The sequence below is a fragment of the Tursiops truncatus genome, chromosome 11 (genome assembly GCF_011762595.2).
Source record: "Tursiops truncatus isolate mTurTru1 chromosome 11, mTurTru1.mat.Y, whole genome shotgun sequence".
Taxonomy (NCBI): domain Eukaryota; kingdom Metazoa; phylum Chordata; class Mammalia; order Artiodactyla; family Delphinidae; genus Tursiops; species Tursiops truncatus.
The window spans coordinates 84,683,886-84,824,479 of record NC_047044.1 but is presented as its reverse complement, the minus strand read 5'-3'; the positions used below and the strand labels follow the sequence as shown (position 1 = coordinate 84,824,479).

General features: G+C 36.8%; 1 protein-coding gene and 1 pseudogene across 10 annotated transcripts; both read right to left on the bottom strand.

Annotated features, from left to right (window-relative positions):
- Positions 1 to 24,332: 24,332 nt before the first annotated feature.
- C2CD5 (C2 calcium dependent domain containing 5) lies at positions 24,333 to 106,889 on the bottom strand. 10 transcript variants are annotated; one of them, XM_073788968.1, is made up of 28 exons: positions 106,703 to 106,889; positions 106,467 to 106,585; positions 96,724 to 96,810; positions 95,161 to 95,332; positions 93,790 to 93,885; positions 91,354 to 91,509; positions 90,311 to 90,509; positions 84,926 to 85,077; positions 81,838 to 82,029; positions 80,088 to 80,173; positions 72,403 to 72,511; positions 60,505 to 60,619; positions 57,347 to 57,442; positions 54,391 to 54,582; positions 50,689 to 50,875; positions 47,217 to 47,381; positions 45,504 to 45,644; positions 43,535 to 43,598; positions 42,717 to 42,778; positions 42,408 to 42,506; positions 41,848 to 41,937; positions 41,281 to 41,368; positions 40,225 to 40,311; positions 31,744 to 31,794; positions 30,743 to 30,844; positions 29,223 to 29,413; positions 26,362 to 26,508; positions 24,333 to 25,663 (listed from the first exon to the last, which is right to left on the bottom strand). In XM_073788968.1, the coding sequence occupies exons 2-28, from the start codon at positions 106,554 to 106,556 to the stop codon at positions 25,532 to 25,534; spliced, it is 3,348 nt and encodes a 1,115-aa protein (XP_073645069.1). In that variant the 5' UTR covers positions 106,557 to 106,585; positions 106,703 to 106,889; the 3' UTR covers positions 24,333 to 25,531. The 10 variants fall into 10 exon arrangements, 8 of the variants coding, with proteins under 8 accessions (XP_073645069.1, XP_004319701.1, XP_019792021.1 ...); XM_004319653.4 differs by lacking the exon at positions 81,838 to 82,029 and having other exon boundaries at positions 106,703 to 106,888; XM_019936462.3 differs by lacking the exon at positions 81,838 to 82,029 and having other exon boundaries at positions 30,743 to 30,814; positions 106,703 to 106,888.
- Positions 92,475 to 93,719, bottom strand: LOC109550380 (leucine-rich repeat-containing protein 34-like; annotated as a pseudogene).
- Positions 106,890 to 140,594: the final 33,705 nt, after the last annotated feature.

Here is a 140,594-nt window from a genome sequence, read left to right as displayed (position 1 = left end):
TAATTGCTCAGGCATTCAGAGTGTCTCCCCTATCAGAGGATGCATGGGTGTGGAGGTGAGGAGAAAAGGATCCTGGGGTCTGGGAGTGGGTCCTGCACTGTGCCCCTGGCCCTCTTTGACTTCTGTGAGGTTGTTTCTCATCCTGCCTGGACACTGGGCATTTTTCTGGTATCTTCTGTTAAAAGTCACAGGGAGGAAAACTTGCAGTATTTTCTCTTTTCTCTTTTCTCTTTATTTTCTCTTTTCTCTTTCCTGACCAGATCCTTGTGCTGTTGTCTCCACGATGACTGAACTTGGCCTTGGTTGGACAGAAGAGAAGTCAACAGAGCTCCCCTCAACTGTTCTAACCTGTCACCTGGATGTACATTTCTAGTTGCTCTCCTTCCGTAAGGGGACTTGAAATTCCAGCCTGTGCCCAGGAAAATGGAGAGAAAGCCTCCCTCCTCCCATATGCCCAAACCTTGTCTGGTTGTTTTTAACGTCTCACTCTCAAGCCTTGATGTGAAGCAGGGAGGAAGAAGTTATAGATCTGACCATGTACTCTTTGTTTCCTCTTCTCTGTTCACCCCTGGAGATCCCCCATTCTTCCCTATGAGATCAACATCCTTCCTAGATCACAGTCTGTTTGCTCCCTCTTTCTGCAATTCCTAGTAAAAGTTGAAGTTCAGACGACCAAGCTTTAAGGAGTTTGCAAATGTAGAAAGGCTCTCTGTCTCTCTCTCTCTTCAAAACTTGCTTCTAAAGATCCTGAGTCCTAAATGCATCTGAGCAATAAATAGTGTGTTCTGTCCTTTCTCCAAAGCACTGAAACCCAGTGGTTCATTGGGTGGAAAGTCCCAGGACACCACAATTTAAAGGGAAGAAAAATACATCACTTTACTGTTTCAAGTGTGTATCTGTTACACTCTCACTCTTGAAGGAAAACAGCTAAAAATATTGATAATGTTTCCTTCCAATACATATTCTTTCAGGACCACTTGTAACAAATATTACCTTGTGGTGTTTGGGGCTATCATAACTTTCTATTCCAGGACAACACTCACATCTTGGATGATTTTCAAATCCAATATTACACAATCAACTTCTAGTAATTACTTCTCTGACTCTTTTTCCCAGAGAGTGTTGAGTAGTATCCATTGTCATGGAGCCACACTGGGAACTCCCATGTGGCTATTTTATTTTTAAAAAGATAACTCTTTTCTCATTCGAGTTTTAACTTGTTCATGTCAGTATATAATTAAAAGGGGAAATTTTCTTGTTTACCAGTACAGTTTTTCAATGCTATTTTGAAACAACGTTGCTCTTTGTGCTAGAGGTCTGGCTCTTCAAGTCAGAAAAATTAAAAGCTGTCTCAAGTTGAAAATTAGGAAATAGAATCGCAGAGGTTTGCTATTCTAAAAATTCTACTGGGAGGATTGCTCTGTGCCAGAACTCAGCCGGGTGGTGTCGCCGAGTACGGGACTGCAGTAAAACGTGTCCCTAGATTCAGGTCCCAGTTTGGGGTGAGCATGGAGAATGAACACTAGCATTCGGGGGCAACCACGGGGCCAGACACGGATTGGGGAGATAAGGAAGAGTTGAGGAGTCTTTTAAACTGCTAAAGACCCCAAACAACGTTCTGACTACACCTCTGTCAGATGGACTTTTTCTCAGCCACAGACCATGAGGAATATTTTGTACTTACACATCATGAAAACATTTTCTGACAATTACCGATTGTCAATATCAACGTTCTCATACTTTGAGTTGTATTTCTTAAAATAGAATAAGCTGTCTTGTGAGTAGTACCATTCTTGTCACAGGAAGTATTTAAAAAGAGGCTGTTGAGGCTTATTATTGAAATGTGAAAATAGATTGAAATGTGAAAATAGATTCCCCTTTTCCAAGATCTACAGTCCAAAGAGCAAAAAGACAAAAATAAGTCTTTTGGATCTGCGGAAGAAAAATCACGTCATTCAAAAAACAGTTTTGGGGCTTCCCTGGTGGCGGAATGGTTGAGAGTCCGCCTGCCGATGCAGGGGACACGTGTTCCTGCCCCGGTCCGGGAAGATCCCACATGCCGCGGGGCGGCTGGGCCCGTGAGCCATGGCCGCTGAGCCTGTGCGTCCGGAGCCTGTGCTCCACAAGGGGAGAGGCCACAACAGTGAGAGGGCCGCGTACCGAAAAGAAAAAACAGTTTTGTCCGTAAGAATGGGAATATGTTCCATATTAGGAAGTGGTCTTGTTGATTCACTTCTACAGTTCTTCCACTTCTTTATTTTTATAACCTCAACAACATAAATATCAAAGCACCTCAGTCTCCACAAGGAGTATCAGCAAGACATGACTTTATATGTAGCCAGTAAAAGGCCATCAGAAGATTCTTTTTCAACATTTGCTGAGCATTTGCAGTTATTTCTATTTTAGCAGCTTCCAATAATCTAGAGTGGAATAGAAGAAGACGTGCATCTTTCTTTTTCTAAGGATTATAAATACCCAAAATACCACTGACTTGGGAGAAGCCCTCAAAACACTCCGACCCTCTCACATGCCCCTCCCCTGGCTCCCAGGCCCATCACCCCACTGCCCTCCAGCACCTCCTTGATGCCCCTGGAGTAGCAGCAGTAATTTCTTGTTTTTATTGTCTTTGGGATCATAAGAAGTACCCAGGGGAGAAGCACTTCCTTGTTCTAGAGTATCACTTGCCCTTTTTGTTCTTCCCTTGTGGCAAAAGAAGAAGTGATATAAAAAATGTATTAAAAGAAAAACAGAAACAGCGGTCGTCGCTCATATTGGGGAAATGGATTCAGAGAGTTTTGTCCAGGTTTATTGCAATGTTGTGCTCAGAGAGTTTAAATTGAAATGACAGTTTTGCCACTGCTAGCTGTGTGACTTTGGGGAAAAGAGTTCATTATTCTGTGTTTCATGGAGTCCACAAAATAAAAAATGAGGAGAGTAAAATTTGTCCTTCACAGGATTGTTGCATGAAGATTAAAAAGTTAATAGATGTAAAGCTTTCGAAGTAGTATCTGTATATAAGAAGCATGATAGAAATGTCAGCTGTTTTTATTGTGGTTTGTTCAAGTGGAAATGAAGAACAACACAGATGGAGCTGGTGTCCTACCTTCTCTTATGATTTCAGTGTATTTCTTCCTGTTTGGTCTTCAGGAAATCCACTGGCTCATCCTATTTACCTCGAGGCATTCACACCCCCTTTTGTTGATCGCATTTTCTTTACAGCTACCCATTAGCCAGTTGAGGCAGTGGTTATATAGCCCCTTAGCTTCCTCTATACTTGAGAGTTTGACATCCCTAAACTATCACACATTTTCATAGCAGATGGTGGATTACAAAATGTATCCCCTAAGCTTACAGCCCACAAATTTAACACCAATAACACTGTATAAGCCAGGAACTGTTGAAATCACAGTCAATAAATAATAAACAAAGGAGTTAATGCTAATAGAATTAGTTTGCCCCCCAAAATATACAAAATAACATAGATTTTATATGTCCAACCTACATGAAGTGACTAAATTCTGAGAAATATTTATATTTTCATGTAATTGAAAAATAACTTCTACATGAAATGTGATGATGCCTAGTTATGCAAGATTTTTTTTTTAATTGGCCATATATAAGTTCCCAACCTCTTTTATGCCTAGGTAAACCCACCTGTTCAACTAGGTCAGCATTTTCTTTGTTCACAGAAGAGAACTGAAGGCTTCACATCTCATGGGTTTTCCACACTAACGCTGAGAGGAAGTGACAGACATAATAGCAGCTGAAAAACTGGTTTCCCAATGGGTTGATCAGAGTCTTTAGTTCCTTTTTCACCTGACACTTCATGGGACTGGCCCCTTTGGACTAAGTGCAGGTTCTTCCATATTTGATTGGAGAATATGAGCAAAATACATAAAGTCGTATTGATATGAGCAAATGGATGACTGAGAAATTATAAATATTAACGGGATATGCGCTATAAGAAGAGTGTCATGGATGCCAAGAGAAGAGAGGGGTTCGAGCAGAGTAGAGTGGTGAGCATTGTCTAGAGCTACAGAGATTTGAACAAAATTGCTGAAGATGCTTTCTAGTCATCTCTTGGAGCCACGCTTTAGGTCATCAACCTTGTGACTGCAGTTTCAATGGAAAGGTTGAGGTAGAAGTCAGATTTTAGTGCATGAAGAGTGAATGACAAGTGAGGATGCAAAAAGAGCAAATCATATGCCTTTCTCAAGAACTTTGAATTATAAGATGAATAATTTCTGGGGATTGAAGTACAGCATAGTGATTATAGTCAATACTGTATTAAATACTTGAAAGCTGCTAAGAGAGGAAATCTTAAATGTTCTCACTGGAAGAAAGAATAGTAATTAGGTAACATGATGAAAGTGTAGGCTAACCCCTGGTGGTAATCATTTTTCAATGTATCAAGTCAACATGTGTATACCTTAAACTTACCTCATGTTAATGTTATATGTCAGTTGTAGCTCAATAAAGCTGGGAGAAAAAAGAACTTTGTTTGACAAAGGAAGGCCCAGTAGCTAAAGTCCGATGTAGGGAAGAGTAGGAACACGTTTATATTTTAAGAACAAGCAGAGTGAAGAGCTTGAAAATAAGAGATGGACTAGAATTTGGAGAAGTTTTAGGGGGAAACTGCACAGATGTGACTTAAAACTGTGTTACAGAAACTAGCCTGAGAAAAAGAGACAGGATTTCCCTTCCTCTGACAAAGTAGAGAGGAGGAGACAAGGTTGAAAATAGCTACTGGGAGGAAGGGGAGAGACAGCAGACCCGAGACTGGATGAGGCCTCCTACACATGGCTTACTGTCAAACAGAGATTGTTCCGGCACCAATTTGCAAGAAAAGGGTAAATGGCTAGAGTGGCCTAGGATTGGGATCTGGTCAGCTGGTGTGGCAAGAAAACAGACTTTGGGCTTGCCCAGCCAAAACCACACAGTTGTGTAATTCCTTGAAAGAAATCTCTGTGTGTGGGGGTGTGGGTGTATATCTCCTAGTGGTTCTGTTTCTCTAGTAGAACCCTGACTGATACAGATAGTAGGTAGCTTATTCTAGGCACACTGCTGGCAAGTGGTAGAGCCACTATCCTGACCTGGGTGGTTTGGGTCTGGAACCAATGCTCTTAACCTACAACACCACACAGCCCCTCCGGTAAATTCCAGTCATTAGCAGTCTAATTGAATATTCACAATATTCAGGACTTGACTCTGTGGGAGAAAGCAAAGAGAAAGAAAAACAAAACAAACATGAATGAAAATACAGTCTATAGGAGATCATTGTGTGTAGGGATATGCAGAATAAAGAGAATAGCAATAGTCCCTATAGTCTCAAAAGAGATTTTGAGTTACGTTAGGGAACAAAAATGAAGAATGCGTATTTCCTCAGAAGAAGAGCACTCCAAGTGAAGTGTATGACACGTGCAGAAGCCAAAGAAAACCACGTAGAATTTGAACATGGTGAGCCTCCAAAATGAAAGTCAGTGAGCAAAGAACTTGAAATCTGTTATTCCTTATCAACTGCTGCATAACAAAGTGAGGGCTGGAATCAGCTTAAAACTCACTCATATGTCTGGCAGTAATGCTGGCTGTTGGGGTTGATGGCTTCTTTATGTGGTCTCCTCACATTTAATCTTCAAACTATGGTGGCTAGGTTGACAGATGAATGGATAAAGAAGATGTGGGGGCTTCCCTGGTGGCACAGTAGTTGAGAGTCCGCCTGCCGATGCAGGGGACACGGGTTCGTGCCCCGGTCTGGGAAGATCCCACATGCCACGGAGCAGCTGGTCCCGTGAGCCATGGCCACTGAGCCTGCACATCCGGAGCCTGTGCTCCACAGTGGGAGAGGCCACAACACTGAGAGGTCCACGTACCAAAAAAAAAAAAAAAAAAAAAGAAGATGTGGTACATGTATACAATGGAATACTACTCAGCCATAAAAAAGAACGAAATAATGCCATTTGCAGCAACATGGATGCAACTAGAGTTTACCATACTAAGTGAAATAAGTCAGAAAGAGAAAGACAAATACCATGATATCACTTATATGTAGAATCTAAAATATGACAAAAATGAACCTATCTACAAAATAGAAACAGACTCACAGACATAGAGAACAGACTTGTGGTTGCCAAGGGTGGGGGGGAAAGGCATAGATGTGAGTTTGGGGTTAGTAGATGCAAACTAATATTTACAAAATGAATAAAAAATAAGGTCCTACTGTATAGCACAGGGAACTATATTCAATATCCTGAGATAAACCTTGTGTGTATGTATCTATAACTGAGTCACTTTTCTGTACAGCAGAAATTAACACAACATTGTAAATCAACTACACTTCAATTAAAAAAAAAACATGGTGGCTAGATTCCAAGGCCTAGTATTGAGAGAGAGATGGGGTGGGGGCGGGAGGGACTGACTGTATCACCTTTTTATAATGTAGCTTCAGAAGTTGGCCAACATCTCTTCTACTTTATTCCTTGGATTCTAGTTCCAATTTCAAGCAGAAAAGAATTACCCCATTTCTTGGTGGGGAAAGGCAAAGTTCTGAAAAGCATGTGGAACTGGAGATACAGTCTGCCATAAAATAGCTCATGGCAGGACGCTCCCATTGTGAGCCAGGCCAGTGTCTCTTTGAAAAGTTTACTGGGGGAGGGAGAAGGGTGTATCACCTTTTTTTTTTTTTTTTTTTTTGCGGTACGCGGGCCTCTCACTGTTGCGGCCTTTCGCATTGCGGAGCATAGGCTCTGGATGCACAGGCTCAGCGGCCATGGCTTACGGGCACAGCCACTCCGCGGCATGTGGGATCTTCCCGGACCGAGGGACGAACCTGTATCCCCTGCACTGGCAGGCGGACTCTCAACCACTGCACCACCAGGGAAGCCCTCATCCTCCCTTTTGCTTACAGCACCTTTATTCAACATTCTTCAGTGGTCTGGCTTTTAAACCAAACCATTTAGCTTCACACCTCAAAACCTCGGAGATGTGTCAAATACACATGAGTAGTTTCTGTCGATCTTCTGTCATATCCTGAATAAAGGAGCGGAAAGCTGAGAGCTGAGCAAGTGAGCACAGCCCATTCCATCAATACCCAGTTCTCAGTGGCTGGAATTGGAGCTAGGATGAGGCAGGTAAGAGTGTTTTCATTCAAATGGAAAAAACAAAAACACTAATTCAAAAAGATACATGCACCCCAATGTTCTTAGCAGCATCATTTACAGTTGCCAAGATATGGAACCAACCTAAGTGTTCATCAACAGATGAATGGATAAAGATGTGGTACATATACACAATGGAATAGTACTCAGTCATAAAAAAGAATGACATTTTGCTATTTGCAGCAACATGGATGGACTTGGAGGGCATTATGCTATGTGAAGTAAGTCAGACAAGAAAGACAAATACCACATGATATAACCCGCACATGGAATCTAAAAAATACAACAAACTAATGACTATAAGGAAAAAGAAGCAGACTCACAGATATAGAGAAAAAACTAGTAGTTACCAGTGGGGAGAGGGAAGGGAGGGAAGGGCAATATAGGGTTAGGGGAGGAAGAGGTACAAACTATTAGGTATAAAAATAAGTTACAAGGATATATTGTACAACACAGGGAATGTAGCCAATATTTTATAATAACTATAAATGGAGTATAACCTTTGAAAATAGTGAATCACTATATTGTACACCTGTAACTTGGATAATATTGCAGAGCAACTATACTCCAATTTTTTAAAAATATTGTTTTCATTCAACCTAGAAGATGACTTCCATTCACAGCAGAAGCATAAATAGAATCTGAACACACATATTAATTATTCTTGCTGTTGAGAGCATGTGAGCCCAGGTTTTCTACTCTCATTAAGTGGCACCATGATGGAGCGAGCTATTATCACCTTCATACAAGAGAGGCATAAAAACAGGACAGATTTTCCAATCTAAGGATGCGTGACTTTTCACCCTGGTTTGATGCTGTTGTCTCATGATTCACAAGTTTTCCCCTAAAAGCAGCTTCTTTACCTTCCACTAATTGAATCCTAGCTCACTGAGTCACTCTGTTCTGCATCTGTACACCTTATGCTACCTTGATTCCAGAAGGACTGGGATAAAATTCTTTCTTCCAGTCTGCCTTCTCTCATTGCAGCCACTGACTTTAAAAAATTTTCATTGGAGTATAGTTGCTTTACAATATTGTGTTACTTTATACTGTACAGCAAAGTGAATCAGCTATACGTATACATATATCCCCTTCTCATTTAGGTCACCACAGAGCACTGAGTAGAATTCTCTGTGCTATACAGTAGGTTTTCATTAGTTATCTATTTTATTTTTAATTTAATTTTATTTTTTAATATTTATTTATTTATTTGGTTGCATTGGGTCTTAGTTGCAGCACGTGGGATCTTTCATTGCAGCACATGGGCTCTTTGTTGCAGCACATGGGCTTCTCTCTGGTTGTGGCACATGGGCTCCAGAGTGCGTGGGCTCAGTAGTTGTGGTGTATGGGCTCTCTATTTGTGGTGTGCAGGCTCAATAGTTGCAGTGCTCGGGCTTAGCTGCCCCGTGGCATGTGGGATCTTAGTTTCCCCACCAGGGATCAAACCCACATCCCTTTCATTGGAAGACGGATTCTTAACCACTAGACCACCAGGGAAGTCCCAGTTATCTATTTTATACATAGTACCAATAGTGTATATATGTCAATCTCAACCTCCCAATTCATCTCACCCACCCCTTTCCCCCTTGGTATCCATACGTCTGTTCTCTACGTCTGTGTCTCTATTTCTGCTTTGTAAATAAGATTGCCTAGACCAATTTTTTTCAAATTCCACATATGTTCATTAATATATGATATTTGCTTTTCTCTTTCTGATTTACTTCACTCTGTATGACAGTCTCTAGGTCCATCCATATCTCTACAAATGACCAAATTTCATTTCTTTTTATGGCTGAGTAATATTCCATTGTGTATATGTACCACATCTTCTTTATCCATTCCTCTTGATGAACATTTAGGTTGCTTCCATGTCCTGGTTATTGTAAACAGTGCTGCAATGAGCATTGGGGTTCATGTGCCTTTTTGCCTCTTTGATTTCTTCAGTGATCTCTTGGTTATTTAGTAGTATATTGTTTAGCCTCCATGTGTTTGTGTTTTTTACAGTTTTTTTCCTGTAAACCACAGCATTGTGGTTGGAAAAAATGTTTGATACTATTTCAATTTTCTTAAATTTACCAAGGCTTGATTTGTGACCCAAGATGTGATCTATCCTGGAGAATGTTCCATGTGCACTTGAGAAGAAAATGTATTCTGCTGCTTTCAGATCAAATGTCCTATAAATATCATTTAAGTCTATCTGCTCTAATGTATCATTTAAGGCTTGTGTTTCCTAATTAATTTTCTGCCCAGATGACCTGTCCATTGGTGTAAGTGGAGTGCTAAGGTCCCCCACTATTATTGTGTTACTGTCAATCTCCCCTTTTATGACTGTTAGCATTTGCCTTATGTATTGAGGTGCTCCTCTGTTGGGTGCATATATATTTACAATTGTTATATCTTCTTCTTGGATTGATCCCTTGATCACTATGTAGTGTCCTTCCTTGTCACTTATGACAGTCTTTATTTTAAAGTCTATTTTGTCTGATATGAGTATTGCTACTACTCCAGCTTTCCTTTGATTTCCATTTGCATGGAATATCATTTTCCATCCCCTCACTTTCATTCTGTGTGTGTCCCTGGGTCTGAAGTGCCACTGACTTTTTCATGTATTTCCTGACAGCAAATAAACATGCTTTTCCCATCTTTTGCTGTACTTTTTCAGTGGCACCAACATGCCACACTGATTCACTCATTTACATTATCAATTAATTCTACTGAAAGTAATTGATATACTTTATATATCAATACCTTAATAATCTAATATCAAGTATAGGAGAGTTTTTAGAAAACTGGTAGAAACTGATAGAAAGTTTCTGGAAACAAGATAGAAATCAAAGAAAAAAGGTAAAGGTACTTTGAAAACTATAAAGCACTGCTATTTAAATAATTACATATATATATGTACACCTATATATATATTTTTTGTAGACCTGTATAAATACTTATGAAACACTGAACAAGAGACATTGTAGCCACCTTAAAGCAGAGGAAGCTGGGATGTCTGGGAGACAGCGGTAAGAACTGCCATCTGAGAGGGTGGAAGGGGACAATTCATAAAGACTCTTGCAGGAATTTAATTGCATTCTAAATGAATGAGACTTCAGTGCAGAGTGATGGGGTTAATGGAGAGAGCTTGACTTGAAATGCTCTGTGTTCTAGGTGTCACTAATACAGTCGTGCCTGGTTTGCTATTATTGTTGAAGTTTTCTCTATGGTCATTCTGTATGTGATAATATGTCAGGCCTTCCCAGGGTTTTTGAACACTTACACATGAGACGAGTTTTGAATATCCTTCCCTAAAAGCTGTAGCAAAGAATAAACTTTATGGACAGCAGACTGGTCTGGGTACAGTAAGTCCCCTACATAGGAACAAGTCCCATTCTGAGAGCAGGTTCGTAAGTCCAATTTGTTTAAGTCCAACAAAGTTAGCCTAGGTACCCAACTAACACAATCAGCTATATAGTACTGTACCGTAGTAGGTTTATAATACTTTTCACACAAACAATACATAAAAAACAAACAAACACAAAAAATAAAGAAAACATTTTTAATCTTACAGTACAGTACCTTGAAAAGTACAGCAGTACAGTCCAACAGCTGGCATACAGGGGCTGGCATCGAGTGAACAGGCAGGAAGAGTTACTGACTGGAGGAGGGAGAGGAGGGGGGAGATGGTAGAGCTGAGGGATCGTCAGCAACAGGAGACGGAGGGCAGGCTGCACTTTCACTCACGCCTGACGCTGATGGCACAGGGTCTGGTTCCTCGCTGGAATCAATTCTATCTACCCTCTTGAAAAAATGATCCAGTGATGTCTGGGTAGTAGCTCTTTTTTTTCTCATCATAGATGACATGGTAGCACTGGATTGCATTCTGAACGGCTGCTGCAACCTTCATGTACAGTTCTGTGTTCCGGTCCTGTGCCTCAAAAACTAACAGTGCCTCCTCAAATAAAGAAAATCCCCTTGCCATTTCCTGCACTGTGAATCTCTTCAGTTCTTCAGTTACTTCTTCCTCTTGTCTCTCTTCATCCTTTCTCTGGGCCTCCAGTTCCATCAGGTCTTCATTAGTTATCTCCTCGTGTTGCACACAAGGAATTCAGTGAAGTCGTCCTCTTGCAGATCTAGCTCCAGCTACTCGCTGAGGGTCACTGAGTTGCTGAAGACCTCTTTGGACTCCTCATCCACCTTCTCAAATCCACAAAAATTGTGAACAAACAGCAAGGAGAGGTTCTTCCAAACCCCATTCACGGTGATGGCCATAACCTCATGCCAAGCAAAGTCAATGTTTTTTATGCACTGTAGATGTTATAGGCCTTCCAAAACTGTCAAAAGGTTGTTCCTGATTCATCACACGCGTTTACTGCCTGATGAAAAGTGTGACATAGATATTTCTTGAAAGTTGCTATAATTCCCTGGTCCATAGGTTGGATGAGGGACATAGTATTCGGTGGCAGATGCACTACTTTGATATTGGGATGAAAGTCGTCCTTGAGCGAGGAGTGGTCCAGAGCACTGTCGAGCAGCAAAAGAATGTTGAATGGGATGTCCTTCTCCAAGCAATATTTCTCTACCTCTGGGATAAAGTGGTGGAAAAACCAGTACTGGAAACTGGTCTGTGTAACTCAGGTTTTGGGGTTACTCTTCCACTCGGCAGGAAGAGAGCCCTTGGCTATGATTTTAAGGGTTCTTGTGTTCTCTGAAAAACTAAGAGAGGCCTCAGCTTCATATCCCTGGAAGCATTGCCACCAAGCAAGAGTTAGCCTATCCTTTGTTGCTTTATAGCCTGGCATCAACTTTTCCTCCTTACTGATGTAACTTCGGTTTGGCATCCTCTTCCAGTATAGTCCTGTCTCAACCACATTAAAAACCTGCTTAGGGGCTTCCCTGGTGGCGCAGTGGTTGAGAGTTCGCCTGCCGATTCAGGGGACACAGGTTCGTGCCCCGGTCCGGGAAGATCCCACATGCCGCGGAGCGGCTGGGCCCGTGAGCCATGGCCGCTGAGCCTGTGCGTCCAGAGCCTGTGCTCCGCAACGGGACAGGCCACAGCAGTGAGAGGCCTGCGTACCGAAAAAAAAAAAAAAAAACCTGCTCAGGTAAATACGTGCCTTCACCAATAATTTCTCAAAGCATTTCAAGAAATTCCCAGGCAGCTACCATATCTGCACACTCTGCCTCACCACTCACTTTTACATTGTGAAGGTTGGCTCTAGCCTTGAACCAATGAAACCAGCCATGGCTGGCATTAAAAGATGAGCCCTCTGATTCTTTGCCATGTTCCTTCTTCAAGTCTTCATAAAGGCCTTTAGCTTTCTCTTGAATCAGCACTAAGCTGAGCGGGACTCGATGCTGATGCTGACCCTGCATCCACACACTGAGAAGTTTCTCCATCTCTTCCATCACTTTTCCGTGCTTCTTCAATATTACTGTCGACATCATTGGCACAGGAGACTTCACATGTTCCATGATTTTGTCTTTAGAATCGTGCTGATGGTTGAACAATTCTTGCTATAAGCAACGTCCACCTCTTTTAGCCTCGCCCCACTCTCTCGATTATTTCCACTTTTGTTTCCATTGTTATCACTTGGCGCTTCTTAGCAGCACCAGCTACATCACGGCTGCTTTTACGCTTGCTTCCAGACATCCTGGCCTTGAAATAAAGATACTGTACTACTGTGCTCTATACAGTACTGTAAAGTACACAAAAGCACAACCATTTGTAGAGGATACACGCATGTGAAAATGCACGCCAGACACGTGAGCTAACTTAACGTGATTGGACATGTTGAACGCATGTTCGCATCTTTGAAAGTTCGAAACTTGAAGGTGCGTATGTAGGGGACTTACTGTAAACCCAAATTTACCATGCATATAATTCCATATACTATCCTTTGGGAAGCTTCCTTGTACGGGCAGAAGGGCACCTAGAAAAAGCATCCTACCTCATCCTCTCCAAGGTGTTGCCTGCAAACGGACAAGTGGTGTCTTTCACATCCTCAATAGGTAGACACATCTCTTATCACCTCCATTTCAGGCCTTAGCATCTGTACAGAATCATAAAGCAATAAAGACTTATATTTAAACAGTTGGCCCAGAACATAAATTTCTTACCCATCTTCCATTATACTTGTTTATCATGCATCTAATAATGAATTCTGTCAAATTCTTCACTAGTCAAATTTCCCTAATTTTTTTTAAGCTTTACCAAAAAATGTTCAGTGCCTTTATTATTAAAAAAATAAATAAATAAATAGTTGACCTGGAGTGAAAGATTGTTCAAAATGCTCATAATGTAAATTAGCATACGTGTGGTTTAAAATGTAGCAGGTAATTAGTTTTCTATAATGTAGGATTCTTGAGAGCTAGTCTATAATGAATAATATATCTGGAAGAGTGTGGCCATTATAGTCTGAACCTCTGGGGCTTTGAAGTTTCAAAGGAGAAAATATATTCTGTATATAATTACTTGGCATTTTCAGTGGCTACAAAAATACCAATAACTAAATACTTTTGATTATAATATTAAGAAAAAATTTGGCAGGGTACTTAGAAAATTTTAGTAAATGTAATATATTCATAACTGGCAGGATATTATAAGTATTCTTGAAGTGGTCTTTAAATGTTGAAATGGACTTCTTTCTAATCCTTCTTTGATTCTGACCTGGAAGGAGAATTTCCAATTACGCTGAGAAAGAACAAATCCCACGGCAGTAGGAGGCGTTAGCACCATGCCAAGTATATGAAGGTGTCTGTGAGGCAAGTTTAAGACAGCCTCTTTCTGTGTCTTGTAACCAAAATGGAATGTTTCCTGAGGCATAAAACTACGATAAATTATCTATTCCAGGACGGTAAAAAAATAAAAAAAAAGGAATGTGCTGATTTTAGTTAATAATGTACTTCTTTGTTGTTCCTCAGTTCTCTGGGGAGTATCTCATAACCTAAGGAAAGAAACAGGCAGGAAGCAATTAATTACAATAGTCGGATACTTTCAGTAATAGAAGAAACAAAGGAGAAACCAATCCCAGCTTTCCTTATTCTAGTTTCAATCCTCTCACTGATGTGCAGGAGGTCACTGTGTCTAACATAGGGCCTCTTGAAACATAGCGAGGTATACAGCAAGTTCAAGGCCATAGAGATTAATTGATGTAGGTAGTCATGTCAGGCAGCGCCTATAGACATTTTTAAGCTGGATGTTGTGCATACCTACATGGGTTATCTGGTGGTTCATGGAGTTGCTCCCCAAATTTGTAGGCATTGACTTCAGGCTTATAAAGGAACAATTCTGTATTCACAAAGTGTCCATTCAGCCACATCTGGAGATACAAGACTCTGAGGGCTATGTATAGAGAGAACCAAGACAAAACTTGACAACCAAGATTCTTTAAATTCTGCCCAATTGGGTCACCTGCAGTCGGGCCAGATTGTCCTCTTACCACAGCTGCAACCTGAGTCCTGCTCTCTGCTTGGCCCCTCCAAGTACTTTCTAACCTTGGCAAAGGGTCCAGAGGTCATCCCTTCCTTACATCCTGAGCCATATAGAGGTTAAGCATACATTTCTTCCTGTCTGTAAATCCTCTCAATGATTAGTTTTTCTCTCTAATGGCAGTACTCTGTGTGCTGTATACTCACTCACCAGCCACAACCAGGCACATAAAGAAAGGGGCCAGGGCTTCCCTGGTGGCGCAGTGGTTGGGGGTCCGCCTGCCGATGCAGGGGACACGGGTTCGTGCCCTGGTCCGGGAGGATCCCACATGCCACGGAGCGGCTGGGCCTGTGAGCCACAGCCGCTGGGCCTGCACGTCCAGAGCCTGTGCTCCGCAACGGGAGAGGAGGCAGCAGTGAGAGGCCCACGTACCACAGGGAAGGAAGAAAGAAAAAAAAAAAGAAAGGGGCCAGCTAAGTGTGGTGAGAATGCCCACACTCCACATACCTTATACCTTCTGAGCTGAGCTCTTGCATCTCCCATCAATTATCTGAAAGGACAGATGGGTGGAATTCTTACTGTTTGAACTGAAACCTTGAACCTTTGAAGACCATGTTGGACAGAGTATTTTTTAATGGTTCACCAACACTATACTGTCTTATACAACTACAGCCCCTTACAAAGCACTTAACAATTTTTCTTTTAGCAAAACGGATCTTAGGGGGCTTCTAGTCTAACACCTTAATTTTCTAAATGAGAAAAATAAGGCTCAAGGAATAAACTGGCTTGCCCAAGGACAGAGAGAGTTGACAAGAGTCATTTCTTTAAGTATTCAAAAATCATTTATTTACTGAGTATCTACAACCCTATTCTTGCAATGCATGGATGTACAGTTTCTCACATTTTGACCTCTCTGAAATCTGGGTGAGTCTTAGAGTTGCTGTCTGCCAGGCGTTGACTTTCCACAAGCATCAAAACTTGCAGAGCGAGTGTCACCATCTGGGAAAAAAATCACGAAGACAATAATGGAGCAATCTTTTAAGAAATACGGCTTCACTGATGCACTTGATGACACAGACCATGATATTGTGTGGAAAAATGTATGTACTGGCAATTTTCACTGAAAATTTATACTGGAGGTTTGGATTCTGAGTGAGAAGTTGTTTCAGGAATAGCTCAACCATTTATTTTTGCTGTATGATAAATTTATGTTCTTTCTAAACAAATCTAAAAGAGCTCTTCAATATATTAAAATTAAAAGCCTAAAGTGACAAGAAGGCATTGTCCCACAGCATAAATGGTGGCATTTTTTTTCATACGTATGTAAAATGATGGTGTATCTTACAGTTGATGTCATGCTAGTCAATGAGATATGGTATATTCCCGGCTCTCTTCTACATGCCAGATATTCAGCAAAGAAAAAAAGACATAAAGCTTCTGAAGCTTAAATTCCAGGAGGATAATCAAAAGAAACAAACAAGGAAAATATCAAGTAGTGAGTAGTAAGGGCTATGTGGAGAATTAGCATTAGGTGATGTTCAAGAGAGAGACTGGGTGGCTTCTTTAAGTGATCAAGTTTCTCACCCCATGGAGGTGACTTTAAGCAGAAGAAGTAATGATATTAGGTGGGTGGAAGATCCAGGACTAGAAGAGTCTCCTGAACACCAGCACCTTTGCCAACATAGCTCTGCAGGCCGATAGTATAATTACTGTGACAAAGCCTATTCACAGTTCTTTTTCACTCTGGAGGCACAATTCTTATTTCAAAGTGAATGTGGACTTTAGAGCAAACTACTCCTTCTTCTCGTCATTTTAAATGGAACTGTCCTAGATGGCTGGTGTTTTATGCATTAAAATACATTGGGAACTTCCCTGGTGGTCCAGGGGTTAAGACTCCATACTCCCAATGCAGGGGGCCCAGGTTCGATCCCTGGTCGGGGAACTAGATCCCACATGCATGCCACAACTAAAGGAGCCGCATGCCGCAACTAAGACCTGGCACAGCCAAATAAATAAATAAATCTTTTTAAAATAATAATAAAATAAACACATTGAACTTTTAATGTAATAAGTGACCTTAGGAGGATGAATCTTGAAAATCCCTGTGAAATGCAGGAAGAAAGGAGGGAAGGAAAGAAGGAAGGAAGAATGGTGGGAGATGGAGAGAGAAAGAGAAGGAAAGAAAAAGAGGGAGGGAGGGAGGAAGGGAGAATAACACACTTAACATCAAATGTCCTGTCAAAACGTTTGCCAAAGCTTTAAATAATTAGACAAAACCGATATCAGAATTGAAGACTATCAATTTGGAGTTTGGACAGAAGAATAATTGACCTCATTGGCTTTTTATTCTTTTCTTGATTGATTGCTGTTTAGATGGTAGGTATTTAAAACCAGAATGTTTATAAAAGAATGACTGAAAGGTTCTTGGCCAGTAATTTAGTTTTAAAATATCAGAGATTCCAAAATCTGAAATCCCAAAAACAAGCCTACAAAAAAGAAGTGATAAAATAAAAGCTCCTGAAACATTGGGATTAAAAAATAATAAAATGTTAATAAAAAAGACAAACAAGGTAACTCCTCGGATAGATTAAAATTCAGACAGCATGACACTAAAATGGCAAAAGCTATTAGAGATACGTAAGCACTAAGAGAATTAACTGGTTTTTATCTTAAACAGCTTTATGCTTAAAAGTTTATCTTGAACTCTAAACAATGGCATTTCAATTTTTTTAAAGTAAAAACAAAAGTTTCATTCATTTTACCTGTAATAAATATTTACTCTGCCTTTATTATGTACTAAGAACTCTTTGTAATATGCCAAGAACTCTTGGTTGGTTGTAGAACTCTTTGTAATATGCCAAGTTCAGCTGACACAAAATAAAAGCAATTACAAACAGGTTATTAATAATTTAAGACCTAAAATCTGAGGGATAAAGTGGTACCTATGTCCTTCCCATTGAGCATCCAAGAAAATTGGTCTCGAGTTTCCCAACTACAGACATTAAGTGGCAGTCCCTTAGGTTCATGCCTCTGAAACATGATAAGAATAAATATGAAAGGGCTTTCTGGAAAATGCCCAAGGGTACAAACAGCAATCAATCCACTGAACACAGCTGCTCCCCACCTCCTTCCACCCATTACAAATTGATGCTTCAGCTTTTATTTCCATCATTATAACCACTTTGGTGAACGAGATATTTGTGCCAATGTGTGGAGGACAAACTTACAGGCCAATAAATATTTCTGGGAGTCAATAATGGCTGAGTACTTTATTTCAAAGTGGAGGATTAGGAGACTGATCAATTTATATTCTGATGAAGGCCCATCAAACATAACTGTGTCCAAGCAAACACAGAAAGGATTTTTCCTCAATTTCCTCGATTTCAGAGAGTGAGAAAGAGATGGGAGTGTCTGTAAATAGATCCGTTTCTCTAAATACACCTAGCAAATACCACCCAAGGCAGACAAGAATAATTCAACTAGATGACTCTGTTGTTAAAACATATATGTGTGCCTTTGTCTTACAAGGTATGAAATAGTTACCTTCATCCTTATGCCAAAAAGAATCCTTCTTGTTCCCTCAATCTGAAGCCTAGCAGTTTCCTTGAAAATCTTACCTGTGAGAATAAAATGCTATGTGTGACTGACTGCAATGTAAATGGAGAAAAAGTGTTCTAATCACTGTCTGGGTCATCATTCATTCTAAGCTTCATCTGTCATCTTCTTTACAGATCTAATCAATTCCCTTAATCTCAGATAATCTCCTGTCAAGAAAACATTGCTGCTAGGAGTATCAAGGTTTCCAATTAACCTTGTATACGTAAAGTTACTTCAAAAAACATCACAATGAAAGCGCTACACTGATATATTGGAGGAGAATCTTCAACTATATAATATTTTTTGCTGTGGCAGTATACTTTTTGCTAATTGAGGTAATTAAATCTCACAGGTAAAAGTTACATCTGAGACATAATAAAATGATTCTCTTGTTTAGCAATGAAAAATAAACCAACCTTATCAAAACTTCTGAATCATTTGCAAGAGACATTATCAAGCTCAATAAGTGGATATAGATTTAAATCAGCATTTTGGAAATGTTTCTCAATTGATATTAATTCTTTTATAATAAATAATTGATTGCTCAGAAACTGTAAAATTTTGCAATTAACAAAGATCTTAATTATTCCCACCACAAAAAAGAAATGGTAATTACATGATGAAATAGAGGTGTTAGTTAACAGTATGGTGCTATTTCCTATTGCAATATATAAATGTATCAAATCAACATGTTGTACACCTTGAAGTTACACAAGTTTACATGTCAATTATATCAATAAATTAAATAAATAAATTAATTAATAATAAATATTTTAAAATTTAAAAAGCCAAACTCGTAAAAAACAGGGAGCAGAATGGTGGTTACCAGGGCTTGGGATGAAGATGGGGTGGGCATTGGCGGGATGTTTTTTAAGGGTACAAACTTGCAAAGAGTAGATAAGTAAGTCTTAGAGCTCTAACGCACAGCATGGTGACTATGGTCAACAATACTGTATTACAAGCTTCAAAGTTGCTACAAGACTAGATCTTGTTATCACCACAAAAATATAACTGGAAAAATCCCTAAACAACACTCTTATAAATAACCCACTAGTCCAAGAGGAAATAAAACGGAAAATTGTAAAATACTTTGAATTTAATGAAAACAACATCTCAAAATTTGGGAAGCCTCTTAAAGTAGTGTATACAGAGAAATGTGTCACATTCACTTTTTTTTTTTTTTTGTGGTACGCGGGCCTCTCACTGTTGTGGCCTCTCCCGTTGTGGAGCACAGGCTCTGGACGCACAGGCTCAGCAGTCATGGCTTACAGGCCCAGCCGCTCTGCGGCATGTGGGATCTTCCCAGACTGGGGCACGAACCCGTGTCTCCTGCATCGGCAGGCAGACTCTCAACCACTGCGCCACCAGGGAAGCCCCACATTCACTTTTATATATTAGAAAAGAAGAAAGGCCTCAAATCAATGATCTAAGCTTCCACCTTAGAAGAAACTAGAAAAATAAGAGCAAATTAAACCAAAACAAGTGTCAGGAAGGAAATATAAAGATAAGAGCAGACTCAAATAGCATTGACAACAGAGGAAAAAACAATAGAGAAAAATCAATAAAACCAAAAGTGGGTTCTTTGAAAATGTCAATTAATGACATAAACTTCCAGCCAAGCTTATCAAGAAAAGAAGTGAGGAGCCCCAAATTACCGATATCAGGAATTAAAGAGGATACATCACTACAGTTCCCACAGATATTACAAAGATAAATAAGGAGCTAGTATTAATAACTTTATAGCAATAAACCACAAATCAGAAAAAACAAATTACCTAGACACAAACTACCAATGCTTACACAAGAAGAAAAAGATAACCTGAACAGCCCCATATCTATTAATAAATTCAATAAAATCAATTTATAGTTAAAGATATTTGAACAAAGAAAACTCAAGACTCAGATGGCTTCATAGGAAAATTCTATCACACATTTATGGAAAAAAATAGCATCAATTTTAGACAAACTTCTGGAAAATAAAAAAGGAGGGAACATTTTGTTTAACATTTGAAAATTTGGTTTTAACATTTGAAAATCAATAAGTGTAATTCACCATATCAGCAAACTGAAGAAGAAAATTCATCTGATCATCTCAGTAGATGGAGAGTAAGCACTTGATAATATTCAGAGCATGTTGGAAAAACCCACAGATAACATCATACTTAATAGTGAATGCCTTCCCCCTGAGGTCTGGAACAGGCTAGAATATCCACCCTTATCACTCTACATTGTATTTACTTAATAATTTAATAAGGTAATAATTAATAAGGCCAATTTAGTAAGGAACAAGAAAAATAAATATAAGCTATTTAGATTCAAAGGAATAAATAAAACTGTCCCCATGTACAATCATAAAATGATTGTCTACAGGAAAACTCCAAAGAAACACAGAAAAATCTACTAGAATCAATACATGGCTGCAGGATGCAAGATCAATGTAAAAAATCAATTATACTTGTATATAGTAAAAATCAATTTTCAACAAAGATACCATGTCAATCCAATGTAGAAAAGCTAGTCAACATTGTCCATTGCTGGAGCAATTGGACATCCATATGCAAGCAAATGAATGAATGAATAAATCCTTGACCCCTACCTCACACCATATAAAAACATAACTTGAAATGATCATGTACCTAAATGTAAAGCCAAAAACTGTGAAAATTCTAGAAAATGTTTCTGAGGTTCATCAGGCAAAAATTTCTTAGATAGAACACAGCACAAACCAAAGAAGAAAAAAAAAAAGAATTAGACTTCATCAAAATTAAACACTTCTTTTCCTCAAAAGATAATGTTTAAGGAACACAAAATAAGCCACAGACTGAGGGGAAATATTTGCAAAATACATATTTTTTAAAAAAACCTGACATCTAGAATTTATAGCTCTCACAACTCAGTTGACAGCTGCTTAGCACTAGGAACTGAAACTTGGCAGCCTTCCTCGAATGGAGTAGGCATGGAGGAAATTACCTGCTAAAGAATCCTGGAAACCTGTATGGGAGTCTTGGCCGGTTTGGCACCCTTGCTGCAGAAGACCATCTTCTACTGTGTGGAACCCATTCCAACAGCGACACCATGTGGCAGTGAGAAGCAAATGCAAACCAAAGAGGTTCTGGAAGCTGATTGAATATCTGGGGGACTGTGTCAAGCCCCTAGAATTGACGATGACTTCAAAGACTGGAGATTATGGATTTCTGCTAATTATTCAGATGTGTATTCCAATTAAAAAATTAATTGGAAAATAAAAGTTAACAATTGTACCTTGAGTCTGCGAAGCATTTCATATTAGATGTTACCATAAGTGGCATAACTATGGTAACTTGATACTTGAACTATATCTCTACAATTTAAACTTATGAGAACTTGTATTAGTTTTCCATTGCTACCATAACAAATGATCACAAACCGAGTGACTTAAGTTTATCTTACAGTTCCACAGGTCATAAGTCTGACGTGGGTCTCACCAGGCTAAAACCAAGCTGTTGGCTTCAGCCCTGTTCCTTTCTAGAGGCTCGAGGGGAGAATCTGTTTCCTCACCCATTTAAGTTGTTGGCAAAATTCAGTTCCTTGCAGTTGTAGAACTGAGAACCCCATTTCCTTGCTGGCTGTCAGCATCCAGATGCCACCCACATTCCTTGGTTTGTAGCTCCCTTCTTCCTTCTTGAAAGCCAGCAGGTTGAGTTCACCTCTCATCGAATCTCCCTGACCTACTCTTCTACCCCTCCTTTCCACTTTTAAGGATTCAACTGATTAGATTCGAGGACCCTCGAAGATAACCTTGGATAATTTCCCCATCTCAAGGTCTTTAGCTTTGATCCTAACTTCAAAGTCCCTTTTGTCATGTAAGGTAATTGATTCCCAGGCCCTGGAGATTCAGCTCTGCAGAGGGTGGCAGGAGGGCCATTATTCTGCCTCCTATAAATATGTATTTTTTAAAGTTTAAAAGTCTAATCTTAAAAATGTCTTGACATTTCTACTGGAGAAAAGTCAAAACTTTTTAGGATAGGATTTACCCAATCCTTCCCAATATTTCCTTCAGCCTGGTTCCTTATTCCCCTCCATTCAGCCTATACTAGATTTAACTTGAGGTCAACAAAGGGTTTTTGATAAACCTCCTGAAGTAGTGTGCAAAATTTTACATCTATGCTTATTCTTCTGGAGACAAGGTACAGAGCTTAGATCAGATTCTCAAAGTACTCGTTGAAAGACCCTCCCCCTGAAAAAAGAAAAAGCTACAAAAGTGCTTGACAATAAATATGTTGCTTTCGCATAACGTACGTTTTCATGCTTCCACGTTTTTCTGCATCTCGTTCAGTGCGGCTGGGGGCTATCGTGGGAAGACTGTGAATCTCTCAGGCGTCTGACTCAAGCTAAAGCTGGTCAAGTGGTGATGGCACTTATCTAATAACAAATAATGAAGGTAGCAAGTCTGATGGGGAGCCACCAAGACGAAAGCAATTCAGGACAAGTTGGATGAACCTGCAAGACAGCCAAAAACTCGAGGGGAGGTCATCTTAACTCAGGGAATCTAAGGAAGGAAAGTCATACTATCTATAACAAAATTACAAGTTTGGATATGATCAAAGTTGCCATAAGCTACATGGATGGACAGCAAAATCAGGGGAAGTTTTGTCACACATATGGCAGATGATCTATCAATAAGAAGTCAACCCCATAGAACAGAAATCCTATTTTCACAGGAAAGTGTGAACTTAAATAAAAAGGTTTTATTCATAATAGGCAAAAATGTCCAAATGGGGATGCATCTAGAAAGTATTATACTAAGTGAAATTTACCAAGCACAAGATCCTATTTACATGGAAGGGGAAGTGAACTGACTGCAAAAGGGAACAGGGTGTGCTCTTCGGGGGACGAAATGTTATCTTGGTTACGCAACTGAACCTATTTGTCAAAACTTGTACACTTACATTTTATTGAATGTAAATTATACCTCATTAGCATACTTTAATATGTAAGAAGGATACATACTAGGTTATTAACATAGATTGGGAGGGATGATATGGGGGAAGAGAAAGCTAGGTGTAAAGGTAAAAAATAAAACTTTTTAAAAATTATGTACATGATCCAATTTATGCATTTATGAAAAATTATATGTGTGTACATGAAGAAGTCTGTCAGCTATCTGACGCTGCAATATTGAAATCCAACACTTGCATCCTTGGCATGTTCAAATTTAGGGGTAGATCAGGTGACGGAAGCCAGATGGTGATGGATTACAGCAGAGTAGGAGGTGGAGGAAGTGGGACAGTGAGTCTAGCAAACTAACAAAGTATTGGTTAAATTGTGTAGTTCAGCTTTGGAGCAGTAATAAAGAATGAGAGAAACTATGAGGTGTGCTGTTAGATCCCATAACTGGCCTCAATATTTCCAAAAGATTAAGTCCCAGCACGTCTAAAATGATGTTTCTGAGGGAATCCACATACAGGGAACAGCAGCAACTCTTGGGGCATCAGGTAACATCAGCTTTTCTGGAAGGAGCCAATCTTGGCATGGTCTGACTGTACTTCACAGGTAACCCACACTGAGCAAACGGCCTGGGTCTGCAGACAGCAAGCCTGAGTTCTGTAACTCTGGCTTTTCTAGAAATCAGCCTGTGCCTCTGTTTAGTATCCAAATATTCGGACCAAAATGGAGATAACGTCACCCAGCTAGTTTTATGTTTTAAGAATTAGTAACAACGCATATGCACAGGATGTGGCACAAAACAGGTACTCAATTAGTGATAATTACATTATGAATCCCCTGCCAAGAAAGGACTCAGAAACATACTCAGGAATCCCAAAATAGCTGCTGGATGGATGGATGGATGGATAAACAAAACTATGAACAAGTCAGTCAATTCCAGGGACCTGCCTATTTTTCTAGACTGAGCTTAAGTATCATTTCCTTGGGGAAGCTACCTTCATCCCAAGCTACACACATTTTCTCACTTAATATTGTAGGTTTCCTACCAAAGGCAATGAGAGTAGCACAATTACATATGTATTTTTTCCCGCAAATTAAGAACAGGGCCTTGCATATAGTATACGCACAACAGATGACTGTTGACTAAAGAAATGAATGGAGATGATCAGATGGAAAGTGATTTCTGACCACTGACAGTACTATATCAAAGAGGCAAAAAAAGAGATTTAGGAATATTCCAGTTTATAAATTTTTTATTTAAAAAATAAAATTATAAACAAAGTACAGAAAAATATTGACACCTGTGATAACAAGGAAATGACTCCTAATCTTTAGGGCAGTTGTTATCCTGGAAGAGCAAAATCATGAGTTTTATAAAGAAATTTTGTTGTGCAAAGGAGGAATGTACTTTTAAAGGTTCACTTGTAATAGGTATTTGGCATTGACAAAAAAAGTATTTCTATCCATATATTCAACATTCTGCAGCATATTTACATTCAAGTTACATTTCCAAACTCTATGCCAAATACGGACTAACTCACCATCAAAAATCCCTAAGATATTACTAAAATTCTGTTTATTTGGTGGGAGTGCAGTATGACTTTATTAGAAAATAATTTTATGTTCCTTCTAGATCAATTATATTTTAACTACTTCAACAAAATTCACTGGCCTTTTCTTCCCAGTTGAAGCCAAGCCTCTTCCAGACAAATTAAACACAAATTGAAACTTGGCTAGAAACGAAGTTATATAGTAATGTTTTTCCTCCTTCCTTATTTAAACTTCCAATGGAAGGACACTGGCTCTGATTAATTACTTTTCTTTTCCAGTAGTTAGGACATATTATGGATACCAGTTGCAGAATTTTAACTTCTTTTTCAAAGATGGCTGAAGCAATTTTCCCTTTCAGTTGTTACCAAATTCCTCATCAAAATAACATACTAAGAAACCCACGCAGTTTTCTGAAAACTTTTCTCCATTTTCCCCATACATTCCTTGAATCAGACGACTTACTCATTAACAATTTGTTCATTTCTTGCTTAGTTTCTCTAAATTACACTAGGAGAGCTATCCTAATTTCCTTATAATCTTACCATTTCATTTTCTAAATTATGATTTTATTAAAATCAACATAAATTATACATAGCTTCCCTCTTTACTACAGTTCTCAGAGAAGTTTATCTGAACTTCCTGGGGGGGAGGTGCGGTCAAGGCTCCACTGGGCCTGTCCGTCTAGGCTGGCCAAACTAAAATGTCAAGATTTGAACATTCTCAGGCCTCCAAGTGATCCCAGACAAATCGAATATACTCATAATGTATCAATTCTTCCTCAATTCTCTCAAGTCCATTTTTTACATCTAGTAAGATAAATGAATGACAAAACAAAGGAGACCCATGAATGTCATTTAGTGAAGCTCATTCTTTCTAACTGACTTCAGGTTGTAACTTCTCCTCCAGTACATGAGGGCTGGCAGGTGGCAGCAGGTTGCTGAGTTGACACCACTTCTAATTCAGATTCACGAACAAAAACCACTGCATCACCACTTACGTTTATAAGACACTGTGCCTATAAGAACAACAGGACATGTTCAGTCACAAACTCAACAACACGCTCATATGCTTCTGGCTACCCTGGGGGCAGTGCCGTAGAGCTGAAGAAGAAGCTCTTTTCAAGAGAAAAATGAGCAAAGGATAAGAAGGCAATTCACAGGAAACAAACAAACTCATTAATACAGTTATTTAATTTTTTAAAGGGATTTTTAACAATTGTAAGTGAGTTATTAAAAAACTGATAAAAGAAATTTATTCTAAGATTTAACCTAAGCAACATTCCCTTGTCCCCATTAACAGAATTATATTACTTATTAGAAATAAACAGTGTGGCCCCATCATGATGTACTCTTCACCAGCAGGGCGATTAGAACTGGACAGCATCACATTCCAAACCAGAGGGCGTCTTTTAACTGTCCTCCGTTAGCCATCACTGGATCCCAACAACCCACCAAGAAGGTGGAGGAAACAGTAATTTAGGAGCAAAACTTCCAGAGGTATTTAAGAATAATAACTAGTCACTGGGGATGTGAAAACAGCATCTGACCTATGCAGGACCATGGTTACCAACATATTCATTAAAACATGTTTTAAGCCTCTAGAGTCAAAGAGCTTTGAAGAGCAATTCTCTTTTTCGGGGGAAGGTGGGAGGTGAAAAGGCCATGGGATACATTCACAGGTTCCCGCCATCAGAGGTTTTTAACCCCATCTCACCTGGTTTTTATTTGGATTCTCCATGAAGACACACTGTTTCATTATGTAGGAGACAACAGCATTCCCTCCCAGTGCAGCCACGTGAGCTCTCACCATCGCAAACACTTCAGCAATAAAAGCATGGAGAAAACCACTGACACCTCCTTCCTAAATGATGACGCGCAAAAAACCAAACTGGATACATGTGTAAACTAATGTACATAAAACATCAAAGAATACATATTAAAACATCTTAAGTGATCTTAATATAACGGACGATCATTTTAATTCCCTCCATAATGGGGATTTGTTGCATGAATGAACAAACAAACCTTTACTGAGCACATGTCTACGACAGGGATTACTATCTTCATTTTACAGATGATGAAACTGAAGCTCAGAGAATCTGTGATGTGCCCATGACGAGCCAGGACCACAGAGCTAGTGGACAGATGGCAGAGCAAGAGTTCTAACTGTCCCTCCATCTTCAGCACCTCCCTCTATCAAGTCGTTCCCATCATCATTCAAATAAATTGATGGTAAATAAAAACAATGAGACTTCTCTGCTATCCATATCTCCTATTCTGAAAATGAACCAGGTTCCAGTCGCACTTGTCTTTTTCAGTTTCTCAAAGGTGTGACATCTTTTCCTGCCTCGGGGTCATTGCACATGAAGGTTCCACACCCAATTTTCCACCAGGGTAACTTTTACTCAATTCTTCAGGTCCTGGTTTACATGTGACTTCCTCAGAGAAACCTTCCTTATCAGATCTAAATTAAGTTCTCCCATTATATTCTCTGACAGGCCCTGTTTTATTTCTTTACGTGACTTACTATTACTAGGAGTTACCTGTTAATCACATGATTATTTATTTACTGTCCACCATGCCCGAGTTCCACTAGACTAAATCCCATCAGGTCGGGAACTGACTCTGCTGTGCTCACAACTACATACGCTAACACCTACTTCAACAGATGCACGTACTAAGTGGTCCGTACATATTAGTTAGGGAATTAAATCCAATAGTTTGGGGAACTTTTTCAGTGTTCAAAAACAAACAAAACAGAAACCAAAGGCTAAATGAGAGCTTAAAATGCTTCTCAACCTAAGTTTTCCACAAATTTTACTGGATGTTATTTATAGTCTAGGAAGAAATTTCCAACTTTAAACTGGAGGTTAAGGACAAAATTCAATACACTGTTAGAAGAACCATTCGTCCAGGTCACATCTTTCTGAAAAGTCACAGGATGCTACATAAAGTTTTGTACAGGTATCTCTCTTTGTAATTAAGGAATTAAGTTGAGTTGTGTCAGCCTGCCTCTGACTCAATCATCACCCGGGACAGCTTTTTCTTTTACTTTTATCAGTTTCCCTCCTCCATCTCAAATCAAGAAATTCTGATAGCAGAGTAACAGAGACTACAGAGGGGTAATTTTTAAAAGATTATATAATTGTAAGCAAATAATTCACCAAGCAATGAATAAATTTGGGATATTATACCATACAGTTAATATTACAAATCTCCGTTGAAAGGAAATCTACTGTGAAGTAACATTTTGGGGTATGGTTGCTTAAGCAGTAGAGAAGGCACTTAGGAAATAAAATTTTATGGATTCAATAGTACAATATCCATGTGCTAGTAAGAGCAACCGGAAAAGGTCAATTCACCAATGTATGCCAGCTTCTCACACCCAAATTTCTTTGTCAAACTTAATAAAAGTGTCTCCTATTTTAATTCTACACTAAAAGGTTTTTGAGAGCATCTTAAGATAGTTTCTTTCCCATCTCAACACAATTAGAATATGATTTTAAAAGTAATTTATCTTAAAGGAAACATCTATCTAATTAGTTAATCTGTCAGAAGTCACTCCCTCACTTACACAAAAACAACTTATGTTTACTCTGCACCAGGCACTGTGCTAGGTGCAGGAGGGTGAGCATGATATCAAAAATTAATAAGCAAGCTGTTATTTCCAAGAAAGTATAGAAACACTGCTAATGAAGCAATGGGGAAAAAGCATAGTTAAGTCATGTTTATAATGAACACACTTTTTAAAAATACAAACTACTGCTGAAGTAAATTTTGAAGAGTTTATTGGGTTTCACACCTAAATAATTAAAAAATTTCCCCATTCACAGTAATTTGCTTAGCAGTCCTGCTCCAAAACATAAGACAAACAGAAATATAATCTTTTCTTGAGTTTAAATTCCTCTGTAATGCAAAATATAATAGGCTGACTCTGATTCTTAACTTTGACTACATCAAGTAGAAGATTAGAACTGCTGTTACTTAAAAAAAAAATTAAAGTTTAATGATACCCAGCCAGTGTGAGGTAAGAACTTGAACATTTTTACACACTGACGGCGAGAGGGGAAAAAAACAAGCGGCCTCAGTTTTTTTCAGAGGAAGAAAACGATAGAGCTAAATGACATAAACAATCCCCAAGACATCTCTCCATGATACAGTCCCTTACTATTTCTAAATGTAAACCCTTAAAAATTGCTATTTAAATATATCTCAGGCAAATACCTACTGAGAAGACTAAGCTGTTCTTTCAGGGCTGTTTTAAACCTCTAATCAAACGCGGATACATTTATTTGTTTTAGTTACCACATGATAAGGACCTGGAGTTTCTAATAACAAATGGGATTAAACACAACACAACTCTTGTGATAATACTAGCTGCTAGAGACAATCCAGACAGGTTATGAAAAAAAGTGTGTGTGTGTGTGTGTGTGTGTGTGTGTATGTGTGTGTGTGTGTGTGTGTGTGTTACTTCTGGCAAATAAACAACCAATTTGAAACTTGTTTGGTTTTGATACTAATATCTTCAACCACAGAAAACGCACAAAAACAATTAAATAACAACTATAAAATTACCTCACGAAGAGAAGTGGTTTCCCGAATAAAAAACATGTTAATTATCCCAAGATATTTCGTTATTTTTGCTCCAGGAATGAAGGAAAGAGGTGTCATCTTAACCACGCCAACTGTAGAATTTGCACAAGGTGGAGAAGAACGATTCCGGAAATTTCCTTCACCCACTGGACTTGCTTTTTCGACTGTCACAGCTAAAATTGGAGAAAGAAGAGAAAGCATCAAGATCATATGCTGGTGACTCAATTATTCCCTAAGGTTTCCAAATAAGTGGTGACAACATTCAGCTGTCTGTGAGGCTAAGCCATGTCATGAAAGAAAAGAAATTATCATGCACTGCATGCAATTAAAAATAGAGAGAGAAAGGAAAACATAAGAGGAAATGCTGGAATGGAATCTTTTGGAAGAAAAATGGCATTCCTGCAAAAGAAAATGTTGATGAGGTGGAGCTACACACACAATGATCGTTATAAAGTGAAGAAAAAGCGGTAGAGCATTAAAAATTATCTGCTGTAGGAACAAATTATTACAAGGAGAGTGTGAAAGTTGTTACATTTCCCAGTGCAGCTTTTTCCATCTTTTTTTCAGACGACTTCATCATTGTCAACTTGTAGATAAACCATATCTTAACTAGTTGTAGTAGGTTTCTTTTCCAAACCTTCTCGATCAAACTCATAATAATTTAAAAAATTCAACAAATGACCTTGGCTGTCTAAAAGTTGTTTGTTCATGAAATAACAAATAATAGCTACCACTTATCCAATAACTACTATAAACCAGACATATATACATATATATACACACACACACATATATGTATATATATAATCCTTACAACAACCCAGCAACGTAGGTGTTATCTCCATTTTACACGTGAGGAAACTGAGGCTCACAAAACTTAAATAACTTGCCCAAGGTCACACAGCTATTAAAATGGCACTACTAGGATTCAAAACCATATCTGGCTGGTTCCATATCTTGTGATCTTCTCCCTAAAACACAGTTCTTCCCTTTAATGTAAAATCTTTCACTCAGATGCCTCAAAGTCTACCAAAACACATGGAGTATAGATAAAGAACATGTAAGTACTGATCCTGAGTCTAGCAGTGAGATAAGAGTTGACCACTTTCTCTCTGGAAATACCTCATTCTTTTATCACTCTGGATATCGCTCTTAGTAAACTGACAAATACCGTACACTACCTAGTACCTTGGGTCCTGGAAGAGTGTCTCTTCAATAAGAGAGCTCATCATTTCCTTACACTAGATGATATAATATCTATATACTTTCAAGAATACCTTCACAAAAATAAAATACTAAAAACACAACCCTACAGTTAAAGTTAAAAAAATCTAAAGGCCCTTCAATAGCTTTTGCTAAATGACCTTTAGAGTCTGCAGCTTTCACACTCCAATACATGATTGATTGGCAATGTTATTACTGAGTAGTCAGGTCTAGCCTTCACCACTGGGAAATCAAGGATATGCTTCTCAGATTGTAACATGGTAGAAACATCCGCCTACTTGTCTTAATTGATCCACGCCTTATGGTCTGAGCTTTCAGTTTAATGAGCTCTATCCAGCTGCTGCATCTGTCTGCAAAGGAACTGTAATCAACTGACGTTGCTGAAAACACAGACAGAAAACAAAAGAAAAAACAAAGAAAAAATATGGATGACGTCTCTTACTCGTCATAACACTCCTTCCGATGACGTAATTTAACCGTAACTTAGGGGAAAAAGTGGTCCTTTTCAAGTCAGGTAAGAGAGATAGTAAAGAGTCAAGCTTTAGACACTGATTTGTCGAAAACCAAGTTCTTGGCTGGCTGAGCATCTTTGGTGATGTCACAGCTGTGTGGTCTCTTAGGGGGAATGGAAGCGGGTCTAACAGAGAGATCAGGGAAAGGACCATACGCTGTGTTTTAACTAACTTCATTTCCCATTCTTTTTACTTCACACTGTTTTAGCTGTTTATATTCAGGGCTTTAATTTACAATCAGAACTTTGTGAATAATTCCTTGCCCTAATTTTACCCTGAAATCAAAAATAAAAATAATGAGAATCAAACGGTGAAGAATACATGAAAAAAAATCACTAGTTAACTTATCTTTTATTAAAATACCTTCTTTCTACCAATAGTAACAAGAAAGCCAAAGGGTCATTTTTGTCAATATTCTATTTCCATGTCTGATTTTGGCGACAAAGCTTCTGATAACATGGGGTGAGGGGCAAGTGTGAGCCTAACAAGTTCTCATTTTAAAAAGAATAACTTTTACTACTGCTGAGCTAAAAAACAATGTTAAAAAGCTAAAGCTTTAGTTTTAGAAAGTGGGACACTATTAAAATGCTAAAAATGTAAATATTTGTTTAATTACTATTTTGTAAGACACATTCTAACTACAATAAAGCCACATTTTGGTGTCTATTCCATCGTCCAGTGCATTTCTCTGATGTCTGTACACTCATGAATCACCACACTAGAATTTCACACCTTTGGAGACTATTTGCTTGATTAGACAAACTCACCTCTCTGTGCAGCTGGTATACCTGAGTTAGAACTTGCACTCTCCAGGTGTTCTAATAAGACAATATGAACAACATTAGCTTGGGTGCTAAGTATAAGCAAGTATCTCTTCTTTGCTCTTGGTTAATACTCTCTAAAAGCCAGACGAATAGGAGGGAATCTTTATGGCTTCATTATAAAAGTAAACCAAATAGAAGTATTTAGGTTTAAAACACAGTTTCTATTGATATATGAAAACTAGCTTCATTAATAAATACCATGCCAAGAAAGATTACTTGTTAGTATAACACAAAAAAGGTTTCAGAAACTCTACACACAAAATATCAACACAGTAACAAATGTTAGTGGGATGGAAGCGGGATGTGAGAAAACTGAACAGAGAAAAGGGTCAACCTACTGGGAAGAAAATCTGAAATGAAAAACAGAAGGGAAATGCTTGTGGCGGAAGAGCCAGTAAGATTAAAAATTACAGACAAGGCAATGACCTATTTCTCACAGATAAACACAAACCTCAGCCCGACCTGCCCCCTCACCACCAACCCCTTCATTCAAGGCCTTTGCTTTCAGCAGCTCCTTCTGGAGCTATCAAGACTTTGTGGAACTAAAAGGTGACCGCTCTCCACGGAAATAACTAGGAATCCCAAACTAGAATCCCCTTTACAGTAGGCTCATGAAAGCAGCATCCTGCATTCTCCCTGACAGTTTGTATTTTTACTATAGATATTTAAGTCATTGTACAAATTTAAACAGTACTATAAAAGAAAGAAAACTTCATAATCCATTTCTAATGTTCAGGCTCTATCCACAATGGCATTATTTGAATTTTTGTTTCAAAGAATTTCAGACCTGAGAATATAGTGTGGCCAAGATAGAAATAACACATAAAGACACTAAGAATAATTTGGGTCAGCCAGTCTTTTTTTAAATTATAAACTAAGTAAATATATGTATTTTTGTCTCTGCTTAATGTGTTGACCTTCTGGTAATATTCTTAAATTAGCAAAAGTTATACTTTTCAAAAACTGGATTTATAGAATGTTTCTGTTGATTGGGTGCAATGGAAGTATCTCCCACACCCACCCCACCCCCCAGTTTTTAAGGCAATGACCACAAGCTATACTGGAGAGTGTACAGTGGCTGACAATCCTCTTACAATACAGAACTGTCCGATAAAAGGGATCACTAGGTGAGGTCCATACAATGGCTATGAGGAGCGCACGCTGGACGCGCCCTGACCATCATGCCCTCAGACTGTAGTTCTAGAGGGAGTATCCTCCTGATTCAGCATCCTGAGGGGCAATGGAAGCCCAGGAAGCGATGGGACCTACAGGAGGAAGACCAGAACAGAACTGACATTCAGAGGCTTACCAGATCTCTAGGGACAGCTCAGCCTGGAAACAGACCCAGTGCAGAAGCTGGGACAGTAAATAGCCCACCCCAGGCTCATACATCCCAGGAGGGTCCCAGAGCTCTCGTATGTCCTGTGCAGTATATATAGCCTCGGTAAGTATAGACACAGAAAATATAGTCGGCATTAGGTATTCTGTTAAAGTTTTTAAAATGTGCGGATGGGAAGGAAACTAAAAGAAAAAGTGAAAATTACTAAAATTGTCTTCTATACCTTGATATTATCTTGGTAATACGGAATTCTCTAGTAGCAACTGTATATAATTTAATGGCAAGTACCCATGAAAAGAGCTTAAACATGTAGACGGTATCGGTTCCCATCTCTGAATATGCCAGGTGGAAAAAAACAAAGGTATACAATGATCTGTAGAATATTTGTGTTTTAAAAAAAGGATAGAGTATCCTTGTAAAGACAGACAATAACCTGTTAAACAGTATCTTCCTCTTGCGAAGGAAAACGAAGGGAGAAGGAAGCTTTATTTTGGACAATGTGATTTTTTTTGTAGTATTTGAATTTTTCACCATGTACACTTAGTACACTTACTACTTTTCCAAAAAAAATTTTACGAAAGGTAGGGAAGAGGAGAAACAAGTGAGGGAAAATATTTATTCCCTGCCCTCAAATATGAATGTGTTTGAATTAAAATTTTAGAAGAACAAAACTTTTAAATTAGAGACATGGCTGAGCGACAAGATTTTTGACCTCACTGAAGGAGAGCAGGTTCATCTCCTAACATGCTTGCCAGGATGCTCATGTTTTCTCTCAGAGAAAAGGCCCAAGAGGAGCTGGTCCTGGCAGCAGCTGGATGTCAGCACCTCGGACTGGTCTGAACACCTCAAATATCTAATGACCTCAGACTCTCGGTCACTCTGCTCCTTCCAATTACAGTTTGGCTTCCCAGGTAATAACAGGCTTTTCACAAGAGAAGGAACTGCAGATATTAGCTGTCTGGCTCACTGACAAAGCAGTAATTCTGCTTAAGAATAAATAAATACGTATGCAATCTCTAAGCCAATACTTAAAAAGACAACATATTTCATACTCAGGGGTAAATATCTTATTAAAAGTCCTTTGGGCTTTGTTGAGGAGCTGGCACCCAGTTCTGGCTATTTGCACATCTCTGGGGAAGAGTTTGACACAAATACTTCGTATGAGAGGCCCCACTGTAGCTGCAAAGACAGTCTACATCAAGCCACCCAGCAGCCCACTTCTCTTAGCATTTCCTTTCCCATTGAATACAATTTTGCTTTTTTAAGAAGTCACCAGTTACTGATAATCCCGCTATCCCTCAGAAAACAACCCTAGAAAGTTACTGAGGCAAACAGAACATGCAGATTGACTATTTTCTTACTACACTTGAGCAATTTTTAACAGGCCTTAGCGGAGTGGGGAGGGGGATTAACCTAGATTAAAGCAGTTTAGTGGAAATGAGCATATAGATGAAAAACAGAAAAAAAAATGTGGCAAGAATTCCTCCTCCCTCAATTATACACCTGCCAGTGCTTCCGAAGTTTGAGATGCTTCCATTATCCTAAATAACCAATGACAAAGGTATGGGTTAGCTATGATAGAGTTTTACACTGACTACTCTTCTAACAACTTACTTTCTACCATTAAAATTTACAGATCACCTTTGCTTTGAATAACTAAAAAGTATTTGAGATAATCTTTTCCAGTCACCCTAAGAAAATTACAAAATTTGAAAAACCTCCTGCAAATTCTGAAAAGGTTCTCTGGCAGATTAAAATATATGCAATCTGGAGTCTCTAAACTGTATGTTTTATTTTCCTGTTTAACCGTTCTTAGTTTTAAATTATTATGATCAAAATTTGGTTTTATGTCCCTTTAAGCACTTCCATCAATCTATAATGCATTGATCAGCTATGTCTTATAACTATAAAATCTGGCTTAATGACTGAGTTAAACAAATGATGTACATAAACATTCAGTATAAATCTGGTCCATAATGGTCTTTAAATACTGGTGGATTGATAATGAAATTGCCATATTATAGTTAAAAATTACTAAGGCATACAGAAAGACACAAATTGCTTCGATCTGGATATTTCACTAGTAAAAAAAAAAAATTCAACTACATAGCTACACAGGTAATACATACAGTAGATGACAAAAGACATTAGCTGCCCTATTTGAGTCATTAAAGCTTCCAACCCCGGGTGTGCAACATTCTAACTCACTTGCTTTTCTTCTTCAATCCCCATCATTCACTCTTCCTCTCACTCCCATCCTTTGTATCCTTTTTTCCAAATAATCCTTGTTTTGGGTCAATAACCCAATTCAATTTTCTTTGCTTTTCACTCCCTCTTCCTCTGACTCTGGATTTCACTGCCCTCAAGCTCTTGGAAAAGCTAAGATTCCTTATCTCTACTTCTCCATCAACTCTTCCTCTCCTTCCCACTTCTTGGATGAGGTTTTCACATTTTCCACTCTTTAGTTTCTGTTTTCCTCTCATTCTCCTTCCCCTCAGCATTTTTCTCCTTTCAGGAGCCCTCACTCACTGCTGTGGCCACGGATAACATGAAGAACTTTAGCATTTTTCATAGTTGCTACCATTTGGTCACAATGACAAAATATATCTTAAAAAAATAAGAGAGAAAACAGACATGGAATGAACTCTTAATACATAAAAACATTTTTAGTTAGCATAAAGAATTATATATACTTGTAAGAATTCAGAACCATTAGTTGGCAGGAAGAAGGAAAAGCTAACTTTTGTAGGTCTTATAGATTTATATTTCTAATTACAAGTTAAAATAATGTGAGGCAAGTCATTTAAGTTTAAAAAATTAAACTATCTTTTAAAATCAAATTTGGTTTAACAAAAAGTAATTCTGATAGCCGACCATAAAAATAAAGAAAAAAGCTTCAAATGTGGATACCTAATTATGGAGTATAATATATTGAGGGTGTAAGCAAACTTGTTTTCTTTTTTACTGAAATCCAGAATTTGACCTCTATTTGTCTTATTCATCAGCAACTGCTCAGTGAAAAAAGAACTTCTCCCAGGCTATAGCTAATGCCACTGAACATGAGGATACCACCCCAGCATAAAGCAAAATGGACACAGAAACAAGGGTGATATAAAAAACTTTTCCTCTATACAGTTTTATCCAATAGTATATAAACACTAAAACTGACTTAATTAAACCCTTTTATAGCCTTAAACTCTCAGAATTTTAATGAAAGCAATTATCCTATTATAGATTAGGTTTATAAAGTATTTGAGATCTATTTATAGTGGTATATAATTCAAACACTTTTGTCTAATATAAGTTCTTAAGTCCCTCAATATGGTTTCAAATATCTCAAGATTCAGGTCTTTAGACATGTATCTAAAGTAACATGCCAACCTTTTATAAAAATTACATGCATAAAATTTTTAAGATTAATTACAGTTCATGAGAAATATCTTGATTTTTAAAAAATTTTCACCCAGATTACATTCACTCAGATTCCCTATTTTTACTATATTTGCTCCATCTTTTTTCATTTTCATTTCATAAAAATATATATCATTTTTAAAGCCTCTTAAAAAACCATTCCAGAGTGAAGTGACAGATATTCAGAAAGCTGACATGTAGATATTAATGAGGAGGAAAAAACATTATGAAAGTGGTATAAAAAATTTGCTATAGTCATCTTTTTTCTTAACACAGTTTCATTAAAAAAAGGAATTTATAGTGATGCCACATCATCTCTGTTCCTCATAGTATTCATCAAAGAATTTTGATGACCTTCACATGATAATGTCCTTTAAGAAATTACTTAGGCTCAGCATGTTTTAATATTTCAAATCGGAAAAATCATGGTAACTATCAAGGTAACACCAAATCAACCACAAATTTGAGACATACATCAAACTATTCTGTTACCTTGAGAAACAAAATATGTAACAAATATAACAAAAGATGGAAGGAAAAAAATTAAGCATGGATGGACAATTCAGGCCCAAGCTTACTCTACACTGTCAATTAGGAAACATGTTATTGAAGCATCTTTTCTTCACATAATACTCACTCATTTTCAATAACACAAAAAGATAAGGAAAGGTTTATCTACAAGTGAAAAGATGGAAGTGTTAATAAACAGACTGTGCATAGCTCTTGAGACTACTCTGTCAACATAAAAGGAAATAAAAAATTTTAATAAATTATCCCATTTGTGATAAGAACATGAAAAATAAATTAGTATTCAAAGTTTTCAGAATTAAAAAAGATAAATCTCGATCAGCTTAGCTAACTAACCTAACAAAACTATAAAAACTATATATTTATTTACTTATCAGTATTAGTAGTTAACTTTTAAACCTCTTGTGGTTGCAGATAAGAAAGTAGAGAAGTTCTCTGAGCATTTATTCCTCACCCTCACCTTTCTCTCTCCCACCTATTTCCTCTAAACTGCTAAGCTTAACTTTTCCCAGATATTTCTATTCTCTATTCAAAGCCTTCCTTCATGTTACAATGTTCAATTACTACTTTCATGATATAACACTCTATTATTACACTTTTCAGACCTTTTCAAAACCCATCCTATCCTCAAATTTTCCAAAACACTTCGAGATAACTTTTTCTAATATATACATCATAGCCCATGTTCTCCTGGCAAGACATGAGGACGCAAAGACAATACATAAGGATGCAACGTAAACCACAATTTACATGACTTTAAAAAAGTAAACAGATAAACTTTTTAGTGTTCATTGATGATTTTAAAATGTAACATTCAAGGAAAGGCACAAAGGTTTTATAGTTAAGCACTTAGTATTAAAGTTTTATATATATTAGCATTAGATGTGATGATATTGATCATTATGAAGCTGACAATGGTGGCGATGATGATGACGATAAGGGTGGTATGATCTGATTCAGTGATTTTCAAACTTTTTGAAACGCTTTCTTCCAAGAAAATCATATATAGAAAGCTGATACATAAAGCGTAGTGCATTGAAGCTGCTCTAGTTCAGAAGTAGGGGGTCTAGAGACCTATCTTCTCACCCCGCCAGCACCTTGCCTCCTGGAAGGCCATGAGGCACCTCTGAAGAAACTCTATGGTCTGGAGGAACAGAGTTTAAAAATCATTGGTTTAACTGATTTGAAGTTATTTGGAAAATTAATTAACAGAAGCTCAGTGTGACCTCAGGCATAATTTAGCTTTTACGTTTTTAATAATAGGGACATGTTAATAATTGAAGAACCATAAACTATAGAAACTCAAGAAATCAGAGAAATTTAAAGGCTAGAGAGAATCTTAATCCTTTCACATTTTACAAATGAGGAACTAAAAGTGGCTTAATTAGAGGTTACCTGGCCCAAGTTCTCACACTTTATCAGTAGCAGAACTGAGAAGAAAAGCCAGGTCTCTTGGTTTACTACTCCACCTATGGTCCCTCTCCATGCTCCTTAAAATAAATTGCAAATATTTTAGGGACTGTTCAGATATGACTTATTCTACTCAAATTCTTCTTTCCTTGTTTTTAAGTTCAGAGTATCATTTGTACAAAATATACTAATGACTTCAAAAAGCACTAGTTCTCATTACCTTTGAAAATATTTTGAAAGCTATTGCAGAAACTGTAAGTTATCAATATAGATATGGCCAATATACAGAGTTTAAATCTAATCTTCTGCAGAATTCAGTAGCTATTAACAACATGGTAAAGTTGGGCTAACAGGGACCCCAAATCCACAAATAAATATTTGTATAGGTTAGCAATTGATCAAACCATTTCGTCGTTGCTGACTGGGTTTTTGGTTTTAGTTTCCCCCTCGCCACCACTGCTGGGTAAGGATAAATGAAGTGATACCTAAAAGTGGTTTGGAACTAACCCTGTGTTAAATATAAGTTTCTGTAGAAAATACGTGTTTAAAAAAAAATCCTATCTAGTCAGTTCAAGGAAGATTCTAGATTGTTCTGCTTTTTGTTCTGAAAGCTATGTTTAAGTTATAAATCTGAACTCAGATTGTCTTTGGATTTGATTTTTCCTCTCTATTCTTTCAAGAAATTCTCTATGGAGTTCTAAATTAGAATTTTAATTTAGACAAAAAGGAAAAAGAACCACAGTTACCATGTTAGAAAGTTCAGAATCTGAAAGTAGCTTCTTTTCAGCTTCAAAATATGAGACAAGATCTATTTATCTACACAGGCCTTGCACTGATTTAGTAAAGACTCTATTGACATAGGCAATGTGAATATAAAACTATGTTGTATTATAACTAATACGGTATCAGATAAAGTAACTGATAAGTAGAAACCATAAAATAATGTCACTTGTATTATAAAACAGAAAAATTAGAAATGCCAATTTGGTTTTAAATAACAAAAGCATCATTTCTAAGAATAAAAAACTTAGGAAAAAACACAAACTACATTTATTGTGTATGTAATGCTACAAGATAAGGTACAGTAATTCTGAAATTTTTATAATAAAAATTACACTGAAATCAGAAGAGAAATGGAAAAAACCACCTCCCACTTTTCTCCAAAGATTGTACAGATCTAAGTAGATCTACTGCTAGTGAATTAAGGGACAATCATTTTGCATTTGAAAAAATGTTCCTCAAATATAACCAAGACACCCAAAAGACAGAAAGCTCATCCCTTTCTCACTTGTACTAACCTCCACCCAAAACCTCTCCACATAGCTTCTGAAGAAAATAAGTATTCTGTTTGTCTATGAAAATCTAAAAATTTTTGCAGAAGGTTAGTGTTGCTAGAAAAAAATTTACCAGATATAATATAAATATCAAAATATACCATATGTGAATAGTTACTTTGGGAAATCCAAATCTCTGAAAATAAAACTTTAATACATTTGAGTTACAAGAATGGAATATCACACAAAAAATTACCTTAATAAGTCATGATGAGATTACTTGAGAAATTAAAATAAAAGGAACATTACTCTCTCCCCTTTATGAACATGAAGAAACATACAATGAGGAAATGAAGAATAAATCTCCATCTCAAAATTAAGTTAAGATTACCTACAGTGAAGAAGCAAGAGAAAGGATCTAGAAACTGGTATTTGTGCTTGCATTTCCCTTACTTAACCAACCTTTAGCCGGTGGAAAAGGATGAGAAGGAAGTGAATCTGAACAGAGTTCGAGGGGAAACTGCAGAAGTTCTTCATTATCTGTAGAGGCTTGAGAGGCAGGAAAAACACAAGTTAATTAGTAATGATCTCTTATTAATTTTTTAAAAATTACTCTGGGATAACATATAATTTCCCCCCCAACTCAGTTAATTCTGGTTGGTTTGTCCTTGCTTTCTTCCATGGGGGTCCTTCACCTGCGGACACTGAGAGTGGTTGCTATCTTCTCTGGTGGGGCTGTTGTGAGATTTAGAAAGGGTAATGTATATAAATCTCTTAGCACAGTGCCTGGCAAAGAATAAGCACTCACTAATGATGATTATTATCCTACTTTTTGTACTATACTAGTTCTATGACACTTAAACCAGTTATTATCTATATTTTTTGATAAATATCTGAACGCATAATCATTTAATACATCTGACATTAATTCAATGCTATAGATGTAGGATATATTCAACTTAAAAATTTTTAGATTAATCATGAATATTTATTTAGCCAGTAAGTCATTAAACTTTAGAAAGTATACTATTTCCCTCTTCTCTTTTTTCAGAACACACAAATGGTTTCTAAGATTTTGCATTTCTTTGGAATATATTAAGCATGGTACTTCCTAAATTTTACTGGATAAAGAACAACTCTGAGAATCTGCTGAACACTATGGGACCTTTCCTGAGAAAAATCCATGGTGCTTGCTACATCAGTTGGTTCTCAGATGCCTTGAGGACCTCCCCAGAGCTCCTAGGATAGGAGCCTCTAAATTACTGCAGAACTAATGTTATAAGCTAACTCTAAAAAACAGCAGCATTTTCTACGTAAATAGCAGCCAACCACCTATTCATGTGTGAAAAATATCATCAGCCATATGCTTATCCACACAGTTATCTTGATAAAGAAAACAGAAAAAGTGACAGTATCTTGTCAAGAAACATGTCATTTATTCTACCTATCCTCTATATTTTATCACTGAATTATAACACAGACAAACATGAACTATGCTCCCATCTACCACAGGTTTACCTCTTTGCAATGACTTCTCAGCATGTGTTTTTGTGGTCTGTAAAGCCTGATTTTTGTCAAAAGTTATTGCAACTGCTGTGACTGTAACCTAGAATCACAGAAACAATATGATTAGCAAAACAATCATTCCCCAAAAAAGCTTCTTATAATTCTTTTTCAGTACCATGGAACAACTTATACAAACTGGCTAATTTGCCTTTCCTGGTTAAGATTCTCAACCAGAACTGCACATAAGCTCAGACATTCAGACTACAACTAAGCCCAACATGTATACCTAAACGTAGGTATTCCAGAAAGAGCTCAAAAACCTTCTCTGAAAGATGGGGTCTAGAGAAGTCGTACAGAAGCACACCTAGTGTACATACGCTGGAACATACATATGAGTACACCTTCAGATAACTAGAGTTCACAAAAGTGAAACAGACAGACAAGGTCTGCCTCATACTAGTACGTTTAAAAATATTTTGAAGTAAAGCAGCTTATACTTCTGTAATTATGGCAAATGTATAATATTAAAACAGACTAAAGTTAGAAATCTTCTTTAATAACAGACTGAACCTTAGTTACCTGAATTAATTCATCTTCAGGGAGAGATACTGTAAAATTTACATGGCAAAGGCAGCAGGGGATCATAGACCGTAGTTTAAAATACAGGCTCTACACAAAAGAAAATATTAGTAATATTTCTTTTAATTTAAAAATTTATAAAAACTGATCTTTTAATGTACATTATACTATGGCAAATAAAGTTGAGTAGAGTAAAACACTTCTGTTTCGTCTATTCTTTCATTAAGAATACATTTTTAATATCTAAGCAGACAAGAAGATTTAATCATATTTCTACGTCATAAAAAAATAAGGCGTTTTTTAAATTTACAAATATAGATTTTTATGAAGTTTAACGCTATGAAATAACTTAAAATATATTCCTTTTATAGTGTGGCATATTAAGATGGAGAGGACATCTTTAGCATTTTACTTGATGGCAGGTTAAGACTGATAAGTAAATAAAAATAATTCGGCCTGCAACTGTGTAAGGTATTCCAGACAATATAAATACTTTTCTTCTTTAATTTCATGATCCTGAGGAGTTTTAGCTAAAGTATAGTTAGTCAAAAGGTTCCTACCTTGAGCAAGTTTTCACAGAGATCATTAAAATTCTTATTGAGGGCTTGATTAGTTAGATTAAGGCTGCTTAATCGGATTACTCTTACTGATGTGAACATCTAAATATGGGGAGATATAATGGCATGTCATTTCATTATTTTGAACTAAATACTGTAACAGAAAATAAACAATCATAACTACTGTGGTATTTTTTTAAAAGATAAGATTTTAACTGCAGTAAAGAGGCCGAAAAGAAAACATATATTAAGAAAAAACTTGCTAAAATCATATATGCTATATTTGCTTAAAATAAAGAATAAAAGGTTTACCTGTATTTCGGATGTCCAATTATTTATACCAGGCATAATTTCTGTATTACAGCTATAAAAGCCTGTCAAAATAAATTATAGGGAAAACGTATGATAACATTTCATTTATTTTTGTATTAAAGAACAACATTTTTCGGGGCTTCCCTGATGACACAGTGGTTAAGAGTCTGCCTGCCAATGCAGGGGACACGGGTTCAAGCCCTGGTCTGGGAAGATCCTACATGCTGTGGAGCAACTAAGCCCGTGCACCACAACTACTGAGCCTGCACTCTAGAGCCCGCGAGACACAACTACTGAGCCCATGTGCCACAACTACTGTAGCCCACGTGCCTAGAGCCTGAGCTCCGCAACAAGAGAAGCCACCGCAATGAGAACCCCACGCACTGCAACGACGAGTAGCCCCCAGTCGCTGCAACTAGAGAAAGCCGCATGCAGCAACGAAGACCCAATGCAGCCAAATATGAATAATTAATTAATTAAAAAAAAAGAATAACATTTTTCAATTATTACATGAAGTTCTAACTAAGATCCATTCATTCTTTTTTTCTAAAACTCTATACTTCTGGGAAACTTTAGACCATGTTAATAAATTACCATGTTTTTTTTTGTAATGCATAAACAAAAAGATTAAAAATCAGTTCACCTAAGTTCTAATGTAAATATTTTTAAACGATGTTTTCAATCTTGGAGCAGCAAAGAACGTGACAAAAAGTAACACTGATAAAGCTGTTAAAATAAAGTTAGTGCTATAATAATTATGAACTGAAATACTGATATGCAAAACTAGTCTCATCTCCAGGTAATTTTTCTCTGTTCACCTGAAGGAGGCGGAACATCAGTGAGTAGAGAATGTACATCTTCCATAGCATCTGTGTCATCGATCTGAAAATGAAAGATTGAACCTATCACATAAGTAGTAAATATATAATTGTTTCAAATTTTTAAAAATCGCTTTTATTATTTATTAAATAGAAAACATAAGGGTCAAGGAAAAGTAGGGCCATTTTTCCCTAAGTTAAAATATAAAACTTGAAAAAATTTTTGTAGTATCTATAAATTTTTCCACAATAATTATAAATACTTCTAAATGAAATATTATACATTATAAAGTATATTGAGTTTTTTAAAAATCAAGCCTTTTCTCAAGTCTTTATGAGGGCATGTTCCAAAAGATTTACAAAGATAACAAGCAATCATTATCTCTATTTGTTTAAATTAATAAAGTGCAATTTAAAAAAATCTTTTGACTAAATACAGAACTGCTTTAAAATAAAATTACATAGGGGTAAATTTAAAGGCATGTCTTAAAAGAATAAGTACAAACTCCATTTTTCCTACATCACAATCTTCTGTTGTGAATTATAAGTAATGAACATATCCAACTGGACATATATTGACATTCATTTGTACATTGGGGATCTAAGTCCTGACTTACACCCGAGATGTCAAGAACCACTTTCACTTCCACTTTGCTTTAGCCATTCACAGTCAAGGCCATAACTCGATTGTGGTATTCCCCAAAACATTCTACACTCAGATCTCCAGCATCAACTATAACCCCCATCTCTCTACACCTTGGCCTCTTCTGCCCATATTCCAAGCACTTCTGTTCTCTACTTAGCCAGGATCCCTGGATCAGAAAACATGAAAAATGCTCTGGATCAAAGTGAAAGTAACCCTCATCTGGAGGGTTTGCTAAGCAGATTCCTGGGCCCCACTTTGAAATTTTCATTTACTAGGTCTGAAGTAGGGGCACCAGAGTTTGCATTTCTTACAAGCTCCCAGCTGTTGCTGATGCCACCATCACAGGGCACTTTGAGTATAACTAACTGCTCTAAACTTTACCCTGGAACTTTTTACTCCTTAACCTTTTACCAACCTCCATTTTTTTCCTCCATTCTCAGACTGTAGAGATTATGAGAAAGAGGCACAAATTCATATGGTTTGAGTTTCCTACAAGGTAACAGTCTCACCTCAGTTAAGCCTTGAGCATCTCCCACAGCTGACATCCTGATCACATTCAAGGGCACTATTCTAGACTCTTCAAACCTCCAATCCCATCCCAATACAATTCTACTGTCACCTTCCTGCTTTACTGAGATCCAGGCATATGATTTTTTTCTCTCAACTGGCACCTTACCAGAAAACATTTCTAAGTATCCTCATTTATTTTCCTTTCCTTCAATATCAAAGGAAGATCGTCTATCCTTTCAAAGCTAACCATTCTACAGGGGAGTGCATGGGAAGAAGATCTGTGAGGGCACAGGCTCCATGAACCTTTCATGTCATTTATTCTCCAAGAAAGTTAGTTCATTCTGGATGTGTTTTTACAATGAAAGTTCAATTACACCCTCTGAATTCAGTAAAAAAAACACTACACTCGGAATTCACAGTGCTTATATTATTGTGTTACATGTAAAAATGTTATAATTATAGTAACATGTTATGACATATAAAGCAGGTAATAATTATAGTAAGTGAAAGAAGAGAAACTTCTTATTGAAATTAATCCAAGTTTACAAAAAAAGCTCCAAAAGTTTAATATTTTAATTATATTTCAACCCAAACACTAATTTTTCCAAAACTAATTTTCCAAAACTCTTTTTTAACTTTTGTTAAACAAAAGATATGTTACCAAGTTTGCTGTAATTTCTATAATAAAATATTCTTTTGATATTTTTCACAGTTGTAATGATACAAAAATATCACACCAATTTAGGACCTGACTGTAAAAATATATATCTTATCTTCCAAAAACTTTAAGAAATTAGTCCAATGCAATAATACCTCCAAAACAAATGCATCTTTTTTCCCATGTGAAAGGTCCAATTCTGTAACTTCATCAGAGCTTTCTGATTGAGATCTCAAAAGTCTTGAGCGTTGTCTAGGTTCTGGAATGGGTGATCCTATAATCTCTTCACATATCTCCTAAAAGAAATATAATTGCTTTACATCATATGACTGTCTTTTTCTGTTTTGGGTTTTTTTTGTAAACTGCAGTCTTTTTTTTTTTATTGAGGTACAACTGACATGTAACATATTAGTTTCAGGTGTTCAACATAATGATTTGATATTTGTATGCTTCAGTCTGGTTTTACATTTTTATATTAACAGAAAACTACCGGGGGGGAGGGGAGTACGTAAAATGTATTCATAGTCCATATTTAATTATAACCTTTATGACTAATTAACCTTTTATAGAGTACATAGCTATTTCCTTTAATTGATAATAGCAACCTTCATACACTAATCCAGAAACTGTCACAGACACAGCAAGGCAACACTGACATCTAGTGTAAAAAGAGGACACTACAATTAGTAGGGAATTGGCGGTCCTTCCAGCTCAGAAGGTATTTTCTACTCAGCATTTAAAAGTCCTAATAATCTATAAAGAATTAAAGATTTATGTACCCAAATAAGATTCTAATCTTTCATATCTTATGCAGTGGTAATTTTTCAAAGCCTCACATAGTAAAATGTGGAATATGATATATGTATCTATGTATGTGTATATTTATATAATACACATATTTATTATACATGTATTTGCTATGCAACTTATTTAGCTAAATAAACTTTGATAGTTACAATAATGATCTTTTTGAGGTCAGTGTAGGCTACAATCTTATATGGGTTAGTAAGCCTTCACCCATTTTTTTAGCCAAAGATCACAGTTAATCAGAGGTTCTAAATAACTGCTGGCCACAGGAATATCAAGAGAATGTGGGTATGTAAGCACAAATGTAAAAGACACAGCCTGTTGTTGGTGTAACAGAACTATCTTTAAAAAAAAAAAAGGATTATTTTAAAAAAGGTTTTTCAAAAATGTTTTCAATGTTCATTGCTAGGGCATACCTTGCATAAGACTGCAACCACACAGTTTCATAACACAGCTGCCTCTGCAGCACCTTCGCATCCATTTATCTTACTTACACTTCACATTAACCTGCCCTAGATAAATCTGACAGGGTACCTATTACAGTGACTACAAAATGAGAAAGAAAAGACTCTGTATTCTTGAACATTTTTACCACAGATAAGCAATCTTTCTTTTTACTAAAAAAGAACATTTTAGGCCATTTCTTTAGGCATCAACAAGTATTTATCAGGAGGCTACTACCAGGAAGAACTGGTCTAGCCATTAGGAATACAGCCCTGATGGAGCTCCATTCTATTGGGAGTAGCAAGCAGTAGACAAAAATCAAAAACATATTTCACACATAAAGACACATAGAGGTAAGAGCAACAGAAAACAATAAAACAGAAGGAGGATAGGAAGTACCAAAAATTGACAGGAGAGTTAATTTTTTAAATAGGGTGGTCAAAGTCAGCCTCCCTAAAAAATAAGACATTTGAGCATGGATGTAAAGGGAGGTGAAAGAATGAGCAATGAGGAGAGCAAATCTAGACAGTGGCAGAAAAATCTTTAAGAGAACCTAAAAATGTACTAAAATCTAAATAGCAACTTACATATTCACAGTGGAGATTTATTTCACTTACCGGAGGATTGATTTCATATAATTCTTTATTCTTAGCAATCGTGTCATTTATCTTCTTCTGCATATGAGATATATGCTGCTCGTATGAGCCATCATTAGGAGTCTTCCCAGCAATCTGAATACCGCCAGGCGTTGGTAAAGCTGCTAAATACACACCTGTGGCTGACTGGTAAAAATAATGGGGAAATAATCAGAAAAAAATATCTAAAGAATAATAGTCCTTAAGTTTTCATATTCAGGAATGTGGTCCTTGCCCTGAAGGAAAAAGATAATTAGCATCAGTGCTTGCATAGGACATATGTGGAAGGGCACAGAAAATCAGAACTGGTAACAGGGGTTGGTTACTTCAGCAAGAACTCTGGGTAGGTCAGGGACAGCAGTAAAAGGATGATTTACTTTTCACTACATACCCAACTGGACTTTAAAGTTTTTTGTTATGATTGTAAAAATCTGCACTGAAAAAAATAGGTTATAAAAATATGAAGGGTTTCCCTGGTGGCGCAGTGGTTGAGAGTCCGCCTGCCGATGCAGGGGATACGGGTTCGTGCCCCAGTCCGGGAATATCCCACATGCCGCGGAGCGGCTGGGCCCGTGAGCCATGGCCGCTGAGCCTGCGCGTCCGGAGCCTGTGCTCCGCAACGGGAGAGGCCACAACAGTGAGAGGCCCGCGTACCGCAAAAAAAAAAAAAAAAAAAAATATGATTGAAAGTTGTTGAAAAGTAAATTTTTCATGAATGAGTAGCTTACATTTAAAGTGGCAAAAGTAAAAGGGAAACATGCAAAGCAAGTAAGGAAACTGAGTTCAGAAAGGACAGGAAACTTAATCAAGATCACACTGTCAATAAATGTGGGGAAGAGACTTGAATCTGTTTCCGACTCCAAATACCAAGAACTTTTCACTATACCATCCTGCCTCCATAATCACCAAGAGAGGAAACTTGATACAGACTTATTTTAAATATTTAATTAAATAACTACTAAATTGTGACTTTGTAACAGTACTACATGCCATTAGTACTGAAAAACTATTAGGGGAAATACAAAACAAGATAAAACACACACACACACACACACACACACACACACACACACACACACACCCCTATGTACATATATGTTTAAATATGCTTCTGTAAGGAAAGCAAAGCAAAAAAAAAATGTATAAAAGTACAAACATCAAATTGTTAACATCAAAGGAGTAGAATGGAGAAAAGAGAAGACAATTCTTGTAACTCTGGATATTTGCGTATTTTGAATTGTTAGAGTTGTTGTTGTTGTTATTGTTATTACACAATTGCCAATTTTGTAAAAGTCTTTCCTAGAAACGTTATAGTACTCTATGATGAAGTCTGTGCACCAGATGAAACTGATCCCCAGAAGCTCTTTCTCCTGGGTTGTTCATGTGTCCATGACTGCACTCACCACCCAGTCTCTGATGCTCAAGCTCAGAACGCCTTCTGCGCCATAGTGCCCCATCTCTAACACTTGCTTAACTGCATTCACTAATGAGGCAACGGCCCAGAATGGCTGAGAACACAAACTCCGGAATTAGACAGGCCTGGGTTTGAAACTGAGTTCCGGTACATGTAACCATATCACTTTGGACAAGTCTCAACCTATCACAGCATCCGCTTCCTCGCCTTATAAAGTGAAGATAATATTACGTTCTTTCTGGAGCAGCCCAGTGCCAGACACCCAGGAGGCACTCGTCGGAGATTAGCTATCATGGAGGCTACTTGAGATTTAGTAGCTCAGGAGGACCTTGAGATTTAACTGCACAGGCTAAAACAGCACAAAGATCAAAAGCTCAAACGGTTATAACAAGTGCCACTAGTGATCAAGAAGAAAAGGTTAGTAAGAATCAGAAAAGGCAGTATTCGAGGCAGGCATTGAAGAATTATACCAGGGTCACAAACTAGTTTCCTGTAGCAAAAGTGTTTGCTACAATCGGCACAATGTTCTTTAAACTTCTGAATCTAAACCAAGCTCTTAGTTCCCAAGACACCCACCACTAGCTACAGTTCTGTATTCAGCCTGACTACACATTTACGTTATGCCCTCGCTAAGCTTGTTAGTTTTTAGATGGGTGAATTATAACTAACACTCTTTTCCCCAAGTTAATCTAAATATCAAGTATTTTAATATGAATCAGATTACCTTTATTAATCACTGCAAATTCATCTTGTTAAAAAAGTGAGATTTCCTAATTAATCATCAACACACAATTATCCCCTACATACATAAATTTGCATATTTGCTTTTATAGAAAGATGAAGCAGGAAACAATTTAGCATTTTATCTACAAATGCATACTGAGAAAAAGAAACCAAATTCCATAAATTTATTTATTTATTTCGGCTGCACTGGGTCTTCCTTGCGGCATGCTGACTTCTTAGTTGTGGCATGTGGCATCTAGTTCCCCAACCAGGGATCAAACCTGGGCCCTGTGCATTGGGAGTGCGGAGTCTTACCCACTGAAGCACCACGGAAGTCCCCCATAAATTTCTTAAAATTAAATTTCTATGCATGTCTCAGAAAGATGACAGAGAATTCCAATTTGAAAAGTACTGGTGACATAGACGAAAATTCTGGCTGGCAAAGTGTGGAGAATATGAGAGAATTTCCATAAATATTTTGCAGGTATCTAGTTCCCTGGCTACTTAAAAAGGCAGTTCTCACTTTCCCCACTGATAACTTTCTAGTCAGAACTTATTTTCTAATAAGCCAAGGTGAACATGAAGGTGAGATAAAGAGCTTTTTACTGCCTCACAATTTATTAGCACTTCAGAAACACACGTATTTTATTGCACAATCCACTGCTGAGCACTGGTGCACATGTCTCTCATGTACTGATTTTCTCCATTAAAACGAAAGATTATTTTGGCACAGTGGTCCTCCCCGCTCAGGAGTGATTTTGTCCCCCAAAGGACATCTGGTAACGTCTGGGGACAGTTTTGGTTGTCACGCTGTGGGGAAGCTGTTAGCATCTAGTGGACAGAGGTCAGGGATGCTGCTAAACATCCTACAATGAACAAGACAGCTCCATATAACGGAGTTATCCAGCCCCAAATGTCAATAGTGCCAAGAAGGAGAAACCCTGTTTTAGCAATGCACAAACAATAATAAAGTTCAGAACAGTGGTGGCCAACTTACAAAACAAGCTATACCTGGCAATTCTTAGAAATCTGACCATAGGAATTATGATCAGAATACAAAAATATAATAATAGTATAAAATATAAATAAATTTATATAATAGTTTATTAATTTAATTTCAAATAATAATCTTATAAATATAAAAACATTTGAAAGCCTATCACTAGGCTTTTTTTTACTTCTTATAATGTCCCTAAAGCCTTAAAAGTCTTAATGCCAGATCTTTAGATAAGTCTTTTTAGGAGACTCTTTGAATCACATAAAACAGAATCTACAACTATAGGAATCACAAAACAAAAACAAAACATCGAAACTCACCGCTAAGCCCATCAACATATTTTCACCCACTGAGATCTGAATTCTCAGTCCAAATAAAGCGTTCATTCCTTTGAGTTTTAGTTTATTCATTAGCTGAGTATGCACTTCATATTCCATAAATGGCAACAGATTACTGATAGCTGTGGCATTTGCTTCTGCTTGTGCCTTCTTTTTTAAGCGACACAACCTGTTAAGGAAAATAATTTAGTCAGTGGAGAGTGTTCTTGGTACAATCTTAAGAAATGTCCAATTTTTTTAAAGTTTCTAAAAGTGTGCTTGATAAAACATTTACTTGTTTCAAACGGACTTCTTAAGTTTTATCAATAATCTTTTCTGTCACTTTTTTCACTGTACATACTTTTGCTAAAAGTCCTATTTGAATAAAAAGGAAAAAAATCTCAAAATCTCTAGAAATGAAATAAATACTGATCAAAATCACTAGAGAATATAATTTTGCATCTTAGGTTTCCCTGTGATCATATAATGGGTGGATAGCAAAGGAAAAAACTTAATTTACTCATTAAAAGAATACAAAGCCTACTTGAGTGTACACCATGTGCCAGGCACTGTTCTAGGTGGTGAGCACTGATCAGTGAATAAAACACAAAGTCCCTGTTCGTGCTTATATTCCAGTGGGGGCAGAGGGGAGGGGAGTAGGAATAAACAAAGAAACAAGGCAACCACAGATAATGCTTAAGAATCCAGTCTGTGCAGAAAATAAACCAGGTGAAGAAAAGTGAGAGTAACTCGACGTAAGGCCTCACAGCAGAGATGACACCTGAACTGGGATCCTAAAAGCACGATGGAGTTGAGAGTGCTGGAAAAAGACAATGACGGAATGGAGCTGGCATATTAGAAGAAACAAAAGGAGACCACTGTAGGTCAAGTGAAGTGAGCAAGGGTGAGGGCAGCACAGATGAGGGTGCAGTTAAGCATGGGCATGAGCATGTTAGGGGCTTCGGGTCATGGTGAGACGTTTGATTTTATTCTGCCAGCAATGGGAACCCCCACATAGGTTTTACATAGTAACACAATCCAAAGTATATTTTAGGACATCGTTTATACTGCTACACAGAGAATGGAGTAAAGATAAGAGAACTGATGTGGGGATGGCAGACAAAAGGCTTAAATTTAGGTAAGAGACAATGAGAGCTTGGACTAAAACAGGTAGCTGTGAAGATGAAGGAAAGATCCCCAAACTGGCAAGCCAGGCTATTTAGGCCAATAGTTCTCAAACTCTGCCTTGCATCAGAACCACCTGGAGGGCTTGTTAAAAAACAATTACCATCCCCAGAGTTTCCGATTCAACAGGTCTGGCACGTGACCTGAGAATCTGCATTTCTATACGGTCCCCCAAAGATGGTGATGCTATTGGTCTAGGTACCACACTCTGAGAACTGCTGATGAAGACTAATCCCCTCTTACCTAAAACAGAAAAAAAAAAAAAAACTGAATAAACTATATCTTTAAAAATCTTCCTAAAAGCATCACAGGACCAGAGCAAGGAGCAATGCCAGGTACAAACTTAAGGAGGTAGCATAAGGAAATTCTTTTGCGGTGGTGGGACAGTTCTGTATCTTGACTGCGGTGGTGGTTTACACAAATCTATTTGTGGGATGAAACTGCATAGACCTACACATATATATACAAATACATAAATGAATGCAAGTTTAAAGAAGTGTAAAACTGAATAAGGTCTGTAGCATAGTTAACAGTATTATAACAATGTCAATTTCCTAGTTGATACTATACTACAGTTGCATGAGATGTCACCAATGGGGGAAGCTCATTGAAGGGTACACAGGACTCTGTACAATTTTTGCAACTTTCTGTGAGTCAAAGCAAGTAAAACACAATGAACAATAACCAGCAGAAACAACAGAAAAAAAAGATTTTAGATATTAAAATCATCAGTTACAGAATCAATCAAAGACTATAGTATATATTTGAAAAAGAACAAAATAAAACTTCTGGGAATAAAAATAGATTATCAAAAATTTAAAAACACAATTATTAGGTGTAATAGCATATTAAAGACAGCTGAAGAGAAAATTAAAGAATTGAAAGATAAATAAGAAAACATCCAAAATATAACATAAAGAAACAAAATGATTTAAAAACATAAGACAAGAAAATAACAGACATAGAGGAGGCAGTGAGAAAGTCTAAAATACTTTTAATTGGAGTATCAAGAAGAGAGAACAGATGAAACACAGAACTAATCTAAAATTTTTTTTTAATTCATGAAAGACACCAATCTACAGATTCAAGAAGCCCAAGGTATAACAATTAGGATAAAGAGAACTCCATACCTAACACTTCATAGGGAAACTGCAGAAACCAAAGACAAATAAAATGGCTCACACACAGCCTGAGGGGAAAAAATAGACATAGTTCAAAGGAACAACATTTAGTCTAATAGGTTATTTCTCAACAGTCGCAATGAAAGCCAGAAGGCAGTGGAAGGGTATCTTCAGTGTGCTTAAAGAAAATAACTGCCAGCCCAAAATATCTTTTAAAGATAAAAGAGATTCATTTTCAGACATGTAAAAATAGTTCACCACCAGCAAATACCAAAAAAAAATACTCAAGGAGATAACTCAAGCAAAAGAAAAACAATCCTAAATGGAAGGTCTAAGATGCAACAGGGAATGAAAGCAAAAGTAAATGGATTAGAAACATACTTTAGAAGATGTAACATGCCTTTGTAGTAACTTTGATATGGGGAGGTACAATACCATATCTGGAAGAACTGGATACAGCAAGTATCACTTATGAAAACAGAAAAGACCAAAGAAAGAAATGGAGAAAATCAGCAGTTCAATTTGGAACAAGTATGAGATGCCTAAGAAAATGATGTGTAAAGCAGACAGGAAAGTATATGGGTCTGAAACTCAGAAGAAAGTTCTGGACTAGAGCTATAAATTTGGGAGTCCTAGACTTACAGACAGCATACAGACTTATAGGGGTTGACAAGTTCAACTAGGGAGAAAGCTTTGAAAGGGGGTCCAAACTCACAGCTCTCAAGGAACAAGAAATGAGGAGGAATCAACAAGGAGTCTGAAGACTATACATAAAGGTAGGAAAAAGGAGGAGGTGTGGCATTGTGAAGTCAAAAGTTTCAAGAAGGAGAAAATGATCAAGTGTGTGATTATTGCTGAGATGTTAAGTAAAATGAGGACAGAAATGCTCAATGGATTTGGTAGCCTGGCAGTTGTTGGTGACCTAGATAGCTGCAGCTGTTTCCTGTGTGCCAACCACAATTTAGCATTTCCTATTCCAGTACACTTTAAATGGAATTCTTAACAGCTAACTGAAGTTGTAAAGGAAACACCACATAGCACTGTTCTTAAAAAGATGAAAAAGTCAATTTCCACAATGTATTAGATATTTAATGTCATTAAAGCATACTGAGTCACACCCCGAGACTGCAACAGGTTAATTAATAATCCTCATAATAATACACATTTGTACAGAATTTAAATGTTTAAAACTGCTTTTGCATATAAACTTATCTGAGTTTCATAAAGAGGATATTTTTCCTCCATATTTTCCATAGAGTAAAATAAGAGGTTCAGATAGAATTGCCAAGCCTGCACAGGATCACACAGGTAGGAAGGAGCAGATATTTGAAAATACGTCTATTTGACTCCAGACCCTATACTCCTTCAAGGACCCCAAATACCGTCTTCACAAACATACCTTGCTTGAATAAGACAACCTTTTCCAATAACTGCTGCATCCATTGGGAGGTCTATAGTTGTAAAGAGAACATCGGGAACTTTTTGTTTCCTGCAGTTATAGCAATATGTGAGATGAGCTGGAAATGGCATATTCAGTTCATCATACGGTATATGGCAAAATCCACAGCCTGCAGGCAAATTTTCTTCTAGCCTATTAAGAATACATTAAGAAAAAAAAAGTTATTCTTGAAAATTCTATGCATTTTTTCAAAAACATACATTACATATCCAGTACTTGTATACAAACTACACCACAACTTCGACCATAGTTAAGTACCACTATGACTGATAAGAAATGACCAGGAAATCAGAACCATGCACTGTGCTATGAAAGAAGAGGCTTATACAAGTAGAGTCATTTTGCATCAATTCTTATGTTTGATGACTTATCACCTGACAAAAACCACTATTATTCCAATGGTTTTTCCTTTGGGATACAACATAAAAACAAATAAGCGTGACATTTTTCTACTGTGTGACAAAGATAACACAAATAAAATCACAAAATAATTCCAAAGAAAAAAAACTTTTTAACCAACCTAAAAATTTGAAAAAATTCTATGGTTAAAAACAAATCTCTTTAAGAGGAAAAAATGTAAGTTAAAGCTAGGCATACTCTAAAGTTTCTAATTTATGATGTCTGTTTTAGCATTTCTGCGAAACCAAAACACCTGTGTTTCAGAAATGAATATCCATCATACATAAAGCACAAATGAACAACCCACAACCTCTCCATTCACTGTAAAATGTCTGTTGTATTGTGCTGTTTATGAAATCATTTTAGAATGATTAAGTATTTATTCAGTCATTAAATATGAGGAAATGAGGAGAACAGGAAGGGAAACAGAGGGAAGCTCCATGGAGAAATCCCAGCTTTCACACAGCCACATCTTCTATGGCTCTGGTAAGATGTGGGTTCTCAAATCCCTTTCATCTAAAGCAACCCTTTAAATGTTGAAATTTGGCAAGTAGACACACTAAAAAGGGAAAAGAAAACTCATGCAACACCTACCAAGAGTCAGACTTTCTGTATTCTTTGTATACATTATTTTACTGAATTTTCACAATAACCCTCTAAATCAAATTAAGTTTCTCCCAGATATTATTCTTTTATTGTTGAGATGGCATTCTCGCCTATTTGAAGTAACAGGGGAATCAGACAGATCTGGGCAGAGCCGTGTGACTCTGAGCAAGTCATTTAACCTCTCAGAGCCTCCTCTATAAAAGTGTGACAACAATATCTACCTAGAAAGGGTCTTTTTTGGGTTTTTTTGAAGATTAAGTAAGAAAACTATAGCTAAATACTCACACCCAACAGAGGGCAACAAAAACTAGTTCCACTTGGCCTGAAACGAAGCTGAGATATTAAGTAACTTGCTCAGTCACACTAAGTACTAAGTAGCAGACCTCAGATTCTTATGCCAGTTTATTTGAATCCAAAGCCCATGTGTTACAAGGGGACACAGAAAGATGAAAACTGGGGCAATTTTTAACTAAACACCTCACAGAAATTTGAACATAAGTGGTGTAACATCATAAGGCATAAAAAATAAAAGTGCTAAAATTTATGAAAGCATTTGAAATATGAAATGTACAAAAGGCATTATCTTTGAATACTCATACCCTAGGGAATTTTTTTCTTCCTTCTACTCTCCTACATTTTTCAAATTTTCTGTAGTAAGCACTAGTAATTTCATAGCAGAAAGAAAAAGACATTTTCCTCTTTTACAAGTAGGGATGGTATCTGTTGCATCAGTCTGCCATTCAAGAGAGCTCACTGTGTCCATCCAAGCCACAATACCGAAACAACCAAGCTGGATGGGAAAGGTTGTTTGTTTAATTAGGCTTCTATCTAGTGAAGAATGGAATCTATTGACACAGGTGAGAACTATATGACAGGACTGGGACAACTCACTGGCAAAGTCAGTTTTCTCAAAGGAATATTCCAATTGTTCAATATACTTCAAAATGTCCCACCTCCACTTTCCTATTTACCATGACTTTTAATGCTCAGAAATATATTATGGTCAAAACCCATTTTTAATACTGACAAAAGAAGAAACTGACCAAGGTCTTCTGTGTGCCTACCAGAGCTAGCATATCTTTCTTTGCTATACAGAGACTTGCAAATTTATTCTAAATTTGATCACATACAGAATTTTTTTTGCTTTTTTCCTTAATATACACTAATACATTAATACCGGGGGAAAATAAATATGCATAGTGTAGAGCAAGGGGTATTTAAAATTTATATTATTTGGGCAAACTCTGGTACCAAACTAATAGTTTTTTGTACATATATTTGATAACTTCATCGTTTTATGGAAAATACTTATGACATTTATGGAAGCTAACAGATTAAAGGGACCAATAATCAAATAAACCAAAAAGTAATCTCATTTTACCTAATGCTTTCATTTTTGCTTTCTCTTTCACATATATTAAAGTTATATTTCATGAAGCTTTTATAACATAATTGAAGCTTTTATACATAATTTTCGGATAACATAGTATTTTGATTGTTTTGTAAATTAATTTTATGAAAATTGTTTCATGACCTTTTCCTGTTTTGGAGGTAAGAGAAAGGAAAAGGAAAGGAAGAGAAAACTCAAATAAAATAAATTATTTCTACACTGTAGCAAACAAAAAAATGTATACTTGAAATCCTTCGATTGGTAATCATATGTGTAATTTATCAAGATAATAGAAATAGTGATGTGTCATACAGTGCAGAACCCAACACTTCCTTGTTGCTATGGATTAAGTAAAAATCAGTAAAGTGCCTGGTCCTGATTTCAAAATTGCACACCTATAACCCACCCTCATAGAGAAGGACTAGCCCAGCTCTGAGAGGAAGAAAGTCAACCTCTCCCTTCTCTGCCCTTAAGGAAAATAAGCCAGGCTGTCATGACAACCTCTGTTCCAAACAGCCCTCCACGGTGCCATCCTGCAGAAATCTAGGGTTCAGTACAGCTGCTGTGCCGGATGCAGATAAAATACAGACCTCTTCACTACAAAAGAAAAAAACATAAACAAGTTAACATTTTCAGGGAATCTAACTTTGGAAAATGTTAACTATCAAAGTGATACAAGGGTGACAATTTAAATTTAAAGTTAGACTCTACTAAATATTAGTATCACAGGATTACCTCCTAAACCTAGAATCGAAAACAGAAATAATGTTGTTAAAATGGAAAGGATAAGAATTCTTTCTTATTTAAAAATTGTAAAAGATAAAGCATAATATTAATGACAACTGATTCCTTTATTTTGTTTTTTATTTTTTTATTTTTCCATGGAAAGGCACTTTATTTCTAATATAGCAGTGTGACTCCTTTAAAACATGGTAAAGCTGATAAAGACTGGAATGTTTCAAAATATCCAGCAATAACCCATCAAACTGTATTAAAATACTCTTTAAATGTATACTGAATTGTATTAAAATTATTCTAAAGGCACAACTATGTAAATATCTATATTGTTATAGCTTAATTCAAACTTAATAATAAAAAGATATCTGAAACAAATACAAAATAAACTAAACAGAGCTTTTGGTACATCATTATATGTATGATAAAAACTGATTTTCAAAAGAATTCTTTGAAACTCTTGATTACATACCACCCAGCTTGAAAGCCAAAAAAATTAAACAATCAACATAATTATTGAATGAGATCACCCAAAGCTAGTGAGAAAAGTAGCAGTCTAGGGACGAAATGCTGGAAACAAAGAGTAAATGGACCAGAAGAAAGGATATAAAAGAAATGGTCTGTAAGAGGCCAGGCTTACAATGTTTAAGTGGGCACTGAGAACGTCAGAAAAAGTAACGGGGAGCCACAGAAGGCGCCAAATCAAGGAGCTACAAGAGCAGGTGTGCATTTCAAGGTATGCATCTCAGGGAACTGAATCCAATAATAGTAAGTAGGATGGGTTAGAACAGAAAAAACTAGTAAAGATAGGATTTAAAGACAAAGACATTTTGAGGTCTAGAGGGAAAAGAGAAATTTGTATCAGGTGAATGCAAACTTCTAAGTAAATTAATTGAACTCATTTCTATAGACTCCTGCAACTGCGATTTATCTCCAGCCACTGATCTACACCTCTGGCCTTCTCCACATGCTAGTCTTTTCGCCTTGAAAACCCTCCCTATGCCTTTTCTCTTCACTGATATAACTCATGCTCATCTCCCAAGATTCAGTTCAAGCTTCAGTTACTTCCTTAACACTTTCTTCCAATCCTACTTCTAACCTCCAGCCTTCTGAGATCCTAAAGCATCCTAGGATGTCTCTATCATAAAATATATTATACTTGTCATAATTCTCCAGGAGAATGTGAATCTGATGGCAAGAACTATGTCTTTTAAAACCATATCCCTAAGACCCGAGAGTGCATGACACGAAATCCATGAATAAGCAAGACTACCTGGGGAGTAAGGCAGGATAAGCATAACAAAGTTAGTCGTTTAACAAAAGTAGAACAGCTACTATAGGAATACAGCAGTTCAAGGGTATAATACGTGGTCTGCAAAGGAAAAGAAAGGGTCCTCAGAAGATGAAATAGCATGGCTCTGTAACATCCTCATTTACTACAGTCTAATCATTTTTTCTCCAACAAAAATGATCGCCACCACCACAAGAGAGTTATCCATGTAATAGCTGGCAGTGAGAATTATCCAACACAAGGTGGAAAAATAAGACAGCAGAAGGTCACACAGTTTCTAGATGATATCCAATACAAACTTCTGAACGAGTGGAAAGTAGGGTTCAAGGATGGCAGATAGCAAGTAAAGTCAGAACCTATGTAAGGAACTGGGAAAACTCTTGGTTAGGATAAGGGTCAAAACAAACTAGGTGTAAATGAGCAAATGGGATGGGTGGAAAAATATTAAGTTGTGATCCAAGAGGGCAATTTTATGGTTTCAATTTTTTTTTTGTTTTTTGTTTGTTTGTTTGTTTGTTTTTTGAAGATGTTGGGGGTAGGAGTTTATTAATTAATTAATTTATTTTTGCTGTGTTGGGTCTTCATTTCTGTGCGAGGGCTTTCTCCAGTTGTGGCAAGGGGGGGCCACTCTTCATCGCGGTGCGCGGGCCTCTCACTGTCGCGGCCTTTCTTGTTGTGGAGCACAGGCTCCAGTCGCGCAGGCTCAGTAGTTGTGGCTCACGGGCCCAGTTGCTCCGCGGCACGTGGGGTCTTCCCAGACCAGGGCTCGAACCCGTGTCCCCTGCATTGGCAGGCAGATTCTCAACCACTGCACCACCAGGGAAGCCCTATGGTTTCAAATTTTTAAAGAGAAGCAGTTTCAAGCGACAATAAGGTCCAAAATAAGGCTGAAAGTCACGTGGGGATAGAGGATTTGAGAATGAGAAAGTACAATGCCAGGCTGTTAGAAGGGAGATAACCTTGTTTAATTGGTGGAGATTGGCCAAGCAGTAATGAACAAGGCAGAAGAAAGTTTTGGAGGTAGAAAATTCTAAACTGTGGAATGTCATGGATGTTAAGGAGGAGAGGCTATCCAAATGAAAGGTAGGAGAAAAGTGGATTGAGAACTAGGAGTATGGAAGTCCCCTCCTAACTGGGTAGAGTTAGAAAGGATGATTTGTTGGCAGGAGAAAGTTAAGTTACAGTTAGTAAAAAAAAAAGGCAGAAAGAGTTTACAATGAACTTTAAAGACACATGGCAAGTTCATTTACAATAGATCAAGGGTTCCAAAATCCCAGAGGAAGGAGTTAGTGGAGTCACAAACTGGAGTAAAGTAGGCCTAGAGTTAATACTTGCTATGTGCCAGTATTATGTTCTCATTTAATCCCTCAATAACCTTAACTGATAGGCAGTTATCATCTCCACTTCAGTGTACAAACTGAGGCTCACAGGAGTAGAGTAACCTTCCCAAAGTTTCACATTAATTAAGTAGCAAATCTGGCATATGAACCTCCGTGTGATATACTCTAAAAAAGCCCATGCTCCTGGACCACTCCACTATTCTTCTTTTCCCTGTATCTGCATAAAGCTTTCCCCCTTTCAGATGACAATCTGTAACTTACAGCATCTAGAAAATCAAGTTGTTTTCATTTACCAGATGCTAGTTGATTCACTGTAGCCCACTACAGCATGACAGCCTAATGCTTTGGCATGTGATTTTATTTCTTGTCTGATTTCTGCCCACCACGCATCTCGAGTTTCTGGTTCATCTGAAAAATAAATTTTAAATCAGTTCACTACTCAATAGCACGTTGTCTATTTGAACAAGAAATGGTTAAAATAAGCATACTCTGGAAGGCAAAGAAGTACTATTCTACAACAGTTTTTAAAACTTCACATCTTTAAAATGCTACTTCTCAAAAAGCTTATTAACATTTTAATTTAATGCTACTTCTCAAAAAGTTTAACATTTTAAACTCGATTGCTAGAAGATAAACCACCTAGTTCTATTTGCTTTATTACTTTAAGGGACACCTACAGGGATGTATTTTATTAGATACAACTTGAAAGGTAGACCCAGAGCTTCCAGATTCCAATCTTAACCTAAAAGGACATCCTATGTCTCACCTCCCTGAGTGGATACCTTATGAGTTATATCCATAAATTTAACTTAAATTCTGATTTCATTTCCTGGTACCTATTTTTTATAATGCGCTATATTCTGGGTTCTTTCCAAGGCAAAGATTTGTCAATGTGAAAAAGCAGAAAGCCATCTGTACCACTCTTCTAAAGAGATGTGGGTCCTGAAGCAAAGTGGCAAGAAATAAAGGGACTGGCCAATGCAAAATAAGGAAAGCAAATACATTTAAAAGATTAATACAAAGAATCTGGTTAATGTTCATAAGGACAAATTTCAGATAGAACACTGTAACTCCATAAGTGGCTGTCATTAAGAAAATGCTTTAGAATCACAGAATTGCATTTTATTACCATAAGGAGTCCAATATTGCTTGTAATGGAGCATTATAGATGGAGCATCTGTCACACATACTTCCTAATCACTTGCATTTAGCTGCAAACTACTGATGAACAGCAGCTGCATATATAGTAACTTTTTAAGTGCAAAGATGTTTAAAAAAGAAACGGTCTATAATCAGCATATCCTAATTTGTTTCTCTTTGTGGCACTTCCGTTTGGGAACAATTTGGAATAGAAAAAACAACTCTAAATAATATGCTAAGTTCTTACTGTAAATTTTCCACATAAAAGGCACTATTAAGACTGGAAATCAAACAATCCAAAAGCCTTCTTTTTGAATTTCAGTACTTATGCAGTTTTCAAATACGTTTTTCAAAATAAGTAGAATAAGTAGAATCATACTCACTAGTGAAATACTGAAGACAGCAAAGTAAAGAAAGGTTAAAAGGCTTGGTATAGCTCACATTCCTATGATCTCCCCCGCAGGGAGGAGATCAGCAAAGGGGAGAAATGAGGAGATAAAAGCCAGAACTACAAATGATGCCAGCCAGTTCTTGATTTAAAGTTTTGGATCCAATACAGAGCTACCTTAAAACCTTCTTTCAGAAGAAAAGAAAGAAAGGCAAACTCCAGGAAACTTAGGAAAAGATCAGAGTACGAGATAAAATAAAGAAGGAAAAGAAACAGAAACTACTACAATATGGTGTTAGCAATCAATATTATGAATTAAGAAATGTGTGAGACAATTAGGTGGCCCTATTTTGCACATACACTACTATGTTAAAGAACTTCTTCATATTCCTAACTGACATGTAGACGTCAACAGCACAAATACACTTTCAAATCCATTCTTTTTAGGACATACATGTTTTCAGACCAATTTGGATATCTATTTAACATCATCCTTTCCTAATAGGGAAATTTTACATCATTAAGATGAACTATTATTCAAGTAGTTGCTCAATCTATCAAAGTACTTATGATTCTTTGAAAATAGATACCACAAATAAGAGAAATATATCTCAGTTTAGAAAATAATTATTTTCCTGAAAAACTATGTAAAACAAAAAGTCTAACTTTTCTAAAATTTAATAGTAGAACATGCTATTTACTTTTTACCTCATCCCAGTAGTTTACAATACTACTTGCTAAACCAAGTAATCGTACACTACATTTTTAGATTTCTCACATTAGGTTTGCCTACATCTTGCTGCAAGTAATACATGGTAGCTTTTCTGTTTTAAAAATGAATTTTACAGGAAGTAATCCACAATACTGTTGTTTAAATTAATGAAAAATGGAGGAAGTTACTTATTTTAAGTTCAAGATCTATTTATTTAGAAAGGCCAGCATGCCTAAATGGAAAAATATGTAATAATAATTACTATGAGATACATGTAACCACAGAGAATACAAAGTTTTTTTACATCAGACTTACCTTGGTATAATACATAAAATAATCAGATAATTAAACCAAACACTATGAAAGAATAAGTGGCTGATTAAAAAAAAAAAAAACAAGAAAAAATGCTGAATGCAGCGCAAGTAGAGCATTCATTCTCTTCTGACAAGTTCACAAGCAGCCTTTATTTTTGACACATGAGCCACACAATTACACACGGGGATGCCACTGTTGTACTTAATAAAGTATTTACAAGCTTAATAAAAGCTAAAGAGTTACATAACAGGGGGGCTAAGGAAGCAAATGGCATATGTCCACACTCCAAAGAATTTCTTAAATTTGGTTTTTGGCTAAAGCAAAAGCTCAAAGAACGAAGGGTTTTGCAAAGCAGATTCAGCAGACAAGAGCCAGAAACAGTGGATGTTTTGGCGCATGCTTGGATCAGGTGACAGTACAGACTGAAAACTATGGCAGCTCACTGAAATGGTTACAGAAAGTAATGGCCCTAGGTTCTAGGTGAAAGCAAGGCAAGCATACAGTAGGGAGCACTTAATCACAAACTAGTAATTGGATTAACAATAATTACCTACAACTGTAAGCAAGAAGTCAAAGGAACTTTTTGGCTATTAAATTTAGGGGTTAATTAAGATAAAATTAGGATAAATCAATTTATTTAATATTACAGAAAAGTTAAATTTATCTTCAAAGCCTATTTTATACTTAATGCCAGAGAGGAGCCAGAGAAAATTCAAGTAGTAATCATAACTCAGCCTAACTTATTACCACTGAAAATTCAGAAATATCATAGTTGCCTAACTTATTACCACTGAAAATTCAGAAATAGCATAGTATTTAATCCCTATTAATGGAATTTTTAAAGCTTAGAAACAGCTAATTACATTTCTTACAGGAAACACACTAGTGAATTTGAAGTGTTTTACTCACCCTACAAAAGTAAAAACTAAGGAGTTACCATACTAATATAAAAGGCAAAACAAAGAGTCCGGCTTAAAAATTTGCTGGCAACTATACATGCCATATATGAAACTGTATACAATCTGGTCACTTGAAGGATATACAGCTGAGATGCGAGGGTTGCAAATAAACATTTCAGAGATGTCAAGAAAAAAATATTTTCACTTTAAATACCATGCTCCTCCTAATAATCTATAGAATTACTTATAATTATAAAAAGATTATCATTTTAGGAGATATTAAAAGTTATATATTTATACAAACTATATTTCATACTATTTTATGTTTTTCTTCTAAGGGTCAAAACTCTTCATTGCTAATACACAAATCTTTTACTATATCCTTTTAATCGTAGGCATGAACTGAGCTCTAGACCTCACTGATGCCTTTTTTAGGGGTAATGTCTTCGTGCCTGGGTTGACACCACAGTCAATTCACTTTACTACTGTTACTTGTCTAGAGCATGGCCATAGCTTGATATCTTGCCATCGTTTTAGCATTTTATCTTGTTTTTGAAGTACAGGTGACACTGGTAAAGATTCCTAAAATGACAGTAATAGTTTACACCTCAAAAAGTAAAGAAATGAACAACTCAACATAACATGCTTTTATAAAACTGAATCCCTTTGAGATTTTAGGCAATTACACACTTGCAACTAAGAAACGCTGACTACCTAAAGTGTTCAATTTAGTTCTATTTTTATATAGCTCTAGAAGAGAATAACTCTGTCCTTGGGAATCTTTTAATCTAGTTGAAAGAAAAATAGGAAATGGATAGTTACTCAATCTAATTTTTAAATAAGCAAGAAAGATGAAGTGTTAGGTAGGATTTTCAGTACAATGATAGTGTATCTTGTTAATGGACAGCACAAAAAGCTACATTCTCAAATACCTGAAATTAATATTCCAACCCAAAACAACCTTTTGAAGAAGACATATTTCCCCTAATGAAATAGAAATTAGAGAGTTCAGGTTCAAGGGAGTATACAGCCTTAAACTGGATGGTGATTCAGTAAAGACTAAAAAGAAGAGTCTCATTATAGAAGAAGTGATGTGCAAGTCAGAGAAAACTTCAAGACATAGTAATTTAGAATGTTAGGATGGTGGCTGGGATACAATCCATGTTGGATCAAACTGGAGTCTTTACTATTTGTAAAAAAAAAAAAAAAAAGTCAAATATGTAATCTACTCCTTGATTGTGAAATTTCACTCTTTATACATAATGTAACTGGCAGCCAGTTACATTATTTTATACAGAGAGAGAATGATATATTACATTTACATGTTACATTAAAATAATGTAACAGAATATCCAGTTACACTTTACATATACATATATATGAAAAGAGTGAAATTTCACACTTAAGGAGATTACCCATCTGACTTTTTTTTTTAACAGTAAAGAATGAAAAGTAATGAATATCGTTACACTATGTATAGAGGGAAAATTATGTATTACAGTTATATGTCACATTATAAAGAAAAGCTCACATGTCACGCATGCTATATTTATGCCTTCTTGAACTCTATATATCTATTTCCTGAAAACCTTATTAAAATACTGAAAACCAAAAGCTGCTTAACTACTTTAGGCTTAGTTTGCACAGCTGCTCATGAGTGTCTCTCAGACATAGAAAAATAATAATTGCTGAGATTATCAGCAGAATTCAAGTTCCAAGAAAGCCTATCTCCATTTAACTAACACATACACACACACACACACTCACAGAGCAAAATAGTATAACAAAAAGCCTCGACCAGGTATGTAAAAAGGATGAGGATTTACACTGGATGAACACTGGTGTTCCCAATCCCCAGCATTGTGCTCAAGACATGGTGGGCACTCCACAAACAACCACTGAAGAAATATTTGCATGATCAGACTGCTATGTATATTCTATAAATATTTCCTTATATATCAGCTGACTCATATTTTGTTAAAATTAAATATTTTTAAAGCAGTAACTATACATTTCTTAGGTTTTAACTACTAATTTTTGCCCCCAAAATAAAGTGAAATTTCTAAACAACTGCAGTTCTAAAAACTAACAAAAAAGAGTAATATTTTCTGAATTCAGACCACTAATCTAGAGCTTGCATTATCACTAGCCAAAGTTCATTTACTATAAGATTGAGAAAATCTTCAGCCTAATGTCTTAAAATCTACAATCTGTCTAAAACTTAAAAAAAAAAAAACTTTTTAGAATATTCTCAGAAACAAAAGTTAGTTTTCAAACACCTTGTTTTACTAACTCAGGACTTAAAAACACTCTTAAAAATATTGTCTAAGTTGATAAGCTATTTCAAACTAGTACTTTTCAAACCACATTATATAACTACTTTATATTTCCTCTTGTCACTTCCTGAAAAAATTATCTAAGCTGACAGGCATCCTACACAAGAAAAAATAACAAATTTTACTCAACTCACTGAGACTATTACTAATTAAGAAACATGTATGTGTGAGCTATTCAGAAATAATTTTAGTGGTAAACTCAGAAGAAAAAAAAAGATCATAGCCATCTGAGAAACAATAAGCTCGGGCTATGAAAATTTACTCTTAAAAGTTTACAACTGAACTTTCAAATAGACTTGAGTTTCCACATGCCCCCTGGGATGTCAGACTTGTAGACATGTGGAATAATCATAATCTATCTTTCTCTCTCAGCTGAAAGTTGCCAAGAGCCTGTTTTACTCACCACATCCTACTAATCACCAAGTCCTGTGGATTTTACATTATAAATAGTTCGTAAATTTATGGTTACGAGTTTAAGTCCTGAAGCCAAAGTAGTAAGGTTGAAACTCTGGCTTAGTCACTTTCTATTTTACTTTGGGGAAACTGCTACATTTCATATTGCTCATCTACAAAATAGGAATAATGCCTATGTCAGGGTTGTGTTTTGAGGATTAAATGATCTACTACCATAAAGCACTTAGAAGAGTATGTAGTACATAGTAAGTGTACTATAAACCTTTAGCTCTCCTATTACCACCAAATCCTAGGTCACTTATCTGGCCAGTACCACTGCAGTCTACTAACTGGGCTCCCTGTCTCTAGTCTTGCTGCTTTTAAATCCATTCTCCAACCTCTAGTCAATGATTTAATGCAAATGTGGTCATGGGCTACCCTGTCTTATTCCTATGCACCTCCTGCTCCTGGCATGTCACATACAGATCCGCAAATGTTACATCCTCCTTCCTAGCAGCAAGATTCATCTTGTCTTTCTCAAAGTCTGTTACCAGGCCAAAAAAATAAGAAACAAGGTAAGAAAAGGTAATAATTTTTAAATAAATTCTCAGATACTGAATTCCCTTCTTCCTGCTCTATAAAAATATTTTCTATCACTTGTAGTTAACACAAACTAAGACAACAAAGCAGGAGAAAAGGGGGCAGGAAAAAAAAGGTAAACTAACAAAGACATTCTAAATTAATGGCAAAAAACTTAAAATAAGTATGAAGTAGCTATGTAATAAACATCATCGAATGAGTAATGGCTAGGATATTGTTTTGCACATGCTTGAAGTTTCAGAACTACATTCACAGAATGTATTAACATGGCTCCAAATACACTGTCTGAAATATAAATCTGCGTGAATCTCCCATATACCATCCAACACTGAGCTCAAGAATTACCACCTCTATAAGCTTCCCTGCCACACAGCGTTAATCCTGCCTTCCTCTTTAACTCTGTATCTTGTATCACTCCATAACACACAGTAATCCATTTACATATTCTTCTATCCTCCCAGAATATGAGCTTTCTGAAAATAGGAGGACTGGCACCTTTGCACACCTATTATCTAGTGAACTGTATGGCAAAAAATAAAATTCTAATAAATGTGTGCATGATATATCGTATTTCATGAAATACTATTGTGTGATATAAAATGTTCTCCTATATTTTCCCACATTTTAATGTTTCTGAAATAGGAATGTCTAATAATTAGTAAGTATGTTTGACTACCATGTGTTCCCTTCTCTTTTCTCTTGGAAGGCATCTAACACCTGGTATTCAGAGGGTCCTGAAAATACAATATTGATGAACAGTTTCTAGCATTAATAGAAACTGTATCAACAACTACTTTTCTTACTGATGTGGTCAATTCTTGATTTTCTATGGTAATACAGGACAGGAGTGGCTAAATATTCCCTAATGATGGAGAAAAATATATAAATGATTTGAATATATTTACCAAATAAATCACTTTTTTTTCAGAATTATCAAGTTATTTTTCTGAAACTAGTATCCAAAAAAACCTGGTTTCTGAATATGTGCCAACTACTGGAATCAAACGATTCTAACACCTCAATCAAAAGCATACAACTATGAGCGCATTAAACTAAAAGCGTCATCTTTTAATACGCTGTAACATATCCACCTTTTCTTTCTTATACTTACTACTGGACTTTATTTTAAATGATGGCAAGATATACTGCTTCCTCAACCATGTTTTTCCTCGCCAGATTCTGTAATTCTGCTTACATGGGACAAAGTCTTTATTATGTCTACAAGATTTAACTTTTGCCTTTTCCACTTTTCCAAAACTGTTCTATCATTTAATACATCTCTCATTCTAAACATATTTGCCCTCACAAGGTTTCAGGCTCCTTAAATTATTAATGATTTATGCCCTCAATGTCCTGTACTTATGTAATTAGCCTTTTTCTCTGCCCACTACCCTAATCTGCCTATGTTTTAAATATATATTCTTATTTTTATTAAATGAATCCAGCAGGGTATTTTTAATTTCTCACTAAAAATTAAGTATAAAGCATGACATTACAAATGATTAATTCTAATCAATGTGATAACATGCTGGCAAAAACTTGGATAGGAAATAGAGGTAATTTCCCCAAAGATTTACCAATTGATGTCGGTCTAAATCTGCAAAGGTTGGACTTGATCAGATTGTGTACTAGACTGACTTTAGGTAAATCTACATGATGAACATGAGTTACTTCATAGTCAAACATGCACTACTTACATCAGAACTTACATCCTGGACTCCTAAGAACAAAAAAGTTTACAATACTGAAAAGATTATGGGATATTATCTCAAATGCTAAGCCTCCTGGTGTTTCTGTTTTTATTTTTCTGTAAATAGATGTACTTTCTGACGCAATTAACTGAAAAAGTTCTATAGGAAAATATCAGTTTCTGATATTAAATCAAAATGGCTCTAGTATTTAATTTAAATCTAAAATAGAAATAACATAAAAATGTAGATATTTATATTAACAGAACATGCTTTTAACAAAAAGAAAAATTGCCTTTGACTCTAAACCACATCATCAGCTGTAAAGCTATCTTAGTTTAGTTTCTTTAAAAGCTACAAACTATATTCATATGTAAAATTACTTAAAAAGAAAAAATATATTCTCATGTCGAAGGGGAAGGAGGAAAGCTTATGAAAGCTGTTAATCCCCCCAAAATCTGCTCTTACTTACCAAATTTTGGAACACTCTAGAATTATAAATAAAAATGCTAAGCTATACTTTTATAATATTTCTAGAACACTAAATATATTATAATCAAATCTCAATTGAAGTTTAAATATACTTTACGATTATTAAACTAGTCATTTAATACTTATACATTTAACAATTAATATTTCCTTAATCACAAAGCTAATGCCAGTGTCATTTACCTGATATGAAAAAACTGTCCAAAATGTAATAAATATAATTTAAAGTTATCATTCTGAAAGTTAATCACCTAACAGAAGTCATTCATAATTTATGGTATTTCTATGGTTTTGATTAATTCATTTTAGTTAACACATTTTTGTTTGCCATTTCCATGGAGATTACAAAAGTTATCACATATGTATTGCAAAATGTATCTGTATAACTGAATTGACATTAAGCCTATTTAATCTAGAACATTTCTAAAAACTTCACTGAGCTGCCATAATTTTTGTCAGCATATGTAGTACTGAATGACCATTAAAATACCTGAATTGAAACTATTCCAGTCTAGCAGTTTGTAAGATCTTGTGTTACCCATAATTCCGACAAAGGCTGAGTTCAAAACAGCAAATTAGTAGATCAGTTTTAGGTGCAGAATAGTAAGAAAAAAACAAAAAACACTACAAATAAGAACACAATTGACAACACCACTTGACAGGAACTAGAAAGACACAGACAGCAGAGTTAATAAGAAGTAGAAATAGATAGAGAAGAAGGAACATGCTATCATAATCTAACATTAACTAAAGTCTAATTAAAGATAATTACCTTTTCAAAACCACCCCACTCTTTCCCTTATTGTATGACCCTGTTTGCTTAATATTTAAAAAGAGGAAGTTCTAAAAGAAATAACTCCAAAATAACAACCCATGTAGTAGGTGGTTGTGATTTTAAAATAAGACTTTTCCTTTTACACTCAGTGTGAAAAGAAAATTTCCCATATTCACTAGTCAAAAAATAGCTGCAAGATTCATCTGAGAGTCCAATACAGCACTTTTAACATTAGCACATGCACCTCATCCATCATAATTTTCTCTCGGCAGAGTAACTCAGTGTCATAAAATTAATACATCATCATTATGGTAGATGCTAACTGAGTTTTAACATTCAGCTCTTTTCAAAATTAAAATTTTTTTCATAAATAATTATTTAAGGGGCCTGGAGATTAAGAAAATGTTAAGCAAATGTTCCTTTTTAATGCATAATACACATACAAAAAACACAATGCAAAGAATGTGATAACTGTATCAAAATAATATAATAACTCAACCATTAGACTATGTAATTGATTTGTGTTTAACTGAAAATAAAACAAAACTGAAATACAACTTACATAACATTAAAGTATTTATATGTATATGCCCACAATCTTCTGGGAAATAAAACATTAGTAACTGAGAATTTCTCCATGTGAATTGAAAAAATATTCTGATAGAGAAGGAAAGGAAGAGAATGGATGAGCTGTAGTTACAATACACAAAATATATTCTGTAATAAGGAAGGATTTGTGTTTTCTTCCCTGGGTCTGGATTCTTACATTTCTTACACAGCTAGAATAAACTGGCAAGTATGGAAAACCCCCCAAAGCAGTTGTTGTTGTTTTTAAGTAATGCCATGTAAAATATGGCTCTCTACTTAAACTTAGTTAAGTAACCTTCATTTGTTCTCCCAGACTCTACAGCTTACTCAGAGTATGTGGAAGCAATGATGACATCAAAATGTTTTCAATAAACAGAAGACATCACCAACAACTGAATATATTCCTGAATTTTTGGAGCTCTTAGATCCATGGGTGGGTGCCGTCTATCAAAATATTTGAGTCAAGGGTCCACAGAAACACAGGTAACTTGGCCTTGGGTCACCCAGTTAATGTCAAGTATTAACTCAGTATTTCCTTGCACTTTCCAAATAATTCAAGTTCCTAAACACATAGATATGAAACTTGGCATAGTCCTCAAGGTCTCAATCCAGTCAACTGGCCTCAGTCTAAACATGCCTTTTAATTACTGCAGAATACGCAAATACTACATGAAGATAAGATCTCAGATTGACTCAAAAAGTAAGGAACAGGGAAAAAAAAATAAACCAGAGAAGAAAAAGAGAAGACTTGTGCTTAAAAGATGTATTTGCTCAGCTTTAGAGTTAAATAATCCTAGCTAGTCTTGCTTTTCTGAAATCCTGTTCAGGGTCTAGAAAAATTCCATTCTGCTTAACTCAAATGACATCAAACCATAGGACACAGATTAAATTTCTTAAAAATCTAAAAGAATGGTAATGCTCTGTATCCTCAAAATCACTATTTGTGTTTTGCATACAATAATTTCAAAGCATTTTTCTCTTTTATATAGCTGTCGGTACAAGCCCCAGGAAGAGGTTACTGGAAGTGACAATTTAAAATTTTCAAAAACATATCTGATATGTGCCAAGTAAGAATATTAATATAACTTCAGGTTTAAGGTATGTCATCAAAATAATAAGTGATTTGAGCAAGTTATTGGGCATCTAGTCAATGAGAGATGTGAGAACAGAGTCCATAGGAAAGTTCCTACCATACTTATCATGCTTATTTTAGGTTTAGAAAAATCATCAAAGCATTTTTAGTCCAAGGGCTTGAAATTACTAGGACTTCCATGCCTCTTCTCTTTTATAATCAAGACCCCGTGTTTTAAAGAAGTGAGCTGTCATTTTTTCTTGTTCACTTATATGGAACAAATAGCTACATAAAAGAAACCAAGGACCCAAAGAGAATAGTTGCCTTTTTTAAACTCTTAAGGTACTCTACACAATGTTTACAATTACATTTTAAAACAATACTTCTTTTATGAATAAGGAAATTACTCAAAATCCATAAAGAATTATTGCTAGTGACAAGAATTAACATCTTAAGCTAATGGCCACAATGATCAAATTGTAAAATTTGTTATCTGCATGGGTCAAAGAAAATAATAGCTGACTCAAAAGTGACTTAAGGATTCCCTCAAAGTGATACACCTTGGCCAAAGATGAATCAAGATTTGTTCTGTATACAAACGTAACTAAAATATATACTTAGTTTAATTATTTTTAATTAAGATTACTGCAAATATTTTAGAGCAACGTGCGTCAGTTCATACTTTCTTTGTCATTCTTCTTTCTGGATAGATTTGGCTTAAAAAATTATAAAAATCAATGTTAATAATCACAATGTAAGTAAATGAAACATCGAAAACAAACTTCTAAATACATACCAGGATTGTGGATACGATCCAAAAGCTTCACAGAGCGTGCACTAACAACTCCCCCGACATGCACGAGGAATCCAGGAGGAAACGCCGTCAAGGTAAAAAATGGAAATTCCTAGTAGAAAGAACGGGGGAAGAAAACAACTGACCATGTGTGAAGTACAAAAAATGTGCTTATTAAAAAGCTTGCCATAAGGAAATGAATTTACCCCTTACAAAAGGCTACCAATTATGCATTACAGATGCTTTGTAATTAAAAGTTTTCTTGGATGTTAGAGCTCTAAATCCATTTTCCCACATGTTATACAAAGTCCGAACACTCTTTTTATCAATTCTAAATGAGAAAAAAAACGTTCTCAGAGTTCCAAATTAAGATATTTGAACAGGGGGCTTCCGTGGCGGCCCAGTGGGTGGGACTCCTCGCTCTCACTGCTGAGAGCCCAGGTTCAATCCCTCGTCGGGGAACTAAGATCCCACAAGCCACACGGCATGGCCCAAAAAAAAAGGTATTTGAACACACTCTTCCTTCCTCGCAATCTCCTATTCTGATGCAAGGTGGCAATGAGACAGGAGGGCGGGGGGGGAATCTGCCTGCCCCGCTACCCCACATCTACTTCTCAGTGGGCGTAGACTATCCCTCAACACACATACCCTATCCCGGGCTACCAGTAAAGACTGAAGGTCTGGGGCAGGAGATGGAAAAGAATGTGGGACTCAGGGAGGAGGAGACAGAGATGAGCAGATCAGGTTAAGAGCTACATAGAAAGGTGAAGAGAAGAGCCAATGTCAAGTTCAGGTGGGCAGAGAATCATTGTGTGAGATTATTTTCTCTATTAATATGGGGGCAGCAGGAAAAAAATGTAAAAACATAAATGCGTATTAAGAAAGGGGAGAGGTATGCAGATGACAGTAAGGCGGGCAATAAAATTCTACAAGTTCTTTTAGGCTTTATTCTCCCCTTCTCTCTCAAGGATATCAAACTTGTCAATTTAGAGACAAAGAGAAGCATGCAAGAGAGAAATGGCAAAGCAGAGAAAGGAAATTCATTGAAACAACACCCAGAAAGAAAGGGGAGTTCCTGTGGTTGCCCAAATACAGAAGCCTCTCGCGTGGTACAAATTGGATGCAAGTATGGGAAACTTAACATCCAACCTGTCTAGCTGCAAGATTAATGTAGCTCACTTAACCAGAAGTCACTTACCAGTAGCCTCAGCTATTCAGAACATAACTGAGAACTGGAAAATAAGCAAAACAGGGCCCTCAACAGTCAAAAGAACTGTTAGTTCCAAGTACTAAACTTCAGGTACTTCATTCATAAGAGATCCCCACAGACCATATTCATATGATGATATATGGTAATTATAAATGTATAATGTTAGGAACATATTCTAAAATCTATTGGTATCTTTTTTTCTGGACCCACAGCAGATTAAATGCAGCAAATAAAAGCTGGGAGATAAAGAATATTACTAGAAGCAGGCACATTAAAAACAGCAAGATTACTGATTGTCTGCTTAAAGCATGGAGAATACGAACTGACCAAAGCATAATTCACACAGCATAGCAACTTGGAGCCATTTACCACAGAGGCAAACAGTCCTGCACACCTCAATAACTCATGAGATACAGTATTAAAAAATATGTGTGTGCATGTGTGTGTGTACATACACACACATACATATTTAGAAATAAATTCATTCGAATTTAAAAGTAATCTTTAACAAGGGCAAGAAAAACCTAGGCTATACAGAAAGGAGTAAAAAAACAGTCAATGGAAGTGGACAGGTTTGGCCCAGCTGATAGGAAGAGGAAAAGGAAGAGAAGGGAGACGACGGGAGGAGAATTTTACTTAAAAGTATTATAAAATGGTTAGTCAAGATAGCTCCTTATTTCCATCTAAATTTTTTAAAATATAAGTTTTAAATGAGGAATGTACAGGTAAGCTTATGTTACTGGAAACTTTAGTATTTTACCTAATAAGTTAGATCTCTAAGGTTTTTCAATTTTAAGAATACGGAAGTTTTTAAATTTCCTCAAACTACTGTGGCCAAGTATAAAAAAACACTTTACACTTAATCTTGATAGTTAACATTTTAAATATTCTGGGTAAGAGACACTGAAAATGAAAATTTTGTAAGCTAAATGGAAAACAGTACTTCCACCAAAAATTGAGAAATAAATTAGGTAAATTCCATGCTGGAAACCATCTGCATATAAGATTTCAGATAAGTATGAAAAAAATGAACCTAAATGATTTCTCTATTCAGGATTCTTTGACTCTTCTCCCCAGATTTCAGAAGATGGGATAAAGGGACAGGAGGGAAAGCATCACTCTAGAGCCGGTCACAGCAGAAAATGTAGGGGAATGGCTGCCCAAAGAGGCGGAGACCCACGCTACCAACTTAAACTCTGTCCTAACTGTCCCCAGTTCATCCAGCACACTCCCTCAGTTTAACACACAAAATTTAACCTACAATTAAAATGACATCGTTAATCAACCCAAACTAGCATCTTCAGACAATTCTCTCAGAAGAGCTACTGCCAGTATCTCAGCTGGCTGTTAAATACTTATCCTCCCACTACCATCACCAATGACTACTATGGAGCACTTACAGCGTGCCAGTCCTATGCACAGTAGCTTAAAACTATGCTTCACAATCTTTCCCACACCCTGAGACAGAGGTACTATCATCTCCGTGTTTCAGGTCAAAAACTGAGATGAAGAGGGCTTAGGTTCTCTCTGAACCACAGACTTTATCACCTGGCTTCTTGCCATTTCTGGTTAAAACACTGAGTTAAAGAATTGATCTTAATCTCTAGTCCGTTACTATACCTAATGAATCTATAGGTTCTCTTTCACTGAAAAGGACAGCCTCCTTAAGATCAGCCCAAGCACACCCTGCTTTCAATGTCCAGATGGGAATGCCAGGGACTACAGAAGACATTTTCTCTGGAAAGCCCTTATATTAAAAATATCCTGGTGGTTAAGAATCCGCCTGCCAATGCAAGGGACACGGGTTCGAGCCCTGGTCCGGGAAGATCCCACATGCCACAGAGCAACTAAGCCCCTGTGCCACAACTACTGAGCCTGTGCTCTAGAGCCCGCGAGCCACAACTACTAAGCCTGCGTGCCACAACTACTGAAGCCCACGCGGGCCTAGAGCCCGTGCTCCACAACAAGAGAAGCCACCACAATAAGAAGCCCACACACCGCAACCAAGAGTAGCCCCTCAGTCTCTTCAATAAGTGATGCTGGGAAAACCGGATACCTACATGCAAAAGAAGGAAATTAGAACATTCTCTAACACCATACACAAAAATAAACTCAAAATGGATTAAAGACCTAAATGTAAGGCTGGATACTATACAACTCTTAGAGGAAAACGTAGGCATAATACGCTATGACATAAATCACAGCAAGATCTTTTTCGATCCACCTCCTTGAGAAATGGAAATAAAAACAAAAATAAACAAATGGGACCTAATGAAACTTAAAAGCTTTTGCAGAGCAAAGGAAACCATAAACAAAACGAAAAGACAGCCCTCAGAATGGGAGAAAATATTTGCAAATGAAGCAACCGACAAGGGATTAACCTCCAAAATATACAAACAGCTCATGCAGCTCAATATTAAAAAAACAAAAACAAAAAACCCAATGAAAAAATGGGTGGAAGATCTAAATAGACATTTCTCCAAAGAAGACATACAGATGGTTAAAAAGCACATGAAAAGATGCTCAACATCACTAGTTATTAGAGAAATGCAAATCAAAACTATAATGAGGTGTCACCTCACACAGGTCAGAATGACCGTCATCAAAAAATCTACAAACAATAAATGCTGGAGAAGGTGTGGGGAAAAGGGAACCCTCTTGCACTGTTGGTGGGAATGCAAACTGATACAGCTACTATGGAGAATAGTATGGAGGTTCCTTAAAAAACTAAATATAGAAGTACCATATGATCCAGCAATCCCACTCCTGGGCATATACCCAGAGAAAACCATAATTCGAAAAGCTACATGCAACCCAGTGGTAAGTGCAGTGGTATTTACAATAGCCAAGACATGGAAGCGACCTAAATGTCCATTGATAGAGGAATGGATAAAGAAGATGTGGTACATATATACAATGAAATATTACTCCACCATAGAAAAGAACAAAATAATGCCATTTGCAGCAACATGGATGGACCTAGAGATTGTTATACCGGGTGAAGTAAGTCAGACAGAGAAAGGCAAATATCATATGATATTGCTTATACATGGAATCTAAAAAAAGGCTACAAATGAACTTATCTACAAAACCGAAATAGAGTTACAGATGTATAAAATAAACTTATGGTTTACCGGGCGGTAAGGGAGGGGGGAGGTTTAAATTGGGAGATTGGGATTGACAGATACACACTACTGTATATAAATTAGATAACTAATAAGGACCTACTGTATAGCACAGGGAACTCTACTCAATACTCTTTAATGGCTTATATGGGAAAAGAATCTAAGAGTGGATATAGGTATATGGATAACTGATTCAATTTGCTGTACAGCAGAAACTAATACAACGTTGTAAATCAATTATACAACAATAAATATTTTTTTTAAAAAAAAAGTAGCCCCTGCTCACTGCAACTAGAGAAAGCCCATGTGCAGCAACGAAGACCCAACACAGCCATAAATAAATAAATAAATACATACATACATACATACATACATACATACATTTTAAAAAAAATCTTGCCCTGTGGAGCCTAGATAAGACTTCATATGTTGATACTTTGACATAAGCCAAGTACATGCAGCATAAATCATTTAACAGCATGTGCTCAAAGACAGGCTAGTTGAAAATTCTGAGAACAAAATGGATTTTTTTTTTAAGATTTAAATAGGATTTTTCTTAGAAGATATTTAAGCAATTTTTTTTGAAATCAGAGATTCTTTTTATTATCTCAAGACACCAGAGTAAACTTTCTAGATATAAAACTCCATGCCAGGTTCCTACTATGATTTATTATATAATTTTATCCCCACTTCTAAAATGATAATTTGTCAAAAGACTTTGCTTTATATCTAAGTTTCCCAAAGTTAAAGAAAGTTTCTTTCTTTAAATGGAAGACTCCATGGTAAAATATATTTGGGAAATACTAGGTTAAACTAAGTCAATTAGGTTTCTTTATTGAAGAAGAATATACATCCCGGAATCTAAAAAGTAACTTCATTTTTCTTACAAGTGAAAAAAAATCATATTGAAAAAATAAATCTATTTGCTTTACAGCAAACAGTTCATAGGCAGAACCTAAATCTAAATAAAAGTTTTATCTCTATTTCTCATCTTCCAGTAATCTGATACCTGTTACCAAGATCTTGTCAACTTATTTTTTAATGCTTTTGTGAGAGAAAAAAAATAATAACACTTTTATTTTTGAGAACTGCTACTTGAATAACTCATAAAATAAAAAAATGATGGACAAATAAAGCTTCTCTTTTCCATAAGAAAAAAAAGCCATATAGTTTATTAAAGGTAGCAAGGGGTAGAAATGAGTATTTTAAAATGAATATATAAAATGGTAAGTAGATCATGTGTTCAATTTGATCGAGTGTTCAACTTGGCAGAGTTAAGGCATATCTGTACACATACAGGGAGAATTCTTCATACTTCTGTACATATTTTTCCCATACTAATGGCAACCACAGGTAAATGGGAAAGCCAAACAAGATAATGCTTTTTCTATTATTACGTACGCAGGGTAGAGAGGGAGGCTCACAAATTCAAGTAACTGCCACTGCAAGGTTCGGTAATGTAAATATATTGCTTTGTATATGTAATGTAAATGTAAATATATTGAGGCTTTATAAAGTTGTAAATGAAAACTGTAGCTCTCCATACCTTTGCTGTTAATGCCACGAGGATTATCTAGTAATGTATGCCCAATATGTTAATGTGTCCAAAATTTTAAGAATTTTTGAAAGCATATTTGAAAACATAAATATTATCCAAACTAAATCCAAAACAATTTTCATTGATTAGTATTTTTTTTTGTTTTAAAGCTAGGTGCTCTTCAAACTTCTTAGTACAGAGAGTAAAGTCATGGGCTTAACATACAAGCAAAATCTCATTATAGCAAACGTCAAGGCAACTCAAGTTTTTCTGTTCCTGTGAATTCTAGAATGGTAATTAGATTACAGGAAATATTCCTAGTGTACAGGACTCGAGAGAGTGTAAAACTGGGAGTAGGGAGGCGGTAAGAGCTCTCTGGCCTAAAAACTGTAAGTGACACACACCTTTATTTGACCTTCTTCCCCATGTTGTTAGTCTATGTTTGGTTTCAATGCACAGTCTGAATGTTTAGGTGGGCTACTTGATGGCCTGGTTGGTATGCCTGCCAGATGTGAGAGTAGCTGAAAGGCAACTGCTACCTGACAGAGCATAAGGCAAAGACCTAGGTATTGCTAAAGTCCCATCGCTCTGTTTGTTCAGCTCTGTTCTCTGGAGCCTCGTCTAAAAGGCAAACAGTGCGTACACAGATACTTTCAGCACTAGGAAAGAAAGTCTAAAAAAATTACTTATTGTACTGTTTATAATAATAGGATCTGAAAAACACTCTTCTCAAAAGTCAACCTCTAGAAAAGAAATACCTTTGGTTTATAAAATACACCCTTTTACAGCCATTCACTATGTTTCTTTTATTTTAATTTAATGCTAGTATAAAATGGAACGTGTAAAAGAAAATTCTGTAAACGCTTATAACTTCCAAATCAGACATAATGAAAGCTATGGAACTGTGCCTTAAAATAACTGACATGACATATAAAATCATGCACTGTATTAGTTAAGTAGAAAAAAAAAAATGAGCCTCATAGTGCTATTAAATTAAAAAAAGAAAACTTTGCATTATGAAAAGAAAAAAAGCTGGCAACATTTGTTAACAGCTTAAATAAAATTTAAATGATCAAGATTCAAACTACAAAAGCTACCGATACATGAAATAGGTTCTCACACAGGTTCAGAAACATACCCGCCTCCTACAGAACCTATGAGGTGATCCTCCCTTAGCAATGACGTTTATACAAAAAAATAAAAAGAGAAAATCATCCCAAAACTTTAACTATTCATTGTTCCATACAACATATTTAATAAAACAAATTTATAGTAATTAAAAGTGATGCATTCACATACTGAACAACCACATTATCTATGTTAATCTGTAGAAATATGGAATCTGCATTTCTTAACCCCAAGGACATTGGCCAGTGATAAAAATCATCTCAGAAAATAAATATATTAATATACTAAAGAATTATTTTTAATATAACATCAATAAAATTTTTTCTAGAAAATTATCTATTTTCTTTTACATACTATAACTTTAATGTAAAATCAGAAATGATTTCATCATTCAATGGATATTTCCAAATAGATTATTTCTAATATAATATTGGAAGACAAAACAAAAATATTTATAGAATTATTCCAAATTAAAAGTAATTATTCATAAATGAATTACTCTGATACCTTAAATATATTTTAGATTGAAATTACAGTATTATAGATACATGACCAAAACTAGTTTATAAAAATAAGTTTATAAAATAAACTTATTATAAAATTATAAAAATAAGTTATAAGTACATGGAAGCATGATAATAAAATCATATTAACAGTGTAAGAATAAAGAATGTTGAGTGACTCTTACCCTCTGTTCCAATGCTGACTGAGTCTGTTGTCTTAATAGAGCTTTAAAGGGCCCCCCTTCTTTTCCAGCACTACCACTTCCCATTCCTACAGAACATCAGTACATAAATAACAACCAAAAAACAACTAGAGAAACAGACAGTTTAATTGCATTCATCTTCATAAATATCATGAGTCAAAATCTGTTAAAAAGAAAGTATAAAGTATAAAGAAAGTTTAAAGTATTTGTGATGGCAACTAAGCACATATTTTACTTTTTTTATTCACAAAGTTTTCTTTAGAAGCAAGATGCCAAAGTCCTACTGATCACAGCAAGCTTTGGACTTAATTTGTTCTAAAAATCATTTATAAAATTATATTAAGGTGATAAATTTTTATATAATATTCAATTTTAAAAGTTGAATCTTCTAATAAAAAATAATCAATATAATACCAATTATTTATACCATGCTAACAATTTAAGAGTACTAAAAGAAATAAGAGAAAATTAAATGTTTGTTTAAAAGTAAATATATATAGAGAAAAAGCACTAATTGGGCTTATCTAAAATATTCTAAAATTCTCTAAAGAGCATGAATAATTTCAGGCAATTCTGAATTATAGTCACATCTATTTTCTGATAATTTCCCATTCCTAAACATAACATTCATGACAAAACAGTATTAATAGTCATATCATAGTTTTCAACACTCGTTTGCAAAAATTAACGTAAAGAGTTTTTTTAAAAAACCAGAGGCATATAATAGACACCTCACAAATGTACACAGTCATGGATGAAAATTACATTTCCCAAGCTCTTAGATGTATTTTTTTAAAGGCTTAATTTTAAATTTCTTTCCCTATCTTAGTTTATTCTTTTGATAATACTAATAGATCAATTATGGTCAAAGAATTATAGAAAGCAGGGGACAGGTGAGAAGCCAGTACTCTACAAACTAGAGTTTATAGTTTAGTCCCACCTTTTAAAACTGAAGATACATGCAGGCAGATTTACTATGTACGATGACTTAAAAAAGGAACTAATTTACTTTTACATTTTTAGCTGTTCTTGGATAAGGAAACAAAAGTTAGCATGTGTATAGTCCCATTCTGTTCTTTAAAAATAAAAAAGAAATGTATTTTTCTTGTAGTAACCTAAATGTAATTTTTAGAGACTATACAATACTAAACACAGAAATGAAACTAAGATTTTTATATGAAGCATATTGAAAACCATAAAATAAAACGTAATTTTGTAGAGATAAATGAAATATCAGAAAATAGAGCAGAATAACTTGAAAATTAATGCAATGGACAGAAAAAAAATGGATAATGAAAGAATATCACCAAAATGAGACTTAAACTGATTCAAACAGAATAATTTACTAATGTAACTATATGGTTTAGCAACATGATGGTATAGGTCCAACATGAATGGAGTTGGTGTGAAGGGAAAGAAAGTAAAGCATCTAAAACAGAAACTCTGGTAATGAGAATCTAAAAATTATTGGAAATATGCAGATCTACGTGTCCTTAGACATATAATTTTTAATACATAAAATTCTTTTAGCAGAATATTCATAATTATCCATCAAGTAATCCTCAATCATGTCCTCATAATAATTCTAACCATTAAACTGTCTGCCAATAAGAAAAATAAGAGTACATGCTGTGTAAAATACCCAATACTTCTATATGGTATGAAATAATTAATTTTTTTCAAAGATGATTTAAAATAAAGGGATTAAAAAGCTGACATAATATGATCCTACCAGAAGCAGCCAGGAACAGCTCTTCACTGAAAGAAACACTTTTCCTCAGAACTGGGCTGACAAGGCTAGAAGGATGAGGGGGAAGGCTAGGTTCCGAGAGGAGAAGACAGGACTTTTTAAGATGAAGGGAACCACAAGAGAGAGAGGGGGAGCTGGGACACAGGTAAATCCTAGCCCCCTGTGGGTAAGGTGCTGTGGAGGAAAGTAGCAGAGAAAAGTTGCAGATTCAGAAGATGACCAGAAAATGCAGGATAAGGAAAGCAATGATGAAGCAAAACATAACAGTAGAAATGAACTGTAAAATGCATACACAAATCAAGTAAGCATATGAAGTCATCAGCAAGATCATCTATTCAACATAATATAAATAAAAGGCAGAGTCTAAAATTCAACAAAACCTTTACAAACTCTGCACTCATTAAAAATTTTTAAATCACTAACATAGGATTTTATGCCATTCTAATTACTTTTAGCTGACTTTCCTGCCATTTTTTGCTTAAGGCTGTGTAAAGCTAAAATGTACCACATTTTTTAAAGCCAGAAATTTGTTGTCTCAAATATAAAAACTTATTCAAAGTGGTAAAAGTATAGTTCTTCAAATGTTATTAACTAAAACATACCACTTATGAGTATTTTAATTGAATACCCATTCAAAAAAAATCAACACTTGCTACCACATTAGGCAGATAGTCGCCATTAAGTTTAAATAAATAATATATTAACTTCTTTCTGTCCATCTTTGAGATGTACATTAATGATTTTCTTTTTCCTCTAAAATTTTAAATACGCAAATCCTATCACAGGACTGTTTATATTTACAAAGATTTGAGTACCTAAGAGCCAAAGAAATACCCTCTGGATCACAAAAAACATACATGGCAAAAAGCCTGACCAAAAAAAGTAAAAACTGGCTTGAGTCAGGTGTCACATCAATATCCTAACACTAGAATTCTAAAATTCCACTCCTACTCGTTGAATACTTGAAAAAAAATGAAAATAAAACCTTGTAAAATGTCAAAAATTAGACTCTATAAAAATATTTAAATCAATATGAAATTTTTTAAAAACCCATCTGAAGACCCATCTGAAGGTGGGTGATAGCTTTAACTACAAACAGAAAAACAACTTTCTCAGTCTAAGTTTTATTAACTTTATTCTATTTTTTTGGCTCTCCAATTTACCTATAATAAATCAATCATAAACAACTACTCTATCATGAAATACATGCTGAACTACAGCTCTAGGAACTTTAGAACATTCATAATTTTGCCACTTTAAATCTCCATGAGAAATAGCAATGCTCCTCAGGAGTATTCAAAGATATTTTTGGGACCCATGATAAGGCCAAACAACTAAAAATTGTTAATATCCTATAAATATGCGATTGAGGTATTGAATAGTTATAGTAAAACAAAATGATTAATTTAGCGACAGCTTATAAATGTAGAAATACATGAGAATAATAGCTCTTTTGTAAGTTAATTTTTAAAAACTAAAAATTTGGAGCTAGAAAATAAAATGCAAAAAAGTTTTCATTGATAGTACAATTGATTGCCTACTAGAAAGCTAAGGGAAGAGAAGTCTCTTTCAGTTAATTTATTACTTCACAATCTTCTTTAGACTTGGCTTTTCTGGTGAATGAAAAAAAAGAAACAGAAAGACCAAGGAAATACTTTCAAAAATGTGTCTGTAGTATGGCAAAAAAAAGGAAGGTAAGAAATACTGAAAAGTGACCTGGAATACACAAATAAACAACCAGTGGACAAAGCCTCAAAAATATGTTTAAGAAAACTTACTCTTCAAATGCTATCCTAGGTCTTTATTGTTTTCATTGTTATGAATTTCAAGGCCAGAACCTCAGCCTTTATTTAAAAACAAAACAAAACAAAAAACCCACTTCACTACAATTTCAATGGTTCAGTTTTTATGACACAAATATGGTGAAGATGCCATATTCCAAAGCATCCATTACTATCAAATATCACATTATTTTAAGTTGTTATTTATAATTATACATGTAAAAATAAAGCAGTTATTTTCAAAGAATTAGGTGTTAATAATTATCTTCTTTACATTTTGTGACTACATTTATAAAAATAGATATTATGTCTATAGGATTTTTAAAAGTGCCCTTTCTTTACTTTGGAAGTAGTGCTGGTTCTTTTCATTGTTTTCGTAAAATCTGGGGTCATTTTCTAAATCTCTTGTCTAACACAAAAATAAAGTTATTAAAGATGATAAATTAAAAATAATGCAAATAAACTAGGCAAAATGTTTTCATCAATCTGGCAAGGAAACTCCCAGACAAAAATGCTATTTGCAAAAATTGCAAACTATTAACTTTTAAATGTTTTATTTATTTTTTATTTTTCTTAAGAAGAATAATTCAATGACTTAAATAAGCTAATTCTATTTTAAGGAGTAAGAAATTAATTTGATTTTTTTAATCAGTTTTTATCATAAAACATATTCACAAAAACTCAGAGATTAACAAAATACAAATAGGAGAGGGAAAAATTATAAATTTCATACCCTGGCAAATATGCAAGAATAAGTAAAGCAAAAATGCTATTTTCTAACCTAGAGAGTAAGACTAGCAAAACCAAATATTTTAAATAATAAGCTAGTAAATAGATACATGTACTCCAAAATAACCAAATCAGTTGTAAGATTTTTTCTTAATAAAATCTTAGAATTAAATTCCAAAATAGAAACAATGAATTCAAAAATGCTTATACTGCATGAGGAATTGGATTGCAAGCTACTAGTGTTACTTTCTATCCAAATGCTTTACGATGTTATTCCTCTTAATTTGAGCATGAAATGGAAAATGACTACATGCAAAAATAAATTCTGGCCTTCTTATCTACGCTATGATTAAATCAACAAAATGTCGCTCTCTGAACAAGATAACTTCTGAACTACACAAAATTTTCACATTTTAATTGTAGTAACTGAAAATGATCAGTATTCACATTATCTTTTAACTTAAATGCCAAAAACAGGAAGAAAGGCTTGGATGGAAAGCTAATAAGGAACATAAACATATTTGGAAAAAAAAGAGAAAAAGTGAGTGGAAGTGCCTTACCAGTTTTGGGTGTCAAACTCAAATCTGTATCAGAAGAAGAGGACTGTCGACTGTAGGACTTGGAAGGTGAAAAGGAATAAGTTTGGTTTTTCAGAGGGGTTGAGGGTCCTGATGAGTGAGTATTGGGATTGGGATCTTCATTGAAGGGAATCCTGCCAGAAGAAGGTGGAGAAATATTAAGTAATCATGTGCCAAAGGACTTGACGGAGGCAGCATGATCTAAACACCAGGGAAGTATTGGGGCAGGGCCAGCAGTCATTTCTTAAGTGTGGAGCTGGGTATGAGGCCAAAGACATCCAATTGCTGTTTAACCATTCATCATTCTCCAGATAAGTAATTATCTGCCTTGAAACAGTTAATAAGCCAAGTAAAAAAGCAAAACAGCATGAAATGGCAGACTAAGGGGGTAAAAAAACATTAAAAGAAGAAATAAACAAAAAGAATAAATACATGAATAAAAATATTTTCAAACAAACAATGCTTTTTTAAGTTACGAAAGAAAAAATGATGACTGCAAATGGTGTGTGTAAATATTCACAATATTTTTTATATTTGCACACACAGATATCTTGAAAAGAAAAACATGTTTCCTTATCCTATAGCATCAAGAGTGCCACAGCTAAAAACACAGCAGAGTGGAAAATGAATATAGGCTACACAGAAACATTGCATTTTATGCAGAAGAGTCGCTTACCTGTTTTCCAACAGCTCTCTTCCACAGAATGAAACAGACCCTACTGTTACAAGTTTTGTATATAAAGAAAATAAGCAAATCAGAAGCTTTGGCAGCTATGTCACTTAGAGTCCAATCATCAATTTTATTTCTAACCAAATGCAGAAATAATGGCAAAAATACATACTGGAGGATTCTCCTAAAAACTCACAGTATACATATACAAGATAGGGTTCTTAGAGGATCTATGGAAGAGACTTTGGAAGCTGGAAGAACACTTTCACTTCCATGTAGTTAGAGCCTCTGCGGCGGCTAAATACAGGATTTCTTCAGTGCCACTGGACTACAAGTGAGAAAAGGAGGAAGCAAAGACTTGTGGTACCTGCCTACGCTACCTGCCTGCCTGCCCTCTGCAGCCACTCTGCCCGTGGCCTGCTTCCCCAGCTCTGGAGTCTGAGCAGTCTCGTACCAGTATAGATGAGAGTGGGAACAGACACAGAGAAGTTCTGAGTAAGTCGTGAGCCAGTAGCAGTATGAATTGGGCTGTTGTGAGTCGAGCGGCATCCATGGCTTGGAGGATGAACCAGCGGAGACCTGAGGGAATTTGTGGTCAAAGTGGAAGAAAAGAAAACAATACATACAAGAGATAGCAAAGTTATGTTAAAATAATTTCAAAGGAGCTTGTAGTTAGGGGACAGGAATTATTTTTTAATCCCTAGCATGCACAAAACAAGTTGAGATAAAAAAGAAGAGCTAAATATTAATTTGTTAAGAAATAGTTACAAAGAATCAGATTAATAAATTAGGAATGTGAATAAGAAAAATAGCAAGCAGAACTGCCAGTGGAATTAAATAAGAAAAAGATTAAAATTTGGATTTTCAGTTACTTTAAAATGTTTGCTATTATTTTGATCACCACAGAGCTTACTAAACAATATTTCAGGAAGAAAACACACATAAAAATGAAAAGCCAAATATGATGTTCTTACACTACTTTGAAACTGAGATATGAATAACTGCTGATATATTTTTCTACAAAGGAAGTTTAACTAACAGAACTGTTTCTGTCTAGCATATCAAGACAGAGTTATATAAGAATATGAAAATGACAGCATAAAGAGAAATGAGTGAATTGAATTAATATAAATAGATCCAATTATTCCATATTTCAGCACCCCAAGTATATAGCTTAAAACCAGGTTACACTGGGAACAAAACAAAGCAAAGGGACACCGCTTTAAAAAAAAAAAACATTAATTAAGCAATATAATGACTTTTGTGTAGCTTTCAAACAGAATAGCTTATTAAACTTAAACAGAATTTAGTTAAACTACATTCTAAATTGAAATTGTGTAAGATATCAACTAACATCCTGCAATAGATCACATCTATGCACATGTAAAGGATACTTAGACCAGATACACTTAGACCAGAAACATACATCTATGGCACTTAAATTTTCACAAAGAAATTTAGCCGAAAGAGCATAGTTATAGTGGATGGGGAAAAAAAGGTATATTATATAATTAAGAATCCTAGACTTCATATTAGCAACTATTTCATTGTGCAATGCCTTCCCTTATGCACAATGAGGGGAAATGAATTAAGTCACTACACTCTGAAAAACTACCATACTCCCATTTTTTAGAATTCAAATTAAAAGTAATCGAGAGCCCAACTTTTCCTGGCCTTTTTTCCTTTTCCGCTGTCCTGTGAACATTCCCAATAATCACAATTTATCAAGATCCAAACATGAGTTTTCGTTAACTGGCAATAATGGTCTTTTAAAGACCATCTAACTTTCTGAAAATATCACTGCTTTTACTATAGGACAAATGTGTCTGCTTTTGTTGCTAATTTAATTTTTTAAAGTGTTTAACTGGTAAAAATCAAATATCTCACTGGTGACTAATTTCTACACAAGCAACTGGGTGAGGTTTTATTTTTGTTTTTTCTTTCTCTGTTGAAGTAAGTGGCTAGTGGAGTTAAAAAGTCTAAGAATCGGTGCCGTACAGAGGAGAAACTATGACTAATGTCTCCTAGAAAGTACTTTTTTTTTAAATTAGAGAATCAATAAACCATATTTAAATGCACTTTCTACCATCAAGATAGTTCAGCTAGGAAACACCAAAGAGCTTTATACTCCATAATACACTAAATATCTAAAAGGAAAACACAAACTGATGGAGCAGAACACACCATTAATAAAAGTAAAATAAAATGAACATCATTAAGTGTTCAAATTATGACATCAAATTAAAATCCAAGTACAATGGAGAGAGCATCACCATAATGTATTCTTTGAGTCCTAATTCTTATCAATCTCCTTGCATGAAAGGTTGCCTTACAAGAATACCCTAGTGGTATTTCTAACATTAAATCTATTCAGGCAGGAACATAATCCAAACTACCTTATCAAATCCCTGTCTAGAATCAACAATGTTAAAATTAAAAACCAAAATAATTATAATCAGGTGACTCATAAAACAATTTTAAACTAGTGCCCAAACTGATTCATTAACAAAAATACAAAGAAGCTGGTTGAAATAAAGCAGCCTGAGGTTTTGTTTTTGTTTTTTTAAATAACATGACTTATGCAGTAATATGCCATTAGGAAATCTTAATGAAGCCACTTAAATTCTTCATGGAGTGAATAGCTGACAATTTAAGGCAAATGGCTACAACAAAATTAGAAAAAGAAAACTTAGACAAGCTCAGATTTACATTAATGTTCGCCTTCCTGAATGAAGGCGAAATGTATTCCCCTACCATCCATATGTCACTTTAAGGCACCAACAGGTACTGCAGCTTTCTTTCCACTAAGTAATTCAGTGAAAAGAGGAAAACTTCAGACATCACAATTGCAAAGGCCAGGCCCCTTCAGGCAGTACAGATAAAGCTGGAGGGTGGCAGAAGGAAGAGGGACCCAGCTCTTTACTTAAATTTGCTACGGAAAGAGAAAAAAACCCTAAATCCCTCAAAAAGTTATACCTGCAATCTGACTTTACCTGTAGCAGAAGGCAGTTCATATCTTTTTTAAGACAGATTTTAAATGGAAGATAAAGCAAATTCACTCAATAAATCATTTAAAACATTTCACTTATCAATATATTTCCAAATAAAATTAGAAAATATATGTAATACTGTGCTCCCTCTTGTGACTAAAATTTAACCCAAATAACTAAAGGCCAGCAGAAAGGAACAATTAAACAAAAAGAAAAAGTTGATAAAGAATCTCACTTTTACATAGACTGTTTGAAAAAAAAAATTGTGATTGCTTTCTAGGCAACCTCTCTTGACTACTGCTGAACTGGGAAACATTTTGGGTTTTCTGACTACAGAAGAACTCTGACCTCCTGATGATAAAAGACAGAGGTCGGCACACTATATACAGTACAGGCCAAAATCCATCCTGCCATCTGATTCGAAAATAATTAAGTTTTATTGGAACAAAGACACACTCATTTATTTGCATACTATTGACGGCTGCTTTCATGCAACATCTGCAGAGTTGAGTCCTTGCTATTTCCATTCCGGTAATTTACCAAAGAAGTTTGTTGACCCTTGATCTAGAAGAATCTCTAGAGCAATGGTTCTCAATGGAAGTACCATTGGCATTTAGTATGGAACAAGTCTTTGTTGTACAGAGCTGTCCCTAGCTGTGTGGGACAGTCAGCATTTCTGGTCCCCAATAGAATCATCCTGCTCACCCCAAGCATTACGACAGAAAATTTTCATTTCAAGCATTCTTTGTTGATAGCACCACCAACACCATGTTGAGAATCTCTGCCTTAGGCACAAACGATGACACATTAGCCAAATGGAGCCAAAAGAAATGTTCTGTTGGATCACAAATACTTTTTTAAAAAAATGTAAGAGTTTAAATTCCTTTAGATCAAGATTGGCAAACTCCTTTTTTTTTTTTTTGGGTAAACAAACATAAAAACTATATGGCCAGTGCTTGAAATATTAACTATCTGGCCTTTTACAGAAAAAGTCTGCCAACATCTGCTTTATGCAGTCCCCAGTATTCTCCATTATACCCAATTATTTTATTTATATAAACTACTTGGCCTCTGTAGACACTGGAGTTTGAGACCCCTGCACAGGTCAATCTTTCCTGCTTTCTATACTATGTTGCTAATGATAGGCATAATTGGATTATCAGATATAGGGTATTAAGCATTCCCCAGACAACAAGTAAAATTCTTCAGAATGCATAAGCTTTAGATATACAGTGTCTAAAGATGTGGAACAAGTTTAATTTTATATTACTTAATTTGAATTTCATGACAGTATAAATAAAATATTAGGAATATCTAAATAGTTTTAAGCTTCAAATTTTGATAGTCATCTCTGATAAGAAAACTGCTGCAGGAAAAAATGTATGTTGAACAACTCTACTAAAATGTTTCAAATCAGGGCTTCCCTGGTGGCACAGTGGTTGAGAGTCTGCCTGCCGATGCAGGGGACACAGGTTCGTGCCCTGGTCTGGGAAGATCCCACATGCCGCAGAGCGGCTGGGCCCATAAGCCATGGCCGCTGAGCCTGCGCGTCCGGAGCCTGTGCTCCACAGCGGGAGAGGCCACAACAGTGAGAGGCCCGCGTACCACCAAAAAAAAAAAAAAAAAAAAAAATTTTTCAAATCAAATGAAAATATGTAGACAAAAGATAAAGAGCTCCATAAGAACAATTCATCGATTCATACTTACTCCTTCATTTCTTTGGACGGGGAATTACATGCAGGAAGGAATGCTGCTGGGCTACTTAATTTATCCAGTGTACACGCTGTTCCTATGGCTCGTACCACTAACCCAGATTCGCCTTCCAGATCAAAGCACTGTAAGTACCCAACAACTGCATTTCCTCTCATTTCAAGTACTTTCAAGCCAATCTTCCTCTGCAGTTCACCTACGAAAAAAGGAAGAAAACACAGTCGGCCTCTTATCTGCATGTTGCATAATACAAAGCTGGACATGGTGGTAATAGGAAAGAGTCCAGAAAATCATAGATTATTTAATATATTAAGTGTAACATTATGTTAAATATAACATTTGTACGTATTTATAAATATTAAATATAATTAACATGTTAATATAAGTATAAATATATTTCTATTTTCTACTTAAATACATAAATTTATTATAAACATTTGTACTTATTAAATATAACGTATTTATTATGTGATATATCTGTGTGAGTGTGTGTGTGTGTATGTATGTATGCGTGAGTGTATATATACACTCACACATATGTACATAATAAATACAAACTTTAGATGGAAATAAGTTCTTCAAAGGAAAATAAAGAAAAGTAATGGGGTAAGAGTGGCGGGGGAGTAGGGGTAAAAGGAGGTACAAGTTGTCAGAAAAGGACTATGAAAAGGCAACATTTAAACGAAACACCTTAGAGAGATTACCTGAGCTCTGACAACAAATAAACACTCCAAGGAGGAAAACTAGAACTCAGTTTCCTACTCCTTGTTCAGGGCATTTTCTACCATGCCACTTCATAAGCCCAATTTCCTTTTACTACCTAGTTAAGAAGTAACTATAAGCTTCTGATTCAGATTTTGTCTTGTTATAAGATGGCAATGCACATGTGTTCAGGAGGACGGGGCCAGGGATAGGGAATCAGTCAGTTAACAATTCATAGTCTTCATTGTAAAGTTTTAGTAGCATGTCAAAAGGAAGTGAAGAATTTTGGAGGATTAAGTCAATCAGCCATGAAGTTTTTTTTTTTTTTTTTTAAATACCTGACATTAAAGAAATGAGTCTCTGTCTGGCCTCGTTTGATGCCCTTGGTGTGCGAATTCGATCAATCCATTGATATTCTGGGTCTTCATTGACCACAAGTTCTTCTACAAATCCATGAATTATTACAGCTCTATAGCACTTTGGAATAGATGTCGCTGTTAAAAAAAATTATCTATTATGCTTCTCTTTATCACAAGGCTAAATTTAACTTTTTAAAAATGTACAACTAAGTTCTTACCTTTTGGATACATAGTACAAGAACATCTTTTACTGTGATAACCTCAATGCAATCATAATAATACTTTCAATCAAACAGTCTTCTAAGTTCCATTTTATTCTTAGAAATAATCATTTTCCTTCATGAGGCCTCTTGCCTTTCTCAAGTAAGCACAGTAAGATATAAACTGTATTTTTATAATTTAGAAAATAGCTACAGACCATCTTAAATAGCGTTCAATACGAAGTGTAAAAAAGTCAAAATTAAAGTGAGCTAGCTGATATTATATAAAAAATCAGAAAGCAGATAATGAATACCAAAACACTCTAATCATTGGAAGCCCTTTGAAAAAGTTCTGCACACCACATACTGCAGCCTTAAAAATCAAGCCATTACCTTTCTGACATAATCTGAGAAGTCATACAGGCCTGTAGTTTCTAATAATCCATGGTTATAAGGCCAATTGGTTCAGTAGTCACTATACTACTTAATAGACTCATTCAATACATAGAACAACAAACGTCACAGGATTTATTAAAAAGGGGAGAATGTGAGAACATCTATACCAAACTATATGCATGCCTTGAAACTAACTCCACTACATAGGAGTTTTCAACCCTATTAGTCCAGGCTGGCTATGAATTGCCCAGATCTGTTTAATTGTGACCCATATTTCATGGCATCCGCAGGGCTCCATACCTGTAGATGCTTATGTCACTATGGATAGTACCACAGTGCCGCCTCTAGTGCTCCACTCCTATCTTTCAGCATCCTATACCAGCATAAAATGCCACTGGCTTTTTCTTTTTTTGACAGTTATTCAAAGCTTAATTATAGTCAGATCTTTTACACATTTGACAAAAGTAATTTGTTCTAACTTTTGAAAGAACTGTAATGGGCAATAAAATATTAACCTTTATAAAGTAAGACAAATACGTGAAAATTATTTTAACCTTTGTTGACCTACTGGTACAAGAGTAAAATCTACGTTAGATGATTAGCTTGCAATCTTCTCTATAAATTAGTGTCCAGTAATTATACTTTTTAAATAATTCTGCTTTTTAAAGCCATTTGAGACTTCTGCAAGATATACACGTCCATCCACCACAAATGGCTCCACGTCTGTATGGCCTGGTTTTGAAGAGCCCATTTGAATTAAGTCTGAATATGCCACACGTATAGCCTCATCAAATTTGTTTCCCAAATGTAGACATTAATGGGATTTGTTTTCATTGGCTGAGAAAGTGTGACAAGTCCTCTCCCCCTATGTTGTCGCTAACCTCTGACAACCCGCTGACATCAAAGTAGCATAGGCTACTGTTCAGATACAGCGTATCATCTGTTTCATATCACAATGTTTTATATTATGCAGACACATACCTAGTTTAACAATGCAGTGATTTTCTTTCAACATGTGGCCTGAATGAATTGTGGACTCTTTCTGTATAGGTCCGTTTGGGTTTATTCCCTTAATTGTTGGCTTTTGAGTTAGGACTGTAGCAAATGCACAGCTCACCTACAAATGCACACTTCGCATTCCCATATCTGATTTCTCTAAGGATGAATTAAATTGCTGCATTGCAGGAAAAAACATTCCACCTTTATTTTCAATCTTGTTTCCAGTCATTCTTAAGTATTTCAGAGCTGTAATCTTATGTAGTGCTTTAACAATTAATTCTCCACCTCAGACTCAATATCACTAAACATAAGGTTTATGTAAATATTGTCTCATTAATATATGGATTCTTCTTTAAAAATTCTGAAAAAGATCCAAAAATCTTCACCTGTTACCCTTTCTACTGGAGTTAAGTGACTGTAACCAGCAATGATTAATGTGATTCCTTCTAATCACACTCTTGTGGGCAGAGGTTGGCACAGAGACTAGAGAAGGGAGGATGTGGGGAACAGCCAGAGGCAGCCTCCCTGTGGGCCACAGTGTCACTGTCATGATGACCGCATGCACACACATGCCCCACTGGATTTTTCTAAAAAAACTTTCTATGAACTTGTGAAAAATTAGATATCATTTACTTTAAAATCAGATAAACAGTTCCCAGAGCTACAGTAATTACTTCTGAAAAATTCACAATTTTCTCTCTGGCATTAAGACCAAGGTATAATACGTTTTCCATTAGACTTCTGAAACATTAATTTGATTTCTCATATTTAACAATTATTAAATTTCCTGTCAAATGAGTAATAAAATATATTTACTTACTGCAAAAGAATTTGATTCCACATGACGACTGCCTAAATCGATTTAAATCATTGAAGAGGTCTACTTTGACAACTACATTGATTTCCCCACGGATACCTATAATTTCAAAAGGAAAAACAAGTTTCTACCTTAAGAAAATAAAGTATAATTAAATAATCAGGCAAATAATGATTTAAAAATAATGTATCAATCATAACAGCAATGCTAACTTTGTTTCCTAATTATTTTCATTCTATAGATGCTCTAATTTATTTAAGTAAATCCTGTTCTCCAATTTATTTTACCATTTTAAACATCAATGAATAATATAGAATATGAATGTTACAATACACATAAATCTCATCAAACATCTTATCTTCTTATAATAAACTACTATCAATGTAATTGACAGGTCAAAAATGTAAAATAGACAGAAAAATGCAAGACTGTAGGCAGAAGCATCTGCCAGTTCCTTATGCCCATAATGGTCCCTCTGCCATTTTAAAGAGATGACATATTTTTAGGCTAGTGGTTCTCAGACTTTTTGATTGCAGGACCCTTCTACAATCTCAAAAATTACTGAAGATCTCAAAGAATCTTTGTCTATGCAGGTCAAAACCTTCAGTATTTACCATATTATAAATTTAAATTGAGAATTTAGACAAATATTTACTTATTACTTCATTTAAAGTAGCAGTAAATCGATTTATGTCAAAATAAACACTTTTATAAAAATAACTATTCTGAAAAACAAAAGAAATTTTAGTGATAAGAGTGGCATTACATTACATTTTTGCCAATCTCTATAGTGTGTAGCTTAATGAAATAGTTAGATTCTAATTTCTGCTCTACATTCAATGTGTGGTAACATCATACATCATAAAACCTCTGAAAACTCCATTGTACAACTTGTAAGAAAGTGAGACTAAAAATGGCAAATGTCATATAAGTATTATCCTGAAAACAGTTCTCATCTCACTTCACAGAGCCTGTGAAAGTATCTCATGGACCCACAGATGTCCCAAGACCATACTTTGAGAACTTTGCTTTAGGCAACAAAAAGCCTTTGAAGAATTTTTTTCCTTTCAAGAATTTTTAAGTAGAAAAGTTTCAAGATTATTCATTTTAAAATGTGTTTTAGAAACAGAGTAGCAATATTAGATGATTTTCACATGATACATTTGCTTACTATATTGTACAAATTTAGCAGGCATTATTTCAAATTATGGTCAGAAAAGTTACAATTCTACCAACAATACAGACTACCACATGTCTATTAAAAGAGAAGACATCTTTTGAAGATATGTATTTTAAAAATACCAGGCACAACACAAAAGTCTTTAAGGATAAATTAAAAGACTGTGACTTATTTTCTTAAAATGTATTGCTTACCATGAATGGTATCATAAATTGGAAACCATCCTGAGATGACTGTTGCAGCCTCACTGTAGAGTAAAGGATCAATGTCAATGTACACTTTACCAATGGCATCATTTGCACTATATGTATCATGGTCAAGAACTGTGATCTGGAGAGGTTCATCTTGTAAATCTTCATCATCCACCTAAAAAAGTATATCTTAAAAATTAAATCTTATAATTTAAAAATCTTCATTACCATAAATGTATACATATACCAAATGTAAAAGATTACTTATTTCCAGGAAAAGAAATCTTATAGATTTATCTCTAAGCAAAGGTAGAGAGATTAGTCATTAGGGAAATGCAAATCAAAACCAATTAGATAACACCTCACATCTACATTCTTTGTATTAAACTGGTCATCAAGTCTGGTGAAGTCAACCTCCGAAACCTAAATACCTTCTTCAGGTGGTTTAAATATGAGACAGTTCAAACTAAAAGAATGCAGATGGTCCTTAGCCATAGGAAAGCAAACTCACCTCATTCATAATAAAAATACACATTAAAATTATACTGTGAATACCACTTCAGACCTACTAGGATGGCTTACATTTTAAAAATAAAATAAAATAAAATAACAAGTATTGACAAGGATATGGAAAAACCAAAACTCTCACACATGCTGGTAGGAATGTAAGATGATGCAACCACTGTGGAAAAGTTTGGCAGTTCCTTAAAAAGCTTAACACAGAAATTACCGCGTGACTCAGCCATTCCACTTCTAGGTATAGACCCAAAAGAACTGAAGACAGGAAGTCAAACAGATACTGGTACACCAAAGTTCACTGCAGCATTATTCACCATAGCCAAAAGGCAGAAACAAACCCAAGTGTGCATCAACAGATAGAGGATAAACAAAATATGGCATATTCATACAATGGACTATTATTCAGCCATAAAAAGGAATGAAATTCTGATACATGCTACACAACACGGATGAACCTTGAAAACATTATGCTAAGTGAAAGACGCCATACACAAGAGGACAAATACTTATGATTCTACTTATATGAAATGCTTATATAGGCAAATTCAGAGTCAGAAAGTAGATTAGAGGTTACGAGGGGCTGGAGAGAGGAGGGCATGGGGAGTCATTGCTGAATGAGTATTTTCTCTTTGGAGTGATGAAAAAATTTTGGAAATAGTGGTGATGGTTGCACAACATTGTATGTATGTGAATGCAATTAATGCTACTGTACTGTACACTTAAAAATGGCTAAAATGGCAATATTTATGATACGTATTTTTATCTCAATTCAAAAAGATGTTTAATCTGTACATTATTCTTAAGTGATTTTTGGTATATGCTAAAATCCAGAGAAAATTACTATATAATAATATAATACCTTTTTAATCTGGGTTCTCCTATTCATATATGATATTTTCTGAACTGTAACATAATTTTTTGAAAACTCAATATTCTGAGGAAATATTTTTATGGTGTAGGAAAACTACTATACCTGAAATAAAACGTAGTCCAATCATTCCTGCGAAAAAAGGGTCACCGCAAAAATGCTGACATTTAAAAACTTACCTCAAATTTAAACCATTCTGAGTTCCACTGAGGGTTGAGGGACTTGAGATACACATCTGTTTTAAAGGTGGTATTACCAAATTTTACCTAAAAACAAGTAAGAACAGTTCAAATAAAAATATTAAAAATGTGAATAAAATTAAAATTTAACATCAGCTAAACAATAGGAGGATTAACCATGAAGGGGATAAAAGACAACTATCCCCTGAGACAAAAGGCAAGAAAGTATGGATGGGTCCAGGCAAGTTTATAGACTACACCTGGAACAAGGGATCACCCACTGTTCTGCCTGACTAGCTCTACAGGGAAATTAAAATCAGACCATTATGTCAGTGTGGAGAAAGTAATCACATGGTCTTCACTAAACAGGAGCTCAGACAAAAGGGGAAAGTCTTAAGGGTGGAGGACCAGCAAAATACAATCAGAAGGTAGAAAGGACAACTGACTCTTACCATCTCATCAAGGGAATCCAGAACTACAGCCCATTATTATAAGAACTTAGTAACATATCCTCATATTTTCTCACTTCCTCAGTATTTGTTACTTTTTAAATCCTTACCTGTGCATACACAGTGATCAGCAATAAACTATGGTCATTAAGGGTTTTATGTTTCTATCTTCAGGGACAATAAAAGGGGTTGGAATGGGGAGACTACCCTGTTTCATAGCCAGTCTTGGCAGATACTAAATCAAAATGCAAAAGTAAATAAGAAGAAAAGGAAGAAGGCAGAAAGGAGGCTAAATCCCTGGGACTTGCTTCTAAGAAAGAATGGAGATTGTGAAACCTCAGGCTGGACTTGAGAAGCGGTCAGGAAGCTTAAGAGCAAAACAGTTAAGAAACTACTTCCTAGATTGTTTCACCTTTCCTAAACTTGATCTCTCTAAGCTCTTCCCTAATTCTATCAGTTATCACCATTAAGTATCTTTTCTAACCTCAAAATTCATTAAAGGTTTATCCCGATACCCAGTAAAGAGTTTTGCATGTTGTAGATACTTAGGAAATGCTGGTTTAATCAGATAATCTATGAAATCTCCTTTCCTTCTTGACCTACAACCCTACTATTGGTATTATAATACTTGTAGATATTAATGTTTAATCAGTCCAGAAAATGTTCTAAAAGCAAAATACCCAAACCTATAGTTATTATCTTCTGTACATTTTTCTAGTTATTTTATCATGCAATTTGAATTATCAAGGAATGATACCAACCATTTGGTACCTAGGCAGTTTGGTCAGAGGGTTGAAAAGGTTTAAGAAATTACATAAAAATAATGAGTTCTTGCATGGTAAGGAATATGATAAAGTCAAAGATAAATAAGAAAGTGAGAAAAAGGATTTGCCAAATATGTCACAAACAGCTAATTTCTTCAATTTCTAACAAGTTCCTACAAAGCAATAAGAAAAAGATCAACAAACCAACCAAAAAAAGGAAATTCAAAGAAATGGAAATATAGATGTCTTTTAAGTATATCAAGAGCTGAAAACCTCATTCATACTAAGAGAAATCAAACTAAACCGACATTTTTACTACCCAGGTTGGCAAAGATCAAAAAGTTTGAAAACACAGTGTGAATGAGGCACTCTCATACTCTGTTGCTGTGAATGCAAATTAGAACAATCTTCACAAAGTGCAGTCTGACAACACTTATCAAAATTTTAAATGCCTATACCCTTTAAATTCATACATAGGTGCACAATGACATATATAAGCAGCATTATAGTAGCAAAAGATTGGAAATAACCTAGAAGTCCATCAATCAGGAACTGGCTAAATTAAGTATGGGAAAGCCACACAATGCAGTGCTGTACAGAAGACAGAAGCAGTTCTCCGTGCACTAGTATGGAACAATGTCCAAGATACATCCCTCTACTGCAGAGCAGTGTGTACGGCATTCTTTGTGGAGGAAAAAAATGGCAAAATGTTATAAGGCATATGATATGTGCCTATATATGCACAGATTGTTTCTAGAAGGATATACAACAAATGTTAACAGTGGCCACTAAACGAAACAAGACAGATCGGTTAAAGGAAAGGCCATGAGAGGCTGACTCATTCTGTACATTTTGGATTTTGAGCCATGCACATATATTACCTATTTTTTAAATGGATTATTTAAAATTCAAAAACATCAAAAATTAAAATAAAATTCAAATGGCAAAAACTGTTTTGATTCAGTTATAAAATTCTGGATTCACTGCAGGGAATTTCTCCTGAAGTACTTTCACATATGGCCCCTTCCCAAAAGATATACAAAAACCTAGTGACAACAAGAAAATGACTAAATAAATCACATGCTCCCTACTAAAGAATGGAGTTGATTACATGTACTGTCAGGGGATGATGTCAATGGCATAATAACTGAAAAAACCAAGTAGTAGAATATAAAAAGTATGATTACATTTGTTTTTAAAAATATGATATGTAAAAGTTTTTGTTTTTGTTTTTAAAGCCAAGGAGAAGGAGTAGATGAATACATGCCAAAGAAGTGACAGCAATTATCTCTGAAGGGACTGATAAGGGTGTAGACAACACAGTATAGTGTTGTAAGTAAGAAGTAAGGGGCTTTCAAGTTTTACTTGAGTATTTGAATCTTTTCTAACAGGAGCTATTCATGTACGGTCATCCCTCAGTACCCACGGGTATTGGTTCCAGGACTCCTCCCACCCATCCCCCCATCCCACAGATACCCAAATCTGTGGATGCTCAAGTCCCTCATATAAAATGGCACAGTACCTGCACATAACCTATGCACAACCTCCCATACACTTTAAATCATCTCTTTAATACCTAACACAATGTAAATGCTATGTAAATAGTTGTAAATACCATGTGAATACTATGTAAACAGCAATCACACACAACAAATTCCAGTTTTGCTTTTTGGAACTTTCTGGAATTTTTTTCCAAATATTTCCTACCTGCAGTTGGTTGAATCCGAGGAAGTGGAACCCAGGGATACGAAGGGCCAAATGTATTACCTGCACAATTTTTTTTTTTTTTTACTTTTAAATCACAAATGTTAAAGAAATGAAACAAGGAAAAAGAAACCTGGGAAGAAATCTGCTCATACTTAAGAAATCTTACTTATCTAGCTTTCATTACATTTCAATATTCAAAATATCAAAGAAATACTTATTGTTTAATTTACCTAAAAACTGCTTTATTTGAAGTAAAATGTCGTTAGGATTCATAAAAGCATTCAAAACCATTCAAAAGCCAAATGTACTTAAGGAGTTTGGCTCAACTGCCAAAAACAGCATATCATTTCTTAAGCTATGATTTCAGAGCCCTCTTCAGTTTTGTCCCATTATAATGTAGTGCTATACTGTGATTTTTTTTTTTTTTGGTAAACTGTCCATTCTAGATATAGTAAAAATCTGATAGTCCCCACACTATATTAAACAAACAAGCAAAAGACAAGATTTTAGAAGAAGAAAAAGGCTAGAGTGTATGTTTTGCCAACATTGTGGTGATTCCCCTTCTACTAAAGAAGAATCAGAGTTCATTTGGCCTTATTTAATTCGAAGGAGATTTTATTACTCAGCAATTAAATGAATGTCTTACAATTTAGTTAAAGAACATCAGGGATTTTAACAAGATTCCCTAGTAAGGTAAACGCTTTCTCTTTCCCCACTCATTAGCTAAATTACCTTGAGAAAGTTATTTAACCTGTTATTTAAAGCTGCTTCCTCCTCTGAAAAGGGGAGTTGCTGTGAGCATTAAACAGGATAATGTATGTAGAGACTTAGCAAAATGTCTGGTAGAAAATGCTCATTAAATATGAATTTCCTTTCCTCTCCCTGTTCCCTCAAAGGCTCCTGGATAAACACAAAATGATAATGTAGTTTAGCGGAACAGTTTGTAACATGCACATTAATATTGGGATATATTTTGATTAATACTCCCCTGGTACAGAATCCCATCCTGTTCATCCTGGAGATTCCCACAATAATCATCCTTAAGTACTACTTGGTCTTCACTGGCTTCCTAAACTCCTCACATCATATATAGTAGAAATTCCCTCAACCCCAACGCAATCAGGACCAATATCTGATTAGTCAATCAAATAATCTGGTTAGATCAGATAATCATTAAAAATGATACAAACAGTAAACATTTTCAAATAAAACATATAAATAAATATTCATTCCTCTATCTTTTATCGTAAGACTGAAGCCTCTTCTTTGAGTAAGGGTCCACCGTTGACAGTTCTGTGTCATCTTTTTTGCATAAACCAAAACATATCATCTGTGTTTGCCAGTCTCTCATAACATATCATCTGTGTTTGTCAGTCTGGGTTTCTTTAAAATGTGGTAAAACTTAAAGTCACTGGTAAAATAACTATGGATAGAGAATCCTAGATTTTTTACAATCTTCATCTAATTCAAGAGCAATTTTTAGCAACTGTATCCATAATGCTTTACACAGCATTATCAACTTCATTATCCCACTTATTTCACTGATTTGTATAACATTTAAATAAATAACAATAACAAATAGTGTTGGCATAAATAGGTTAGGGAATAAACGCAACTGCCTCTTGGTAAAGCATATCAGCCAACTGATGGGAGAAGCAGGCACACTGGAGTATAATCTAACGGTATGGGGTATTCAAGAATGTGTTTATGGCAGAAATGCAGAGCACTGGGCACTGTAATGAGGCAGTTAATAGAAACTGGTTAAGAGAGCATCTGCTGTACAGACTTCTCCCCATCGTTTTCAGACCACTTAGTAATCCGCATCCTCTCTACCCAGCCAAATTTTACTTCCCACTTCTATTTAACAAGAACCCTCCCTTCAATTACATGTGCTATATTCCCTCCTTTTGCTTTTATCATTTATCCTCTTCATCCAAAAAATGCCCCCTTTTCCTCTCTGCCTATGGAAATGGCACCATCTTTCAAGCCCAGCACAAAGACAGAAATCTTTCATATCACATAATTTATCCCTTTATTTTTTATCCCTTTATTTTTTATTTTATCCCTTTATTTATCACATATTTATCCCTTTATCCCATATCACAAAATTTATCCCTTTATTATATTGTAATCCTTCATTATCCCCTTTTTCATGCATTAATCTTTCCCTTTCTGCTGGATTATTCCTATTAGCACACAAATATGTTCTAATATCTTCCACCTTATTTTTTTTTAAGTACTAAAAACTGCATACTCCCCCCCAAATAACACACTATTTCTTCTCTCCCTTCACAGCCATATTTCCTGAAACAATTGCCTATTCACGCCTCTCCTACTTCCTTACTCCCATGTACTTTAACCCTCTAAATCACTACAGTATGGGCTTCCGTCCTTGACACTCCTCAAGCCAGGACCCTTAACATCCTTATGTTGTCCAATCCAGTGATTTCTCTGTCCCCTTACTTGACCTCTCAGTGCCATGACAGTTGAGGATTTCCTCTTTCTAGAAACTTCCTCTCTTGCCTTCTGAGACATTACTTTCTGGATTTTTCTCCCACCCACTGGCTAACAATCTCAGTTTCCTTCCCCTAGTCCTCTACCTCTAATAAATTCTTAATGTCATGTTCATTCAAGGATCCATCCGTCTTCTCGCTCCCTCTTCTCTCCCCTAAGTCAATGGTTCGCAAAAGGGACAGAACCAACTTCTAAAGAAACTTTACAAATTTAGGGACGAATAATTTCTAAATTTCAAAAATTTCGTTTTTGGGATGAATAATAATAGTATTTAGTAAGGAAGACCAGAGATGCTAGGTGTCCTGCAATTCAAGAGACAGTCCCCAACAATGAAGACTTGTCTCATGTCATGACTTTCAAATATCCACACCAGATAGCCACATGGGTGAAAAACCTACCTAGATCCTAACTCAGGTTTATAGATAGAATATTATGATGGGTTTTAATACACATTAACTGTCAAGAAATGCAACCACTGTGAAAATTAATGGACAACTCTCTTTTTTTCCCATGAGCTGACTATAGTGTATTTTGGGAAATCAGATAACCAATGGCAGTGAAGGCCCATCCGAGATGCCAAAACTACACAACTGTCTCACTCTGAGAGAGCAGCAGTCATGTTCACGTGATTTTACAGGGAGGGGAGGTACTTCCTATCCTGAATTCTGCTTTATTTTCTCCACATGGGGAGCTTCTCACCATCTAGCATACTTTATCTCTTACTTAACTATTTTTTTGATTAACTCCTTCCTCCACTAGAACCTAAGTTCCGTGACTACAGAAACTTTCATTTTGCTCACTGCTCTATCCCCAGCATGCTGCACAACAGCCAGTATAGTATCTGATATATACAAAGGCTCAGTAAATATCATGGGTGCAACCTGATTACTTCATGTCTTTCGTGGTCATTAACAAGCACTTCCATATTGAAACACATTAAAAAATACTTTTACTTCTCTATCATATTACAGTTAGAGCATTATATTGATATTTTTAAACTGTGGGCATAGATAGGTTATATTAGCTATAGATATCATGCCAAGATGGTAAAGGGAAGATTTCAAAATACCTGCCATATAAAGGCAGGACCGGGTCTCACAAAGTTGAGAAGCACTGGCCTATGTGCACTTATTTTTAACTCATACCTCTCTTCGAAACACCACACTCACAAATCCAACTTTCTCCTTGACAACTCCAATTAAAGGAACCAAAGACATCTCAAATTTAACATGCCCAAATGGAAGTTGATTCTCAACCCACTCAATCTCTCTCAACTCTATGGAGAGTGAGAAAATTGCCCCAGTGACTCCAGAAAGCTAGGAATCACCTTTCAGTCTCCCTTTCCCTGATCCCTACTCCAGTCTACCAACAAATCCCCTACTGTCTATCTTCAAAGCGTATCTGGAATCCATCCATTCTACTAGCAAAACCATCACCTTGACCCTCACTGCCTCTTTTTTGAACTATAATGGAATCTCCTAACTAGGTGCCTGCTTCAGCTCTTTCCCCTCTGCAGTTCATTCTGCAAGCAGCAACAACAGTGCTCATCTCAACAAGTGCTTCCCTCTGAACTGAAAATAAAATCCAACCTTCAGTCATGGCCTCTAGGATCCTACACAACTGGCTCCCTGATTAACTCTCCAACGTTACCTTACAGCACTCTCCCCTTCACTTACTACATGCCAGCACACACATCTTCCTTCACTTCTTAAAACAAAGCAAACCCTCAGGATCTTCCCTCTGCTGAGACTCTCCTATCCTCCAGCCTCTTTTGCCCGGCCCCTCCCCTACACAGACAGACAGACAGACAGACACACACACACACACACACACACACACACACACATACACACACAAGCACACTCTGAGCAGCTAGCTCCTTCTCGTCCACAGGTCTCTGCCTAACTGGCACTTCCTCGGAGGCCTCCCCTGATAATTCAACCTAAAGTTCCTGAGATTCTCTATCGTTTTCTTTCATGGCACTCATCACAGCTTGTAATTATAAATGTACTCTTGGGACTTCCCTGGTGGCGCAGTGATTAAGAATCTGCCTGCCAATGCAGGGGAAACACGTTCGATCCCTGGTCCAGGAAGATCCCAGGTGTTGTGGAGCAACTAAGCCCGTGCGCCACAACTGCTAAGCCTGCGCTCTATAGAGCCCACAAGCCATAACTACTGATAGTGAAGCCTGCGCTCCGTGGAGCCCGTGCTCCGCAACAAGAGAAGCCACTGCAATGAGAAGACCATGCACCACGATGAAGAGTAGCCCCGGCTCGCCACAACTAGAAAAAGTCCGCGCGCAACAACGAATACCCAACACAGCCAATAAATAAATAAATAAATAAATGTACTCTTTCTTTACTTTTTAATGTCTGGCTCTCCCACCAAAATATACACTCCATAAAAACAGGAACCAAGTCTATTTTCTTCACCATCACATATGCATCAGCTAGATCGGTGACTAGCATGGGGCTTGGCAAAGAGCAGACACTCAGTAACTATTTGTTGAAAGAAGGAATTAATGAGTCACCCTTTAATCCAACCCCTCCCTCACCAGCAAAAGCCATTTGTTACCAAGCCCTGAGAATTTTACCTAAGAAATGTCCCTCAAATCTTTCCCCTTTAATCCATTCCCATTGCCATTCTAAACGTGCACATATTGTCTGGGTAATTTTACCACCTTCTTAACTGATCTTGCCTCATCTCTCATCTATCCAGGCCATCGATAACATCACCATTCAAGTCATCCTACAAAGAAACAACCTAATCCAAACATGATCTTACTTCATTTCTGCTTGAAGAACTTCCCCCGTTTACCCTCTATTTACAAAAAACACAGAAAAGGGCGCTGGTGCCAACCTACATTCCCAGCCTTATCCCTCACAACCTCCACTACGCACACATCCGCTTTGACTTCAGACACATCCCAAACTAAGATGGTTTCCTAACACACCATGTATGCCACTCTGTGCCTCTGATGTTCCCTCTGCCTGGTAAAATCCTGGGTACCCTACAAGGCCCAGTTCAAATGTCACTTTTTTTAGGAAGCCTCCCTAAACCTTCAGAGACAGAATTAAGTTTCCACAGTCTACAGAAACACTCATCATCTTGTCTGGAGAGGCAGTGTTTGCACCGTGTATTAACAAACCACTAGGCTTTGGAGATTTACAAGGTTAAGGCACCTTGGGCAAATTATTTACTGTTCCTAGAGTTTTTTTTAAGTTATAAAATATTTTTAATTGTAAAAACAGTCAATAGAGATTGACGACGCAAATGTTATCTCAGAACATTTTCCCTTGTTTCCTGAATTTGCTAGGCTCCTATGTACCAGCAAGTCCCCATAGCAGTTCTCAGGTTTCATGGTTCCTTTCAGATATGTTTTAATTGATTACATGTATATATTGCTTGGAAACAAAAGTCCATGTGATATTCAAACAAACAAACAAAAAACTTGTGTCTTTCAGGTACTTCAATTACAATATGGGAAAATAATACAAGAGCAGGACTGTTATAAGGACTAAGAATTGAAAAAAACTTAGCACAGACCTGGCAATAATGAGATTCAATACGTATTAGCTATTATTTATTAACCTAAACTGTGTGGGTCAGTCTCTGAGATACCGGAAAGCAAAGACTAGGCTTTGGCAATCTGTGTATCCCCATTACCTATCATCTGGCCCAATAACACACCCAGTAACTGTTTCTCACATAAAAATGAAGTTGAGCTTGAGTACTGCCATGGCAATGTCTGATTAGGTCAGAGAATCTTTAGGGAACATCAACAATATTTTATATTGATATTGAATCAGGCTGTATATTATCACGCATCTATCAACTCCAAACATTAATAGCCCAAATGATTATCGTTCTAATGCTCTGGCTCATCATGACAATTTTTTTTTTTAAACATCTCCATCACTCTAGCATTAAAAGCTAGCTACCCTCCCCCCGCCAACGAAGGGTGTGTGTGTGCTTGTGTATGTGTGTGTTTCAGTGGCCGCGTGGTCACACCTTGGGATGTCCTGACTGGCAGGTGGCCTGTTAGGAGTCCTGACATCAGGGTCAACCTGCAGGCAGAGCAGTAACAGCCTCCCCGCGCGGCACAGCGCGCCGCGGACGCCTGCGAGCAGTGCTCCTATCACATGGGCTGCAGTCTCGGCAGTCAGCCCTCCAGGGAGGGCTGTACAAGCACTGCACCCAGCAGGGCGGTCGACAGGGGAATAGGCTGAGAGGCTGCGGGCGAGGTGACTAAGATCCTTCACAGGGCTCGGCGCTCCCTGTGTCTGGAGGGGCAGGACCTCGCACCAACCTCCACGAAGGCATCAGTCAGGTCACTAGCTCGGTCCATCACCGGCAAATGGCGCCCGGCCACGATTTTCACCTTCAGCTTCCCAGGCATCGTCTCGGCTTCGGCCTCTCCTTGGGCTCCTGCAGAAATAAACAAGCGAGTCTGAGCCGAGCGCCCAGCGGGGCGGGGGAGGGACGGGGGCGCGCGGGGTAACTGACAGCGGAGGGCGCGCGGGGGCGCGCCGCGCCGCCACTTACTCTCGGAAGAAAAAGGGAGCCGTCCCGCGCGGGAACTGAGGCCTCATTCCGGAGAGGCAGCCGGAGGAGCGACCCCGGTGGAGGCTTCTGCCCCGGCTCCACAGCGCTGGCAAGAGAAGCAGAAGCCAGTCAACATCCCATTGACCCGCAGCCGCCCATACGAGTGTTTCTCCTCCCCCCAAAATGGCGGCTCCCAGGGCGGGGAGGAGGCATCGATCGCTCGGCGCTCGGCCCACTTCTCCTGGGAGGCACTAAATTCGCGGAGAGCAGATAAAGGAGGCGGGACGGACTTCGAGGAAGCTGGTAGGCAGGGAAACGGGTCGAGCCCCGCATCATCCACCGACTCTGGGGCTGTAGTTTGGCGCCTTGCTGCTTCCCAGGAAGAAAACCTGCCCACCCTCTGGGAATGAACCGCAGCTGCGGCTCGGTAACTTCTGCAATGCATTTCCAAAAGGCTGGGACAGAAGTTAAGCAGCGGAGACTACCAGAGGAGCGATTTCAGTCTGCCTTTTACAACCCACTAGTAGTTCGTGAAATCAGCTTAACTGGTTTCCATCTGGAAAGGGTACAGTTTTTCTTGTATCTGAAACAAAGTGAAAAATTTCAGGAACATCTTGGATAGTCGAGTAAGTATTCTGCAGTAACACTGTTTATTCAGTCATACACACGTGTACTGGGTGACAGATGTTAACGTAGATCTTTGGGGGAAAAAAACCCAAAAAATTTCGAAATCCAAAGCCACTGCTTGAAAGAAATTGCCCTGCACTCTTAGATCATCTCAGTGTGGTTATTAAACATCTGCAAACCTAAAGTAAGACGTACAATGTTGGCAGTAGTTCAGGACCTCCTATCATAGGAAATTGTGTTCGACTAATTGGACCAGATAAGCTTGATTAAACATCTTGAAGAATCGACCCAATTGTATATATACATAAACATGCTAAAATGAGGCCTAATTTATAAGCTCAGACCATCAGAAAAAAATTAGGGAAGTTGAAACACACATACGCAAGAGGTAACACAAATCACTCCATACCACGCATCAAAAGTAGAAATAACAATACGTGCCATATCAAATACTAAAATCAGCACTAACCATTCCAGTAAAAAGATTATACCACTGGATTCATCAGGAGTGGAAAATTCCCAAATGAAGATATCAGGATGATATTTTTAACTTTAAAAATAAAGGCATCCAAATTGGAAGGAAAGAAGTAAAACTGTAACTGACATAATACTGTATAAAGAAAGACTCCATGGAAAAATAGTTAGAATTAATAAATGAATTCACTATAGTTGCAGGATACAAAATCAATGTATAGAAACCTGTTGCTTTCTTTAAACTCATAACCAACTATCAGAAGGAGAAATTAAGAAAATAATCCCATTTATAATTGTATCCAAAAGAATAAAATACCTAGGAATAAATTAATACAAGGTGAAAGACTTGTATACTGAAAACTATAAGACATTGGTGAAAGAAATAAGACACAAAATACTGAAAAATATTCCATGCTCCTGGATTGGAAGAATTAATATTGTTGAAATGTCCATATTACCCAAAGCATTCTACCGATTCAATGAAATCCCTATCAAAAATTACAATGCCATTTTTCAATGACTAGAACAAACAATACTAAAATTTGTATGAAACCACAAACGACCACAAATGGCCAAAGCAATCCTGAGAAAGAAGAACAAAACTGGAGGTATCACAGTCCATGATTTCAAACTATACTGCAAAGCTATAGTATCAAAACAGTATGATATTGTCATAAAAATAGGCACACAGATAAGTGGAACAGAATAGGGAGCCCAGAAATAGACCCACAAATATATGGTCAATTAACTAACAACAAGAGAGCCAAGAATATACAGTGGGAAACTGGATAGCTACATCAAAAGAATGAAACTAGACTACTATCTTATACCATAGGCAAAAATTAACTCAAAATGGATTAAAGACTTGAATGTAAGACCTGAAACCATAAAACTCCTAGAAGAAAACATAGGCAGTAAGATCCTTGACATAGGTCTTGGCATTGAAATTTTGGATTGACTCCGAAAGCAAAGGTAACCAAAGCAAAAATAAGTGGGACTACATCAAACTTAAAAGCTTCTGCGTAGCAAAGGAAACCATCAACAAAATCAAAAGACAACTTACTGAATGGGAATACAAATCATATATCTGATAAGGGGCTAATACCCAAAATGTATAAAGAATTCAAACAACTAAATAGCAAAAAAATCAAACAATCTGATTTTAAAATGAGCTGAGGATCTAAATAGACATTTTTCTAGGGAAGACATACAGATGGCCAACAGGCACATGAAAAGGTGTTCAGCACCACTAATTATCATGGAAATGCAAATCGAAACTGCAATGAGATAGCAACTCACACCCATCAGGATGACTACTATCAAAAAGACAAAATTTAACAAGTGTTGGAAAGGATGTGGAGAAAAGAGAACACTTGTACATCGTTGGTGGGAATGTAAATTGGTGCAGCCACTATGGAAAACATTATGGAGGTTCCTCAAAAAATTAAAAATAGAACTACTATATGGTCCAGCTCTTCCATTTGTTGGTATTTGCTGAACACAAAAACACTAATTTGAAAAGATGTATGCATTTGAATTGCAACATTTTACAAAATAGCCAAGATATGGAAGCAACCTAAGTGTCCCTTGATAGGTGAACGGATAAAGAAGATGTGTATGTATATACAGTGGAATACTACTTAGCCATAAAAAAAACAAGGAAATCTTGGCATTTGTGACAACATGGATGGAACTTGAGGGTATCATGATAAGTGATATAAGTCAGAGAAAGACAAATACCATATGATTTCACTTACATGTGGAATCTAAAGAAGAAAACAAATGAACAGACAAAACGAAACTAAACTAATAGATACAGAGAAAAGATTGGTGGTTACCAGAGGAGAAGACAGTTGGGGGTGGGCAAAATGGGTGAAAGTGGTCAATTGTATGGATGGTAACTAGAATTACTGTGTTGATCACTTTGTGGTGTATACATATATCAAATCATTATGTCGTACACCTGAAATTAATGTAATGTTACATACCAATCTTACCTCAATTAAAAAAAAAAAAAGGGCTTCCCTGGTGGCACAGTGGTTGAGTCCGCCTGCCAATGCAGGGGACACGGGTTCAAGCCCTGGTCCGGGAGGATCCCACATGCTGCGGAGCAACTAAGCCCATGCGCCACAACTACTGAGCCTGCTCTCTAGAGCCCACGAGCCACAACTACTGAGCCCATGTGCCTAGATCCCGTGCCCCATAACAAGAGAAGCCACCGCAATGAGAAGCCCACACACCGCAGCGAGGAATAGCCCCCACTCACTGCAACTGGAGAAAGCCCGTGCACAGTAACAAAGACCCAACATAGCCAAAAATAAATAAATGGATTTGTTTAAAAAATAATAATAATAGGGCTTCCCTGGTGGCACAGTGGTTGAGAGTCCGCCTGCCGATGCAGGGGACGCGTGTTCGTGCCCCGGTCCGGGAAGATCCCACATGCCGCGGAGCGGCTGGGCCGGTGAGCCATGGCCGCTGAGCCTGCGCATCTGGAGCCTGTCCTCCGCAACGGGAGAGGCCGCAACAGTGAGAAGCCCGCGTACTGCAGAAAGGAAAAATAAAAATAATAAAAAAATAAATAAAAATTTAAAAAAATTACTCAGTGGGTTAAATTAAGTACTCTAGGCAGTGGTGACCCAGAATTATCTTTTCAAAGCAAAAAATTCTTTTACAGAAGGAATATTGCTTACGTAAGTGAGAAGTTGAACTACCTCAAAATAAAAATCTAAAAGAGAAACCACTGACTTTTTGGACTAGGGAAACCTTTATCCATCCAAACTATGACAAAAGGATAGAGACCACAGTTCCAATGCAAATTTCCTTAGATCTACCTGCAGTTTTTTTATGGCGTCTAACCCTACACTTAAAAATGCCCTTACCAGGGCTTCCCTGGTGGCGCAGTGGTTGAGAGTCCGCCTGCCGATGCAGGGGACGCGTGTTCGTGCCCCGGTCCGGGAAGATCCCACATGCCATGGAGCGGCTGGGCCTGTGAGCCATGGCCGCTGAGCCTGCGCATCCGGAGCCTGTGCTCCGCAATGGGAGAGGCCACAACAGTGAGAGGCCCGCGTACCACAGGAAAAAAAAAAAAAAAAATGCCCTTATCATACTCTCAAGGTCACCTATAGTACACGATCAGCTAATCCTAGTGTCTTTTGTTTTGTTTTGGTGGTAGAGGTGAAAGAGCTTTTTTACTGAAATCAAAGCGTTGCCATACTACCAGTTTTTCATTTTAGATACCAAAAAATATAAAGAGAAGAATTAGAAAACTGAAGTTTAGCAACAATCTTAATGAAAAATAATACATTGTGTTACAAGATGTTGTAATGTAAAAAAAAAAAATTGCAAATTGCACAGTTAGAGGTTAGCAGTTCAGCCTCCTAATTAGTAGCCTGAGAGGTACTTGTACATAGCTGTTGCCTTAGGCTTCATCAACAGGAGATTATAATTAAGATGCTTCCTGAAGATTTTTTTTTTTTTTGGTAGAATTAAGCCTGACTTCAGTTTGTCTTCTAATAATTGCACCAGTTTCTTTTCATTAGTGCTGGGAACAATGCTGAATTTCCTGACAAATCCATCATGATCTGGTTCCTGATTACCTTCTTTAGCTTCATACCTTGCCACACTTTTTGCATTTTAAATCCTACAGTAATAACAAGAGCTAATGTATATTGAATATCTACTGTGTACCAGCTGCTGAATTCAGTGCATCTCAGCTTTTATGCCTCCCGAAAAATCTGACATAGGAATTATCAGCTTTCATTTTACAGATGAGGATGTTGAGGCTTGGCAAAGGTATGGTCATTACCCAAAGTCACAGAGCTGGTAATTTTGGAGACAGGGTTTATATCTAGACAATGCCATTCCAAGAACCCATATTCTTTAAAGGCTGTATGCAGTTTTCCGGTAAATGATGCTTTTCTCTCTGCCTGGGATACCTTTCTCATAGTCATCCGAGAAAACAATTAAGAATTCATAACTCAGTTTAAACGTGACTTCAAATGTCTTCCCTGTTCTCCTTCGTAATAAACATACTATGCTACCACTGTGTCTAGCACATGTGTTACTGCACTGTCCTTATACATAATTATTTAGCTGTCTCTCCCCTATTCAACTTTGAGCACCTTGAGGGGAAGGACTGCTTTCTACTCTCTCTTCTTGCAGTTCTCAGTGCCCCGCCCTGTGCCCCTCATGTGATCAACAAATGTTTGTGGAATTAAATTTACGTAACATTTAGCACATATACTATTACTACTTTGCTCTCTCTTCTTTCCTGGCTTCCTAAAATCTGTTAATCTCTCTCCATCCCCTCAAAGTTAAGCTTCTCAAGGGTTGTCTATATTTGGTGTCCTCTCCTCACGTCCCAGGCACTCCTAAAACTATTTCTATCTGGCTTTAGCTACCACCACTATACCAAAACAGCTTTCGCTTAAGCCCATCAATAAACTTTGCTCTCTAAATCCAGTGGACAGTTTGCATTTTACAGGACTCTCAGTAGCATTGGACAGTTGATCACGTTCCCCTTGAAACAGTCTCCCAAGCTTCTCTTCCCTATTCTGCTATATACATCTGTCTTCTCAGCCCGCTCTCTGTCCTTGACAAATAACGTGTTTCTCTCAGAGTCCCGTTCTTGCTCCTCTTCTAACTATATTCTCTCCCTAGGCGATCTCATTCATGTTCATAATTTCCATTTCTATCTGTTTGGCTAAGGATTCTCACTTTTTTTTTTTTTTTTTTTTTTTTTTTGCGGTACGCGGGCCTCTCACTGTTGTGGCCTCTCCCGTTGCGGAGCACAGGCTCCGGACACGCAGGCCCTGCAGCCATGGCTCACGGGCCCAGCCGCTCCGCGGCATGTGGGATCCTCCCAGACCGACCGGGGCACGAACCTGTGTCCCCTGCATAGGCAAGCGGACCCTCAACCACTGCGCCACCAGGGAAGCCCAGGGTTCTCACTTTTTTATCTTTAGCCCACAACTTTCTTCTGGGATCTGGACCCATATATACAACTGCCTAGTTCCTATTTCCATTTGGAATATCAAAGCAACCTTAAAGTCAACATATCCAAAACGGAATTTATTTTCTTTACCTCTCACACAGCTGCAGCAACAGCAGTTACAACAACAGCAGCAAAATAAAAGGCCCAGTTCTCCTCCACTGTGGCCCCCATCTCAAACAGTAGCGCAACCAGATGCCTAGTCAAGTGCTCAAGCCAGAGACTCACTGGTTTAAGATTGAGGGTAGATACAAATGACAACTTGAACTCGGTTCAGTTACTTTTGCATTGATTCATTTCTAAAGCAGCAAATCAGCCGCATGAAGGATAAAAATGAGCCAAATAGGCGGCTAGGTAGGCTCATCTTCCCATCGGTTTCCTTGAATCTCATAAAGCCAAGCCCAGTGGATGGTGGGCATCCTCGCCACATTGAGTAAGATGTGCTCCAGATCGTTAGATTATTAAAGCGGAACCCACTGCTTTGTGTCAGTAACCAACAGTGCACTCAGTGAGCCATGTCACGCAAGTGTAAAAAGCGGCTAAAGGCCTTGACTTTCTTATCGTGCCAGCACCAGGACACGCTCCCTTTATTAGTGTCTGTACTGCAAAGCTGAGAGATTTTCCATTTATGTGTACTTAAGGTCTATCTGGAAAAGTCTAGCCACAGTTGACGATTCCCTTTGACTCTTCCTCTTCCTTACCGTTGACAAACCAAGTCCCATGGTTTATAACTCCTAAACATCTCTCAAATCCATCTACTTTCCTCCATTGTTTATCACCTGGATGACTGGTATCCCCACTTCCACTCTTGCTTTCCTCTAATCCATTCACCGTGAAGCAGCCAAAGTGATGTTTTTAAATAGTGAATATATTTGCATCACTCTATTTTAGGGGAATTTTTTGCCAAAGACCAGGTGACGCCCCTTTATTCTTGTCAGACCCTTTTCTTCATAAGAAAGTAAGAATGTTCAGAACTTAAAGAGAAGGGCCTCAGTCAGAAGTGGGTTTTTTATTTAATTTTTGCCTTGCTGGGTTTGTTTCAAGTCAAACCATGATGCTCCACCTGTGTTAACCCTATCACCTAGTGCTAGACTGTTCCATTTCAAGGGGATTGTTTTTCAAATGAATTGTTTCATTTCAGCATATACGAACTGAAATAGATCCCAATTTACCTCAGTTCATTACAAGTTATAAACCTGACCCTTAAAAGTTTTAACTCAACACTGTATTTACGTTATTTTTTCCTTTGCCAGTTAGGTGGCACTAAGAGAGTTTTTAGGATCCTATAGGCCAGGCGTCCGCAACCCCCGGGCTGCAGACCGGTACCAGTCCGAGGTCTGTTAGGAACCCGGCCACACAGCGGGAGGTGAGCGGCAGGCCAGCGAGAGAAGCTTCATCTGCCACTGCCCATCGCTCCCCATCGCTCACATTACAGCCTGAACCATCCCACCCCACCACCCCCTGTTCGTGGAAAAGCTGTCTTCCACGAAACCGGTCCCTGGTGCCAAATTGTTGGGGACCGCTGCTATGTAACAATGGCTGGATTACACTGATACATAATTTCCCACCCCCTTTGTTAACTTCCAATATTTTCATTTTGTTAGAGGGGCTGTCCAATAATGTATACAATGTACCTTAAAAAGTAAAGCTAGGGCTTCCCTGGTGGTGCAGTGGTTGAGAGTCCGCCTGCCGATGCAGGGGACGCCGGTTCGTTCCCCGGTCCGGGAAGATCCCACATGCCGCGGAGCGGCTGGGCCCGTGAGCCATGGGCGCTGAGCCTGCGCGTCCGGAGCCTGTGCTCCGTAACAGGAGAGGCCACAACAGTGAGAGGCCCGCGTACCGCAAAAAAAAAAAAAAAAAGTAAAGCTATAGATATATATTTACTAAATGTGTCTTGAGCAAGATTCAGCTTCCAAGCTGAACTCACTGTGGACTATTTAGAGGAGGGGTGCTAACAGGTGGGGCAGTTAGTAATTCCTGCAATTGATGGGAAGAACAGAAGTGAGCCGAATCTATGGCTAGTATCCCTGTACAGCCCACTGTGATACAATGCCTATGCACTCTGTTCCAGACAGTTGCATAAGGGATTTCTAGACCTGCTGTAGGTTGAGTTGCTTCCCACAGGAGGGAGTAGCTTCACACATTACAGGCACCATCCATGCAGACAGCTACTGCAATTCAGATGCGGCCAGTTGAAATTTTAGCAATACCTATGGGAACCATATTGGAACAAGAAAAGACAACTACATGTCTTTTAATACTAAATATGTTGGGATTTGAATAAATATTCCAAGTATAAATTCAGCTACATACCTCGGGACCTTTGCTACTACTTAACCTCTGTGGCTTGTCTTGCCTTCAACTTGGGTAAAGAAATTGATCCACTGCCACTACCCCCAGCCAAGGGTAGCTTGCTCAAACACCCCCACAGCAGTGTCTATCTACTGCTACCAAGATAAAATTGAAAATTTCTAATCTGTACTGTAAAATTTTATATAATCTACCCCGTACCAACTTTATTAGCTTTATTTTCATGACTCTCCCACTGACCTATTCCAACTACATTGGTCCCCTTTCAGCTGCAAAACAATGCCATGTTCCATTTCTTAATGACTGATGTTGGGATAACTGAATAGCTGTATGGAAAAGGAAAAATCGTACATGTTCCTCACATAATAATAGTTGGAACTTGTATCACAAAGGAGCACTACCCCTGATGTATAAAGAACATCTAAAAGAGCTTTTAAAAAATGGTTAAGAAATATAAACAGATGGTTCACAAAAAAATCACATGATCCTTGACCATATAGAAAGCTGCTCATAATTTTAAAAAAAGATGCAAATTAATACCGTTATGAGTTGCCATTTCTTGCATATCAGATGGAGAAAAACCCACAAGCTTGACAACATACTCCGTTGGCAAGGCTGTGGGGAAACAGATATTACCATACATTGCTGGTGGGAATGCAAAATTACGTAACCGACATGGAGGAGAACGTGGTGATATTCAGGACAAGTACAAATGCATTTGTGTTGACCCAAAACTCTCACTTCCAGAAACCTATACCAAAGAAACACTAACAAAAACACAGAAAGTTGAATGCACAAGACTATAAATGATAGCACTCTTTGTAACAGCAAACGACTAAGAACAACATATATGCCCATCATGAAAAGACAGGCTGAATAAACTACTATGTTATTTTGCATATTTAAATAGTACACAACTGTAAAATGAATAAAGACAGTATCTGTATACTACTGTGGAGTAATTACCAGGATATACTGGCTAAGCGTGAAAAACAAGCATGTTTAGAAAACAAATGTGTTTAGGAAAAAAAAAAAACACCAGGTATCTTTTATCTAAGGAAGGGGAGGAATAATAATATAGAGAAATGTATTCACATATATTATTTTTAAATGAAGAATAAATGAAAACTAATAAAAATGGGTAGCCATGAGGGGATAGAGAAGACAGGGTGTGTGAGATAGGAAAGAAGCTAATCTTTTCAAAAAGGTACCTTGTTTTGTAGCATAGACTTTGCAAATATGTAAGTTTAAAGCAAAGTAAAATTTAAAAAATAATTGAAATAAAATAAGTAAACCTAATTATGTAGAAAAATGACAGGTTAATCACATAGAAAAAAATTATTCCAAATGTCTTTACAACATAGGAATTTATCTGTGTATCCCCACTGGGAAGTATCCTAAGGACAAAAATAACTGCAAAGAAATCTTAATCTGTTTTCTGTGATCAAATTGTTAGTAATAATATTGGTGTTGTATACATGTGTGTAATATACATACATTTATTCTTGGACCACATCAATGTATGTATACTTTTATTGGAACATTTAAAATTTGTAAAAGTCATAGTGATATTTACAACAATAGAATAAAAAGCCTCGTTCCCTTTGGAGAATGCTAGGAAACCAACACATTATTCTGAAGACAGAAACTAAACAAAGAATGAATGAAGCATTTATCTTGTCTTTCCTAGAAGAATTGCACCTCAGGATAACCTGAGGGAATAGTTTATAAGGGAAAGTTTCTCTATATAGATGTATTCCAGTTCATAATTGAAGATGGAATAGTAATATTAAAATATTACCAGTCTGCACTGTATAGCACAGGGAACTATATTCAATGTCTTGTAATAAACTATAATGGAAAAGAATATATATATATTCTTTATATGTATATATCTTTTCCATTATAGTTTATATATATATATAAACTATATATGAATCACTTTGCTGAACACCAGAAACTAATACAACATTGTAAATCAACTATATTTCAATTTAAAAAAAACCACAATGAGATATAACCTCACACCTGTCAGAATGTGTATGAACAAATAGAACACAAATAACAAATGTAGATGAGGTAGTGGAGAAAGGGAAGCTTTGTACACTGTTGGTGGGAATGTGTCAATAAACTGGTATAGCCACTGTGGAAAACAGTATGGAGGTTTCTCAAAAAACTAAAAATTGAACTGTCAATATGACCCAGCAATTCCACTCTTGGGTATATACCAGAAAAAAACAAAAACTCTAATTTGAAAAAATACATGCACCCCAATGTTCATGACAATATTTACAATTGCCAAGATATGGAAGCAATCTAAGTGTCCAAAAGATGCATGGATAAAGAAGACATGTGTGTGTGTGTGTGTGTGTGTGTGTCTGTGTGTGTGTGTGTGTGTATATACACATACACAATGGAAAACTACGCAGCCATAAAAAGAATGAAATTTTGTCATTTGCAGCAACATGGATGGACTTGGAGGGCATTGCGCTAAGTGAAATAAGTCAGACAGAGAAAGACAAATGCTGTATGATATCTCTTATATGTGGAATCTAAAAAATACAACAAACTAGTGAATATAACCAAAAAGAAGCAAACTCACAGATATAGAGAACAAACTGGTGGTTACCAGTGGGGAGAGGATAGAAAGGAAGAACGATATAAGGGTAGGGGATTAAGAGGTACACACTACTAGGTATAAGGTAATCTACAAGGATATATTCCACAACATGGGGGATATAGCCAATATTTTATAATAACTATAAATGGAGTATAACTTTAAAAATTGTGAATCACTATATTGTACACATGTAACATACAGTATTTTACATCAACTATACTTCAATTTTAAAAAGTTAAAAAACAACAACAAATATATTACCAGACTGCAAACCCTAATGAAATCCTGGATTTATGCAATGGTGATCAATGGCTCCTGATATCACAAAAGGAGAGAAAATTAGGCTTATATGTCTCCTGATTTGATACCATAGGATGTGTACAACACCTATGAAGTATTACTGCCAAAAGAAATTGAACCTGAATCTGATCAAATCTCTATACCTAATTACCAGTTTTACAGAAAATGCAGGGGACAAAGGAACATGTTAAATAACATCATGGGGCTGCAATCAGGAAAATCCGAAATTAAGGGCAAGTCTATAGAACAATTTCTCCAACAAACATACTGTTTAAAAAAAAAAAAGGTGACAAAATATTACATACTTTAAATGATTTAAGAAGCAATTCTACCAAATGTAGTGTATGAATCTTAATTGGATCCTTATGTTAACAAATCAACTGCAAGAACATTTCTGAAACAATCAGGAAAATTTTAACTTTGACCGGAAATTTGATAATATTATCATGTTTATTAGGCATAATAACAGTGTCATAGCTATTTTAACTCTTTGTATTTTAGAGTGAAGGGAAGCAGAATACACCACCCCAAAATATGTCCCTCTGCATATATGGATTATTTTGAGCTGAAGGCAATCAAGACCCAGCAGATTCAAGAAAAACTTTTCTCTCTCTCTTAACTGTCTAAAAGAATTTAGATAGGCGGCTTGGCCCAGAGAGAGAGCTATTACCAGAGGTAACTTTTCTATCTGAAAGATTTACCTTCATGGTGGGGCAAATATCTGATTACCAAACAAATATTAATGCATATATGTGGAACCTAGAAAAATGGTACAGATGAACTGCTTTGCAGGGCAGAAATTGAGGCAAAGATGCAGAGAACAAATGTATGGACACCAAGGGGGAAAGCAGCGGGGGCTGGTGGTGGTGGTGTGATGAATTGGGCGATTGGGATTGACATGTATATACTGATGTGGATAAAATTCATGACTATTAAGAACCTGCCGTATAAAAAAAAATGTGATCAAATGTATTCTATTGGAAAGAAGCAAAAATAGACCATATTTACTGTCTAAATTACAGAATAATTTAATGAAAAAAAAGAATAATAGGGAGGCATTATTTTAAATAGAATAACTTGAAACTAGCTCTCTAAGAAGATAATATCAGGAAAAAAGGAGAGGAATACGCAATGCAAAGATTTAGGGAGAGAAGGGATGGTAAAGAAATTAGCTTCTCCACAATAATCTATTAAGAATGTGGATTTATTTATTTTCCATTACAGTTAGGTCAACTTTTTTGCTTTATATGTATTGAGGCTGTTATTCAGAGGATACAGAAACAAAATTGTGATGTCTTCCTCATGATCATTTCAACATTACAAGTGAACTGCTAGTAATATTTTCTTGTATGAAAGTGTATTTCATTTATATTAATATTGCTAGACCAGTTTTCTTTTGATCAGTATTCTCATGGTATATATATTTCCCTACTCTTTCATAAAACTTCTGTGTATATGATTTTTGTATATTGTTAATTGTGAGGCATGTTTCCTCTAGAACAGTGTTTATCTCAAATATTCTCTAGTACTCAGAGAATATTTGTCGAATAAATGAGTTTGTTGAATGGTTACAGCACTTCGTATCAGTTGTTAGAGAAGTTAAGGGCTTGTGTAAATGGTGGTTCCTGAGTGTTTTACTGGACCAGCTGTGTGACCCTCTCGAATACATGCAGATAGAGACTTCCCTGGAGGTCCAGCGGTTAGGACTCTGCCCTTCCACTGCAGGGGGCATGGGTTCGATCCCCGGTTGGGGAACTAGGATCCCTCATGCTGCGCAGCATGGCCAAAAAATTTAAAAATTTTTAAAAATTAAAAACTAAAAATACCCTCAAATATATGCAAACAGCGTCCGTTTTAAAGAGCTCTCAGGAACTTTTGACTACAGGACCCTCCCTTCCGCCACCCTGCTGGGTGTAGGAGGCATTTCCCCGCTGCTAACCACAAGGCAACCCTGGAGGATGGCGGGGGCGGGGGAGTTGGATAAAATAGATCCTGTAATTTTGTATGTTAAGGAACTGGGGTACGGTGGTAATTTGCCTACAGTTCGTGAACCCTCCCCCTCTTTCCTTCCTGTAACACGGCTCTTGCAAACAACAAAGTAATTTTAAAATTCTATTTTGGTGATTATATTTTCCACAACAAGTGTAAAAGTCCTGAGGCAAAAATGACCACCCTTGTGCCTTGGAGAAAAGTAAGCAAGGGGAAGAAGAACAGCTGAGCCCTGCTTTTGTTGTTGTTGTTCAGGAATTAACTTGACCCTTTATTTGATATCATATTTCCAGTCTCTGGAACAAGCGGTGCATTTTCTCTTGCTCCTCTTGTTCCTCTCAAATGCCCTTTCTCTGCCCACCTACCCAAATCTGACTGCTTCCTTCAGTATCAGTTACTCTTTACTGATCACTCTTTATTCTGACAACACTTTATCCTTATACAAGGTCTGAGGTATGCACCTTGATCTCCAGAAGTTTGTGGTTTAGGTGTGTGGTTAGAACATATATTACATATGAAAACTGTAACTATAATAAATGCCTATATAGTGGGTGTTAATTGCATGGTTTGGACAAAATATTAAAGGAGTTAAAAAAGAATCTGAGAATGGTCAGGGAAGAGCAAAAGTATTGAAGAAAGAATGCTTATGGAATAGTGTAGAAATAATAACTACTGTTATTGGGCAGAAATTGGGGGTTTGGGAGAAAAGTGATAGCTTGGAAGAAAGATAGGTTATGCTCAGGACTACACATGGCAACCAGAATTGGGAGGGAGGTGGTTCAATCAATAAAGCGAAGGAGTAAGAACAGTGTTGTGTCAGCAAAGGAAGCCAGTTAAGGATTTTTTTGGAGGAAAGAAGCATAATTAGAGCAATATTTTATTACAGTGAGAGCTCCATGAGGATTCAGGATAAACTGAACTGCTAAAGATCAAAAACAAAGAATCATTGTTATGCTTTAGTTATTAAATTAACATAAACATGGCAACAGTGTTAAAAGAAGGGAAAACGGAGAAGGAAATTATTAAGGAAGAATTAATGAGACTTACACACTCTACATTAGAGACGGAAATAAAGAAAACGAAGGAAAAAGTATGCCTTTGTTTCAAGACACAATGGAATAGAAATGAAGGCACTATTACTAGAAAAAGTGGACTCTGAAAGTCGAGAAAATTGAGTTTAGTTTTGTACATGTTGTTAAACAACAAAAATTCAATGGAGTCAATTTAAGGCTCAAATTGGCTTTATTAAACAGTTCGTAATCAGGTAGCACCCACCTAGCAAATAGATAGGAGCTCCCTTGAGTTACAGAAAAGGAAAGGTTATTAAAGGCAAAAAGGGGGACAGAAACAGAAAATTATTCACAAAGAATGCAGTTTCAGGCAGGGTCACCTTCCTAAGGGGAAAGAAAGTACCTATTGGGCAAATTACCTCGATTAGTGCTGACAGGCAATTCCAGGTTGACTCATTAAAGGTCACGTTCTGAGGGGGTTGAGATAGCAATTAGGTTAGGTATTAAGTCTTGGTTTGGTGATGTGGGCTTCGCATAAATGACTCCATTTGGGGCCTGTTGTTCCTTTTTAGCTGAGTTTCATGATGTCTTCCTCAACTGTTCCAATCTGTTTTGACCACCCCAAAACTTGGTGACTTAAAAGCAAGGATTCCTTATGCCAGTTCTGGGGGCTGGTTGGATGGCTCCTCTGTCAGTTTTGCTGGGCCCACTCATGTAGCTGCATATAGGTTGGCCAGGGGGGAATGTGGCCTTACAAGACGGACAGTTTTGCACTGGCTGTCAGCGACAGGTCTCAGGTCTCCTGAGATGGCCTGCCATCCTATGGCGGGTTAGATTAGCTCTAGCGTGGTAGTCTCAGGCAGAATTCCAGTAGGCCAAAAGCTACCTGCTGCTGACATTTCTTGCCTTAATTGTCTCCAAAGTTTGAAAAGTCCATCTATGGTCAGGACCCATTGTCATGACCTAGTTGCCTCTTTCCTTGTAAAGTGACCTTGATGCCTAAAGTGACACCAAATTAAAACATTTTATTTTTTTATATTTAGGGCCTTTAAAGGTCGGCTTCTTTTAACTGAAGCATTACATGTGTTGGGGTTCAGAGTAGGCCGCCCCAAAATGTACCTCAATGGCACATTGATTATTTTGAATTAAAGTTACTTATGAAACAGCCAATGCAATAGGGCCACTCTGACCCTCCTCTCTGTCTCCTTGAAAGCAGGTAATAAATGGCTCATGTGAAAGGTGCCCTCTTTTCATCCGGAGGCAGAAGGACACCCTTATCACCAGAGACAGGGAATTGGGGCTGAGAAGCCTGTATAAACAAACCTGGCAACGTCTTTAATTTACTACCCCCAGCCCAAATTCTGGTTAGATTCCTAATTGGGCACCCCAAACCTAAGTTTCTTTGTCCAGTCAATTCCTCACAAATTTATTGTTTCTTTGTCTAAAATATATAAAAGCTGCCTCCTTTGGTCACTTCTTAGGTCCCATTTCTATGGGTCCACCATATGCATGAATTAAATTTTGTTTCCTTTTCTCCTATTCATCAGTCTTGTGTCAATTTTATTATTAGTCCCGCCACAAGAATGCAAAAAGGCTAGAGGGGGAAATTTCCCCCTCCTCAACACATGTACACAAAAATTCTCATAACAAAGAGAAAGATACAAAGACAAAAACATCCTTCATACTCTTTCCCTAGATCTTGTTTTAGTTTTTAAAAGTTATGTATTGAGAATAAAATAATCCTAGCTTTGGGGCACCTTGAATTTCCAATGACAGTGTATCAAATCTATCTCTTTCCAGGTAAAGGAGAGATTGTCACATGGCCCATGTTAAAGTCTAATGTTCCAAGAGTCTTTGTCATCCACATCTTTCTCCACTTTTTGTTTTTCTGACTCAGAAATAGAAATGATGGTTTGAGATATTCCCTGAAGATTAGTAATTTGGGAAAAAATAAGTGGGGATTAGCAGAGTGAGGACATCTTCGTCAATGACCTCAATTATTACAGGCTTGGAGTAATGAGGCATGAGGATTTAATAAGGAAGATGTGAGGAGAAAATAGCTGGTGAACAGCATCTGGAACTTGCCTGGAAAATTTTTGCTTGGGGTCAAATTAAATAAGTAAGTTAGAGATGTCATGTCAGAATATGATGCTTTTGTTTAGATGTTTCATTAAGTAACAAGCTAAAACTTAATAGTTCTTTTAAATACTTTTTACAGTAGCAATCATAATTAACTGAATCAAAGGCTCATTTCAGCTCTCTTCTCTTCTCGCCTAGAGTGTAGCCTATCCACAGAGAAGAATACATTTTTGGGCTCATCACATGGTGATGGTAACTGAAACCACAGAAACAGTATCTAGGAGAAAATAGATACTGAGAAAATAGATACCTTGCTCTTTGGGTGCTTTACACTTTTTATTATATTGTTCTCTATTGTGTGGTCACAAAAGTCACAACGGTTTTGCTTAAAAATTCTGGTTCTCTGCATAATATAAAGGAAACTTTGGGAAATCTTTGGATTTCTAATCTTCTAAACAATGCACAAATTCCAAAGCATGAATAGATAATTTACCCACTCTGTGAAATCTAGAAACTCAGCTGACTTGAGCTGAGGAAGAGCCTATATAGATAGAGCTTTTGCTCATCTCTCATTGAGCTCTTATCAGGTTCTTCACTTTGGGTAAAGAACACTTTGCTTCACTTTAGCTATCTGAGAGGCTGTCTCCCAGGCTATTGTCTTCAGTAAGTTCCCCAAATAAAGCTTAACTCACAATTTTATATTTTATTTTATTTTATTTTTTTGCGGTACGCGGGCCTCTCACTGTTGTGGCCTCTCCCGTTGCGGAGCACAGGCTCCGGACACGCAGGCTTAGCGGCCATGGCTCACGGGCCCAGCTGCTCCACGGCATATGGGATCTTCCCAGACCAGGGCACAAACCCGTGTCCCCTGCATCGGCAGGCGGACTCTCAACCACTGCGCCACCAGGGGAGCCCTTAACTCACAATTTTTATGTTTTATTTTATTTTATTTTCTTGAAGTATAGTTGATTTACAATGTTGTGTTAATTTCTGCTGTACAGCAAAGTGATTCAGTTATACATATATGCATATACATACATATATACATACATATATTCCATATCCTTTTCCATTATGTTTTATCACAGGATATTGAACGTAGTTCCCTGTGCTATACAGTAGAACCTTGTTGTTTATCCAGTGGTGTGTGTTTTTATTTCAGTTGACACGTAATCTCAGCCCTCTTTGATTGAGAAGTCACATTCATTCATTCACTCAACAAATCTCTTGAACTGCAGTTGTGTATATGTAAGTTAGGCTCTGGGGATACAAAGGAGTGGCATGATCTCTTTTGAAGGAATTTACAGTCTAGAGTTAGAGATGGTCCCCTGTGGGGCAGGAAGAAAATTTTCCTCTACTCTTCTAGGTTCTTCTGGCTGGTCCAAGAATTAAATTCACATGAGACAGATTAATAGGAGAAAAATCAAACAAAAGTTTAATAACATGTATATGAGGGTGAAACCCAGGAAAACAGAGTAACCCACCCAAATAGCTGAAACCCTCACCTGAAATGTCATCTTCAGCTAAAGACAAAAGAGGATGTTGTGGGGAGTGGTTTGGGACCTCAAAGTGGAGGAAGGCAATTTACACAGAGATGGAAAAGCAAATGTTTGGTAAACAAATGTTTGCTGGGTCATGCAGAGACAATGAGACCCAGAGAGAAATTTTAACAGACTTTGCTACGTTCCTCTCTGTCTACACAAATAGCTCATACTATAGTTATCTATGACGTTGGCTTCCTTCCTGAAACAGGTTCTCTATCTAATTCTTTTAGGCAGTTGTGGGAAGGTCAAAGTTTCTTCCTGAGTCTTGTGGGCCTTGATTGTTTTCATGCCAAAGAGACATTTGTGGATAGCAAGGCTTGCTCCTCTATACTCGTAGCCCAGAAATGCAAGGCAGCAAGGCAAGTACTACAAGAAAGGCAAGGCCAGGGAGGGGAGAGAACATTGAGGAGGAACATCTAACTCAGTTTGGGGGCATCAAAAAAGGCTTCCCTGTGGAAGTGTTTCCTATTGCTGCTGTAACAAGTTGCCACAAACTTAGTACCTTAAAACAACACACATTTGTACAGCATGGCAACAATAGTTAATGATACTGTATTGCATATTTAGAAATTGTTAAGAAAGTAAATCTTAAAAGTTCTCATCACAGGAAAAAAGATTGTAACATGTGGTGATGGATGTTAACTAGACTTACTGTGGTGATCATTTTGCATTATATACAAATATTGAATCATTATATATATATATATATATTTTTTTTTACTGGAGTATAGTTGATTTACAATGTTGTGTTAGTTTTTGGTGTACAGCAAAATGGTTCAGTTATACATATATGTCTATTATTTTTCGGATCCTTTTCCTTTAAAGGTTATTACAAAATATTGAGTGGAATTCCCTGTGCTCTACAGTAGGTCCTTGTTGGTTATCTATTTTACATATAGTAGTGTGTTTATGTTAATCCCAAATTCCTAATTTATCCCTCCCCTACTTTCCCCTTTGGTAACCATAAGTTTGTTTTCTATGTCTGTGGGTCTATTTGTGTTTTGTATATAATTTCATTTGTATCACTTTTTTTAGATTCCACATACAAGTAGTATCATATGATATTTGTCTTTCTCTTTCTGACTTGCTTCACTTAATATGATAATCTCTAGATGCATCCACGTTTTTACAAATGGCATTATTTCATTCTTTTTAATGGCTGAATAATAGTCCATTGTATAAATATACCAATATTCTTTATTGTACACCTGAAACTAATACAATGTTCTATGTCAATTGCATCTCAGTTTTAAAAACCCATGATTTTATTATCTTGCAGTTCTGGACATTGGAGGTCCAAAGTCAAGGTGTCAGCAGGGCTGTATTCCTTCTGGATGCTCTAGGGGAGAATTGGTTCCTTGTCTTTTCCTACATCTGTAGCCCACCTGCATTGTTTGGCTTATGTCCCCCTTCTAGCAATGGCATCACTTTAACCTCTACTTCTATGTCACATTCTCTCCCACTCTGATCCTCCTGCCTCCTTCTTGTAAGGGCCTTTGTGATTCCATTGGAGCCACCAAGATAATCCAGGATAATTTCCCTGCCTCAAAATTCTTAATATAGTCACATCCTCAGAGTGTCTTGTCTTTTCTTCTTTTATTTATTTATTTATTTATTTTTGGCTGCATTGGCTCTCTTGCTGTGTGCAGGCGTTCTCTAGTTGTGGCGAGTGGGGCCTACTCTTTGTTGTGGTGCGTGGGCTTCTCATTGCAGTGGCCTGTCTTGTCACAGAGCACGGGCTCTGGGTGCGTGGGCTTCAGTAGTTGTGGCACGTGGGCTCAGTAGTTGTGGCTTGTGGACTCTAGAGCGCAGGCTCAGTAGTTGTGGCACATGGGCTTAGTTGCTCCACGGCATGTGGGATCTTCCCGGACCAGGGCTTGGACCCGTGTCCCCTGTATTGTCAGGCAGATTCTTAACCACTGCACCACCAGAGAAGCCCCTCAGAGTGTCTTTTGCCATGTCAAGTAACAGGTTCTGGGGGTTGGGCTGTGGATGTCTTTGGGAGGCCGTTATTTAGTCTACCACAGGAAGTAACCATAAAAGGAGATTGGAGAGCCTTCCATGCAGTGGAAACATGTGGAAAAGGCTTAAAAAAACCTAGAGGAAGGGAGGTGTGGAAGTTTATAGCTCAGTGTCTTTGGGTACAATATAATATATAAATAAATAATATAATGTAAAAGTATTTACCCTACCTCATTATATAGAGTGAGATAATACATGGAAAGCTTTAAGAACAACTTGTTCATTCTGTACTGAGACATAATGTTAGCCATCGTGATGATGAGAAAAGGAGGAGGAAATCTAGAAAAGAGGCTAAAATAGTAAGTGGGAATTGGAAAAAGACTGAGCTTATTGAGGTCTTGTCGAATTAGCCTGAGAGGAATCCCTTGAAGAACTTTAAGTAGAAATGTGACATGATTACATATGTATTTAAGTTGGCTGCCCTTGCTAAATGGAAAACAGATTGTGGGAGACAAGAACAGAGATATTAAGTAGGGCTGGGACAAGGGTGAAGTGAGTGAAGCCCTTCCTTTGTGTGCACCATTTAAGGAGGCCCCCAAAAACTCAGTCAACAAGATCAATATTTTAATGCAATATTTTCAAAAATCAAAAACAGTGCAAAAAATCCATGATGAACAATATATGAAAATTTTAAATAAAGGCAGAGTTATTAGGGAGATCATTGAAAGGATGTTGTCATCATCCAGGTAAGAGATGATGAGAGCCTAAAGCAGAAGAGCAGCAATGGATCTCAACACAGTTGGGGATTAAGGAGAACCAAGAAAGGAGCTGTGGCAGGGGAGGGTTGGTGATGTCTTTCACTAATAGAGTATACTCAAGGGAGGCAAATTTTAGGTAGGGGGAGCTGGGAGACTGTGTCAAGGAGAAAATTAAATTCTGTTTGGGCATATACTTAGTTTAAGAAGCCTCTGATACTTTCAGCTGGAGCACCGCTAGTAATTGAAATATATGAATATAATGAAGCAAAACATGTTACCCAGCTTTCCCACTCCCTCACCTTTTAGCCTCTAAGTTTCTTCACTGCTGTTTTTCTGCCAGACAGATTCTTGGGGAGGAAAGAAATGGGTCTTGAAGGACTTAATTCCTTGGGATGCTGGAACAAAAATCTGGGAGCTAATTTTTGGAAGGGAGATGGTCAGGGACTATCAGGCCTACGATACAGCAACTGATGGATTTCTCTCTGGCTCTGAATCATTTCAGATCATTACACTTTCACCCTCACTATTCCTTTATGGTTCATGTTATCAGCTGTAGCAAACTCTAACCTTTGTTTGTACATTCACTTATTGACAACTTGTTCATTCCTTCTTTCTCATCACAGACTTTGACCCCTGGATGAGCCACATACATCTTGTTATTATCTGAAAACCTTTCACTCTAAAATCTTGAACTCAAACACACCACTCTAGGACTTTCATCTTCCTTCCAACTCTTCCTTTCACCATTCCTACTACATCAGTTCCTTGGGCTTATCAAGACTTAAGGGCCCTTGACTCACTTGCCTGGGTGTCTATCAGCCCCTTTCCACCTTCACTTCCACTCCTATTCAGCTTACACTGCAGTGACACATCACTTCAGCCATTGTTGTGCTGATATCCTTAATTCCTATGCTTTGTTTCCTGTTGTCATGTCATTGGATAGACTCTAACTCCGTGAGCACCATCACATACATAGGTGCATTTGTGTACTGTACAAGTGCACCCTACAAATGGAAGCCAACCCTAGCACTACTCAAAGTTCTGGGACAGTTCTTCTTCAAGGGTGCAACTTTTCCTAATCTGTCACATTGTCTAGTGTAGGGGCTCACAAACTCTGGCCCCTACAGACCAAATCCACTCGTTGCCTGGTTTTGTATGGCCCACAAGCTAATATTTACTTGTACAGTTTAAAGCAGTTGGAAAAAATCAAAAGAAGAATAATAGTTTGCAATATATAAAAACTAATTTAGGGACTTCACTGGTGGTCCAGTGGTTAAGACTCTGTGCTTCCACTGCAGGGGGTGCAGGTTCAATCCCTGGTCAGAGAACTAAGATCCCACATGCCACATGGTGTGACCAAAAAAAAAAATTACTTAATTAAAAAAAAACTGATTTAAATAAATAAATACAAAAAATATATACTAAATTCAAATTTTAGTGTCCGTAAATAGTTTTATTGGAACACAACAATGCTCATTCATTTACATATTGTCTATGACAGATTTCACAATACAAAGACAGAGTTGAATAGCTGTGATGGAGACCATATGACCCAAACTCCTAAAATATGTACTATCAGGCTCTTTACAGAAAAAGTTTACCTATCACTGGTCCAGCCATTCTGTTGTCTGTCTTCTCTGTCCCAACACCTGAGCTGTTAAATATTTGCTAGAGAAAATCCATCAATTACATCAATTGGTGAATTAGATGATACATTCATATCTCTAACCCCACATGGAAATTCAACATTACCTGCTTAGCCTTCTCATTTCTCTAGTCAGCTATCTTCTCACCTTTCACTTTTTCCACTCTCTAAGCCTCCAAACACATCACACCCTCATCCTAACAGATGTCTCACTTCTAACCTCTCGGTGAAAATAGAAGCCCTTCGATTGGCACTCCTTCGGTTTCCTGCTCCTGCATCTACAAATTTGCCAGGAGTTGCCCTCATCCTTCATTTACTACCTCTTGTTTCTGTAGAAGTGGGGACTTTTCACTCATTTAAGGCAAATTCTTCAACCAGTGCTCTGGATGCCATCACCTTCTTCTTCTTCAGTGTTCTACCACAAATAATTGGCCCTCCTTTCCCTTGAAGCTCCACAATTTCTTGTCTATTGTGTCCTTATCATTAGAATTTTGACAATCATTTGGCACAATTACCCTCACCCCCTCCTTGAAACAATTTCTTCACTTGGCTTCCAGGACATCACATTTCTGGTTTTCCTCTTTCCTCATGAGCTGGTCCTCTTTGGTCCCATTTTCTGGTTCCTACTCAAGTCCCCAACTTCTAAAGCAGTACTTTCATCCAACATTGTGCACTCCCTTTATACTCTTCAAAATTATTGAGAACCTCAAAGAGATTTTGGTTATGTGGCTTATATCTATTAATATTTACTCCCTTAAAAATTAAAGTTGAGACTTAGAAAATCTATTAATTCATTTACAATGATAATTAAAAACCCATTACATGTTAACATAAATACTTAAAAATTATTTTTACTAAAACTTTTATTGGGCCTCCCTGGTGCTGCAGTGGTTGAGAATCTGCCTGCCAATGCAGGGGACACAGGTTCGAGCCCTGGTCTGGGAAGATCCCACATGCCGCGGAGCAACTAGGCCCGTGAGCCACAACTACTGAGCCTGCGCGTCTGGAGCCTGTGCTCCACAACAAGAGAGGCCGCGATAGTGAGAGGCCCGCGCACCGCGATGAAGAGTGGCCCCCGCTTGTCGCAACTAGAGAAAGCCCTTGCACAGAAACGAAGACCCAACACAGCCAAAAATAAATAAATAAAAAATAAAGGAATTCCCTTAAAAAAATTTCTTTTTATTGAGATATAATTGACATATATTAGTTTCAGGTGTACAACATAATCATTTAATATTTGCATATATTGCAAAACGATCACCACAATAAGTCTAGTTACTAGGTATGTAACCTCACATAGTTACAAAAAATTTTTCTCGTGATAAGAACTTTTTTTTTTTTTTTTCCTGCGGTACGCGGGCCTCTCACTGTTGTGGTCTCTCCCGTCGCGGAGCACGGGCTCCAGACATGCAGGCTCAGCGGCCATGGCTCACGGGCCCAGCCACTCCACAGCATATGGGATCTTCCCGGACCAGGGCACGAACCTGCATCCCCTGCATCGGCAGGCGGACTCTCAACCACTGCGCCACCAGGGAAGCCTGATAAGAACTTTTAAGAATCTACTGCCTTAGCAACTTTGACATATGCAATACTGTATTATTAACTACAGTTGCCATGCTATACGTTACATCCCCATGACATGTATTTTATGACTAGAGGTTTGTACCTTTCCCCCCTTCACTCATTTCACCAACCTCCACACCCTGTCTCTGGCAACCATCAATCTATTCTCTGTATCTATGAGCTCATTTTTTTTTTAAGATTCCACATATATGTGAGATTATATAGCATTTGTCTTTCTTTACCTGACTTATTTCACTTAACATAATGCCCTCAAGGGCCATTCATATTGGCAAGATTTTCTCCTTTTTTATGGCTGAATGATATTCCACTGTGTGTGTGTGTGTGTGTGTGTGTGTGTGTGTGTGTGTGTGTGTGTATCACATCTTCATTATTCATTTATCCGTCAATGGACACTTAGGTTGTTTCCTTGTCTAGGCTATTATAGATAATGTGGCAATGAACATGGTGGTACATATGGCCTTCAAGTTAATGTTTTCACTTTCTTCAGATAAATACCCAGAAGTGGTATTGCTGGATCACATCATACTGTTTTCCATAGTGACTGCACCAGTTTACATTCCCATCAGCAGTGTACAAGGGCATGTTTTTAATGAAAGAAAAATGAAACAAAACTGTATTCTTCAAAAGAAATTAGTGAAAAAACTGACATTGTTTTACACTTTTGAAAATCTCTTTACTGTCCATTTTAGAGGTCCAGAAGTCCACAAACTATGTCCTACAAGCCAAATTCAGCCCACTGCCTATTTTTGTAAATACAAATTTATTGGAACATAGCCATGCTCATTCACTTTCATACTGTTTATGGCAGCTTTCCCGCTACAATGGAAGAGTTGCATTTTTGTGACAGAGACCATATGGCCTGCAAATCCTAAAATATTAACTATCTGGACTTTTATAGAAAAAGTTTGCCCATTCCTGGTCTAGTTTGTCTAGCTTAATAGGAGCCAGCTGGATGCTGATTTCTGCTTCTTACTCAATCCTTTGGAATTATGTTGTTTTGGTTGAAGGGTTACCAAGTCTAAGCTCATACTGCTTGCCACACAATAGGCCAATAAATTGAGAGACTAGTTGCTGGGACAAGGAATAGCGATTTTTTTCAGAAAGCCAGCAAACCAAAAAGATTAATGTCCCAAAGAATCATCTTACTCGAGTTAGAATTCAGGCTTCTTTTATACTAAAACAGGAAAAAGCGTGGCTGGTTGTTGCAAACTTCTTGGTGCCAGAATCCTTTGTTTTTGCAGTTGTCCACATAGGTCTGGTCACAACGTTCTTACAAAACTCCAACAAGACAAACGTTATTCTCTGTTCTGCAACTTTCTGTATCTATATGGAAAATTGTTATACTTTTCAAGGTCAGAACTTTTCAAGGTCAGAGCCTTAAGGATAGGCTCTCCTGCATATTTCAGGCTATAGGCAACATTCTTTTACAAAAGGTGCAGAGCCAGCATGATAAGCACAGGTAACAGAGCACAAGGGTTAGAACTCAAGCAATAGATTCAATATGGAGTCAGATTTGTTCTTCTATGTTACATCATGACTTTAAAAATTATTTAAGTGCTCACAACTCCTAAATTTATATCTACAGCCTGAATCATTCTCTTGCAGATTGGATGTGTATAGGTATTTCAAACTTAACATTCTCAGATAGAATTCCTGATCTTACTAGTAAGTCTTCGCCTAAATTACTGCTTGCATTCTTCCCTATCTCATTAGTTGTTCTCATCATATGTCCACTTGCTCAGGCAAAAAATTTTTGAGCCATTCTCGATACCCTCTTTCTTTTGTACATCACATTTAATTTGTCAGCACACTTTGTAACTTCAGAAACCAGATTCTTACCATTTCTCACCATCTGCTAGCTACTATCCAAGTGGTTCAAGCCACCATCATATCTCATGTATATTATTCCACCACATTTCTAACTGGTCTTCCTGTTTCTTCCCTTAGCTACCTATGGTTGTCTAGGTTTTCTCAACATAGCAGCCAGAATAGTCTCTATAAAAGGTCAGATTACGTCACTCCTTGTCTCAAAACCTTCTAGTGTCCTCCTATCTGTATTAGCTTGGGAAATCTTAACAAAATACTATAGACGGGGTAACTTAACAGAAATTTATTTTTTTCACAATTCTGGAGACTAGAAGTCCAAGATCAGGGTGCCAACATAAGTGGGTTCTGGTGAGAGCTCTTTGGTGACAGCTACCTTCTCATTGTGTCCTCACATGTTGAAGAGAAAGTAAGCATGCTCTCTGGCATTTCTTCTTATGAGGACACTAATCCTATTGAATCAGAGCCCCACCCTTATGATCTCATTGATCTCATGATCTTATAGCTCCATAAAGGCCCTATCTCCAACACAGTCATGTGGGGAATTAGGATGTCAACATATATGAATTTTCAGGAAAACAATACAATTCAACCCATAACATGCATGTTTAATGAAAAATTAAGTACTGTGTTTCCATTTCTTAAGAACATTGATGATAGAAGTGTTACTTGCACAATATATTTGCCACTATTTATATCTACCATGGGGACAACAGTAATAACTACTAAATGACTGCTAAAAATCCAGAAGACACAAATCATTGGAAGGAGCATTGGTGCATACTTGAAAAGTAAGTACTTATTTTAAAAAGACTATGCCCAAAGACCAAAAATTTCACATGTGCAGGTGTAGAAAACCCATTAACATATCACTTTGTGATGCATTAGGTCAAACGACTGTTTCCATTAATTTCACTCATTTTTTTAATTGAACGTTTTCTTGTGCTCTTATGAAAAGTGGAGCAAGAGCTGTTAATGCGTTGGCTCCATTAGCAGAATAAGAGCTTTGCAAATAGTTAAATGGTGCCTGTTTTTATGTCAGTGTTATCAGATGCTTCAAATTAAAAAATCAGTTCATTTCAATAATTTTTAATACAATTCATGCAATCAAAATTAAGTTTTTGAGAGTCATTCTGTCAAAGGTAAAACATCTAAACGTCTAACATGATTGTGAAGGTTACTGTAAATTCCATTTAAAGATATCAGCATTGAAACTTAATTTTTGCAAAGTTTATTCAAATACAAACTACTGATGAATCACAGTATCACGGTAAAAACAATAATCCTAACAAACTAAGAAATCTGTGGAGGAAAAATTCGTTTTGTATACTAATATTCATAATTGTATGCAAACGCATACTTCACAAGACCTGAAGGTGTCAAATAAGTCCGTGAAAAGAAGTTCAATATCATTAATCACTAGGGAAATACAAATTAAAACCACATGAAAGGGACTCCCCTGGTGGCGCAGTGGTTAAGAATCCGCCTGCCAATGCAAGGGACACAGGCTTGATCCCTGGTCCTGGAAGATCCCACATGCCGCGGAGCAGCTAAACCCGTGCTCCACCACTACTGAGTCTGCTCTCTAGAGCCTGCAAGCCACAACTACTGAAGCCTGCGAGACTAGAACCTGTGCTCTGCAACAAGAGGAGCCACTGCAGTGAGAAGCCCAGGCACCACAACGAAGAGTAGCCCCCACTCACTGCAACTAGAGAAAGCCCGTGGGCAGCAACGAAGACCCAACGCAGCCAAAAATAAATAAATTAATTAACCACTCTAGTGGATGGGGAGCGGTGTCTTACTGTGGTTTTAATTTGTATTTCCCTCATGACTTATGACACTGAGTAATTTTTTTTTTCGGTGTTCGTTTTTTAAAAATAGACTTTTTGAAAGAGCAGTTTTAGGCACACAGCCTTCCCTGGACTCTCAGTATCCTCTCCTGATGTCTTAGATATTGAATCTCTGAGGCTCTCTCCCCTAGGCTCTCTTCTCTCTAAAATCTTTTCAGATCAAGCTCCTTTATTCCTAGGGCTTCGGATACCGTCTAGATGTTAATGATTTTATAGTGTTCAGTGGTAATAAATATGAATATTTAATAAGCAAAATGTCTCATCTCTACTACTACATTATGATACTCCTAGAAAGAGGAAGAATGTTCACCTTAGAATCGCCACATTGCCTAGCAAAAAATAAGTAGACATCCGCTCAGCCTGTGAAGTTGAATATTATACGCTTCCTACCTTCAATACGTGACCTTACACTCCATTAGAAAAATACAATTGGGAATTCCCTGGCGGTCCAGTGGTTAGGACTCCGCACTTTCACTGCCGAGGGTGTGAGTTCAATTCCTAGTGGGGGAACTAAGATTCCACAAGCCACACAGCGTGGCCAAATTAAAAAATACATATACAATAATTCAAGGAAATAACAAAAAGTATGAGCTAAATAATCCGATGAACAGTAAATGCTTTCAGACTAAAGAAGACTTCAGATGAAGTTGAACACCCACAAGAAAGCTCTAGGAAGTGATAGCTCTTGAACATGGACTTAAAGGGGAAGTGCCCTTCCAATACGCAGTGTATTCCAGGCACGGGGCAGGCTGTGTGCTCATGATTATGGAGCAATGACTAAGCCATGGGTACAATAGCACCTCTCTTCTGAACTTTAAAGATCCTTTCACGTCCACTTGGCTAAACGACAAAATAACTTTGTCAGGTTGGCAGAGTAAGCTGTATGATCTCTGCTTTACCTGGGATCTCAAGTGAAGTCACATGGCAGGAAAAAGGCAGAGCAGAGCCAGGACCAAAACCCCAACCTCTAGAGTCTTCTTTGTAAAACTACTTATCACTCGGGAGCATGTGTAGAAACCAAAGCTCATATTCTTAGATGTTTTTTTCTTGAAGATAGGTTTTTTTCTTTCAAGATAGGTTTTCTCTTGAAGATCTTGTATTTACTAAAAAAGGTACGTTAACCGCATAGATGAAAGAGGGTTGTATAGTGCAAAAACACATAATTTACAGCAATATCCTCTTTTATTCCTAAAACATTTTTCACATCTGTTGTAATTTGCTCATAGGAATGACACTTTATAATTTAATTATTTTAAGTGTCTTTCTAAGCTTTCTTACATTCCACTTGCACGTAATTGTGACTGCAGTGCTGCATCTTACACTTCCTTTGTATTTGAGCAGGATAAAATTTCAAATTAATTTCTTCCATTGCTGCATGTGAAAGAGATGTAAAGTAATAGCACTGAGTCAGCACACAAACAGCAGAACTTAAGAAGCGGGTCAAAGTGAATTCCACAGTGTCACATGATATGGTTAAAGAGTAAGATTTATTGGGGAAATAAAAATGAAAGTTATCAAAAGGAGACTGTAAACTTCAGGCCCCACAAATCCTAGATCCAGCCCTTTCTGGAGATCTTTCGACCCATGGAAAATTGTAACCCTCCTGCTAGGTAGAAGAAGCCACCAGCTGATGGATAGCTGAGGTCAACGGCAGCCCCGCCCCCTGGGAGATAGCTGCTTTTTGTCTGGGAAAACTGCAGTGAGTTCTCTGGGCCATTTTTAAACAATTCTGCTCCTCACGTTGTAGTACTCAAGAAAAGAAAAGAAAAGTCTCTTTCTTAGCAGTTTATTACTTGAAATACTTAAACATTCAAACTAAATTTTAGAAATGTAAATTTTAGCCGTTAAACAAATAGAAAAACAAAGCGAAAGAACACACATACATGGTAGCATTTATTCCTTTTCAACAAAGACTGCACCTAACATTGATGAACTCTCGATCTGCATTATGCCAATGAGAATATTTTGGTGTCCTTGGCAATGACTCCAAAAGATTAGTTGAGGTTATTAAAATTAAAATTAATGTTTGATTTATTAAAGTTATAAGTTAAAAAGCTTATTTGTTCTTGTTTGTTTGTTTGTTTGTTTTTGCGGTACGCGGGCCTCTCACTGTTGTGGCCTGTCCTGTTGCGGAGCACAGGCTCCGGACGCTCAGGCTCAGCGGCAATGGCTCACGGGCCTAGCCGCTCCGCGGAGGGGCACGAACCCCTGTCTCTTGCATCGGCAGGAGGACTCCCAACCACTGCGCCACCAGGGAAGCCCGTCAGTTTATTTGTTCTTAAGCTTTTAATTTCACTTACCAAGTTAGTAATTTATAAATCTGAAAAAATTTAACAATTACTTTTAAGAGGCTTTTGATTAATATTTGGTCACATTTATAGTTTTAGTTAAATAGTTCAATTGTCTGATCGGCAAAACTCCCCAAGTACGTAAAGAACTCCTAAATCTAGAAAATTAAATATGTGTATATATTTATATTGAATCTTAAGTTATTTTAAAAGTTATAATGCTATTTATAAAGCCTAATAACTTTGTCTTATGCCTTTCAACTTGAAACTGCAAACATAAATCAATGAAATTTTTATATTGGAATCATAAAGATAATCTATAAAATATTAAATACGCCATACTCCTCAAAGCAGCAAAACACAAAACATTAAAATATACCAATGACAAACAACTTATTCTCAAACCTACCATGAAAATATTAATACTGTAATTTTGCTTTCCTTCATCACTTTAATATGCGTTTCTTAAATAGAATTCTGCTTTCTCATCATGGAAGGGCCATAATTTTTATATAAATTAAAATGATATTCTAATAAATCTTAGTACATCTGTCAGAATTTGGCCTATGGCTTATCTTTCTTGTAAGATACTACTGATATCAAGGCTGTTGGGAATGGAGAGAGAGCTACAAATACATACAAAAATATTCTCAAAATTGCTAACTGGCTAAGTTAACTTAAGACATCTTGAAACATTTACATTGTCTTTCAACCCCTAGCAGAATGCCTGGAACATAATAGATACCAGTAAATCGTTATTAAATCAATCAGTACTTAAATTATTTTATAAATATATACTCCTCTTTTATTCTCCTTTAAGGTGTTATAAATTTGACAGCAGAACATTTCTGTTTATATATCCCACTCTGATCTCAAATTCAACATATTTGAATCCCTAATTATTAAACCATTGTTTCCCTAAATGTGTTCCACCATCCCCAAAAATGTTCTTAGGCACCCTGTTTTAGTTATTTATTGTTGCATAACAAATCAGTCCAATAATTTAGTGGCTTTTAAAAACGATCACTTATTTGTTCATGATTCTGCAGTTTGAGCAGGGCTCAGTGGCAATGGCTTATCTCTGTTTCATATAGTGCCAGCTGAAGTCGTTCATGCATCTAAGAGCTAAGCTGGATGGAAATACCCAGGACGACTTCCCTTATAAGTCTGGGGCCTTAGCAGGGAGCACTGGCAGCCAGGCTTTTCTTTTGAAGTGCATGGTCTCTCACTATTCAGTGGTCTAGCCCAAGCTTACTTATATTGCTGCTGGATCCCCAAAAAGTAGAAACCTCTTTGTGTGTATGTGTGTGTTTGTGTGTGTGTTTTTCCAGTATCATGATTTAATTAAGGGAGCATATTCATTGTAGAGAATATATTGATGTAAATATATTGTAAATGTGACTCCTCATTATAGCCTTAAAATTTTTGAAACATCAAAGCACAAAGCTGTCAATTATATATCCAAACTACAGGTCCAAAACAAGCACATGTATTTTCTATGCTCCAAAATTGAGTACACATTGTACTGTCATAGGGAAGGGGTTTACCAATGAAGACCTGACGATAAAGTACTCAAGATTGAGAAACCAAAATAAAATATAAGATAGGAATTTATAAAAACAAGTTTGACAGTAGCAGAAGGACCCTTTTCATTTCTGAGCAAAACTGCATTTCGTTATATATACTCTCTCCTAAAATGAATAAACCGGTCACTTAAGAATGCTCTGTTTATTTCCTCTATTATACTACAACATTCTCCATGCCTTTGGAAAAAAAAAATATTGTGCAGGAACTGTGGGATAAGCATGCATGTGGATGGAGCAGCACAATTGCACTGGTTCTTACAACTCACTTCTAGATAAGGAGAAAGTGTTATTCATTAGTATGGCCCAGTCTTAGCCAATATTCAGTTTGGAAAGACACTGGGGTAAGATCAGAATAATCTGAAATTCCAAGTTCTAGAATTGATGATTTTACATGCTATTGTATTAGTCAGGCTTCTTTTCCTTTTTTAATTTTTATTGGAGTATAGTTCATCCACAACGTTGTGTTAGCTTCTACTGTACAGCAAAGTGAATTGGTCACACATACACATATATCTACTCTTCTTTACATTCCCCTCCCATACAGGTCATTATAGAGTATTGAGAAGAGCTCCCCAAGCTACACAGCAGGTTCCTATTAGTTATCTACCCTTCCATACAGTAGTATGTATATGTCAATCCCAATGTCCCAATCCATCTCCCCCCACTGCCCCTTCCCCGCCTGCCCCCCCAACTAGCAACCACAAGTTTGCCCTCCACATCTGTGACTCTACCTCTGCTCTGCAAACAAGCTCTAGTCAGACTTCTTTAGTCATTAATTACAACTCAATTCAAATAGGCTGGAACATATACACACTACTATACATAAACTAGATAACTAACAAGGACCTACAGTGCAGCACAGGGAACTATACTCAACATTTTGTAATAACCTATATATATATATATATCACTTTGCTGTGTACCTGAAACTAACACAACATTGTAAATCAACTATACGTCAATTAAAAAACTCAAAAAAACCCTAAAAAATAGGCTGAAGAACAATTTTTATTTATTAAGACTTAATAATGATATATAACAATGAAAATAATAATCAAGAACTAATAATGTATCAAGAAAAAGGACTGTTACTGACTGATACACATGACTGAAAAGCCCAAGTATGGCTAGATTCCAAGACTCAGATGATGCTATCAGGATTCTGCTTCTCTCCATCCCTCGATTTGGCTCTATTCCCTCTAGGATTCACTTTCATGCAGACTCTCCACATATGTGGTAATAAAAGTGGCATTCAGCAGCTCTAAGCTTAAATCTACCAGCAGTAACTCTGAGACAAATAGCTTCTCTTTTTAAAGGGTTCCAGTACATTGACTAATTGGCCTGACCCGGTTCATGCACCAACCTCGGAATCAGTCTCTCTGGGCAGGGAAAGTGTGATGCATCGAACCTGGGCAGGGTCAAGTCCCACAGTAACCACACTGCCGATTTATAAAGGATTCATTTCCCCTAAGAAAATTTCAGATACTGTTGCCAGTTGAATAGGGTAGATTCTGGGAAGAAAACAGTAGCAGATATTCATTACTCTTACCTTAAGACCATAACCACTTAACCATATTTCTCAGATAAAGGGGTTTACTGAAACAGCTATGTGTGTGGTAGTTAAACTATTACTTTAAAAAGGGACATCGAGTGATTAAGTCTGCACCAATGTATTCATGCAGGTAGTCTCAAATGCCCACAAACAATACTGAACACAAGAACAAGTGCTCAACTTTGGCTTGTCACAATAATAATGACAATAAAAAATATACAAAGGACCAAGAGCAGAGATTTGAGGCCTAAAATCCATATCTGTACTATAATTTAAAAGTAGAAACCTCTTAAGGCCACCTGTGCTTGGATGTTCTAGAATCTCAGTTCTTTTTTTTTGAAGTATATTTGAATTACAATATTGTGTTAGTTTCAGGTATACAGTAAAGTGATTCAATTATATATATGTATTTTTTCAGATTATTTTCCTTTATAGTTTATTACGAGATTTGAGTATATTTCCCTGTGCTACAAAGTAAATGAGTATTGCTTATCTATTTTATGTATAGTAGTTTGTATCTGTTAATCCTATACTCCCAATTTATCCTTCCTCTCCCCCTCTTTCCCCTTTGGTAACCACAAGTTTGTTTTCTATGTCTATGAGTCTGTTTCTGTTTTGTATATAGATTCATTTGTATTATATTTTAGATTCCACATATGTGATATCATATATTTGTCTTTTGCTGACTTACTTCACTTAGTATGTTCTTTAGGTCCATCCATGTTGCTGAAATGGCATTATTTCATTCTTTTTTATGAATGTGTAATATTTCATTGTATATATATTCCACATCTTCTTAAACCAATCGTCTGTTGATGGGCACTTGGGTTGTTTCCACATCTTGGCTATTTTAAATAGCGCTGCTGTGCATGTATCTTTTTGAATTAGTGTTTTTGTTTT

Bases quoted from the DNA above. Each gene is read 5' to 3' on its own strand.
- C2CD5 (XM_073788968.1), bottom strand. From the start codon at position 106,556: ATGCCTGGGAAGCTGAAGGTGAAAATCGTGGCCGGGCGCCATTTGCCG. The intron at 47,382-50,688 runs GTGAGTTTCGAT...TATTTTTACCAG, and splicing joins ATATGTTGATGGGCTTAGCG to TCAGCCACAGGTGTGTATTT. The intron at 26,509-29,222 runs GTAATTTTATAG...GTCATCATTTAG, and splicing joins AAACCACTTCTCTTCGTGAG to GAAGGAGGTGTCAGTGGTTT.